At 47.6% G+C, this 137,420-nt stretch overlaps 2 protein-coding genes across 3 annotated transcripts in view; one reads left to right on the forward strand and one right to left on the reverse strand.

Moving 5' to 3' along the window:
- Window positions 1-6,038, reverse strand: part of ITGB5 (integrin subunit beta 5) — a gene marked incomplete at its 3' end in the record, with an annotated part of 53,062 nt that extends 47,024 nt beyond the window's left edge. The window contains 2 exon segments of the mRNA XM_077449740.1: window positions 3,442-3,687; window positions 5,901-6,038. Coding sequence (XP_077305866.1) covers window positions 3,442-3,620 — 179 coding nt within the window.
- Window positions 6,039-34,333: 28,295 nt separating this feature from the next.
- Window positions 34,334-121,657, forward strand: LOC143925127 (protein mono-ADP-ribosyltransferase PARP14-like). 2 transcript variants are annotated; one of them, XM_077449744.1, is made up of 17 exons: window positions 34,334-34,627; window positions 39,863-39,984; window positions 52,271-52,304; window positions 60,810-61,016; window positions 65,423-65,662; window positions 69,760-72,077; window positions 76,925-77,161; window positions 78,313-78,534; window positions 86,424-86,541; window positions 91,456-91,605; window positions 100,659-100,721; window positions 105,869-106,045; window positions 113,073-113,276; window positions 116,278-116,883; window positions 119,158-119,294; window positions 119,555-119,729; window positions 121,198-121,657. In XM_077449744.1, exons 1-17 carry the CDS (start codon window positions 34,438-34,440, stop codon window positions 121,485-121,487), a joined length of 5,490 nt encoding a protein of 1,829 aa, XP_077305870.1. In that variant the 5' UTR covers window positions 34,334-34,437; the 3' UTR covers window positions 121,488-121,657. The 2 variants fall into 2 exon arrangements, with proteins under 2 accessions (XP_077305870.1, XP_077305871.1); XM_077449745.1 differs by having other exon boundaries at window positions 60,819-61,016.
- Window positions 121,658-137,420: the final 15,763 nt, after the last annotated feature.

The following is a 137,420-nucleotide window of genomic DNA, read 5'->3' on the forward strand; positions in this document are numbered from 1 at the left end:
GAAGGGTGACCTCCGCAGTATGCGATCTACAGGAGCGCAGCAGTGCCAGCGAGGAGGGATTGGACGCCGTCCCGCAGAAAAAAGGTGGATGCGAGGGCAGTGGAAACTCTAGAGGACAATGGAGGGGCCGAGGACGGGTGGCTCCAGGGAATTCTAGAAATGCGCGGCTCTTTGTTGACTCCCCTCCCTCCTCGCTGAATAATTCTGCTGGAATTGGCTCCTTCAGATCACGCTGTGCCGGGCTGTGTGGCCCCGAGCCAAGAAAGGCAAAAAGAATAAACACAGAGCCGTCCGAGACAAAAGGAGCATCCAACATCGGGACCAGCCGAGTGAGGAGCGGAGGACTGGAGGCTGGAGAGAAATGTGCGCAGCCAACTGACCCCTCCCCCAAATCCAGGTCACCCCAATACACTGCCAGGGCTTAACACCCAACCGAAATCCTCCAAACACTCCAGGTGTCAAAGTCGTATAGTAGCCACAGCCTGAGCAAAAAAAATAAACTGTCCCCTGCCAGCAAGCCACAGAGGAAGACCCTTGCTCTCAGGCTAAGGAAGCAGTGGTCTCTGCAGAGGTACAACACAGTCTGCGGTATTCTGGCAGGGGACAGGTGTTTTTGCTCAGACTGTGTTGTACCTCTGCAGAGAGACCGCTGCTTCCTTAGCCAGAGAGCAAGGGTCTTTCTCTGCAGTATTCTGGCAGGGAACAGGCGTTTTTGCTCAGAGAAAGACCCTTGCCCTTGGCTAAGGAAGCAGTGGTCTTTCTGCAGAGGTAAAACACAGTCTGGGAAAAAAAAAAAAATAAATAAATAAAAAAAGCCCATCCCCTGCCAGCACGCTGCAGAGAAAGTTTTTCTCCCTGGCTAGGGAAGCAGTGGTCTCTCTGCCAAAGGTGGAATACAGTCTCAGGAGAAAAAATAAATAAATACAGTCCCTGCCAGCATGCCACAGAGGAAGACCTTGCTCTCTGGATAAGAAAGCAGTGGTCTCTCTGCAGGGGTATAACGCAGTCTGAGCAAAAAATAAATAAAAAAAAAACCTGTCCCCTGCCAGGATGCTGCAGTGAAAGACCCTTGCGCCCTGGCTAAGGAAGCAGTGGTCTCTCTACAGAGGTATGACACAGGGGGGGGGGGGGGGGGGGGGGGGGGGGGCGGAGAAAGTAAAATGGCAATGGTTAGACAGAAGTGGTATAGATTTAAGTGAGGGAGCCCATATGTATCGTCGTCCAGCTGTCATTCTGGGGCCCCCGGAGAGGATAGGGGCCCTAAGCAAATTTCCCAGTCTGCCCCCCTCCAATGCTGCCTCTGTGGAGGATTTATGATGGTCGAGCGTTCACACGCCGCGATCCCCGGGGCAGAACGCAGCTGTTATGAATCATCTGGATGTTTTTATTGGATTGTTTTATTGCCGTATAAAAATGATTTTATTGGATCTTTCACAGATTTTCCCAGCCAAAACCTGCCGAGATGTTCAGCGACTGGACTCCTCCCCCTGCGACACCTTCAGAGTCGCTCACACTGGACTCCTCCCCCCGCGAACACCTTCAGAGTCGCTCACACTGGACTCCTCCCCCCGCGAACACCTTCAGAGTCGCTCACACTGGACTCCTCCCCCTCGCGAACACCTTCAGAGTCGCTCACACTGGACTCCTCCCCCCCGCGAACACCTTCAGAGTCGCTCACACTGGACTCCTCCCCCCCGCGAACACCTTCAGAGTCGCTCACACTGGACTCCTCCCCCTCGCGAACACCTTCAGAGTCGCTCACACTGGACTCCTCCCCCCCTGCGAACACCTTCAGAGTCGCTCACACTGCACCCCCCACCCCCTGCGAACACCTTCAGAGTCGCTCACACTGACTCCTCCCCCCCCTGCGAACACCTTCAGAGTCGCTCACACTGCACCCCCCCCCCCCCGCGAACACCTTCAGAGTCGCTCACACTGCACCCCCCCCCCCCCCTGCGAACACCTTCAGAGTCGCTCACACTGCACCCCCCCCCCCCTGCGAACACCTTCAGAGTCGCTCACACGGGACTCCTCCCCCCGCGACACGGTCAGAGTCGCTCACACTGAACTCTCCCCCGCGACACGGTCAGAGTCGCTCACACTGGACTCCTCCCCCCCGCGACACGGACAGAGTCGCTCACACTAAACTCCTCCTCCCCGCGACACGGACAGAGTCGCTCACACTGAACTCCTCCCCCCGCGACACGGTCAGAGTCGCTCACACTGGACTCCTCCCCCCCGCAAACACCTTCAGAGTCGCTCACACTGAACTCCTCCCCCCTGTGAACACCTTCAGATCGCTCACACTGGACTCCTCCCCCGCGATACGGCAGAGTCGCTCACACTGAACTCCTCCCCCCCGCGACACGGTCAGAGTCGCTCACACTGGACTCCTCCCCCCCCCGCAAACACCTTCAGAGTTGCTCACACTGAACTCCTCCCCCCTGTGAACACCTTCAGAGTCGCTCACACTGGACTCCTCCCCCCGCGATACGGTCAGAGTCGCTCACACTGAACTCCTCCCCCCAGCGACACGGTCAGAGTCGCTCACACTTTACTCCTCCCCCCCGCGACACGGACAGAGTCGCTCACACTGGACTCCTCCCCCCGCGACACGGACAGAGTTGCTCACACTGAACTCCTCCCCCCCGCTCACACCTTCAGAGTCACTCACACTGAACTCCTCCCCCCGCGATGCGGTCAGAGTCGCTCACACTGACTCCTCCCCCCGCGACGAGGTCAGAGTCGCTCACACTGGACTCCTCCCCCCGCGGACGCGGTCAGAGTCGCTCACACTGGACTCCTCCCCCCGCGGACGCGGTCAGAGTCGCTCACACTGGACTCCTCCCCCGCGACACCTTCAGAGTCGCTCACACTGGACTCCTCCCCCGCGACACGGCCAGAGTCGCTCACACTGAACTCCTCCCCCCGCGACACGGTCAGAGTCGCTCACACTGGACTCCTCCCCCGCGACACACGCGTTTGGTGCTGACATCACGTTTTCAGGTTCCCGTTTTGACTTTCTGATAAGTCTGTATTGGTTAGACGCACAATATTCCCCCCATTGATCCTCCTATCAGTGAACTGCTACAAATATCCTTCAAGATAAACCGGATACATTCCGAATAGAGATCAATAATTATAAAACTGACACTGATAACCAATGAGCAGCGAGTATCAATAATACAAAGTTACAGCGACCACAAAGTGCATCAATCGATCAATAACGTCCTGGTCTCTGTACATCTTAGTGACCGCTCCTTCCTCAGATCATTATTGATCGATAGACTTTGCGTTGGATGTAACATTGTATCATTTAGGTATTAGGACTCCTTCCACGCTGGGGCTGCCTTAGTGCCCCTCTGAAGAGCGATTCCCACTCCAAGGAGGGTTTGGAATCTTCCCCCCAGAGTTCAGCCCCCATCTGCCGGTGACACTCACCCGGTGCAGGGGTTGTTCTGATATTTGGGGGCCGTATAGGAGACGGAGAGACGTTCTTGTCTACGAAAGTGCCGAATCCAGCCGGAAGTTGCTGGTGAGTTTCGCCATCTCCTCGGCCAGCCGCGTCCCCAGATTCCGGATATTCTCCAGATCGTCTTCATGGACAGAGACAAATCCATCAGGTAATAGAGATCCACGGGTAGTCCTCCACCTGCCTCACCTGCACCTTAAAGGAGGCCGCCGCACCTGGAGGGGAGAGAGGAGCCGGGAACCTCAGGAGGCCAAGAAATGAAAAATACATCCGAAAAACATTTCACCAAGTGATGAGATTATTAGACTTGTGTATTTACCTGGGTGAAGGACCACCTGACTCTGCACCACCCAACCAGCTCTGGAATTGTGGTAGTGAGGAAGACTTATTTTGCTTAATCCAGGTAAGCATCCCTGTGCTGAGTTCCCGGGTCTGTACACCCGCTGTGCCATTATGAGGGCTTCCCACCATCCCTGTGCTGAGTTCCAGGGTCTGTACACCCGCTGTGCCCATTATGAGGGGTTCCCACCATCCCTGTGCTGAGTTCCCGGGTCTGTACACCCGCTGTGCCCATTATGAGGGGTTCCCACCATCCCTGTGCTGAGTTCCAGGTCTGTACACCCGCTGTGCCCATTATGAGGGCTTCCCACCATCCCTGTGCTGAGTTCCCCGGGTCTGTACACCCGCTGTGCCCATTATGAGGGGTTCCCACCATCCCTGTGCTGAGTTCCCAGGTCTGTACACCCGCTGTGCCCATTATGAGGGGGTTCCCACCATCCCTGTGCTGAGTTCCCGGGTCTGTACACCCGCTGTGCCCATTATGATGGGTTCTCACCATCCCTGTGCTGAGTTCCTGGGTCTGTACACCCGCTGTACCCATTATGAGGGGTTCCCACCATCCTGTGCCGAGATCCCGGGACTGTACACCCGCTGTGCCCATTATGAGGGGTTCCCACCATCCCTGTGCCGAGATCCCGGGTCTGTACACCCGCTGTGCCCATTATGAGGGGTTCTCACCATCCCTGTGCTGATTTCCCGGATCTGTACACCCGCTGTGCCCATTATGAGGGGTTCCCACCATCCCTGTGCTGAGTTCCCGGGTCTGTACACCCGCTGGGCCCATTATGAGGGGTTCCCACCATCCCTGTGCCGAGTTCCGGGGTCTGTACACCCGCTGTGCCCATTATGAGGGGTTCCCACCATCCCTGTGCCATGTTCCCGGGTCTGTACACCCACTGTGCCCATTATGAGGAGTTCCCACCATCCCTGTGCTGAGTTCCCGGGTCTGTACACCCGCTGTGCCCATTATGAGGGGTTCCCACCATCCCTGTGCTGAGTTCCCGGGTCTGTACACCCGCTGTGCCCATTATGAGGGGTTTCCACCATCCCTGTGCTGAGTTCCCGGGTCTGTACACCCGCTGTGCCCATTATGAGGAGTTCCCACCATCCCTGTGCTGAGTTCCTGGGTCTGTACACCCGCTGTGCCCATTATGAGGGGATCCCACCATCCCTGTGCTGAGTTCCCGGGTCTGTACACCCGCTGTGCCCATTATGAGGGGTTCCCACCATCCCTGTGCTGAGTTCCCGGGTCTGTACACCCGCTGTGCCCATTATGAGGAGTTCCCACCATCCCTGTGCTGAGTTCCCGGGTCTGTACACCTGCTGTGCCCATTATGAGGGGTTCCCACCATCCCTGTGCTGAGTTCCCGGGTCTGTACACCCGCTGTGCCCATTATGAGGAGTTCCCACCATCCCATGTGCTGAGTTCCCGGGTCTGTACACCCGCTGTGCCCATTATGAGGGGTTCTCACCATCCCTGTGCTGAGTTCCCGGGTCTGTACACCCGTTGTGCCCATTATGAGGGGTTCCCACCATCCCTGTGCTGAGTTCCCGGGTCTGTACACCCCGCTGTGCCCATTATGAGGGGTTCCCACCATCCCTGTGCTGAGTTCCTGGGTCTGTACACCCGCTGTGCCCATTATGAGGGGTTCCCACCATCCCTGTGCTGAGTTCCCGGGTCTGTACACCCGCTGTGCCCATTATGAGGAGTTCCCACCATCCCTGTGCTGAGTTCCCGGGTCTGTACACCTGCTGTGCCCATTATGAGGGGTTCCCACCATCCCTGTGCTGAGTTCTGGGGTCTGTACACCCGCTGTGCCCATTATGAGGGGTTCCCACCATCCCTGTGCTGAATGTTTGTTTTATATGATGAAGAATACAAGGATTACAGCCATCACACCACAGCTCTGCTCAGGATATAATTGTAGGTGGAGCAGCTCCATTAATGACATCTCTGGTCAGCAGGTAAGGGTTTGAGGTCGGGGGGGGGGGGGGGGGGGGGTATCTATAGGGTGAGATTTACAGGAATACTCCATGTTGGGTGGGGTGTTGGTCCAATCTCGGTAGTTTGGTGGGGGGTGTCACTGACCTGGTCGCAGGGACATGGAGAGGCTCTGCGGGGTAACCTGGATGATGTCGGACTGCGATGACCCGGAGCCTTTGCTGCTGAGGGGGAGCCTCTTCGTCACCCGGACTCTGCTGTGGGGACCCTCGATGTACTCCGCCCGCACCCCTTCCCCAGGAGATTCTCCATCAGGTCCACATCGCGACACCACCGCCTGCGAGCCGCCAAACGTCTAGCGGGGGAGGGGAACAAAATCCACATTATATTATTACACTTCTATTGTCAGCATCATCTCCATTAATGTTCATTGTTACTGCTGAGAGAGAGCAAAAGGATACTTATTATATACATTATAGATTATTATATTATTATATATTATAGATTATTATATTATATACACTTCTATGTCTAATGACATTACATTGTAACTGCTGATAAAACAAAGTAGAATTTATTCCACACTTTATATATTATCTACACTTCTATTACGAAAATCATTTCCACTAATAAAATGACATTGTTACTGCGGATAACACGAGTTGTACAAACTGACTGTAGACTGCACTGTCCACTGTTAACTCTTTCCTGTGGAGACCGGAAGTTCAGGAAGCAGCACAGAGAGAGCAGGAGCCAGCAGCATTGAAATTTGTAAACTGCAAATTTTGGGGAGGAATTATAACTAAAAGTTTACTGAGAAATGTTTTTTTTTTTTTAATTGTAAAAAATGCAGAGGGTTCAATACTACACATAGCAGAGGAGGTGGCGGATATATGACCGGAGATAATCCAGAAAGGAGAATGAAGAAATGAATACAAATATTTACAACGTGTCCAATTCTTCACTATGGGGGTTCAGTAAAAGACACCACTAATCACAGCAGCCAATGAAATCTTGCCAAAGCCTCATTTGTGGTGTCTGTAGTTCCCTATGGCTTGTAGGTTTATCCCTTCACAAGGCTCTCTATGGACAGACTCTCTACATGCGGGCTCTATATAGGCAAGCTCCCTATGCTCAGGCTCCCTATGAACAGGCTCCCTCTATGCTCAGGCTCTGTATGAATAGGCTCCCTCTATGCGCAGGCTCAGGATCCCTCTATGCGCAGGCTCAGGATCCCTCTATGCGCAGGCTCAGGATCCCTCTATGCGCAGGCTCAGGATCCCTCTATGCGCAGGCTCAGGATCCCTCTATGCGCAGGCTCAGGATCCCTCTATGCGCAGGCTCAGGATCCCTCTATGCGCAGGCTCCCTCTGTGAGCAGGTTCAGGATCCCTCTATGCGCAGCTCCCTCTGTGAGCAGGTTCAGGATCCCTCTATGCGCAGGCTCCCTCTGTGAGCAGGTTCAGGATCCCTCTATGTACAGGCTCCCTCTATGAGCAGGCTCAGGATCCCTCTACAAGCAGGCTCCCTCTATGAGCAGGCTCAGCATCCCTCTATGCACAGGCTCCCTATGCTCAGGCTCAGGCTCCCTCTATGAGCAGGATCCCTCTATGCTCAGGCTCAGGATCCCTCTATGAGCAGGATCCCTCTATGCGCAGGCTCCCTATGCTCAGGCTCAGATCCCTCTATGAGCAGGATCCCTCTATGCTCAGGCTCTATGCTCAGGCTCCCTCTATGAGCAGGATCCCTCTATGGGCAGGCTCCCTATGCTCAGGCTCAGGATCCCTCTATGAGCAGGATCCCTCTATGCTCAGGCTCTATGCCTCAGGCTCCCTCTATGAGCAGGATCCCTATGCTCAGGATCCCTCTATGCGCAGGCTCCCTATGCTCAGGCTCAGGATCCCTCTATGAGCAGGATCCCTCTATGTTCAGGCTCCCTCTATGAGCAGGATCCCTCTATGCTCAGGCTCCCTCTATGAGCAGGATCCCTCTATGCTCAGGCTCAGGATCCCTCTATGCTCAGGCTCAGGATCCCTCTATGCTCAGGCTCAGGATCCCTCTATGCTCAGGCTCAGGATCCCTCTATGCGCAGGCTCCCTATGCCCAGGCTCAGGATCCCTCTATGCTCAGGATCCCTCTATGCTCAGGCTCAGGATCCCTCTATGCTCAGGATCCCTCTATGCTCAGGCTCAGGATCCCTCTATGCCCAGGCTCAGGATCCCTCTACGCGCACAATGAAATTCTTTGTAAAGTGTCCCGAGCTATCAGAATATTTTGTGTCCCAGTACAGAATCTTCTCCCTGTATGAAGGACGAGGTCACTGCAGAGACACCACACGCCAGGCGGAGGGAAGGCAGGAAGCCGAGCGGTGACTCGCTACTTCCAAAATAAATCTGTGTGAGGTCATTCACCCCGCAATCCATCCAACGCAGGAAACACGAAGGACGGGCGCAGAGAACGCAGAGAGTGCTGAGCACATTATTGGAGGACGACGTGTGCGATTTACACCAACATCTCCGAGGAACGATTCCCAATTCTACAATCACCCCATACACTGCGTACAATGTACCGATATATAGAGAATCGCACCGGACGAGGACGACGCAAAGCGAAGGGGGGGGGGGGGAGGGGGAGAATCTCTAAAATGACTGAAAACATGGAATAGAAGAAGAACATAAACTATAAAAAGGTGTAAAATAAATATAAACAGACTATAAATAGAAGGAAATGTTTATATTTATCAGGTTGTTGGAATGTAAACACTGAGCGCAGATCTGGGCGGTTTGATATTATTTTGTATCGGAATAAAAATCTCTAATACTGTAAATAACACAGGAAGTCACAATAAACATTGCGGCCCGACATTAACCCCTTCCTGCCCAGCCCCATAGGAATGGTCAGCCACTCCAATTGGCTGCCACGGTGGTCACATGATCAGGAAGCGGTCTCGCCAGCCCCTGATCATCCGGCTGCATTCACACCTCAGCGTTTTGTAGCTCAAAAACGCTGGAGGAGAAAAAAATAAAATAAAATAATAATCAGCGATTCTCTATGGAGACGGTTCACATCTCCACTCCAAGTCACCTGAAGATCAAACAAGTTCTGGAGCTTTTTTTTTTTTGTTGCTCAAATCAGGCAGATTTTAGGCGTTTTTGGCACAATTCTATTCTCATAGAAATGACTGGAAACACGCCATTTGCACGTTTTTTGGTGCATATTCACGTGTTTTTTCGCGCAATTTTCTGCTCAAATTATCATGTAGCCTCTTTGCAGCCACTTCCTTTCTACATGCACTCCAACAATGGCTACAATTTCTCAGGGGGGTTTCCTGATGGTGACAACAGCGGCCCGCGCCTGCGCCATGTCATCGGTAACCCTTGGGACAACGCAAGGGGTGAAACTGGGAGACAGGGATAGAGCATTGTCACCAAAACCGGAAGTGCCTAAGCAAAGACCTCCATGGCAGGATCATCGGACATTACAGTAATATTCAAAAGATACAGTGAACCTGGGAAGATCGAAACACCAGAATCAATAAATATTAGGAGGAAATTTTCTCTTCCTATATATAAAACTTTTTTTTGTTTGTTTGTTTTTTTAAATAACGGATGATGTGACCAATTATCAGTTTCCAATCATCTATGGTTGGGGGGGGATTGGTTCATCCATTTCATGGCAATGACAAGAAAGGCTCAACCTTTTTAATAAATATAAAAAGATACCCAGCTGGGGGGAGGGGCGGGTGAAGGGTGATCAGTACAAGGCCAACATGTGGCCTCCAGTTTCGGAGGTGAAGTGTCTTCATCACATCTCCTTCCTTTCCTCAATTTACACATCAGTGCTACTTTCCCCTGGAGGTCTTCTACACTGAATCCTGGAGCTCGCCCTCCAAGAGGGAACGCCGGAGCTGCCCTCCAAGAGGGAACGCCGGAGCTCGCCCTCCAAGAGGGAACGCCGGGACCGATGGAGCTCTCCTCCGAGGAGGAACGATGGAGCTCGCCCTCTGAGGGAGGGGGAACGATGGAGCTCGCCCTCTGAGGGAGGGGGGGGAACGATGGAGCTCGCCCTCTGAGGGAGGGGGGGGAACGATGGAGCTCGCCCTCTGAGGGAGGGGGGGGAACGATGGAGCTCGCCCTCTGAGGGAGGGGGGGGGAACGATGGAGCTCGCCCTCTGAGGGAGGGGGGGAACGATGGAGCTCGCCCTCTGAGGAGGGGGGGGAACGATGGAGCTCGCCCTCTGAGGGAGGGGGGGGAACGATGGAGCTCGCCCTCTGAGGGAGGGGGGGAACGATGGAGCTCGCCCTCTGAGGGAGGGGGGGAACGATGGAGCTCGCCCTCTGAGGGAGGGGGGGGAACGATGGAGCTCGCCCTCTGAGGAGGGGGGGGAACGATGGAGCTCGCCCTCTGAGGGAGGGGGGGGAACGATGGAGCTCGCCCTCTGAGGGAGGGGGGGGAACGATGGAGCTCGCCCTCTGAGGGAGGGGGGGAACGATGGAGCTCGCCCTCTGAGGGAGGGGGGGGAACGATGGAGCTCGCCCTCTGAGGGAGGGGGGGAACCATGGAGCTCGCCCTCTGAGGGAGGGGGGGGAACCATGGAGCTCGCCCTCTGAGGGAGGGGGGGGAACCATGGAGCTCGCCCCTCTGAGGGAGGGGGGGGAACCATGGAGCTCGCCCTCTGAGGGAGGGGGGGAACCATGGAGCTCGCCCTCTGAGGGAGGGGGGGAACCATGGAGCTCGCCTCTGAGGGAGGGGGGAACCATGGAGCTCGCCCTCTGAGGGAGGGGGAACCATGGAGCTCGCCCTCTGAGGGAGGGGGGAACGATGGAGCTCGCCCTCTGAGGGAGGGGGGAACGATGGAGCTCGCCCTCTGAGGGAGGGGGGAACGATGGAGCTCGCCCTCTGAGGGAGGGGGGGAACGATGGAGCTCGCCCTCTGAGGGAGGGGGGAACGATGGAGCTCGCCCTCTGAGGGAGGGGAACGATGGAGCTCGCCCTCTGAGGGAGGGGGGAACGATGGAGCTCGCCCTCTGAGGGAGGGGGGGAACGATGGAGCTCGCCCTCTGAGGGAGGGGGGAACGATGGAGCTCGCCCTCTGAGGGAGGGGGAACGATGGAGCTCGCCCTCTGAGGGAGGGGGGAACGATGGAGCTCGCCCTCTGAGGGAGGGGGGAACGATGGAGCTCGCCCTCTGAGGGAGGGGGGAACGATGGAGCTCGCCCTCTGAGGGAGGGGGGAACGATGGAGCTCGCCCTCTGAGGGAGGGGGGAACGATGGAGCTCGCCCTCTGAGGGAGGGGGAACGATGGAGCTCGCCCTCTGAGGGAGGGGAACGATGGAGCTCGCCCTCTGAGGGAGGGGAACGATGGAGCTCGCCCTCTGAGGGAGGGGGAACGATGGAGCTCGCCCTCTGAGGGAGGGGGAACGATGGAGCTCGCCCTCTGAGGGAGGGGGAACGATGGAGCTCGCCCTCTGAGGGAGGGGAACGATGGAGCTCTCCTCTGAGGGGGAACGATGGAGCTCGCCCTCCGAGGGGGAACGATGGAGCTCGCCCTCCGAGGGGGAACGATGGAGCTCGCCCTCCGAGGAGGAACTTTAGAGCTCTCCTCTGGAGAATCCTGCGGCTCACCTGCATTCTGGAGACTAGAAAGCTCTGTAAGGCCCAAGAGGTTTGGAGGAGACAGGATCCCTTCATAACGTCCACATAGCGCAGAACAGATATCTGAAGATCTACAAACCCCTCCAGCCAGGAAGACAATATTCCTAAAATGCACCAGATGATCTCCAGGATGGACCTTTCACTACAGCCGGCACATCCAATCCCAGCTCAGATCACAGATAACAAAACACACCAATGTGTCTCCAATGAGACGATTGGAATGTGAATGGAGGTCTGCAGATGGGATTTATCGGTGTACCACACATGGGGAGACCAGAGAGCAACACACCGAGATAGTCCAATCACAGGCCAATCTCACCCCAATCACAGGCCAATCTCACCCCAAATACGGCCACCATCCCAACAACAATACATTCCACTCATCTCATCTACCGTCCCATCTGTATATCCGAGTCTTCTTGTCTATAGATATAAACCGACACTGGAGGAAGATTCCCGAGTTGCTTTTCATACAATGTAACAAAAGAAAAGAGAAAAAAGAAAAAAAAAAAAAGAGAAAAAAAATTGCTGCATTTCCACCGACCACACATCCCATAATAAGAGACGGCGGAGAACGTTTCCTGCTACTGAAAACACGATGTAAACGTGAGAACATGTGTGCAGAGCGACCGCAGCCAGAGCCCCGCACCCCGCAACCACGGAGACCCGACATGTGTGGTGTGTACACAGCAAACATCGCAAATACTGCCGAATTCCCTCCGCACACTGCGAGCAAAACACACAGAGATCAGGGAGAACACACAGACCGGAGCCTGCACACAGACCGGAGCCTGCACACAGAGTTCAGGGAGAACACACAGACCGGACCCTGCACACAGAGATCAGGGAGAACACACAGACCGGAGCCTGCACACAGAGATCAGGGAGAACACACAGACCGGACCCTGCACACAGAGATCAGGAGAACACACAGACCGGAGCCTGCACACAGAGATCAGGGAGAACACACATATACCGGAGCCTGCACACAGAGATCAGGGAGAACACACAGACCGGAGCCTGCACACAGAGATCAGGGAGAACACACAGACCGGAGCCTGCACACAGAGATCAGGAGAACACACAGACCGGAGCCTGCACACAGAGTTCAGGGAGAACACACAGACCGGACCCTGCACACAGAGATCAGGGAGAACACAATCTCGCACACAGATATTCTGGCTCAGCAGGAAAACATTATGCAGGGCAGAGGGACGCCGGTGGGGAGCCGATCACATCTGCGGGGTGTGGACGTGACCTCAGACCTCTCACTGTAGAAGGAAATACGGCTCAGCAATGTTCTGCCTGCAGGCACTCCGAGCCGGGAAATAGAGTTCAGGAAGACACAGAATTCATCCCGATATACACTATATTGTCAAAAGTATTGGGACACCTGCCTTTACATGAACTTTAATGGCCTCCCAGTCTTAGTCCGGAGGGTTCAATATTGAGTTGGCCCCGCCCCTTTGCAGATATAACAGCTTCACCTCTTCTGGGAAGGCCGTCCACAAGGTTTAGGAGGGTGTCTATGGGGATGTTTGACCATTCTTCCAGAAGAGCATTTATGAGGTTAGGCACTGATGTTGGATGAGAAGGCCTGGCTCACAGTCTCCGCTCTAATTCATCCGAAAGGTGTTCTATCGGGTTGAGGCCAGGACTCTGTGCAGGCCAGTCATATTCTTCCATGCCAAACTCTCTTATCCATGTCTTTATGGACCTTGCTTTGTGCACTGGTGCGCAGTCTTGTTGGAACAGGAAGGGGCCGTCCCCCAAACTGTTCCTACAAAATTGGGAATATGAAATTGTCTTGGTATGCCGACACCTTAAGAGTTCCCTTCACTGGAACTAAGGGGGCCCAAACCCCACCTCTGAAAAACAACCCCCCCCCCACACCATAATCCCCCCACCACACTATAACCCCCCTCCTCCCCCAAACCATAATCCCCCCTCCACCAAATGATTTGCACCAGTGCACAAAGAAAGGTCCATAAAGACACGGATGAGCAAGTTTGGGGTGGGGGGGGGGGAACTTGACTGGCCTGCACAGAGTCCTGAAAAACAACCTCACACCATAATCCCCCTCCAGCAAACTTTACACTTGGCACAATGCAGTCAGGCAAGTACCGTTCTCCTGGCAACCGCCAAACCCAGACAAGTCCATCGGATTGCCAGACAGAGACGTGTGATTGGTCACTCCAGAGAACTCGTCTCCTCTGCTCTAGAGTCCAGCGGCGGTGTGCGTTCCACCACGGCATCCGACGCGTTGCACTTGGTGATGGAAGTCTTGGATGGAGCTGCTCATCCCATGAAGCTCTCTATGTCTGGTGTTGTGCTAATCTGAAGGCCACACAAAGTGTGGAGGTCTGTAGCAATGGACTCTGCAGACAGTTGGCGGCTTCTGTGAGCTTCATCATGCGCCGACCCCGCTCTGTCATTGTACGTGGCCTCCCACTTCGTGGCCGAGTTGCTGTTGTTCCCCATTCACTTCCACTTTGTTATAACACCTCCAGCAGGTGACCGTGGAATATTTAGCAGCAAGGAAATGTCACGGATGGACTTATTGCACAGGTGGCCACCAATCCCGGTACCACGCATGTAGTGTACATATAGTTACAATGTTACAGAACACAGCAGTAGGACAGCTACAATGTCAGAGACGGGGGGCTGCCAACACCAACATCCAATCCCGACCCTTAAATCTAACATGTGACTTTGGACAAACGTTCCTACACTACAGATCTGTTATATGTCCCAATCCCTATTAGCTAAAAAATAAAAACAAACAAACGCGCGTTCAAAACGGCAAAACGCAAAATGTGCAGCAAAAACATATCAACCGCGACCGGCATAGATGTGAACCCCCCCGATTTACCCCCCTTGATATTTCCATCTATCTCTGATAATTGGTCCTTCATTTCCTGGCAAATATTAATAGAAATCTCCGGATTTTATTATAAAATGTAAAAACTTCCCAAAAGAGACTTTTTTTTTTTTTAAATATATTTCTTAACATTACTATGACCGTCTCAAAAAACAACCCAAAAATAAATCCTCCTCCTGACCTGTACGGGGACACCGCGCATGTCAGCGTTATTTGTTGTTTGTGGCCAATCAGCGCACATTTTACTGACTTTTTTGCCACCTAAATCACACGGATACTTTGTATTTCCTCTGGGAGGATGAAGAGACACAATGTATCATTACTTAAAGAGGAAATGCAGCATGGGGGGCGGAGTCTAAGGATCCCTCCACGCCACACAAGGGGTGGAGTCTAAGGATCCCCTCCCCGCCACACAAGGGGCGGAGTCTAAGGATCCCTCCCCGCCACACAAGGGGCGGAGTCTAAGGATCCCTTCCCGTCACACAAGGGGCGGAGTCTAAGGATCCCTCCCCGCCACACAGGGGGCGGAGTCTAAGGATCCCTTCCCACCATACAAGGGGCGGGGTCTAAGGATCCCTTCCCACCATACAAGGGGCGGGGTCTAAGGATCCCTTACCACCATACAAGGGGCGGAGTCTAAGGATCCCTCCCCGCCACACAGGGGGCGGAGTCTAAGGATCCCTTCCCCACCATACAAGGGGCGGGGTCTAAGGATCCCTTCCCACCATACAAGGGGCGGAGTAGTCTAAGGATCCCTTCCCGCCATACAGGTGCAATGGAGTGTGTGTCATGTGACGGGCGGCTCATGTCAACGGGCCGTACCTGAACATCTACATAATGACGTCACCAAAGTTTTGTTGTGTTTAAAAAAAAAAAAAAAACGCACGTAAACAGGGCGGCACACACAGGACAACGCATGTAAACAGGGCGGCACGTAAACAGGGCAACGCACGTACCAGGGCGGCACACACAGGACAACACACGTAAACAGGGCAACACAGGTACACAGGGTGGCACACGTACACAGGGTGGCACACACAGGGCAACGCACGTACCAGGGTGGCACACACAGGACAACACACGTAAACAGGGCAACGCACGTACCAGGGCGGCACACATACAAAGGGCAACACACGTACCAGGGCGGCACACAGAGGACAACGCACGTCCACAGGGCGGCACACACACAAGACAACGCACGTCCACAGGGCGGCACACACACACAGACAACGCACATCCACAGGGCGGCACACACACACAAGACAACGCACATCCACAGGGCGGCACACACACACAAGACACGCACATCCACAGGGCGGCACACAAAGGACAACGCACGTACACAGGGAGGCACACAAAGGACAACGCACGTACACAGGGAGGCACACAAAGGACAACGCACGTACACAGGGAGGCACACAAAGGACAACGCACGTAAACAGGGCAACGCACGTACCAGGGCGCACACATACAAAGGGCAACACACGTACCAGGGCGGCACACAGAGGACAACGCACGTCCACAGGGCGGCACACACACAAGACAACGCACATTCACAGGGCGGCACACACACACAAGACAACGCACATCCACAGGGCGGCACACACACACACAAGACAACGCACATCCACAGGGCGGCACACAAAGGACAACGCACGTACACAGGGAGGCACACAAAGGACAACGCACGTACACAGGGCGGCACACACAAGACAACGCGGCACACACAAGACAACACACACAGGACAAAGGCACGCACACAGGGTGACACACAAGTACACAGGGCGACACACATACTGTACACTGGGCGGCACACACATCCTTCCACATACAGAAGCTCCATATAAAGGACACAATGTAGCGAGTCCAGAGATGAGAAGCGTCAGTTATGAAATGTGTGAAACACAACATCTGGAAGGAATCCCGGCGGGACGAGCGTGCAGCTTCCATCGCTCACAGGACTCCAGCCGGCAGGAGAGCGCTCAGCTGTGCGGCTCATATAATGGAAAACAGATCATCCACATAAAGTATAACAGAGAAATCCCTGATCACCCCGACGGGAACTCCGCTCCATCTACACACAGCGCACACATTCCCACCAATCACAGCCCCCGACATCAGAATAAAGACATTAAAGGAGAACTCTTCCCCCCCCCCCCAGTCTTGCACAGTTGTAGCGGCTCCTCTCTGGGACTGAAATGGCTTCCTCTGATCTCACTGCACACTGTGAGGTTCTCCACCATGTGCATTAGAAGCTGCAGCAAGTCAGATAGCGCCCCGCCTACTTTCCTGGCTGGAGGACGTCCAGCATCATCTAGTCCTTTCCTCCCCTGCCTGTCTGTCCATGTACATTGATGAGGTGAGAAGTGAAGTATTATTACTACGCTGCAGATTTGGGAGCCCCCGGAGCTGTCCTGTGATTGAACCGCAGAGCGGAGACCCCTCCCCCCCCATCCCCGTTTGTTTGCTGATAAACAGAGTGCAGAGTTTGCTTTATACACAGATCAGCGGGAAGGGCTGACACCGGATCAATCAGATCTCTGGGCCCCGGACATTCACCGGCAGAGAATAGAGACGGTTGGGGGACTTACTCCTGGGAGCACCAGGCACAGGAAGGGTGGAGGAGCAGGCAGTCCTGGCATGATGTGACCAAGATGGTACGGCCGGAGCACACATTGGCACCTGAGAGAGAGAAAGGAGGGCAATCAGATGGGGCGAGGGGGGGGGGGCAACCTCCTGGGGGGGTCTGTGTGTACTGGTATTGATAGGTTTACCTGCTGACTGAACCCCCCCCCCCCCCGCATTGTCTAATGGTACTGCCCCCCAACACTGTCTAATGGGTCTGCACCCCCCAGAACTGTGTGGTAGCACCCCCCCATTAATGTCCTATGGCTCCCTATGACAGTGCCCCCCCCCACAGGACTGTCCCAGAGCCCTGCCCCCCCCCCAATACTGTCCTGTGATACTACCCCCCACCACAGTACTGTCCCAGAACCCTTCCCCCCCCCAATATACTGTCCTGTGATACTACCCCCCCACACAGAACTGTCCCAGAGCCCTGCCCCCCCCCCCATACTGTCCTGTGATACTACCCCCCCCACACACACAGTACTGTCCCAGAGCCCTGCCCCCCCAACCAAGAATGTCCAATGGCTTTGCTCCCCCAGGACTGTCCCCCCCCCCCCCCAAGGCTGGCCTATGGCTCCCCCAAACATTAAACATGATAGTGTCCCCCTTCTCCTCCCCCACAGGAATGTTCCAGAGCCCTGCCCCCCCCCCCAATACTGTCCTGTGATACTACCCCCCTCCCCCCACAGGACTATCCTATATCTCTGCTCCCCCCCCCCCCCCCCCAAAAGACTGTCCAGTAGCTGTGCTCCCCCCCAGGACGGTGTGATAGCACTGCCCCTCCCCCTTACCCAACAAGACCGTCCAAACATTGTCCTATGATCCCCCCCCCCCCCCACTATAATGACAGGTGCCACCTAACCCAAAACCCAGAAATGCCCCATTATACCAATCATTAGATGAGGCGACTGCGTTCCTTTTCTTTTTTTCCAGCTCACCCCTCTCCCTATTGCCACCTGGTGATCCGACCAATAACACCCCTCCTGTATTAGAGCCCCGCTCTGGAGGAAGGAGCACAGGAGGCATCTCTGGACAGCAAAATTGCCAGTCTGGGGGCAGAGGGGGAGGGGAGTGTTAGATGCACTAGCTGATTTAAATACACTAACACAGTAAAGCCAAACTCCAGATAATGCTTCACAATCGGTCACGGGTTCTTTTCCTTTAGGATAAAAGTTTTACATCAATAAATAAAAGCCGATCAGAGCGACCCCCCCCCCCCCCCAGAGGGGAATGGTCTGCCCCATCCCTGAGACATTCTGCTAGAGAGCAAGTTATAAAACAACAGACTTACTGGCAGGATCACCGGGTGAAACCCCTCCCCCCTCCGATCACTTCTATCGATCCCCCATGAAGAAGATACATTGTATCAGTCCGCCCCTCCCCCCGATACTTTGTATCCGAAGTTCCCGCCCACTCGGGGGCTCTCACCGGAGGCAGTGCGGGGTGCCCGGGACAGGAGGGCGGAGATCAGGAGGACGGTGTCCGCTCTCATCTTCTACCGATCCGCCGAGAGGCCATCACTGATCCCGACCGACACAGACCCCGCCCCTACACCGCCATCACCCCGCCCACCACATACAGAGGCAATACGAGACAGACACGCCCCCTTCTTCACCCCCACCCGCCCCTCCAGGAGAGAATGCGGGGACAGCCACGCCCCGACCCCGCCCACTATATAATCTTCACCGTCCCCTCCGAGAGGCAACCATAGGAAGCCACTCCCCGATCCCGCCCCCATCATAATCCTGATCCGTGCCCTCTGAGAGGGAATGTGAGAACCTCCTCGCCAGCTCCGCCCCGATCCCGCCATCGCCCCGCCCCTCTCCATAATCTTTATTCCTCCGCTACGAGGAGTAACAGGAGACCCTCTGGAGCAGCCCCGCCCACATCCGTCCTCCACGTTATCCCCGCCCACACCATAATCCCGAGCCCAGCCCCCCGACAGACGGTGTGAGCCGGCCCCGCCCACAACACATTGTTAACTCCTTCATCGCTGCAGTCCTGTACATTCTCCCCCCAATAATGTGCACCGACCCCCCCAATAATGTATACTGACCCCCCCCATAATATGTACTGATCCCTCTATAATATATACTGACCCCCCCATAATATGTACTGATCTCTCCCCCCATAATTTATACTGATCCCCCCATAATATGTACTGATCTCTCCCCCCATAATGTGTACCGACCCCCCCATAATTTATACTGACCCCCCATAATTTATACTGACCCCCCATAATATGTACTGACCCCCATAATATGTACTGATCCCTCTATAATATATACTGACCCCCCCATAATATATACTGATCCCTCTATAATATATACTGACCCCCCATAATATGTACTGATCCCTCTATAATATATACTGACCCCCCATAATATGTACTGATCCCTCTATAATATATACTGACCCCCCATAATATGTACTGATCCCTCTATAATATATACTGACCCCCCATAATATGTACTGATCCCTCTATAATATATACGGACCCCCCATAATATGTACTGATCCCTCTATAATATATACTGACCCCACATAATTGGTACCAACCCCCCCATAATATATACTGCCCCCCCATAATATATACTGATCCCTCTATAATATATACTGACCCCCCATAATATGTACTGATCCCTCTATAATATATACTGACCCCCCATAATATGTACTGATCCCTCTATAATATATACTGACCCCCCATAATATGTACTGATCCCTCTATAATATATACTGACCCCCCATAATATATACTGATCCCTCTATAATATATATTGACCCCCCATAATATGTACTGATCCCTCTATAATATATACGGACCCCCATAATATGTACTGATCCCTCTATAATATATACTGACCCCCCATAATATATACTGATCCCTCTATAATATATACTGACCCCCCATAATATATACTGATCCCCCTATAATATATACTGACCCCCCATAATATGTACTGACCCCCCATAATATGTACTGATCTCCACCCCATAATATGTACTGATCCCTCCATAATATATACTGATCCCTCTATAATATATACTGACCCCCCATAATATGTACTGATCCCTCTATAATATATACTGACCCCCCATAATATGTACTGATCCCTCTATAATATATACTGCCCCCCCATAATATGTACTGATCCCTCTATAATATATACTGCCCCCCCATAATATGTACTGATTCCTCTATAATATATACTGACCCCCCATAATATGTACTGATCCCTCTATAATATATACTGACCCCCCCATAATATGTACTGATCCCTCTATAATATATACTGACCCCCCATAATATGTACTGATCCCTCTATAATATATACTGACCCCCCCATAATATGTACTGATCCCTCTATAATATATACGGACCCCCCATAATATGTACAGATCCCTCTATAATATATACTGACCCCCCATAATATGTACTGATCCCTTTATAATATATACTGCCCCCCCATAATATGTACTGATCCCTCTATAATATATACTGACCCCCATAATATGTACTGATCCCTCTATAATATATACTGACCCCCCCATAATATGTACTGATCCCTCTATAATATATACTGACCCCCCATAATATGTACTGATCCCTCTATAATATATACTGACCCCCCATAATATGTACTGATCCCTCTATAATATATACTGACCCCCCATAATATATACTGATCCCTCTATAATATATATTGACCCCCCATAATATGTACTGATCCCTCTATAATATATACGGACCCCCCATAATATGTACTGATCCCTCTATAATATATACTGACCCCCCATAATATATACTGATCCCTCTATAATATATACTGACCCCCCATAATATATACTGATCCCTCTATAATATATACTGACCCCCCATAATATGTACTGATCCCTCTATAATATATACTGACCCCCCATAATATGTACTGATCCCTCTATAATATATACTGACCCCCCATAATATATACTGATCCCTCTATAATATATATTGACCCCCCATAATATGTACTGATCCCTCTATAATATATACGGACCCTCATAATATGTACTGATCCCTCTATAATATATACTGATCCCTCTATAATATATACTGACCCCCCATAATATATACTGATCCCCCTATAATATATACTGACCCCCCATAATATGTACTGACCCCCCATAATATGTACTGATCTCCACCCCATAATATGTACTGATCCCTCCATAATATATACTGATCCCTCTATAATATATACTGACCCCCCATAATATGTACTGATCCCTCTATAATATATACTGACCCCCCATAATATGTACTGATCCCTCTATAATATATACTGCCCCCCCATAATATGTACTGATCCCTCTATAATATATACTGCCCCCCCATAATATGTACTGATCCCTCTATAATATATACTGACCCCCCATAATATGTACTGATCCCTCTATAATATATACTGACCCCCCCATAATATGTACTGATCCCTCTATAATATATACTGACCCCCCATAATATGTACTGATCCCTCTATAATATATACTGACCCCCCCATAATATGTACTGATCCCTCTATAATATATACGGACCCCCCATAATATGTACTGATCCCTCTATAATATATACTGACCCCCCATAATATGTACTGATCCCTCTATAATATATACTGCCCCCCCATAATATGTACTGATCCCTCTATAATATGTACTGATCCCTCTATAATATATACTGACCCCCCCATAATATGTACTGATCCCTCTATAATATATACTGACCCCCCATAATATGTACTGATCCCTCTATAATATATACTGACCCCCCATAATATGTACTGATCCCTCTATAATATATACTGACCCCCCATAATATATACTGATCCCTCTATAATATATATTGACCCCCCATAATATGTACTGATCCCTCTATAATATATACGGACCCCCCATAATATGTACTGATCCCTCTATAATATATACTGACCCCCCATAATATATACTGATCCCTCTATAATATATACTGACCCCCCATAATATATACTGATCCCTCTATAATATATACTGACCCCCCATAATATGTACTGATCCCTCTATAATATATACGGACCCCCCATAATATGTACTGATCCCTCTATAATATATACTGACCCCCCATAATATGTACTGATCCCTCTATAATATATACTGACCCCCCATAATATGTACTGATCCCTCTATAATATATACTGACCCCCCATAATATGTACTGATCCCTCTATAATATATACTGACCCCCCATAATATATACTGATCCCTCTATAATATATATTGACCCCCCATAATATGTACTGATCCCTCTATAATATATACGGACCCCCCATAATATGTACTGATCCCTCTATAATATATACTGACCCCCCATAATATATACTGATCCCTCTATAATATATACTGACCCCCCATAATATATACTGATCCCTCTATAATATATACTGACCCCCCATAATATGTACTGATCCCTCTATAATATATACGGACCCCCCATAATATGTACTGATCCCTCTATAATATATACTGACCCCACATAATTGGTACCAACCCCCCCATAATATATACTGACCCGCATAATATATACTGACCCCCATAATATATACGGACCCCCCATAATATGTACTGACCCCCCATAATATGTACTGATCTCCACCCCATAATATGTACTGATCCCTCTATAATATATACTGACCCCCCATAATATGTACTGATCCCTCTATAATATATACTGACCCCCCATAATATGTACTGATCCCTCTATAATATATACTGCCCCCCCCCATAATATGTACTGATCCCTCTATAATATATACTGACCCCCCATAATATGTACTGATCCCTCTATAATATATACTGACCCCCCATAATATGTACTGATCCCTCTATAATATATACTGACCCCCCATAATATATACTGATCCCTCTATAATATATATTGACCCCCCATAATATGTACTGATCCCTCTATAATATATACTGACCCCCCATAATATATACTGATCCCTCTATAATATATACTGACCCCCCATAATATGTACTGATCCCTCTATAATATATACTGACCCCACATAATTGGTACCAACCCCCCCAAAATATATACTGACCCGCATAATATATACTGACCCCCATAATATATACTGACCCCCATAATACATACTGACCCCCCATAATATGTACTGACCCCCCCACTGCTTATATATCATTCCAGCCCTTAAATTTGCCCCCCTCCCCCACCAGTTGACAGAAAATCAGAGAGATCCAGCAAAACTTTTTTAGCACCCCCACTGCTCACTCCCCCCCCCCCCACTTCACTGACCAGCACCCCTCAAGTCACCAATCCTCAGCAACATCCCCCCTTCCTTCACCCCCCCCACTACTCAGCAATTCCCCCTTCCTTCACCCCCCAAAAATCAACAAACCCCCCTTCTTTCAGTCCCACTACTCAGTAAATCCCCCTTCCTTCACCCCCCCCCCCGACTGTCCAAGCACCCCTCAAATCACCAATCCTCACCAACATCCTCTCTTCCTACACCCCCCACTACTCAGCAATTCCCCTCCAACCTCCCACTAAGTAAATCACCCCCCCCCCTTCCTACACGCCCCCCCACTACTCAGCAAATCCCCCCTTTCCTATACCCCCCCACTAAGCAAATTCCCCCCTTCCTTCCCCCCCACTACTCAGCAAGATCCCCCCATCCTTAACCCCGCACTACTCAACAAATACACCCCTTTTCTTCACTCCCCCACTACTCAGCCACACCCCCCCTTCCTCAAACCCTCCACTACTTAACAAATCCACCTCTTCCTACATGCCCCCCTCCGCAACCTGATACAGATCAATACGTCACAGAAAAATAAGTATATGGTGCACTGAATATTATTATTATTGTTATTATTATTATTACTACTACTAATACTATTATTATTATTATTATCCGTCATATTGTGGCCTTTCTCAGAGAACTTTCTCCGGATTGATCTCTATGGTTGATGAATGGACATCATTTGGGGGTCTTTATCTCACACTCATAGATACAGTCTGTGTCAGTGTTGGACCCTGAGGAAGGGGGGTGTGAGCCCCGGGAAGTGTCGGCTTTGTATACAGATGTCACAATGGAAGGCACTTGTGTCTGGATATTTACTGTATATGATGTGTGGAGCTTTTATACTGCATTTAATTCTCTCCACAAACTCTACAAAGGTTCTGGGAGGACCTCAAGCACCCCAATACAAGGGGACAGGGGGTCCTCACATCTCTATGGGGGGATGGGAGGTGACATGGAGGGGATAAATGTGAATGGGAGGAGAAAATCTCTTCATGCAGAAAATGTGTGACTGTCTCGTCTGTATGACGAATCTCCTCTCCCAGGGGGCGCCCCGTCCTTCCTTCTGGGAAGGGAGGACGGGGCGAGATGTTCTGTCCACCTCACGAGATCGGGGGGGGGGGGGGGTCACCTCACCTCCCCCCTTTTTTTCCGGTTCGTTCCCCCTCCCCCTTGATCCCCCTTTTCCCTCTGTCCTTTTTCTTCTCTCTATTTCTCCTCACTATGGTAATTGCATAATATCTTTCAGGTAATTTGTCTCTACTTCTCACCATACAGACTCATCAATTATTTGAACCCGGGATGGCAGATCCTTTGGCCTCCCCGCAACCTCCCGCAATTACAGAGTAACTCGGTCTGAGGGCGTTTTGCAAGACCAGCAACATTTTTAAATACATTTTGACTTGATATACAAGTAGCGTCACGTCACAACTGAGTATAAAAGAGAAGAGAGAGGGCGCCTCTAAGTGTAGCAATGTGGTTACAATTAATGAAAGTACAACATTTAGTAACATATTGCTACACTTAGGAGGCGCCCCCCTCTCTTCTCTTTTATACTCTGGAGCTCCTGCTGGATTTCGCTTCTAATCCCCTTGTGGAAGCTTCCATTTGTGGACGGACATTTTATGGTTACACAACCAATCCCATCGCTACAATCTTTTTATATGGACTATAAACTGAAGGACTAATAAATAAATGGTTGCAGAACGAATCATTTGTGTTTCCATTATTTCTTATGGGGAAATTTGCTTTGATATACGAGTGCTTTGGATTACAAGCGTGTTTCCGGAGCGTATTCTTCGCAGTCCGAGGCTCTACTGTACTGTCTATGTGAGCAGAACTGGCACTTAATTTTTGAGGGAACTGTTTCCTTCTTCTTCTTTGCTCGCTAGAAACTGAGTTTTTTACTATATTCTGTCCCACCGCGCTTCGGCTCACCATGGTGGGGGTTATTTGCTCTTGCCCCCCCCCCCCCCCACATCCATGCTTTGCTATCTACCTCGCATTGGTCTGGGAATATTCATGTATGGAACTATGACAGTGTGACTTGATAGACAACCTATAAATACTGTTTATTACTATATATCAATTGTTGGTACTTATTGTATGTATTTTTTTTTTCCCCATGTAGAGTACCTACCTGAAACTCCTGAAGAAGCATGTCAGGCGAAACGCGTAGAGCAGCGAGCAATTAAGCTCTTCTACTGTGACACCAACCCACACCCAGGCCTACAACTGACATACATGACCCTATTTATAGAGGTCACATTACAATACGGCCTAAGGGTAGTGCTGGGGATGTCTATATGTGGTAGCTTGTCTAGCGTATGTTGCTAGAAATTTTAATTGCACCGTTGTCTGTTGTTTTTTTTTTATAATTTTGTATCAATAAATGATTATATTTTTAAGATTGTGTATATTGTGATGCCTAAAAAGACCCTCTAGAGTTCACTCATCCCATTATATCACTGACGTCACAAATCAGAGCTTGCAGATGCCGGTGTTCTGCCATATAGTGTGCTGGCATCGGATACTGGCCACCCCGTACTGCGCATGCGCAGCACGGAGCAGAGGAAGCTTTGGAAAATCTCCGAAGCTGAACGGCGCCTGCGCCGTGAGTCCAGGTGGTAACCCCCCCATCCAAGCGGACATAGGGCTGCTGATATTAGAGGGCCCCCCGCGGGCTCGCTTCGCTCGCTGCGCTCGGCTCTTTTATATTCTAACTCTATGTCCACTTGGATGGTGGGTCTAGAACCTGGACTCACGGCGCAGGCGCTGTTCATCTTTGGCTATTTTCGGAATCTGTGTGTGCTGTGTACTGCGCATGCGCAGTATACAGCGGACACTATCCGATGGGGGACATTATATGATAGGACACCGGCAAACAAATATTGCAGGAGGACAGCGCCATCTAGTGGGGACAGTCCTGTATTTACTAAAACCGGTGTACATAGAATCTGGTGCAGCTGTGCATAACAACCAATCAGCTTCCAGATTTTATTCTTGGTTCACACCAGTGCGGCATTGAAATCTCGCTACTTCAAGTGCGGTTTCAAAGCCGCAGAACAGTGCGATTTACACCTCCCATTTCATTGCGGCTCGCAACTTCATTTAAAAGGAGTTCTTTGCAAGTCGCAATGAAATCGGAAGAAAGTAGCACAGGAACCATTTTCAAAGTCGCTGCGACGTGAGCGGATCCATTCCCGGCAATGGCGTGCGACTTCTAGGAGCTGTCAAATCGCATTACAAATCGCACCGGTGGGAACGAGGGATTATTGTCAAGTTAGAAGCTCATTGGTTACAATTCACAGCTACACCGGACTCTGTGTGCTCCAATTTTTGTAACTCTCCCCCAATGTATATAATATAATGTATATACTATAATGTATATAATATAATGTATATAATACAATGTATAAACTATAATGTGTATAATACAATCTATATAATATAATGTATATAATATAATATGTATAATATAATGTATATAATATAATATGTATAATATAATGTATATAATACAATGTATAAACTATAATGTATATAATACAATGTATATAATATAATATGTATAATACAATGTATATAATATAATGTGTATAATACAATGTGTAGCAAAATCTTTTACCTATTTTGGTCTAATGAGGACCTCCAAGGCCAACATCCTTCATTATGTAGCGGATTGTGAGGCATAGTGGGTGTAAAGATGGTGAAAGTCATTGGGCGCCAGACACTTCTTGGATGTAAACGAAGGTTTTATTTCTTTTGACAGTCCTTTTTATATATTTTGGGGGAAAGAGGGTTAGGGCCAGGACACCCTTAGATAGTTGCAAACTCAATTGGCAGACTCCGAGACTTCAATAGGAGAACAGCTGTACAGGGAAAGACTCCAGCAAGGCGCCACTTCTGCACATGCAGGATTGCTGTCTCCTATGGCAACAGTCCTTTAACAGTTCCTAACTCAATGAATCAGTTCTTTTAGCTCCACTACAACTGATCCGCGTAGTTCTTCAATTCTGAGCTCCTGGTCTCTCACTAGACCCTCTGATTCACTGACTATGAATCTCTTGAGCTCCTCCAAGGTTTGTGGTGGTATCTCCTTCAAGCACCTCCCCCGCTTCTCTGCTGGATCCCTAGCTTGGCACTCCGGATACTCCTCAAGCTTCACCCCCTGCTGGCCGGCTCGGCCCCTGGCTTGACACACAAGGCTGCTCTGCAAGCGTCTCCTCCTCCGACCTTCCCAAAAGAGGTGAAGCTGTTATAGCTGCGAAGGGTGGGCCAACTCAGTATTGAACCCTACGGGCTAAGACTGGGGTGTCATTGAATTTCATGTGCGTGTAAAGGCGGGTGTCCCAATACTTTTGGTAATATTGTGTATATTTACTTTGTAGTGACTTGTCAGCTTTTCACATGCAGTTGCTATTATCCAGCAAATATAAGAGAAACCACTAGATGGCGCCAACATCATACAGAAGAGCATTTTCATTACCAAGAAGATTTTATTTTTATTTTACCCCTTTACAACCCCCTGACACATGTGGCAGCAAAATGTCGATTAGGATTAGGGGTCAGGTTAGGATTTGGGGTTATATGTTAGGTGAGGAGTTATGTGTCAGGGGTTGGGTTAGTGATTAGGTTAGGGGTTAGGTTAGGGGTTAGGTTAAGGTTAAGGGCTAGGTTAGGGCGAGGGGTTAGGGTTTAGGTTAGGTTAGGGGTTGGATTAGGGCTAGGGGTAGGTTAGGGTTAGGTCAGGAGTTATGTTAAGGTTAGCATTGGGGTTAGGTTAGCATTAGGGGTTAGGTTAGGGTTTGGGGTTAGGGTAGTGTTAGAGGTTATGTGTTAGGGGTTAGATTAGGGGTTTGGTTAGGTTAGGATTACTGGGTATGTTAAGGTGGTTAGGTTAGGGTTTTGTGTTAAGGATTAGGTTAGGGATAGGGGTTATGTGTTAGGGGTTAGCTTAGGGTTAGGGGTTAGGTTAGGAATTAGGTTAGGGTTGGGGTTATGTGTTAGGGATTAGATTGGGGGTTAGGTTAGGAATTAGGTTAGGGATAGGGGTTATGTGTTAGGGGTTAGGTTAGGGTTAGGGGTTAGGGTAGGAATTAGGTTAGGGTTGGGGTTAGGGGTTATGTGTTAGGGATTAGATTGGGGGTTAGGTTAGGGTTAGGGGTTATGTTAAGGTTAGCATTAGGTTTGGTTAGGGCTAGGATTAAGGGTTAGGTTAGGGTTATGTGTTAGGTTAGGGTGAGAGGTTAGGGGTCAGATTGGGGGAGGAGTTAGGTTAGGGTTAGGATTAGGGGTTATGTGTTAGATTAGGGGTCAGATTGGGGGAGGAGTTAGGTTAGGGGTTAGGTTAAGGTTATGTGTTAGGTTAGGGTGAGAGGTTAGGTTAGGGGTCAGATTGGGGGAGGTGTTAGGTTAGGGGTTAGATTAGGGTTAGGATTAGGGGTTATGTGATTTGTTAGAGGTGGGGTTAGGTTAGGTTTAGGGATGAGGGGTTATGTTAAGGTTAGCATTGGGGGTTAGGTTAGGATTAGGGGTTAGATTAGGGTTTGGGGTTAGGGTAGTGTTAGAGGTTATGTGTTAGGGGTTAGATTAGGGGTTTGGTTAGGTTAGGATTACTGGGTATGTTAAGGTGGTTAGGTTAGGGTTTTGTGTTAAGGATTAGGTTAGGGATAGGGGTTATGTGATTTGTTAGAGGTGGGGTTAGGTTTAGGGATGAGGGGTTAAGTCTAGGGGTTAGGGTTTGGGCTCTGTCATGGAGCTGGTCTGGTTGAGATGGAAATTACAGAACATTCCCCCACCATCCATCTGAGATGTCACATGGCTCGGGGAGCCCCATAGTGCTGGATTAGCAGTGAGGAACCTGAAAGGAGTACAGTATTTAGGTGCAGATATCTGACTTCACAAGGGGGGGGGGAGGGGTTGGTGAATAGATATCCATTAGGAGGGAGTAGAGGGGGTGGAGGGAGAATGGTAAAAAATGAGTTTTAGCCGGGTGTGGGGGTTTTATACACAATCCGGTGACTGTGTGTGCCAATCTGACAAACCGACTGTCAGATGAAAGTGATCGCACTTATCTATACGCTAATTACCTGTGGGGGGATTTTAAATCATCGCCTATGGAAAATATAGGGCACCAAAATGTGTTGTTATTTCACAAGTGCACAATTTTAAGCACTTGCCGCCCGCCGTATAGTAAAATGACAGCGGCGGGGTGGCTCTCTCGTTCTGGGATGACGTCATATGACGATGCCCCAGAACCGCCGCTCTTGAGCACCCGCGTGGGCATGCAGCACGGGGATTGTGGCCACACCGTGTTCCTAGGACACGTCGCGACCCCGATCTCGGTAAAGAACAAATGACGCAGTGACGTTTATCGGAGTGAGAGGAGAGGAGAGCCGATTGGCGGCATCTCCTCGCAGGGGAGACCTGTATAGATAATCAGTGCCCTGATTACAGTATAGTCCCCCCCAGTGACACAAATCAGTGCCCATCAGTGACACAAATTAGTGCCCATCAGTGACACCAATCAGTGCCCATCAGTGACACCAATCAGTCCCCACCAGTGACACCAATCAGTGCCCATCAGTGACACCAATCAGAGCCTATTAGTGACACCAATCAGTACACATCAGTGACACCACTCATTAGTTGCCCATTATTGACACCCATTAGTGCCCATCAATGCCACCTATCTGTGCTGACTATTGTAATTTTAACCACTTGCCGCCCGCCATATAGTAAAATGACAGCGGCGGGGTGGCCCTCTCGTTCTGGGATGCCATCATATGACGGTGCCCCAGAACCGCTGCTCTCGTGCGCACGCGGGGCATGCAGCTCGGGGATCATGGCCACACCGTGTTCCCAGGACACGCCGCGACCCCAATCACAGTAAAGAGCCGATGACGCAGCATCTTCCTTGCGAACAACGAACTGCAGTTTATCGGAGTGTGAGGAGAGGAGAGCCGATCAGCGACATCTCCTCGCAGGGGAGACCTGTATAGGTAATCATCAGTGCCCTGATTACAGTACAGTCCCCACTAGTGACACCAATCAGTGCCCATCAGTGACACCAATCAGTGCCCATCAGTGACACCAATCAGTGCCCATTAGTAGTGCTGCATTTCAATGCCCATCCATGCCTGCTCATCAGTGTTGCCCATTAGTGACACCCATTAGTGCCCATCAATGCCACCTATCCATGCTGCCCATTGTTGCCCACCCCTGCCACCTATCAGTGCCCATCAGTGCCACCTATCAGTGCCAATCAGTGTGGCATATGTGCAGCATATTAGTGCCTCCTCATAAGTATCACCTTATCAGTGCCCTTCAGTGCCACCTGATCAGCGCACGTTAGTAAAGGAGAAAAATTACTGACAGAAAATGGAAAAAAAATTTTTATTTTTTACATTTCAGTCTTTTTTTGTTTTGTTTTAGTGAAAACCCCCCAGAGGTGATTAAATACTACCAAAAGAAAGCTCTATTTGTGTGAAAAAAAAACAAATAAAAATGTCCTATGTGTACAGTGTTGTATGACCGCGTAATTGTCATTCAAAGTGTGACATCGCTGAAAGCTGAACATTGGCCTGGGCAGGAAGGGGGTGAAAGTGCCCAGTAGGCAAGTGGTTAAAATGGCTCTGGCAGTGAAAGAGTTAAACCCTCACTCACTCTCCCCATTCATCTTCCTTCATACTGGATTATGCAAATATAAAAATGTAACAATTTAGAAATGAGATAAAAGGTTAAACATTGTAACACACTTTATGTTTGATAAATAGAGATTTTTTATTATACATCAAATCAAAAAGAGGGACGATTGAGGAGGAATGAGGGACGGGATGGGAGGTTTTATAAGGGACAGACCCCCCCCCCCAGATCAGGGAAAGACCCCCACAGATCAGGGACAGACCCCCACAGATCAGGGACAGACCCCCACAGATCAGGGACAGACCCACCAGATCAGGGAAAGACCCCCCTAGTTTGGGGACAGCCCCCCCCAGATCAGGGACAGACCCCCACAGATCTGAGACAGATCCCCACAAATTGGGGACAGACCCCCTCAGATCGGGGACAGACCCCCCCAGATCGGGGACAGACCCCCCCAAAGTCAGGGACAGACCTCCACAGATCAGGGACAGACCCCCCCAGATTGGGGACAGACCCCCCCAGATCAGGGACAGACCCCCACAGATCTGAGACAGATCCCCACAAATCGGGGACAGACCCCCTCAGATCGGGGACAGACCCCCCCAGATCGGGGACAGACCCCCACAGATCAGGGACAGACCCACCAGATCAGGGAAAGACCCCCCTAGTTTGGGGACAGACCCCCCAGATCAGGGACAGACCCCCACAGATCTGAGACAGATCCCCACAAATCGGGGACAGACCCCCCCAGATCAGGGACAGACCCCCACAGATCAGGGACAGACCCCCCCAAAGTCAGGGACAGACCTCCACAGATCAGGGACAGACCCCCCCAGATTGGGGACAGACCCCCCAGATCAGGGACAGACCCCCACAGATCTGAGACAGATCCCCACAAATCGGGGACAGACCCCTCAGATCGGGGACAGACCCCCCCAGATCGGGGACAGACCCCCCCAGATCAGGGACAGACCTCCACAGATCAGGGACAGACCCCCCCCAGATTGGGGACAGCCCCCCCCAGATCAGGGACAGACCCCCCACAGATCAGGGACAGACCTCCCCAGATCAGGGACAGACCCCCCCAGATCAGGGACAGACCCCCACAGATCAGACACAGACCCCCCCAGATCAGGGACAGACCTCCACAGATCAGGGACAGACCTCCCCAGATTGGGGACAGACCCCCCAGATCAGGGACTGACCCCCCACAGATCAGGGACAGACCTCCCCAGATCAGGGACAGACCCCTCAGATCAGGGACAGACCCCCCACAGATCAGGGACAGACCCCCCCAGATCAGGGACAGACCTCCACAGATCAGGGACAGACCCCCCCCATATTGGGGACAGACCCCCCCAGATCAGGGACAGACCCCCCACAGATCAGGGACAGACCTCCCCAGATCAGGGACAGACCCCCCCAGATCAGGGACAGACCCCCACAGATCAGGGACAGACCCCCCCAGATCAGGGACAGACCTCCACAGATCAGGGACAGACCTCCCCAGATTGGGGACAGACCCCCCAGATCAGGGACTGACCCCCCACAGATCAGGGACAGACCTCCCCAGATCAGGGACAGACCCCCCAGATCAGGGACAGACCCCCCCAGATCAGGGACAGACCCCCACAGATCAGGGACAGACCTCCCAGATCAGGGACAGACCCCCCAGATCAGGGACAGACCCCCACAGATCAGGGACAGACCTCCCAGATCAGGGACAGACCCCCCAGATCAGGGACAGACCTCCCCAGATCAGGGACAGACCCCACAGATCAGGGACAGACCTCCACAGATCAGGAACAGACATCCCCCAGATCAGGGACAGACCCCCCCAGATCAGGGACAGACCCCCCCAGATCAGGGACAGACTTCCCCAGATCAGGGACAGACCCCCCACAGATCAGGGACAGACCCCCCCAGATCAGGGACAGACCCCCCACAGATCAGGGACAGACCCCCCCAGATCAGGGACAGACCCCCCAGATCAGGGACAGACCTCCCCAGATCAGGGACAGACCCCCCCCAGATAAGGGACAGACCCCCCAGATCAGGGACAGACCCCCCCAGATCAGGGACAGACCTCCTCAGATCAGGGACAGACCCCCACAGATCAGGGACAGACCCCCACAGATCAGGGACAGACCCCCCAGATCAGGGACAGACCTCCCCAGATTGGGGACAGACCCTCCAGATCGGGGACAGACCCCCCACAGATCAGGAACAGACCCCCCAGATCAGGGACAGACCCGCCCAGATCAGGGACAGACCCCCGCAGATCAGGGACAGACCTCCCCAGATCATGGACAGACCCCCCAGATCAGGGACAGACCCCCCCAGATCAGGGACAGACCTCCCCAGATCAGGGACAGACCCCCACAGATCAGGGACAGACCCCCCAGATCAGGGACAGACCTCCCCAGATTGGGGACAGACCCTCCAGATCAGGGACAGACCCGCCCAGATCAGGGACAGACCCCCCCAGATCAGGGACAGACCTCCCCAGATCAGGGACAGACCTCCCCAGATCAGGGACAGACCCGCCCAGATCAGGGACAAACCCCCCCAGATCAGGGACAGACCTCCCCAGATCATGGACAGACCCCCACAGATCAGACACAGACCACCCAGATCAGGGACAGACCCTCACAGATCAGGGACAGACCCCCCCCCAGATCAGGGATAGACCTCCCCAGATTGGGGACAGACCCCCCAGATCGGGGACAGACCCGGACAGACCCCCCCAGATCAGGGACAGACCTCCCCAGATCAGGGACAGACCTCCACAGATCAGGGACAGACCCCCCTATATCAGGGATAGACCTCCCCAGATTGGGGACAGACCCCCCAGATCGGGGACAGACCCGCCCAGATCAGGGACAGACCCCCCCAGATCAGGGACAGACCTCCCCAGATCAGGGACAGACCTCCACAGATCAGGGACAGACCCCCCCAGATCAGGGACAGACCCCCCCAGATCAGGGACAGACCTCCACAGATCAGGGACAGACCCCCCCAGATCAGGGACAGACCCCCCCAGATCAGGGACAGACCCCCCCAGATCATGGACAGACCCCCCCCCCCCCCAGATCAGGGACAAGGCTGACATATGGCACATACAGGCATACCCCACTTTTAAGTACACAATGGGATTTATTTACTAAAGATGGAAAGTGCAAAATCAGGCTCACTTCTGCAAAGAACCCAATGAGCTTCTAACCCCAGCTTGTTCTATTAAGCTTTGGTAATAAAACCTGGAAGCTGATTGGTTTTCATGCAGAACTGAGCCTGATTTTGCACTTTCCAGCTTTAGTTAATAAACTCCATTGTGGACTTAAAAGTGGGGTATGTCTGTAAGCGTGTCACAGGGCATCCGGATACAGCTGAATATATAACAAGTCATGGGAGAGGACGGGGGAGGGGCTGCGTTAAGAAAGAGAAATGAAAGTGAAAGAATATTTCAGACTTTGCCAGAGCTGAAAGGGCCCCATATTACATACCCTGCCCCCGTCTCACTGCCCCGGACACCTTCACCATGGGGGACACCCGGTATGCCTACCCTGTGGCCCTCCAGTGGAAGGAGGACCCCAATCTGCTGAAGAAACTAAAAAATAAACTTCTGCTGTATTTCCAGAAGAAGAGCGAATCTAACGGAGGAGAATGTGAGATCCGAGACACCGACTGCACCCGAGGCCACATCCTCATACACTTCAAGGAGGAGAAAGGTAGGTACTGGGGGGGAGGGGAGGAAGCTCCATACAAGAAAAGATATACCTGTGCTCAAATCCCAATAGCCTGTGTATGTATTTCAACTATCAGGTGCTAAACTGGTGTGACCTCATATTACACTACAAAATCTGGATGGACCCTCCGCCCCCTTCCCAGCAAACTATGCCATGAATATGGGGAGTATAGCTGTCTACAGAGGGTCCATCCAGGTAAGTAGTGAGGACTGGAGGGGATCCTCATATACTACAAGGAGGAGGGAGGTAAGTACTGAGGATTGTAAAGGAATCATCATACACTACAAGGAGGAGGGAGGTAAGTACTGAGGACTGGAGAGGGATCCTCATACATTACAAGGAGGAGAGAGGTAAGTACTGAGGTCTGGGGGGGAATCATCATACACTACAAGGAGGAGGGAGGTAAGTACTGAGAACTGGAGGGGGTTCTCATACACTACAAGGAGGAGGGAGGTAAGTACTGAGAACTGGAGGGGGTTCTCATACACTACAAGGAGGAGGGAGGTAAGTACTGAGGTCTGGAGGGGATCCTCATACACTACAAGGAGGAGGGAGGTAAGTACTGAGGACTGGAGGGGGATCCTCATACACTACAAGGAGGAGGGAGGTAAGTACTGAGGACTGGAGAGGGATCCTCATACATTACAAGGAGGAGGGAGGTAAGTACTGAGGTCTGGAGGGGAATCATCATACACTACAAGGAGGAGGTAGGTAAGTACTGAGGACTGGAGGGAGATCCTCATACACTACAAGGAGGAGAGAGGTAAGTACTGAGAACTGGAGGGAGATCCTCATACACCACAAGGAGGAGAGAGGTAAGTACTGAGGACTGGAGGGGATCCTCATACACTACAAGGAGGAGGGAGGTAAGTACTGAGGACTGGAGAGGGATCCTCATACATTACAAGGAGGAGGGAGGTAAATACTGAGGACTGGAGGGGATCCTCATACACTACAAGGAGGAGGGAGGTAAGTACTGAGGACTGGAGGGGATCCTCATACACTACAAGGAGGAGGGAGGTAAGTATTGAGGACTGGAGGGGATCCTCATACACTACAAGGAGGAGGGAGGTAAGTACTGAGGACTGGAGGGGGATCCTCATACATTACAAGGAGGAGGGAGGTAAATACTGAGGACTGGAGAGGGATCCTAATACATTAGAAGGAGGAGGGAGGTAAGTATTGAGGTCTGGAGGGGAATCATCATACACTACAAGGAGGAGGGAGGTAAGTACTGAGAACTGGAGGGAGATCCTCATACAATACAAGGAGGAGGGAGGTAAGTACTGAGAACTGGAGGGAGATCCTCATACACTACAAGGAGGAGAGAGGTAAGTACTGAGGACTGGAGGGGATCCTCATACACTACAAGGAGGAGGGAGGTAAGTACTGAGGACTGGAGGGGATCCTCATACACTACAAGGAGGAGGGAGGTAAGTACTGAGGACTGGAGGGTATCCTCATACATTACAAGGAGGAGGGAGGTAAGTACTGAGGACTGGAGAGGGATCCTCATACACTACAAGGAGGAGAGAGGTAAGTACTGAGGACTGGAGGGGATCCTCATACACTACAAGGAGGAGGGAGGTAAGTTCTGAGGACTGGAGGGGATCCTCATACACTACAAGGAGGAGGGAGGTAAGTACTGAGGACTGGAGGGGATCCTCATACACTACAAGGAGAAGGGAGGTAAGTACTGAGGACTGGAGGGGGATCCTCATACACTACAAGGAGGAGACAGGTAAGTACTGAGGATGGGGGGGAGGGGCAGCTGATGTCTGTTTTCGCTTACTATATACTCTATTCCGGGAAGGGATCGGAGTGTTGTCACCTTGGATTGGATTTCTGCAGGAATTGGGGGGGGGGGGGGGATGCTGTATATCTGACCTGTAGGTGTAATGAGGAGTCATGTGGTTTTCCTTAAAGGGCCACTCCATCATTTCATCGATGTACGGAGTATACTGTAGGCGATGTTATGTAGATGTTCATATTTACAGAGTAGATGTCAGTCTGGTGAATGTTCCACTTTCTCTGGTGATTTATAAATATTTCCTTTATATTGTAATCACATGTTTAGGTGTGGTGCACGGCATAAACAAGCGCCACTTTTCCAGGCACCCAGCATATATATATTTTTTTTTCCTGGCTTTGAATGTGGCCCTATGATTGATTTTCCGCCATCTCCTGGTGGAAAGGTGCGGTGTAGATCGGAGGATTTTAGCACACCTGTGTGCATGGGGCTGTATGTAGCCATGTGATGTGAAGTGAGCGGCGTGTAAAAAATGTCCTCCCCGGGACCAGAACTTTCTCTGATCTTTACAAGGATGCTGGATTCCTGGCAGGACCAACATGAATTTTCTGTATAAGCATTATTGTACAGAGCCTGAAAATTGAAAAGCAATGCAGCCTCCACTTCCAAGGCTGGGTTCACACCTGTGCGTATGCTTATTTTTCCGTTCTTTGGTGCATTTTGGCAGCACATTTTTGCACATTTTTTTTTCTGTGCCTTTTTTTCTGTAGGAGGAGGAAACTGGTTGTTAAACACAAAATCCTACAAAAAAAAAAAAATGTGCATGCGTTTTTCCATACACTTCCATTGAAATCTATGGGGCCAAAATCACACTTTCCAAAGAAGCACCACCAAAAAGAAGGGCCCCACCTCTTCCAAAAACACTGCAGGAAGATGCATCAATGCACATGTGTGTTTTATCATTTCATCACAAATGTGAACTAAGCCTATAGCTGCATTCACATCTTCGTGATGCAACACTTTTTTTTGCGCGCTTGTCCCGCAACAACGTACAGCAGAACATTCAATTGCCCGAGATTTCCTATGCACAAGAAACACACCAAAGTATGTTATGCATCTTTTTTTGTCATTGAGCCAATTGCATATTGCGTGTTTTGGCTTGTATTTCGTGTGTTTCCAGGTACTCAAAGGTGTGAACACAGCCCGAGAACAGGAAATCTGCAATATTTCACTTTTTTGATTCTGGGGTTTGGATACAATTTTTAGACTTTTTTGATTCTGGGGTTTGGATACATTTTTTGACATTTTTGATTGTGGGGTTTAAATGACCACCACCATATTATACACCATCTGTGACGATCGTCATTTTCTACACCAACCATGACCACCACCATATTATACACCAGCCGTGATCATCATTTTCTACATCCTCCATGACCACCACCATATTATACACCAGCCGTGATCATCATTTTCTACATCCTCCATGACCACCACCATATTATACACCAACCATGATGTTCATCATGTCCTACACTAGCCAGGACCACCATCATTTCATATACCAGCTGTGGCCAGGGGTGGCCCCAGGTGGGTGCTTGGGTGTGCTAAAGCCCTCCAAAAAATTCCTTAAGCACCCTCATAGCATCCCCAAAAATTACACACCTGAATTACCAATATAATGTCACACAATTTTTTAAAGAATATTTTACCTGCATGACACAGGGCAAAAAAGGTCTGGGAACTCTTTTATTTAGAGGAGGGATATTGCAGCTCAGCCGCATAAGCCGCTGATCTTCAGTGAGTCCCGGCGGGGGCTGGGTTAGTGCACTCATATCAGCGGCGGAGTGATCCCTTCTCAGATCTAGTGCTATGCAGAGGCGCTGAGTTTTAAAAGTACTGGGACATGGGGAGCCTCTGCATTTGCCGGTGTTCGGACGAGGAAGGTCCCCCATCGGATAGTGTACGACCTGTACTGGATACAATTTTTAGACATTTTTGATTCTGGGGTTTGGATTCCATTTTTAGACTTTTTTTGATTCTCGGGTTTGGATACAATTTTTAGACTTTTTGATTCTGGGGGTTGGATACAATTTTTGGACTTTTTTGATTCTGGGGTTTGGATACAATTTTTAGACTTTTTTGATTCTGGGGTTTGGATACAATTTTTAGACTTTTTTGATTCTGGGGTTTGGATTCCATTTTTAGACTTTTTTTGATTCTCGGGTTTGGATACAATTTTTAGACTTTTTGATTCTGGGGGTTGGATACAATTTTTGGACTTTTTTGATTCTGGGGTTTGGATACAATTTTTAGACTTTTTTGATTCTGGGGTTTGGATACAATTTTTAGACTTTTTTGATTCTGGGGTTTGGATTCCATTTTTAGACATTTTTGATTCTGGGGTTTGGATTCCATTTTTAGACTTTTTTGATTCTGGGGGTTGGATACAATTTTTAGACTTTTTTGATTCTGGGGTTTGGATTCCATTTTTAGACTTTTTTGATTCTGGGGTTTGGATTCCATTTTTAGACTTTTTTGATTCTGGGGTTTGGATTCCATTTTTAGACTTTTTTGATTCTGGGGTTTGGATTCCATTTTTAGACTTTTTTGATTCTGGGGGTTGGATTCCATTTTTAGACTTTTTTGATTCTGGGGTTTGGATTCCATTTTTAGACTTTTTTGATTCTGGGGTTTGGATTCCATTTTTAGACTTTTTTGATTCTGGGGTTTGGATACAATTTTTAGAGTTTTTTGATTCTGGGGTTTGGATTCAATTTTTAGACTTTTTTGATTCTGGGGTTTGGATACAATTTTTAGACTTTTTTGGTTCTCGGATTTGAAAACATTTTTTACACTTTTTTAGTTCTCGGGTTTAAAAACAATTTTAAGATCTTTTTGGTTCTCAGGTTTGGATACAACTTTAAAGCGCCGTACAGACGATCGGAAACTTGGCCAGCAAAAGACCGATGAAAGCTTTTGGTTGGAAAATGCGACCATGTGTACGCTCCATCTGACTTTTGCTGGTCGAATTCCGGCCAGCAAAAGATTGAGAGCATGTTCTAAATTTTTCGGTCGGAAAAAGTTCCGATTGGAAATTCCGATCGTCTGTACAAATTTCTACGCATGCTTGGAAACAATTCGACGCATGCTCGGAAGCATTGAACTTCATTTTCTCGGCTCGTCGTGGTGTTGTACGTCACCGTGTTCTCGACAGTCGAAATTTCAGCGAACTTTTGTGTGACCGCGTGTATGCAAGCCAAGCTTGAAAAGGAATTCCTTCGGAAAAACCATCCAAGATTTTTCCGGCGGAAATTCCGCTCGTGTGTACGGGGCATTAGACATTTTTGGTTCTCGGGTTTGGATACAATGTCAGTTTCTTTTCTGTATTTTCAGTTTCCTGGAACTGTAACTTGGCAGCTGAGTTCCTGTTTCACATTTCTGACCTCACGCCTCTCATATTACAGACCGGGACCGGGTGCTGCAGAAAGACACCCATGAACTTAAATTGCCGGGAGGGAAGAAGATTAAACTAGACATTCGGTCTCCGGGGGTGGACGGCAGCGGGAGCCCTGAGAAACCACCAGAGGTAAGTTTGATTGGGCTGAGTAAGGCTTGAGAAGTAGTACCTACATTTGACTTGGTGTCAGCCTGTTGCCATTCCTGTACAGCAAAGCTCAGACTGGGAGAGCAATAGAATGATCCAATCAGGTGCGCTGCAGGAAACATACTGATAGGAGGAGAGAACAGTGCAGCTTCTACTTTTACTGTCCAGTCACATGCCGGGAGAAGAACATGTACACTAGAGCATGCATGGCAGAGCGGGCACTGTGATCCCCCCAGCACAGAGGGCACTGTGATACCTCCAGCACAGAGGGCACTGTGATACCCTCAGCACAGCGGGCACTGTGACCCCCCCAGCATTGTGATACCCCCCAGCTCATAGGGCACACTGTGATACCCCCAGCTCAGTGGGCACTGTGATACGCCTAGATCAGTGGGCACTATGATACCCCCAGCCCAGCAGGCACTGAAGTAACCCCCAGCACAGAGCACACTGTGAGCCCCCCAGTACAGCAGACACTGTGATCCCCCAGGACAGTGGACACTGTGATCCCCCCCAGCACAGAGAGTACTGTGATCCCCCCAGCACAGAGGGCACTGTGATCCCACACCACAGAGGGCACTGTGATCCCCCCCAACATAAAGAGCACTGTGATTCCACCCAGCACAGAGGGCACCATGATCCCACCAGCACAGAGGGCACCATGATCCCTCCAGCACAGAGGGCACCATGATACCCCTAGCACAGTGTGCACAGTGATACCCCCCAGCACAGTGGGCACTGTGATACCCCTCAGCTCATAGGGCACACTGTGATACCCCCAGCTCAGTGGGCACTGTGATACGCCCAGCTCAGCGGGCACTGTGATACCCCCAGCTCAGCAGGCACTGTGGTACCCCCAGCACAGCGGGCACTGTGACCCCCCCTCCAGTACAGCAGACACTGTGATCCCCCAGCACAGTGGGCACTGTAAAGGGCACTGTGATCCCCCCAGCACAGAGGGCACTGTGATCCCCCAGCACAGAGGGCACTGTGATCCCTCCAGCACAGAGGGCACTGTGATCCCCCCAGCATAAAGGGCACTATGAACCCCCCCAGCACAGAGGGCACTGTGATCCCCCAGCACAGAGGGCACTGTGATCCTATATAGATAATATCTATATAGGTTGTCCAGCAGTTGGGTCAGGTCAGGTCTTTGTAGTTATCTCCTTCCAGCAGCTCATCTACAAATCTCTACATTGAGTACAAAAAATAAAATTATGAAACAGTCCAAGTAAACTTATAACAGGAGATACGGGCACATAGAACGTACTTCTCTGTGCCCACCTTGTTTGTCGGAGAACGTCCTTGTTCTTTGTACATTGTGTGCCGTGTCATTTACAGGTGGAGATAAGGAGATATCAGGCAATAAAACCTCTCTGTTCCCTCAGGCAGCCATACACAGCTGTACATTGTGACATGGGCGAGTTCGCTCCAGAGCCGGATCTAGCCTGTCTGATGTGGGGGTGCAGTAAAAAATGTTGGGGGGGGGGGGGGCAGAGGATAGGAAGTCAGCAGGGCAGAGGACAGGGTCAGCAGTTTTCAGGGCAGTATATAGAGGCCATTATTTGTAGGGCAGTTTAGAGGGTGTCAGCAGGGCAGAGGATAGGGGTCACCACTGGCAGCAGGGAGGGCAGGGGTCACTGCTGGCAGCAGGGAGCATAGGGTCCAGCAGCAGGGAGGGCAGGGGTCACCACTGGCAGCAGGGAGAACAGGGGTCACCCCTGGCAGCAGGGAGGACAGGGGTCACCCCTGGCAGCAGGGAGGACAGGGGTTACCCCTGGCAGCAGGGAGGAAAGGGGTCACCGCTGTCAGCAGGGAGGACAGAGGTCACTGCTGGCAGCAGGGAAGACAGGGTTTCCTACTGACAGGAGGGAGGATAGGGTTTCAGCAAAAGGGAGGAAAGAGTTCACCACTAGCAGCAGGGAGGACAGGGGTCACCGCCAACAGCAGGGAGGACAGGGGTCACCGCCGGCAGCAGGGAGGACAGGGGTCACCACCAGCAGCAGGGAGGGCAGGGTTTACCGCCGGGAACAGCAAGGAAGGACAGGGGTCACTGCCAGCAGCAGGGAGGACAGGGATTATTGCTGGTAGGAGGGAGGACAGGGGTTACTGCTGGCAGGAGGGAGGACAGGGGTCACCACTGGCAGGAGGGAGGACAAGGGTCACCGCCAGAAGCAGGGAGGACAGGGGTTACTGCCGGCAGGAGGGAGGACAGGGGTCACCACTGGCAGGAGGGAGGACAAGGGTCACCGCCGGAAGCAGGGAGGACAGGGGTTACTGCCGGCAGGAGGGAGGACAGGGGTCACCACTGGCAGGAGGGAGGACAAGGGTCACCGCCGGAAGCAGGGAGGACAGGGGTTACTGCCGGCAGGAGGGAGGACAGGGGTCACCACTGGCAGGAGGGAGGACAGGGGTCACCGTTGGCAGGAGGGAGGACAAGGGTCACCGCCAGAAGCAGGGAGGACAGGGGTTACTGCCGGCAGGAGGGAGGACAGGGGTCACCACTGGCAGGAGGGAGGACAGGGGTCACCATTGGCAGGAGGGAAGACCCTGTCCTCCACCACCCTGAACCTAACCAGATTTACACTATGTATCCCAGACCCTGTACACCACCACTTCCAACCTGACCAGGTTTCCACCTTGTATCAGAGACCCTGTCCACCACTACCCCATCCTGAGTAGGTTTGTACCTTTTATCTCATATTCAGGACCCTGTCCTCCACCACCCTCAACCTAACTAGATTAACACTATGTATCCCAGACCCTGTCCACCACTCTCAACCTGATCAGGGTTGCTGCTTGTATTCAGGACCCAGTCCACCACCACCCCCAACCTTACAAGGTTTGCACCTTCTATCCAGGACCCTGTCCACCACCACCCCCAAACTGATCAGGTTTACACCTTGTATCAGGGACCTTGTACACCACCACCCCATCCTGAGTAGGGTTGTACCTTTTATCTCATATTCAGGACCCTGTCCTCCACCACCCTCAACCTAACCAGATTAACACTATGTATCCCAGACCCTGTCCAACACCACCCCCAACCTGACCAGGTCTACATCCTTGATATTTGAATAAGAAAAGTGTGTATCTGTCACAGGGTGGTGTCTGTGGATACACTGATAAACAAAATGCCACGTCCTTACATCCTGTATTCAGGACTCTACACCACCACTCCCAACTTATCTAAGGTTTACACCTTGCATCCAGGACCAAGTCCACCACCACCCCCAAACTGACTAGGTTTACACCTTGTATCAGAGACCCTGTCCACCGCCACCCCATGCTGAGTAGGTTTGTACCTTTTATCTCATATCCAGGACCCTGTCCTCTACCACCCTCAACCTAGCCATATTTACACTATGTATCCCAGACCCTGTCCATCACCACACCCAACCTGACCAGGTTTACACTTTGTATTCGGGACCCTGTCCACCACCACCCCCAACCTGGTCAGGTTTACACCTTGTATCATGGACCCAGTCCACCACCCCATCCTGAGTAGGTTTGTACCTTTTATCTCATATTCAGGACCCTGTCCTCCACCACCCTCAACCTATCCAGATTTACACTATGTATCCCAGACCCTGTCCACCACCACTTCCAACCTGACCAGGTTTTCAGCTTGCATCCAGGACCCAGTTCACCACCACCCCTAACCTGACCAGGTTTACACCTTGTATCTGGGACCCTGTCCATCCCCTACCTGACCAGATTAACACATATATCTTGTATCTGGGACCCTGTCCACCACCACCCTCAACCTGAGCAGGTTTGCACCTTGGTAGCAATGCAAAGCAAGCGACCTCCTGTGGTCAGTGTACAGAGGGGAAACCACTTGCCCAGGACCCAAAAGATGGTGGCGGTGATCACTGTTGTTCTGCCATCTACTGAAGTGAATTCCAGCTTCTCCAGTGGTCCCATGAGTATGAGATCTACATACATAGACTGTTCCAAGCTGGAGTTAACTGCAGAGCGCCCTGTGAGTAGAAGGGACCACACATGCTAGGAGACCTCTGCCGGGCTATGTCCTTCATCCTCATTGCAGAGACATTGGTGATCAGTCTGCTCTGCCCTAGTGATGGACGAACTTCCGACGGGACGTTTCGCGAACGCGAAACGCGAACGGACACAAACGTTCGCGAAAACGACCGTTCGCCGCGGGCTCCATTGACTTCAATGGGAGGCGAATTTCGCAAACCTTTAGGTCGAATTTGCGGCCACGGGGTAATTATTAGGGGGTAGCACGTAGTCCCACCACCTGGACAATAGCATAATACATGTATGAGGTGAATTTGGGATCGATAACTACAAGCATTTTTTTTTTATTTGGGAAATTGTTCTGACAATTCAGGACTATGGAGCTAATGAAGGCAATGGAGGAGAGGGAAGGTCAGGGACCAGGGTAGGCAAACAAGAGGGTGCAGGAGATACAGAGCACTGACAGCAGCACCGTAATACAGAGCACTGACATCAGCACCGTGACATACAGCGCTGACAGCAGCTCCGTGACATACAGCGCTGACAGCAGCTCCGTGACATACAGCGCTGACAGCAGCTCCGTGACATACAGCGCTGACAGCAGCTCCGTGACATACAGCGCTGACAGCAGCTCCGTGACATACAGCACTGACAGCAGCACCGTGACATACAGCGCTGACAGCAGCTCCGTGACATACAGCGCTGACAGCAGCTCCGTGACATACAGCGCTGACAGCAGCTCCGTGACATACAGCACTGACAGCAGCTCCGTGACATACAGCGCTGACAGCAGCTCCGTGACATACAGCGCTGACAGCAGCACCGTGACATACAGCGCTGACAGCAGCACCGTGACATACAGCGCTGACAGCAGCTCCGTGACATACAGCGCTGACAGCAGCTCCGTGACATACAGCGCTGACAGCAGCTCCGTGACATACAGCGCTGACAGCAGCTCCGTGACATACAGCGCTGACAGCAGCTCCGTGACATACAGCGCTGACAGCAGCACCGTGACATACAGCGCTGACAGCAGCTCCGTGACATACAGCGCTGACAGCAGCTCCGTGACATACAGCGCTGACAGCAGCTCCGTGACATACAGCACTGACAGCAGCTCCGTGACATACAGCGCTGACAGCAGCTCCGTGACATACAGCGCTGACAGCAGCACCGTGACATACAGCGCTGACAGCAGCTCCGTGACATACAGCGCTGACAGCAGCTCCGTGACATACAGCGCTGACAGCAGCTCCGTGACATACAGCGCTGACAGCAGCTCCGTGACATACAGCGCTGACAGCAGCTCCGTGACATACAGCGCTGACAGCAGCTCCGTGACATACAGCGCTGACAGCAGCTCCGTGACATACAGCGCTGACAGCAGCTCCGTGACATACAGCGCTGACAGCAGCACCGTAAGCAGCCCCAGGAGGAAGTCAGCACAGCACAGGGATGGTGTGATCCCCTCATAATAAGAACCCCCAGGAGGAAGTCAGCACAGCACAGGGATGGTGGGAGCCCCTCATAATAAGAACCCCCAGGAGGAAGTCAGCACAGCACAGGGATGGTGGGAGCCCCTCATAATAAGAACACCCAGGAGGAAGTCAGCACAGCACAGGGATGGTGGGAACCCCTCATAATAAGCAGCCCCAGTAGAAATATGACACCGCTCAACCTCTTCAAAGAGGAGGGTAGGGGCATATAGTACGGTGTGCTTTTTTGGGTCAGGGAAGTGAGCCAAATGAATTAAGAAGGTCTGTGTGCTTGATTCCAAAAATTGTTTATAGACATATACATGGTCTACTGATCACATGTGTTGAATTCCTCCGAGATCCATGCCTCATTCATTTTTAGAAATGTGAGGTAGTTAACACTGTCGTGAGCTAGGCGAGTACGCTTATCGGTCACAATCCCCCCTGCTGCGCTGAACGTCCTTTCGGACAGGACACTGGATGAGGGGCAAGCCAACAGTTCGATTGCAAATTGGGCAAGCTCTGGCCAGAGGTCAAGCCTGCCCACCCAGTAGTCTAGGGGTTCATCACTCCTCAGAGCGTCCACATCGGCCGTTAACCCAATGTAGTCGGACACCTGACGGTCTAGGCGTTCCCTGATGCTGGATCCGGATGACACCTGTCGATGGGTCGGCTGAAAGAATGACCTCATATCCGAAGTCACCAACACATCTTCAAACCGGCCTCTTCTTGCAGGCGCTGTTGGATTGGTACCCGCAAATCCTTCTCTGGGAGTGGGAATTGCTCCTCTGCCAGCGCACGCAAAAGCAGAATGCAGCATTTCTCGAAGCAAGGCCTGGAAGTGCTGCATTCTGACAGCCCTCTGCGACGGCGGTAACATTTCCGCCATTTTGTGTTTGTACCGGGGATCTAAGTACGTTGCCACCCAGTACTGGTCCTTGACCCTCATGCTTTTTATACGGGGGTCCCTATTAAAACACTGGAGCATGAAGGCCCCCATTTGCACTCAAGCGGAAGGTATGTGGTGGTGGTGGTGTTGTTGGTGGTAGTGTCTTTGGGGGTGCACATAGCAGAGAGTGAAGAAGAGGGTGCAGATCGAGAGGATGAGGAGGGTGCAGAAGAATAAGGCTGAGTGAGCCACTCAACCAAGTCTGGTGCGTCCTTTAAAGTAATTGAACGCACCTTCTGCAACTTCCCACTTTGGCTCAAGGCTGTTGCTCCTGCCCTACCCCTACCACCCCTGCGGAAGGGCCTGCCTCTTCCTCTGCCTGTCATTTTTTAAATCACCCTGTGACAAAACTCTTAGTCCCTATACCGCTGAAGGACTGCTGCAGTATAGGGCAGCGGTCAGCAGTAGTGCACGTCAACCCTATGTATTGTGGACCGATAGCGGTCCTTACAGAACAGCAGACTGTACTGCACTCAGGCCTATGTACCGTAGCACCCTATACCAAGTTACCAGTCCTTATAAAAACTTTTGTGGACCAAGCAGGTTGTGTGTTAGTGATTAGCAGACTGTACGTCAGTCCCTATACCAATGAAGGACTGCTGCAGTATAGGGCAGCGGTCAGCAGTAGTGCACGGCAACCCTATGTATTGTGGACCGATAGCGGTCCTTACAGAACAGCAGACTGTACTGCACTCAGGCCTATGTACCGTAGCACCCTATACCAAGTTACCAGTCCTTATAAGAACTTTTGTGGACCAAGCAGGTTGTGTGTTAGTGATTAGCAGACTGTACGTCAGTCCCTATACCAATGAAGGACTGCTGCAGTATAGGGCAGCGGTCAGCAGTAGTGCACGTCAACCCTATGTATTGTGGACCGATAGCGGTCCTTACAGAACAGCAGACTGTACTGCACTCAGGCCTATGTACCGTAGCACCCTATACCAAGTTACCAGTCCTTATAAAAACTTTTGTGGACCAAGCAGGTTGTGTGTTAGTGTTTAGCAGACTGTGCGTCAGTCCCTATACCGCTGAAGGACTGCTGCAGTATAGGGCAGCGGTCAGCAGTAGTGCACGGCAACCCTATGTATTGTGGACCGATAGCGGTCCTTACAGAACAGCAGACTGTAACGCACTCAGGCCTATGTACCGTAGCACCCTATACCAAGTTACCAGTCCTTATAAGAACTTTTGTGGACCAAGCAGGTTGTGTGTTAGTGATTAGCAGACTGTACGTCAGTCCCTATACCGCTGAAGGACTGCTGCAGTATAGGGCAGCGGTCAGCAGTAGTGCACGGCAACCCTATGTATTGTGGACCGATAGCGGTCCTTACAGAACAGCAGACTGTAACGCACTCAGGCCTATGTACCGTAGCACCCTATACCAAGTTACCAGTCCTTATAAGAACTTTTGTGGACCAAGCAGGTTGTGTGTTAGTGATTAGCAGACTGTACGTCAGTCCCTATACCAATGAAGGACTGCTGCAGTATAGGGCAGCGGTCAGCAGTAGTGCACGGCAACCCTATGTATTGTGGACCGATAGCGGTCCTTACAGAACAGCAGACTGTAACGCACTCAGGCCTATGTACCGTAGCACCCTATACCAAGTTACCAGTCCTTATAAGAACTTTTGTGGACCAAGCAGGTTGTGTGTTAGTGATTAGCAGACTGTACGTCAGTCCCTATACCAATGAAGGACTGCTGCAGTATAGGGCAGCGGTCAGCAGTAGTGCACGGCAACCCTATGTATTGTGGACCGATAGCGGTCCTTACAGAACAGCAGACTGTACTGCACTCAGGCCTATGTACCGTAGCACCCTATACCAAGTTACCAGTCCTTATAAGAACTTTTGTGGACCAAGCAGGTTGTGTGTTAGTGTTTAGCAGACTGTGCGTCAGTCCCTATACCGCTGAAGGACTGCTGCAGTATAGGGCAGCGGTCAGCAGTAGTGCACGGCAACCCTATGTATTGTGGACCGATAGCGGTCCTTACAGAACAGCAGACTGTAACGCACTCAGGCCTATGTACCGTAGCACCCTATACCAAGTTACCAGTCCTTATAAGAACTTTTGTGGACCAAGCAGGTTGTGTGTTAGTGATTAGCAGACTGTACGTCAGTCCCTATACCGCTGAAGGACTGCTGCAGTATAGGGCAGCGGTCAGCAGTAGTGCACGGCAACCCTATGTATTGTGGACCGATAGCGGTCCTTACAGAACAGCAGACTGTAACGCACTCAGGCCTATGTACCGTAGCACCCTATACCAAGTTACCAGTCCTTATAAGAACTTTTGTGGACCAAGCAGGTTGTGTGTTAGTGATTAGCAGACTGTACGTCAGTCCCTATACCAATGAAGGACTGCTGCAGTATAGGGCAGCGGTCAGCAGTAGTGCACGGCAACCCTATGTATTGTGGACCGATAGCGGTCCTTACAGAACAGCAGACTGTAACGCACTCAGGCCTATGTACCGTAGCACCCTATACCAAGTTACCAGTCCTTATAAGAACTTTTGTGGACCAAGCAGGTTGTGTGTTAGTGATTAGCAGACTGTACGTCAGTCCCTATACCAATGAAGGACTGCTGCAGTATAGGGCAGCGGTCAGCAGTAGTGCACGGCAACCCTATGTATTGTGGACCGATAGCGGTCCTTACAGAACAGCAGACTGTAACGCACTCAGGCCTATGTACCGTAGCACCCTATACCAAGTTACCAGTCCTTATAAGAACTTTTGTGGACCAAGCAGGTTGTGTGTTAGTGATTAGCAGACTGTACGTCAGTCCCTATACCAATGAAGGACTGCTGCAGTATAGGGCAGCGGTCAGCAGTAGTGCACGGCAACCCTATGTATTGTGGACCGATAGCGGTCCTTACAGAACAGCAGACTGTAACGCACTCAGGCCTATGTACCGTAGCACCCTATACCAAGTTACCAGTCCTTATAAGAACTTTTGTGGACCAAGCAGGTTGTGTATTAGTGTTTAGCAGACTGTGCGTCAGTCCCTATACCGCTGAAGGACTGCTGCAGTATAGGGCAGCGGTCAGCAGTAGTGCACGGCAACCCTATGTATTGTGGACCGATAGCAGTCCTTACAGAACAGCAGACTGTACTGCACTCAGGCCTATGTACCGTAGCACCCTATACCAAGTTACCAGTCCTTATAAGAACTTTTGTGGACCAAGCAGGTTGTGTGTTAGTGTTTAGCAGACTGTGCGTCAGTCCCTATACCGCTGAAGGACTGCTGCAGTATAGGGCAGCGGTCAGCAGTAGTGCACGTCAACCCTATGTATTGTGGACCGATAGCGGTCCTTACAGAACAGCAGACTGTAACGCACTCAGGCCTATGTACCGTAGCACCCTATACCAAGTTACCAGTCCTTATAAGAACTTTTGTGGACCAAGCAGGTTGTGTATTAGTGTTTAGCAGACTGTGCGTCAGTCCCTATACCGCTGAAGGACTGCTGCAGTATAGGGCAGCGGTCAGCAGTAGTGCACGGCAACCCTATCTATTGTGGACCGATAGCGGTCCTTACAGAACAGCAGACTGTACCGCACCCAAGCCTATGTACCGTAGCACCCTAGACAGACCAAGTTACCAGTCCTGATAAAGAGCTTTGTGGAACAAGTGAGTTGTGAATGATTAGCAGACTGCAGCAGAAGGGCAGCAGTCAAGTATAATATTCTTTCTATATTTGGAAGAAAGAATATTATACGTGTACAAGCCTATTACCGTACCACTGATACCAGTCCTGAAAAGAACCTTTGTGGAACTAATAGTAACAGCAAGTCTTTAAAATTATCCTCACTGCCTGACACACTGCTTCCTGCCTGTCCCTATACAAATTGGCAAAAAAGAGTAGACTGGAACGATTAGCTGGAACAGCTCTTTTGTGGACCTGATAGTAACAGCTAATGATGATGATGATGATGATGATGAAGAAAGACTAATCTGGCTGAGCTGTCCCTAAAATAGCAGCATACAGCGCTCTGTCCCTTTATCTAAACTGACAAAAGAAACTCAGGCTGCTGACCTAACACCTATACCAGTCCTGAAAAGAACTTTTGTGTACCAAATAGCTAGCGTTTTCTCTGTCCCTACTCCACACAGGATCCTTTCCCTACAGTGACAGAAGAAAGAATGTAAAATGGCCACCGGATCGGGTGTATTTATAGGTTAGGGGGAATGTCCAAGTGTCCATGAGCTGTCATGTCTCAATTGGTTGTCCTGTAACACATGATAAACGTGTCACGAAAGGTTAAAGTTCTTGTATACATTAAACACGTAAGTCCGCCGGGGCGAACGACGGAAAAAGGCGTTCGAACCCGCGGACGGCGAAAGTCGGAAATTCGCCGCGAAACGACCGCCGGGCGAACCGTTCGGCCATCACTACTCTGCCCTCTTTTACCTGCAGATCTGTTGGTTTCTAATGTACATATGAGATGTTTGCAGGCATGAGCTGGTTGGCAGAGTTGTGTGTTGTTGGCAAAGCTGCCATGTGGTATTATGTCAGAGCTCCTGCATGGGCAACTCGGGGCCTGTTTGACAGTTGTGACTGGGAGACAGAGGTGTGACCTCAGAGGTTTCTATCAAGAGATGCAGCTGAAATATATTTTTAATGATATAAATGTGCCTGGGGCAGTTCCCCAACTTGGAGATGAGCCTTCACTGTGTGCGGTAAAATACAGAGTTTCTCCGAAAAGTGCTGTGTCGTGTCACTACACCCGGTATCTGATGTATGTTGCTGAGGGATGTGCTGAGCCTACGCCGACTCCACCAGTCCAGCGTACCTCTGTTACCACTTTCCCAGTAACAGAATGGGTTCCCGCCATGCACATAGCACGGAGCGTTATTCGTGCAGTTTTTAACTACTTCTTTCCCGTACCATGTGACAGGGCTATGGATCTCTGTAAAACACTGTTTGGTTTCCAGTTGCTACTGGAAACCGACTACTGGGGAGGAAGGTAAATGATCAACCCCCCTCGCTACTGGAGGACCGGTCATCTACACCAGGTACCAGGCTTCCCAATTGGTTGCAATGTACCTTGCACTAGCTCTTGGTTATCTAAAGCAACTATCGTCTTGCCGAGTGGACCTTGTAGTAGTGGCTTTGCTTCATACCCCACATGTGCTTTACTGACCCAAGTTCATTTGATACACCAGAAACCATCATGTGCCCCCTTTACATTACTTCAGACCAGGCTTAAAATGGTAGATGCAACTTTACTCAAAAGTCTTTAAAAAGGTACAGTTCAACATGAACAATAATTAAAAAAATGTCCCTAACTATCTCTACTGGGCTGCTCAGGCACACCTCCATAAGGTAGGTAGTCCATCTCAGGCATTCCCCAGAAGCTGGCATATCTCTGGACTCCCAGTGCCTCCAACAGACCTCCACAGCAGTCCTCCTCTGCAGGAATCGAATCCTTCCGTAGTGTGGGAACAGACTGGCGACCGAGGCCCCGGACCTCAGCCTTTCCCCCATTTTTATAATACGGGGTGGATAGGCTGGGCCCAAAAAGCCCGGGAACAACAAAGCACAGCCTTAACCCCTTCTCAGCCTGAGTCAGGCACTGTATAGCTAGAAAAACATAGGCTACAGGCCTACACGCAACTATAAGTTAGAGAACATCATTGTCTCTGGAAGACTTCACCTGCTCTAAATAAATCCTGTTCTGGAATTAGAAAGGAAACAAATGTATTATTACTGTAACATTTGTAACATGGAACATACAATGCTGTAATGATGGTTCAGAAGACAATGTCTACATTGTATCATGTTTGTGCATATCATCAGCATCTACTTCCTAGAATAGGTTACTATTTTCATTGAGTAAAATGTTTTTTTTGTTTGTTTTTTTTAGGCTTCCAAAGTGAATCTCACCCCCCAATCCCCAGGTAATGTGCTTTATACATATGGCTGTTTAATATATCTGAGATGGTGGAGGCTGTAGGACATGATGGTGGCTGCAGTCGTCAGAGAACATAGGACTGTAGGTGGTTTCTGGATATCTTGAGATGGTGGAGGTCGTAGGACACAATGTTGGTCCAGATGGTTGTAGGAGGTGATGGTAGTCATGGTAGATGCAGAGGGGAAGATTTACTAATACTGGAGAGGGCAAAATCTGGTGCAGCTCTGCATGGGAGCCAATCAGCTTCTAACTTCAGCTTGTTCAATTAAGCTTTGATAATAAAACCTGAAAGCTGATTGGTTTCTATGTAGAGCTGCACCAGATTTTGCACTCTCCAGTTTTAGTAAATCACCCCACAGCATGATGGGTCTTATGGTGACTGTTGAATGTCATGTGGTCCTGTTAGAATCAGTCTTTCATGACCCTTTGAACATAGAGGAAGCCTTGAAATAACTTTCCAGTCTTAGGGAACCCCTATTATCGCTGAATTCCAGGAATTCAGTAACTTTTCAAAAAGTTCAGGTACACTATGAGTAAGGCCTCTTTCACACGGGGCGGATCAGTAATGATCCGCCCCGTGAAGATCCGCTCGCTCAGCGGGGATCGCTCCGTTGTCCCCGCTGAGCCGGCTGCGGACAGGGCGGTCCCGGCACACTGTGCGGGGACCGCCCTGTCAGCTCTCCGCTCTCCTCTATGGGGATCGGACGAGCACGGACCGTGTGTCCGTGTTCGTCCGATCCGCTCTGCAGACGGATAGAAAAATAGGATTTTCCTCCGTCTGCAGAATCGGACTGTTGCGGAGGCGGACGAAATCGGGTGTCTGCGGATGCTCATCCGCAGACACCCGCTATCCCATAGGGATGAATGTATGTCCGTATTTCATCTGCAAACGGATGGATGAAATACGGACATATCGTCCGCATGTGTGAAAGGGGCCTTAAAGTTATTGTAAAGTCTTGTTTTTTTAAATTAAAAATAACAAACATGTTATACTTTTCTACTCTGTGTGATGGTTTTGCACAGAGCAGCCCAGATCCACCTCTTCTCAGGTCCCTCTTCGTTGCTCCTTGCTCCTCCTTCCTGTTGAGTTCCCCCACAGAAAGCAGCTTGCTATGGGGGTACCCGAGCTGAGTCACTGCTCTGTGTGTTCATTCAGAAATGGAGCTGCGGCCCGGCCCCGCCCCCTTTCTCTTTTCATTGGCTGCCTGACTGTCTTTGATTGACAGCAGCGAGAGCCAATGGCACTGCGCTGCTGTCTCAGCCAATGAGGAGGGGATTCCTGAGCAGCCGAGACACTGCTGCAACATTGCTGGATCTAGATGGGGCTCAGGTAAGTATTAGGGTGGCTGAGGGGGGCTGCTGTACACAGAAGGTTTTTAATCTTAATGCATAGAACGCACCTTCTGCCTTTACAACCACTTTAGTTCCAATTAGGTGCATGCCACCTCTGGGATGTATCTCTATTACTTATATGGCAAAAGATTTAGTGCCCCCCGGAGGATACACTCCTGGCTGTGAGAGGAGAGAATGACACAGGTCAGCTATATCTGCCCCTCCCATCTGCTGTCTATTCACAGAAGCCTTTGTATTTTGTGAATAAGCTCACATAATACAAAGGCTTCTGTGAATGGGCAAAAGGAGAGGAGGGGTGAGCATAGCAGTTCCAGTGATTCTGCTCTTGAAGGAACTGAGACCACAGTGAGCAGCGTTGGAGCTCTAGAAGTTATCTCCCTGGAGCACAATAAACATGATAGATGTGAATAATAGCGATAAGTCCAAGAGGCGGCAGGCTCCTTGTTAGACTGAACTCATGGTATGCCTGCAGTTTTTACAAAGTAGTTAAATTCCTGGAATTCAGTGTTAATTATGAAGCCTTCAGCTCCCAGTACATTAGCATGGCAGTAGTAGGGAAGAATGCTTCTTACATTTATGGTCAGTGGGAAATATTCAGTCCATACGGATAGCTAAAAAAAAAAAATAATGTTGTCAATGGTTACTTATCTGAGAGTAAAAAAATCCTCATTGCTCAAGCAACCTCTAGCATGTTCTGGAGGAACCCTAGGGTTTCAAGGAACCTTGGTTGAGAAAAGCTGTGTCAAATGTTGGACATAATTGAGGGGTTGTAGAACTGCACAAAGGTTATAATAGCTGTAAAGGGATTATTGTAGTCAAGGAGATTATATGACTTAATAGTGGTTGCAGTTGCTATAAAATATCATTTAGTTTTTTCATGGTGGCTATAAAATACAATGGTGTTCATGCCAGCTGTGGAATGTGAGGGTGACCTGGATGCCTGTATAACATGATGTTGGTCAAGGTACATGTAAAAAATAATGGTGGTACTTGGGGCCATAGAACCTAATGATAGCCACAGCCATCATCAGGTTCCAGACAATTTTTTTGGGGGGTGCTGTGTGGGTGCTGGGAGAAAAAGTGGGCGAGCTCATTTGGTGCCCTCAGTGAACCGCAATCCTGTGGCCAAAATTGTCACTGCGTTCCCGTGGCATAGCCAAAAGTCTATAAAGGTAAGCGTGACTGAAAAGTGGGTGTTTCTTCACAGTCTTTTCCCTTTATATAGACAAAATAGGGCCTTGGGGCACACAGAATTGATCGTTTGAGTAAAACAAGCCCAAATGGGACTAGCAATGGAACAATACCAGCATGGCACAATAATGAACAGCAAGCATGGTACAATAATAAACCTCCAGCATTTCACAATAATTAGCCCCTTAGCATGGCAGAACAATTAAATCCCAGCATGACACAATAATGAACCACAGCACAGTAGTAAGAAGCCTCACGAATGTGCATTATTAACTACCAGAACTACACAACAATTAACCTCCAGGATTATAGCAGTCAGTGGGCCCCCTTCATTGTGAAACATACAACAGAGAATATACATGGAAGAGTTCAGCACTGTGTGTGTGGTCACCAGAATGGTGGTCAGTGTGCCCCCTGTGCAATGCATACAGTGGGAGAGGGGGGTCAGTGAGCAGAATTAAGTGGGTGGACAGTGAGCAGCAAATTACTGGAGAGGGGGGGAATCAGGGATGACCCTTTAGATTGCCCAGATTAGGAGTGACCCCTTAAGAGTGGCAAGATCAGGATTGACCACTTAGAGCACCCAGATTAGGAGTACCCTTTAGATCACACTGCCCATATAGATCAGAGTTTCTCCTTGGAATGCCCAGAGCAGGAGTGCACCCCTCAGTGTGTCCAGAGCAGGAGAGGGGCCCCTCAGAGTGCCCAGAACTGAAAAAAGTGTCCCCTCAGAGTTCCCAGAGCAGGAGAATGTCCACTTAAAGCACAGTGCCCAACACAGGAGGGTCCCCTCAGAGACCAGGCTTCCCCTTAAAGTGCCAAAATGTGTAGTTCCCCTTTAGGTTACCCAGATTAGGTGTGACCCCTTACAGTGCACAGAGCAGGAGTGACCCCTTAGATTAGTGCTCCTAAAATCCAGGCTTCCCCCTTAAATGTGCCAAGATTAGGCGTGCCCAAATCAGCAGTGACTTCTTAGAGTGACCTAATTAGGAATGCCCCCTCAGAGTGACCAGGGAAGGAGTGTCCCCTCAGATCAATGCCCATATAGGCCAGCCTTCCCATTGAGAGTACCTAGAACAGTAGAATGCCCCAGAGAGACCAGAGCAGGAGTGACCCATGAGAGAGTGTTCAGAGAAAGAGTGACCTTTTACAATGCCCAGAGCAGTAGTGACCCCTTAGAGTCCCCAAATTAATAGTACCCTCTCAGAGAACCCAGAGCAGGAGTGTGCCTCCTCAGAGAGCCCAGAGCAGGAGTGTGCCTCCTCAGAGAGCCCAGAGCAGGAGTGTGCCCCCTCAGACAGCCCAGAGCAGGAGTGTGCCTCCTCAGAGAGCCCAGAGCAGGAGTGTGCCCCCTCAGACAGCCCAGAACAGGAGTGTGCCTCCTCAGAGAGCCCAGAGCAGGAGTGTGCCCCCTCAGAGAGCCCAGAGCAGGAGTGTGCCCCCTCAGACAGCCCAGAACAGGAGTGTGCCTCCTCAGAGAGTCCAGAGCAGGAGTGTGCCCCCTCAGACAGCCCAGAACAGGAGTGTGCCTCCTCAGAGAGTCCAGAGCAGGAGTGTGCCTCCTCAGACAGCCCAGAGCAGGAGTGTACCCCCTCAGAGAGCCCAGAACAGGCGTGTGCCCCTTCAGAGAGCCCAGAGCAGGAGTGTGCCTCCTCAGAGAGCCCAGAGCAGGAGTGTGCCTCCTCAGAGAGCCCAGAGCAGGAGTGTGCCCCCTCAGAGAGCCCAGAACAGGAGTGTGCCTCCTCAGAGAGCCCAGAGCAGGAGTGTGCCCCCTCAGAGAGCCCAGAACAGGAGTGTGCCCCCTCAGAGAGCCCAGAGCAGGAGTGTGCCCCCTCAGAGAGCCCAGAACAGGAGTGTGCCTCCTCAGAGAGCCCAGAGCAGGAGTGTGCCTCCTCAGAGAGCCCAGAGCAGGAGTGTGCCTCCTCAGAGAGCCCAGAGCAGGAGTGTGCCTCCTCAGAGAGCCCAGAGCAGGAGTGTGCCCCCTCAGACAGCCCAGAACAGGAGTGTGCCTCCTCAGAGAGCCCAGAGCAGGAGTGTGCCCCCTCAGAGAGCCCAGAGCAGGAGTGTCCCCCCTCAGACAGCCCAGAACAGAAGTGTGCCTCCTCAGAGAGCCCAGAGCAGGAGTGTGCCTCCTCAAAGAGCCCAGAGCAGGAGTGTGCCCCCTCAGAGAGCCCAGAGCAGGAGTGTGCCTCCTCAGAGAGCCCAGAGCAGGAGTGTGCCTCCTCAGACAGCCCAGAGCAGGAGTGTACCCCCTCAGAGAGCCCAGAACAGGTGTGTGCCCCCTCAGAGAGCCCAGAGCAGGAGTGTGCCTCCTCAGAGAGTCCAGAGCAGGAGTGTGCCTCCTCAGACAGCCCAGAGCAGGAGTGTACCCCCTCAGAGAGCCCAGAACAGGCGTGTGCCCCTTCAGAGAGCCCAGAGCAGGAGTGTGCCTCCTCAGAGAGCCCAGAGCAGGAGTGTGCCTCCTCAGAGAGCCCAGAGCAGGAGTGTGCCTCCTCAGGGAGCCCAGAACAGGAGTGTGCCTCCTCAGAGAGCCCAGAGCAGGAGTGTGCCCCCTCAGAGAGCCCAGAACAGGAGTGTGCCTCCTCAGAGAGCCCAGAGCAGGAGTGTGCCCCCTCAGAGAGCCCAGAACAGGAGTGTGCCTCCTCAGAGAGCCCAGAGCAGGAGTGTGCCTCCTCAGAGAGCCCAGAGCAAGAGTGTGCCTCCTCAGAGAGCCCAGAGCAGGAGTGTGCCCCCTCAGACAGCCCAGAACAGGAGTGTTCCTCCTCAGAGAGCCCAGAGCAGGAGTGTGCCCCCTCAGAGAGCCCAGAGCAGGAGTGTCCCCCCTCAGACAGCCCAGAACAGAAGTGTGCCTCCTCAGAGAGCCCAGAGCAGGAGTGTGCCTCCTCAAAGAGCCCAGAGCAGGAGTGTGCCCCCTCAGAGAGCCCAGAGCAGGAGTGTGCCTCCTCAGAGAGCCCAGAGCAGGAGTGTGCCTCCTCAGACAGCCCAGAGCAGGAGTGTACCCCCTCAGAGAGCCCAGAACAGGTGTGTGCCCCCTCAGAGAGCCCAGAGCAGGAGTGTGCCTCCTCAGAGAGCCCAGAGCAGGAGTGTGCCCCCTCAGAGAGCCCAGAACAGGAGTGTGCCTCCTCAGAGAGCCCAGAGCAGGAGTGTGCCCCCTCAGAGAGCCCAGAACAGGAGTGTGCCTCCTCAGAGAGCCCAGAGCAGGAGTGTGCCCCCCTCAGAGAGCCCAGAACAGGAGTGTGCCTCCTCAGGGAGCCCAGAGCAGGAGTGTGCCTCCTCAGGGAGCCCAGAGCAGGAGTGTGCCTCCTCAAAGAGCCCAGAGCAGGAGTGTGCCCCCTCAGAGAGCCCAGAGCAGGAGTGTGCCCCCTCAGACAGCCCAGAACAGAAGTGTGCCTCCTCAGAGAGCCCAGAGCAGGAGTGTGCCTCCTCAAAGAGCCCAGAACAGGCGTGTGCCCCCTCAGAGAGCCCAGAGCAGGAGTGTGCCTCCTCAGACAGCCCAGAGCAGGAGTGTACCCCCTCAGAGAGCCCAGAACAGGTGTGTGCCCCCTCAGAGAGCCCAGAGCAGGAGTGTGCCTCCTCAGAGAGCCCAGAGTAGGAGTGTGCCCCCTCAGAGAGCCCAGAACAGGAGTGTGCCTCCTCAGAGAGCCCAGAGCAGGAGTGTGCCCCCTCAGAGAGCCCAGAACAGGAGTGTGCCTCCTCAGAGAGCCCAGAGCAGGAGTGTGCCCCCTCAGAGAGCCCAGAACAGGAGTGTGCCTCCTCAGAGAGCCCAGAGCATGAGTGTGCCTCCTCAGAGAGCCCAGAGCAGGAGTGTGCCTCCCCAGAGAGCTCAGAGCAGGAGTGTGCCCCCTCAGAGAGCCCAGAGCAGGAGTGTGCCTCCTCAGAGAGCCCAGAGCAGGAGTGTGCCTCCTCAGAGAGCCCAGAGCAGGAGTGTGCCCCCTCAGAGAGCCCAGAGCAGGAGTGTGCCCCCTCAGACAACCCAGAGCTGGAGTGTTCCCCCTCAGAGAGCCCAGAGCAGGAGTGTGCCTCCTCAGAGAGCCTGCGCAGTACAGGTCAGACACTATCCGATGGGGGACCTTCCTCGTCAGAACACCGGCAAGTGCAGAGGCTCCCCATGTCCCAGTGCTTTTAAAACCCAGCGCCTCTGCATAGCACTAGGTCTGAGAAGGGATCACTCCGCCGCTGATATGAGTGCACTAACCCAGCCCCTGCCGAGACTCACTGAAGATCAGCGGCTTATGCGGGTGAGCTGCAATATCCCTTCTCTAAATAAAAGAGTTCCCAGACCTTTTTGGCCCTGTGTCATGCAGGTAAAATATTCTTTAAAAAATTGTGTGACATTATATTGGTAATTCAGGTGGGTAATTTTTGGGGATGCTATGAGGGTGCTTAAGAAATGTTTGGGGGTGCTTTAGCACACCTAAGCACCCTCCTGGCGCCACCCCTGGCCACAGCTGGTATATGAAATGATGGTGGTCCTGGCTAGTGTAGGACATGATGAGCATCATGGTTGGTGTATAATATGGTGGTGGTCATGGCTGGTTTAGAAAATGATGAACGTCATAGATAGTGTAGAATATGGTGGTGGTCATGGTTGGTGTAGAAAATGATGAACGTCATGGATGGTGTATAATATGGTGGTGGTCATGGCTAGTAATAAAAATGAGAAATGTCATGGATGGCATATTTTATGGTGGCGGTCATGGAGGATGTAGAAAATGATGAACATCATGGCTGGTGTATAATATGGTGGCGTTTTGTCTGGTGTAGAAAATGACAAAAGTCACGGTTGGTGTATAATATGGTGGTGGTCATGGTTGGTGTAGAAAATGACGATTGTCACACATGGTGTATAATATGGTGGTGGTCATGGCTAGTAATAAAAATGAGAAATGTCATGGATGGCGTATTTTATGGTGGTGGTCATGGAGGATGTAGAAAATGATGAACATCATGGTTGGTATATAATGTGGTGGCGGTCATGGCTGATGTAGAAAATGATGAATGTCATGCATAGTGTATAATATGGTGGTTGTCATGGTTGGTGTAGAAAATGACGATCGTCACAGATGGTGTATAATATGGTGGTGGTCATGGCTAGTAATAAAAATGATAAATGTCATGGATGGTGTATTTTATGGTGGTGGTCATGGAGGATGTAGAAAATGATGAAGGTCATGGATAGTGTATAATATGGTGGTGGTCATGGAGGATGTAGAAAATGACAAAAGTCACGGTTGGTGTGTAATATGGTGGCGGTCATGGCTGGTGTAGAAAATGATGAACGTCATGGATGGTGTATATTATTGTGGCAGTCATGGCTGGTGTAGAAAATTATAAATGTCATGGCTGATATATAATATGGTGGTGGTCATTGCTGGTGTAGAAAATGATGAACATCATAAATGGTGTAAAATATGATGGTGGTCAGGGCTAGTGTAGAAAATGATGAATATCACGGCTGGTGTAAAATATGGTGGTGGTCAGGGCTGGTGTAAAAAATGATGAATGTCAGGGTTGGTGTATAATATGGTGGCAGTCATGGTTGGTGTAGGTAGAATATGGTGAATGTCATGGATGATATATAAAATGTTGGTGGTCATGGATGATGTATAAAATGTTGGTGGTCATGGATGATGTATAAAATGTTGGTGGTCATGGATGATGTAGAAAATGTTGGTGGTCATGGATGATGTAGAAAATGATGGAGGATATGGCTGGTTTAGAAAATCATGGTGAATCTGGTTGGTATATAAATTGATGGTGGTCATGGTTGTTGGAGAGGCCTGATGGTGGTCACAATATTAAGCTATAAGAGGCAATCCAGTTCATGATGGCTGAAGGAGATGATGGTTATATTAATCACAGTGAATTTTAGCTGCAGCAGTATAAAGTTTTATATACTGGCCGGTGAAAATAGATCAGTTTAATGTTTTTCTCTTTAATTTAACAGCTGCTGAAGCTCAGAGTAACGAATCACACGTTACAGAGGAACCCCAAACCTCTCTGATTCTGATAGAGAACCTCGAGGACAGCTACTCTTCGGAGATGCTAAACCTCCTGGTGGAGAATATAAGTGGAATGAACGAGGACAGCGATTTCCAGGTGGAGAGAATTCCAGAGAAACAATGTGCGATCATCACCTTCACATGTGATATCGGTGAGAACCAACTTTGACCCCCAATCCCTTCTCTTATGAAGTACACAGATATGCGGGTGATAATAGTCTCTATGTCATGTTATAGAAACAATTGTATTGTATTGTAGTTGTGAACGTGGTTTATTTTCCTAGTTATAATCACGCAGTGCTCCCTCGTACGCTGCATAGCAATATTCATGAGTATAATCGTAGATGCAAAAAGAACTCAAAGATCAAAAATTTCTTTCAATTTCTCTGCTAAGGTTCTCATAAGTCCTGAGAAGTCCGTTTCCAAACCTAGACTTGGAGACAACTCTGGGTGGAATATCTTAGCCCTTGTACACACGGTTGGACATTCCGACAACAAAATCCGATGGATTTTTTCCGACGGATTTTGTCCGAAACTGGTGTTGCATACACACAGTCGGACAAAGTTGTCGGAAATCTGATCGTTCGGAACGTGATGACGTTTGTACATTACGACGGGACTACGTTCAGGCTAGTAGCCAATAGCTTTGGTCTTGTAATTTGATCTGAGCATGCGTGGCACTTTGTCCAATCGGAATTCTCCACAAACGATCGGACAAAGTCCTATCAGATCATGTTGTCGGAAAATGTTATATCCAGCTCTCAAACTTTGTTGGTCGGACATTCCGACGGAAAAAGTCAGTTGGAGCCCACACATGGTCGGATTATTCGACAGCACGGTCCGATCGGACATTTTCCGTCTGAATTTCCGAACGTGTGTACAAGGGCTTAGGACTCATCTGTTATGACTGTTGCTTCTAAGCCCTTGTACACACGGTCGGAGAATCCGTCGGAATGTGTCCTATCAGACCGTGTTGTCGGATAATCCGACTGTGTGTGGTATGCATCGGACTGATTCTGTCGGAATCTCCGTCGGACCCAATTTTCCAACTTGTTGGAAATATTTCCCGACCAACTGGTTCGATCGGACATGCTCCGATCATGTGTAGAGAATTTTGATCGGACCAAGTGCCACGCATGCATCAAATTCCTACATCAAAGCTATTGGCTACTAGCCTGAACGTAGTCCCGTCGTAATGAAATCGCGTCATCAAATCATTCGCGAATCATCGCGAAATCATCACGTTCTGAATGATCGGATTTTTCGACAACTTAGTCCGACCGTGTGTATGCAACATCACTTCCGGACCTCTTTCGGAATTAATCCGACGGATTTGGTTGTCGAAATCTCCGACCGTGTGTACAGGGGCTAATACCAGGACTATAATGACTAAAAATGGCAACGGAAAAAAAAAATAATAATACAGAAGGAAACCAATTAGGAACATTGAACCAAGCAATTTAATCAATTAATCAATCGGTTCTTAGGATGAACTGATAGACCACTTTCACACTGAGGCGCTTTTCAGTCCAGAACTTGCTGGTGGGTCTTTCACCTGATTTTGCTGTACTGGCGTTGTATAGCTTTATGAAGCACCCTGTCACAGACATTCTAAGTGTATCTCTAGGGAGAAAAAAAAGTTTTGGATAGAGTGAGTAAGGCCGCGTACACACGCGGGGACTGTTCGCTCAACTTTGTCCGCTGAACAGTGTTTCGGCGGACAGTCCGCTCGTGTGTGGGCTTCAGCGGACAGTTTCAGCGAACAGTCTGCTGAACAAAGTTTTTCGGAATTTCCGAAAAACTGTCCGCTGAAACTTTGTTTCAGCGAACAGTCCCCTCGTGTGTAGGCTTGTTCGTCAAACTAAGTTCCGCGCATGCTCAGAAAGGATTTACACGCCGAAAGTTGTATTGCAGTGTATAGGACGTCGTATTTTTCGTCCCGTCGTACGTGCCGTTCACGTCATCGCGCAAGTTTCAGCGGACTGTTCGTTCGTTGTGTGTGGCCAAGTCCGTCAATGCTAATTTTGAGCGGACTGTCCGCTGAAACTGTTTGATGAACAAAGTTGAGCGAACAGTCCCCGCGTGTGTACGCGGCCTTAGGGTTAGACTTCCTGTCAAGTTTCTATTGTTATCCTTCTCCCCATTGGAGAGATCTACTCCTCTGTTAGTACTGGTGATGAAAATCGTCACTGATGACATGAAAAGTAACAAACTCTGCTCATGGTGAACAATTGTAATTGTTTATTTAAAGAAAAGAGTTACAAAGTAAAAACATAAGAAAGCAGAGAAATGAACATGCACAGAGACAAGGAAAGTGTCAAGGTTTGGGGATTTGGCTTTTTTGCCATGTAGGACATAATATAAACAATTCATAATATAACATATTTAGGTGAGAATTAGCACAAGAGACATTAATTCCTGTTATTTTGGAACACCTGATCAGTTTTACCACAACCCAGACTCTCACTGTGGAGACTCTCTCTCTACATTGCACCAACAAAACATTCCAAGACAGTGGGAGGACAACAATTTGTTCCAACAACATCTTTCTGCAATCTCATTCCAGCAAGCGAACCTGTTATAATATAATAATAATAATAAAGAACCTAACATTAGCATATAAGCACTTAAAGTGGTTGTAAACCCTTTAAAACTACTTTGACCTACAGGTAAGCCTAGATTAAGGCTTACCTGTAGGTCCAGGCAATATCTCCTAAACCTATATGGTTTAGGACGGTGATGGCGAACCTTGGCACTGCAGATGTTTTGGAACTACATTTCCCATGATGCTCATGCACTCTGCAGTGTAGTGGAGCATCATGGGAAATGTAGTTCCAAAACATCTGGGGTGCCAAGGTTCGCCATCCCTGGTTTAGGAGATATTTGCCCGAAAACGGGCACCACTGTCTACGGCGCAGGCGCACTGAGTGCGGCATTTCCAAGAATGGAGCTGCCGCGCGTGTCGAATCCCATGCGCATGCGCGGGAGTGACGTCATCGCGGCTTCGCCGAATGACAGCGGCGGAGCTGCGAGACGCCACCAACAAGATGGATGCGGCGGACTACAGGGGACAGCGGTGACTTCGCTGGCTCCTGTGTCAGGTAAGTGACACATAATGGGCTACAATGCGATGCATAGTAGTCCATTATGCTTTACCGTTGCAGGGAATGAAAGAGGAAGTAAACCCATCAGGGTTTACTTCCTCTTTAATATAATAATATAAAGAACCTAACATTAGCATATAAGCACTTAAAGCGGAAGTCCACCCTAAAATGGACCTCCGCTCATCGGAACCCCCCCCCCCTCCGGCGCCACAATCGGCACCTTTCAGGGGGGAGGGGGGTGCAGTTACCTGGATAATCCAGGTAACTGCACCCACTTCCGGGCTAGCTCTCTGCGGAAAGGGGCGTACGTTACGCCCCTTTCCGCAAGCGCCCGCCCCCTTCAGCAAGTGCCCCGCTGCCTGCTGGGAAACACACAGCTCCGAGAGGCAGCGGGGACCGTCCGGATTGCGCCGCGCGGCTCGCGCATGCGCAGTAGGGAACCGGGAAATGAAGCCGAAAGGCTCCATTTCCTGATTCCCATACCCAAGATGGCGGCGGCACGAGCGAGCGATCGGCTTCGGGTGCCGACATCGCGGGCGCGCTGGACAGGTAAGTGTCACTATTTAAAAGTCAGCAGCTGCAGTATTTGTAGCTGCTGGCTTTTAAAAAAAAAAAAAAAAACGCGGAGTCCCGGTGGACTCCCGCTTTAATATTGTTATTTGATAATTAGTAAAACACGTAATTATTTTTATTCATTATGGATAAAGAAAGTGAAGGGAAATCTAAAACCTTATGCTGCGTACACACGACCGGTCTTTCCATCGGAATAAACTCCGATGGTCTTTCCGACGGAGTTCCGCCGAAACGGTCTCACGATCACACCAAAGTCCGACCGTCTAGAACGCGATAACGTACAACATGCACAACGGGACTAGAAAAAGGAAGTTCAATAGCCAGTAACCAATAGCTTCCGTCTTGTTCTTGCTTCAGAGCATGCGTCGTTTTTGATCCATCGGACCAGCATACAGACGATCGGTTTTCCCGATAGGAAATGGTTCCGTCGGATAAATTTAGAACATGTTCTCTTTCTAGGTCCATCAGAGTTTTCAAAAAACTCTGATGAGGCCCACACACAATCGGAATGTCTGATGAAAAGATTCAGTAGGACTTTTTCTGTCCAACCGTGTGTAGGCGGCATTAGATTTGTCCCCAGAACAAGAGATTAGGAGAAATCTTCCAATGGGGATGCCGGTTCCGGTGACAACTAAGCTAAGAGGGGGACATCTCCTCGCTTTGTGAGATTTCCTCTTACTTCCTGTTGCATCTCTGAGACCAGAAGCTTTGCATGAGCTACTGATCCTCTGGAATCGGACTTTTTGCTGAAAATAGGTAAGCAGATTGCAAAAATCAAGTTAGACAAAACCTCATCACCGGTGTACAATATGTCCTGTCACAGTTTGGCAGTCACATTAATTCATCAATCAATCAACTTTATTTTTTATTTTTTTCACCAGATATTTTAAGAATTGTTGAAAAATTTTCAAAAAACTCCAAAATCCGGACATGCAAAATGAAGGTAAAGCCTCTAGAAGAAACTAGTTCGATCAAGGTTGAAGGCCTCCCACCCGGCACCTCTGAGGATTACATCAGCCTGTATTTTGAGAACCCGAAGCATGGCGTTCCTGGAAGTATAGAAGACACCAAGGCCATTCCTGAAGAGGGCGCCGCACAGGTTACATTCTCCACTGTGGAAGGTACGTTGGGTGTCAAGCCGGACAGCACCGGGTAGTCTGATTACAGAACCGCACACATACCGGGGTGGAGATGGCCAACAGTTTATCATCATGAATTAGTATGAAGAATCTTTCTGAACACAAAGTGTTGCCACACCAATTCACCAAATTAGTTCTAAAAAATTAAATCACATTTTATTGTTTTTTGTCATTAAAATCTTATACTACTAAATACAAAGGCAGATCATTGGTGAAGATGTCCTGCTTGTTCTATACTCATGGGGCTGATAGAGCTGCTTAGTTATATCAACCAGCCGCCTGGACATGCATGTAAGTTGCATGTAGGACATAGTATAATCATTTCACATATTAAATCATTTAGGTACAAATTAGCATAAGCAGCACACCATTAATTACAAGAGACATTAATTGCTCCTGGAGCAGTGAACTGATTTGTGCTAGGAGGGGTGATTTTTTTTTGGGTGGGAGATGAGTTGGGCTAGGAGGGGGGTTGGGGGAAAGAGATTTGTGCTTGGAGGGGACATGGGGGGTTGGGTGAGGATATGTGCTAGGAGGGGGTGATATTTTTGTGCTCGGAGGGAGAGGGGAGAGATTTGTGTTGGGAGGGGCAATTTGCGCGGGGGTAGGGCATAGCGCTAGGAGGGGCGATGGGGGGTATTTTGCTAGGACGGGGTGATCTGAGTGGTGGGTTGAAAATTTGTGCTAGGTAGGGTAATTGGAGGGGGGAGGGAAGGGGATTTGTGCTAGGAGGTGTGAACTGGGGGGGGGGGGGGGCAGGATTTGTGCTAAGAGGGGATTTATGCTTACGGTGGTGAAAAAAAAGAAGATCAAATAAGAAAGGCATTCATAGGAATAGTGAGAGGGAAGATGTGTGCTAGGAAGGGTGATTGGAAGGGATTTGTGTTAGGAGGGGTGATTTTTTTTGGTTGGTGTTGTGCTAGGAGGGGGGATGGTGGGGAGAGGGTTTTCTGCTGGGGGGGAAAATGGGGGGGGGAATTTATGCTAGAAGGGGTGAGGATGTGTGCTAGGAAGGGTGACTTGTGTGGGAGGGATAATTTGGGGTGGAGGGGGAGGAATTGAGCTAGGAAGGGTGATGGGGGAGATATTTGTGCTAGGAAAGGGTGATTTGTGTGGTGGGTTGAAAATTTGTATTTGTGCTAGGAAGGGTAATCTGGGGGGGGGGGAATTGTGCTAGGAGGGATGAGTGTTGGAGAGCATTTCAGCTAGGAGGGGATTGTGTGTGTGTGTGTGTGGGGGGGGGGGGGATTTTTTCCTGAGAGAGGATGCTGTGCATTCTGTGTATGTGGAGAGTAAGGATGAGCCGAACACCCCCCGGTTCGGTTCGCACCAGAACCTGCGAACACACCTAAACATCGTAGAACCCTATTAAAGTCTATGGGACTCGAACGTTCAAAATCTAAAGTGCTCATTTTAAAGGCTAATATGCAGGTTACTGTCCTAAAAAGTGTTTGGGGACCCGGGTCCTGCCCCAGGGGACATGAATCAATGCAAAAAAAGTTTTAAAAACTGCAGTTTTTTCAGGAGCAGTGATTTTAATAATGATTAAAGTGAAACAATAAAAGTGTAATATTCCTTTAAATTTCATACCTGGGGGGTGTCTATAGTATGCCTGTGAAGGGACGCATGTTTCCCGTGCTTAGAACTGTCCCTGCACAAAGTGTCATTTCTGCAGGAAAAAAAAGTCATTTAAAATCACTCGTGGCTAAAATGAATTGTCGGCTCCCCATAATACAGAGAACACTCATTGAAAGTCATTGATAAAAAAAAACAAGCGTGGGGTTCCCCCAAATTCAATTACCAGGCCCTTCAGGTCTGGTATGGATATTAAGGGGAACCCCACATCAAATTAAAAAAATTGACGTGGGGTTCCCCCTAAAAAAACATACCAGACCCTTTATCCGAGCACGCAACCTGGCAGGCCGCAGGAAAAGAGGGCGGGCGAGAGAGCGCCCCCCCCCTCCTGAACCGTACCAGGCCACATGCCCTCAACATTGGGAGGATGCTTTGGGGTCCCCTCCAAAGCACCTTGTCCCCATGTTGATGAGGACAAGGGCCTCATCCCCACAACCCTGGCCAGCGGTTGTGGGGGTCTGGTCAAAAGTACCCCTACCATTTCACAAAGAAAGTGTAAAAGAATGTTAAAAAAGACAAACACACTTGAAAAAGTCCTTTATTAAAAATAAAAAAAATAAAAAAGATTCCAGCGGTGGTAATCCACTCTTGCTATCCAGCGACGGATGATTATCTCTCCAGGGTCCAGCGATGGCTGATCTGATCCAGCGACGGGTGATCTCTCCCTCCAGCGCAGCGTAGTCCATCCGTCCTCTGTCTCCACTGGCGGAGACACTGTGGGATCCCGACAGCCTGACATTTCTTATATGAGGAGGGTGGGGCCACCTGTCACCCGACCCGCCCCCCTCTGACGCAAGTAGGGAAGCTTGGCTTCCCCAATGACGTATAAGTGACCCCACCCCCCTCTTATGTAACTTAGGTTTCCATCACATCAGAGGGGGGCGGGGTCACCCTTATGTCATTGGGGAAGCCAGGCTTCCTAACTTGCATTGGAGGGGGGCGGGGTCAGGTGACGGGTGGCCCCTCATATAAGAAATGTCAGGCTGCCGGGATCCCCGCAGTGTCTCCGGTGGAGTCAGAAGATGGATGGATTTGCTGCGCTGGACGGAGAGATCACCCATGGCTGGATCAGATCAGCCATCGCTGGACCCTGGAGAGATGATCATCCATCGCTGGATAGCAAGAGTGGATTACCACCGCTGGAATCTTTTTTTTTATTTTTAATAAAGGACTTTTTCAAAAGTGTGTTTGTTTTTTTTTAACATTCTTTTACACTCTCTTTGTGAAATGGTAGGGGTACTTTTGTACCCTCTTACCATTTCAACCAGGAAGGGGCCGGGATCTGGGGGTCCCCTTGTTAAAGGGGGCTTCCAGATTCTGATAAGCGCCCCGCCCGCAGACCCCCACAACCACCGGCCAGGGTTGTGGGGATGAGGCCTTTGTCCTCATCAACATGGGGACATGGTGCTTCGGGGGGGACCCCAAAGCTTCCTCCCAATGTTGAGGGCATGTGGCCCGGTACGGTTCAGGAGGGGGGTGCACTCTCTCTTCCCCCCCTCTTTTCCAGTGGCCTGCCAGATTGCGTGCTCGGATAAAGGGTCTGGTATGGATCTTTAGGAGGAACCCCACGTCGTTTTTTTTTAAATTTGATGCGGGGTTCCCCTTAATATCCATACCAGACCTGAAGGGCCTGGTAATTGAATTTGGGGGAACCCCACACTTTTTTTTTTATCAATGACTTTCAATAACTGTTCTCTGGATTACGGGAGCCGACAATTCATTATAGCCGCGAGTGATTTTAAATGACTTTTTTTCCTGCAGAAATGATACTTTGTGCAGGGACAGTTCTAAGCACCAGAAACATGCGCCCCTTCACAGGCATACTATAGACACCCCCCCAGGTACGAAATTTAAAGGAATATTACACTTTTATTGTTTCACTTTAATCATTATTTAAATCACTGCTCCCGAAAAAAGGTCAGTTTTTAAAACTTTTTGTTGCATTGATACATGTCCCCTGGGGCAGGACCCGGGTCCCCAACACTTTTTAGGACAGTAACTTGCATATTAGCCTTTAAAATTAGCACTTTCGATTTCTCCCATAGACTTGTACAGGGTGTTTCGCGGCTTTTCGGATTTGCTGCGAACAGCCCAAATTGTTCACTGTTTGCCGAACAGGCATTGTTCGAATCAAACATGAGTTTGACTCAAACTCGAAGCTCATCCCTAGTGGGGATGAGGTTTTTCATCTTTGCTTGGGGCACTAGATGACCGTGCCCTGATAGTGGTTATGATAACAATTTGAAATAACTGCAAGATCGATATGTGAGTGGTATGAAGTAAGGATTGGTGAAAAGTTATGATTGTAGCAAAGAGAAACAGACCCACATTCCCCGAATTCCTCCATTCATGAGACTTGTTAGTAACTTTGTAACTGTAAAAAGTATTCTTGATATTCCAGGAATGAGATTCTGATGGCCCTTTTCTTCCTCTGTTCTGTGCAGCTGCTAAGAAAGTTCTGGGGAAGAAGCATCGGTTTGGGAAGACAGAAGTATCTGTTTATCCGTATTATCCCGAACAGGATATCGTGCTTTATGGAGACCAAAGACCCCAAATAAAAGCACCAGAGCCCCTCACCTTCCCAATAAGTCCGTACATTCTGGAATTCATTCTCAGTAACAACCAGTTCAAAGACAACATGGAAAAAACCATGGGGACTCATACATGTGAGATCAAATGGCCAGATCTAGTCCGCCCCAACCCCGTCGTCACATTGTGCTTTCCTGAAGCCCAGTCTACTGATCTGAGGTTATTGGTGAAGATTGCCCCAACATGGAAAGATGAGGTCCATCTGGAGTTCTCACGTCTCATATCAAAGTACAAAGTGGAAGAATATAAAATGGATCTGGCTGTCTGGGATACTGTTAAAGAACATGCCAGCAGCTCCACATATAATGGAGTGCTTATCAAACCTGAGTTGGGTTCAGGTAAAGTTTTCCTAGTGGGATTGGTAAAGGATGTTGCCAAGACTGATCCCACATTCAGACAACTGATAGAGGAAACCACCAAACAGGTGGAAAGAAAGAGCCAAAGTATGATTGAGACCTTATCCATGTCTCCAGCCCTCTATCAGATTATGTGTAACAGCAACCTGGAGAAGAACATCCTGAACCAGGTTCCAGAGCTGAAGATGGACTATGATGTGCCAAGGAAGGCGATCCGGCTATCTGGACTGAGAGAAGAAGTGCTCACCGCCAAATGCGAGATACTCAACATCACACAACAAATGAAAAGTATATCCATCCAGATGAACCCCCCCCTCGTCCAGTTCCTGATGTCCACCGATAATGAGGAGTTGTCCTCTCTGCTCTTTGTACGTCACAGAATCAATGCAATGCTGGCAATTGAGTATGGCGCAGTTCAACTGACGGCTTACTCAAAGAAAGACCTGACAGAGGCTGAAGAACAGATGAAACGAGAACTTATTTGTAGAGAAGTTCCGGTTGAAGAAAAGAGTACCCTAAAAATTCCCGAGTGGGGTAGTCTTCAGTCACATCTCCTTGAGTCATGTAATGCAGAGAAAACCACAGTCCTGATTCTGGAATCCTCTTCTGGAGTGGAGAACAATGTGGTCATCGCCGGCCTGTCTTCAAATGTGGACAAATGTTACCAAAAAGTCAGCGACTTTCTAGAGAAGAACACTCCAATGGACAAGAACATTAAAGTGAAATCAATGGTGGTCATGCAGTTCCTCAAAGAAGAGAAGAAACAAATGTTGGATGGTCTGAAAAATGACAACCTGACTGTGGTAATCCGTAATAAAAATATACGCTTGAGGGGCCCCAGGATCTACGTAACAGAAGCCCACTCCCATATCAGTAATGTCGTGCGTTCCCTCTGCTCCGACACACTGACCATCGATAAACCCGGAGCCAAGAAGTTTTGTTTGGCAAATGAAGAAATTTATGTCACTATGGCAAGGAATACCTACAGATGCCTCATACGTTTACAGAAGGAAGAGGAGGAAGAAGAACCTGAAGAAGAGGAACCTGAGGAAATGGAAGAATCACAATGCCAAATAAATCTTCCAAATGGAATGGTCATCTCCGTGCATAAAGACGACCTGTGCCGCCACAGAGCCGATGTCATCGTTAATGCAGCCAATGAGGACCTGAAGCATGTTGGGGGTCTGGCATTGGCTTTACTGAAAGCTGCAGGTCCCAAACTACAAGAGGATTCCGATCACATTAGAAAGACAGAAGGACGATTGTCCGCGGGGGAGTCTGTAATAACAGATTCTTGTAGACTGCCATGTAAGCAGGTTATACATACAGTTGGGCCCAGATGGTACTCCGAACCACCTGGAAAGCGCGAGCGTCTTCTACAGAAAGCCATAACCAGCAGCTTGGAGCTGGCTGAGGAGTACTGCCATACCTCCATCGCCATCCCAGCCATCAGCTCCGGTATTTTTGGTTGTCCCGTAGATAAAAGCGCAGAGAATATTATCAATGCCATCAAAGAATACGCGGAAAGAAAACCTAAAGGAAAATCTACCCTCAAAGAAATCCGTCTGGTGGACACTAACGTGGATACGATAAAAATCTTCTCCTCCACTTTGAAAAGAAAGTTTGGGGAGGAAGAATCGGAACCCCCTCCAAAATACAGAGTGAATAGAGCTGAGGGGGTGGAGAGGTATGTCCCCAGCCAGAGAGTCTATGAACCCAGAGTATCTTCTAATGAACCCAGAGTATCTGGTAATCAGATGATGACCAAAGAAAACATCGTCATTAGAGTCAGAGAAGGATTTATCCAAGATGCAACAGTAAGTACTGTTTTTTATTTGGGATAAAGTAAGGAATGTTTAAATATGTTATTTTTTTTTTGTTGTTGTCCGTGTCCTTTTAGGAAGAATTCCCTAGTGGTGACACACCAGGAAATGAGAGATAATCACTCCAAAGTGAAAGGAAATCTCCCCTTTGGCCCGTGTAACACATTTACAGATAAGGGTGAAGGAAAAGAAACACAATTGCCTAGTTAGATGTACTGTAATAAACAGTTTACTATGCTTCAGTTATGAATGGACACAGGAGCAATTGATACCAATCACTCACTCTGTTCAAAGGAAGGGGTCAGTAAATTACATATTTACTGGCCCCTTCCCTGCTCTCCATCCCCCTCCATGTGTCTGCAGCAACTAGCGGCAGAGGGAAGCTGGCAGCGATGCGGGGGGTGTACACAGGGGGGCACACAGCACGGGGAATCAGATGTGGGCAGGACAGGGTGGGGTGGATTGGTGCGGTGGGGGGGGGGGGGCTTACAGTAAAAAGGCCATATGTGTCTCTCCCTGCAGCAGTTAAAAGCCAGTGGGAGAGAGTGGGAGAAACCATCTTTCAGCTGTTGCAGAGAGCTGCACAGGGCATCGATCCTGTAATTGCTCCCACCACACCAATCCCCCTCCCTGTCCTGCCCACATTGTCACAGATCAGTTGCGGAGCTGATCTGTGTCTCACCTTTACTGCAGTGGGTCGGCTGGCATCTGTTGTCCACTGTCAGGTGTTCAGCTCTGTGCACTCTGCAGCTATGGGTGTCGACGCCCTTCACCTGTTGCCTAATATATGTTTCCTTCCTGCTACTTCCTGTCCAGCCCCTCATGTGCTTCTCTATTTAAATCCCTTCCTAACTAGCTACCATTGCTTGAGCAACATTTGTTTCTGAAGCTCCCCTGTGTAACCTGTTTTACCTGACTTCTCGTGAACTGATCTTCTGTTTACCGACCCGGCTTGTTCTGATTACGTTGTCTGCAGCCTGCCCTGACCTTGGCTCACTATCTGGCTTTCCTTGCTTCATCCATCCATCCATCCTTGTCTACAGTGTCTTCTGGTACTTCCCTAGCGAGCAGGGTGAACCCGGGGGTCGTGACCTGGGGTCAGCACGCAGCTAAGTCCAAACCTTCGTGAGAGGGTCCCTGGCAGAACACCGGCTGACTCTTAGATTCCACGCCCTGGGGGATTCCGTGTCACCTGCTCGTCTGTGGGTTCGCTGTAAGTAGTACCATGACACACATTTGTTTGCCCCCTGCTGTCCAGGTCCCCTGTATGCCTGGGCTCTCTACAGGAGGATCGGTGGTACCCCCTTATCGGTGGCTCTACCTGTTACCAATGCTTGTTCTGATTCAGTGACTTAGAATATATATATATATAAAATATTAAACCTATTAGATCGGCATAACAAACAAGTACATTTTGTACTTTATATATATTTTAAGATTTTTTTAAGTAGCTGATTATTATTTTTTTTGTAAAAGTAAGAGGTATACAATCCGATTAGGTCCATCTTCACAGGAAGGGCACACAGGATGAAAACACAGAAGAACATAAATGAAAACAGGTACAAGTATATTATGTGGGAGGTAACTTTATGGTGCAGCAGAATATCTAATATATACTGTAATTGAAGGCAGGGTACGTGTAGCATAGAAAACATCAAGGTCCCAAGAGTATCCCTTAGGGCCCAAGGAGTGGTAGGTGTATGGATAATCCATGGTGGAGGTCACTAATAGTAAAGACCCGGTGGTGTATGGTAAGCCCATGAGCTTGGTATATAGGATACATTGTTTGAATATTAGTGGCCATTAGTGGGCCATCCAGCCAAGGTGCCCATACTTTGAGAAACGAATGGTTTATATAGATTGGTGTTTATAAGGCTTTTACAAAATGTTAGTATAGGCAGCAAGTTTTTCTTCCAGTGAATTCTTGGGGGCTCCTGGAATTCTTAAAGGGGGCTCCCAGATTCTGATAAGCCCCCCGTCCACAGACCCTGACAACCAATGGCCAGGGTTGTCAGGAAGAGGTCCTTTTCCTCATCAACATGGGGACAAGGTATTTGGGGTGGGGGGCCCAAAGTACCACCCCATGTTGAGGGCAGGCAGCCTGGTACGGCTAAGGAGGGGGGGCACTCGCTCATCCCCACCCCCTTTCCTGATCTTCTGGGCTGCGTGCTCGGATAAGGGTCTGCTATGGACTTTGGGGGGAAATCCATACCAGGTGACGGGGAGCGCGAGGTGTCAATATCGCTGATGGAGGTGGCGACATTGACTTCCTTCGCTAGTTCCATCTACCTGGAGCCAAGTTCAAAATGAACAGACTTTACTCCGTCTGTGGGCAAGTCCGTTAATTTCAAAAGTCCGGCAGACTAGCACACAGACGGGCGGATTGTCCGGCGGACAATTTTGAGTCAAAGCTTCTTTCTAAGTCCGCCGGTCTTTTGGGAACAAAAAGTCAGCCAGAGCCCAAACAGGGGCGGATTGTCCGCTGGATAGTCCAATCGTGTGTACGCGGCATGAGTGGACCAGGTTGTCCACTAGTCCTAACAGAGACACCCATCATGTAAGTAACTGTCTCAGGACAGAAGCTCTGGATCTTGACATATGTCCAAAAAATTTTTAGAGATTAGTTTCCATCATCTCCTTCACACCTCCAACAGGCAGAGGAAAATGGGTTTGTTCAGCTTGTGCAGCCTCTGTGGAGTCAACTATGCTCTATGTAGGAGCCTAAACTGTATCTTATATTTTAGGTGTGCAAACTGCACCGCTACAGATAACAGATCACAAAGGTCCTGGAACTTACAATCTAAAGGGAGGGGGAGGTGGTATAAAAGGTAATGGCTACAGGGGAAGATTTGATGGAGGTGACTCAAATACGGTTCTTAGGTGGGGGTGGGGTAGGCTTTCCCAAATAGGTGATTTTTCAAGGATTGCTGAAAGGCGTACAGGGTAGGAGTTGACCTGACATACTGGAGCAGGGAGTTCCAGAGGAGAAGAGAAGCTCTGGAGAAGTCCTGGAGGTGAGCATGGGAGGAAGTAACAATGTAGCTAGAGAGAAGGAGGTCCTGGGAGGAGTGGAGAGGACAATTTAAATAAAGACCATCTGGGTCCAAGATAGCTGCCTAAATCTTGGGGGAACTCTGTGTCCAATCAGGAACAGGCTTCCCCAAAGATGGCCGCTGGGAGCCAAGTGCAGAGGTCAAGTAATGCCGCATACACACGATCAAATTGTCCGGCGTACTTAGTCTGCCGGACCGCATTTCACCAGACAATCCGATCGTGTGTGGGCTTCAGCTGACTTTTTCAGCGGAAAGTCCGGCGGACTTAGGCCGCGTACACACGGGCGGATTGTCTGCCCAACTAAGTTCGGCAGACAATCCGACAGACAGTCCGTTCAAAATTAGCATGAACGGACATGACCACACACGATGAGCAGACAGTCCGCTGAAAGCGTGCGCGATGACGTGTACAGCACGTACGACGGGACTAGAAAAACGACGTCCTATACACTGCATTGCAACCTTCGGCCGTGTAAACCCTTTCTGAGCATGCGCCATACTTAGTCCGTCCAACTTGCCTACACACGAGCGGACTGTCCGCTGAAACCAAGTTTGGACGGGCTGTCTTATGGAAATTCCCTAAGACTTTGTTCGTCAGACTGTCCGCTGAAAAAGTCCGCTGAAGCCCACACACGAGCGGATTGTCCGCTGAAACACTGTTCAGCGGACTAAGTTGGGCAGACAGTCCGCCCGTGTGTACGCGGCCTTAGAAAGTAGTTTTGCAGCCCAATCTTTCCGCCGGACTTGGGTTTCAGCGGACAATACATTCGTGAGTATGCTAGTCTGGCAGACTAAGCCCCTGTACACACGGTCGGAGATTTCCACAACTAAATCCGTTGGATTTTGCCCATCGGATTTTGTCCGTCGGATTGTGTCCGAAACCGTTGCATACACACGGTCGGACTAAGTTGGCGAAAAATCCGATCTTTCAGAACGTGATGACGTAATTTTGTTACGATGGGACTACATTCAGGCTAGTAACCAATAGCTTTGATGTAGGAATTTGATCTGAGCATGCGTGGCACTTGGTCCGATCAAAATTTGCTACACATGATCGGAGTGTGTCCGATCGAACCAGTTGGTCGGGAAATATTTCCAACATGTTGGAAAATTGGGTCCGACGGATATTCCGACGGAATCAGTCCGATGGAGACCACACACAGTCGGATTATCCGACGACACGGTCCGATAGGACACATTCCGACGGATTCTCCGACCGTGTGTACAAGGGCTAAGAATGACGCATGCTCAGAAGCAAGTACGAGAAGGAAGCTATTGGCTACTGGCTATTGAGCTTCCTTTTTCTAGTCCTCTTGTACGTGCTGTACGTCATCGTGCTAGCAAACGGCGGACTTTCTGTGTGTCCGTGTGTGGCCAAGTCCGTTCGGTAGAAAGTCCGCCAGACTATCCGCCAGATTGTTTGCCGGACAATTTGATCGTGTGTACGCGGCATAAGTCTTTTTCAAGGTTCTCCCAGCACCAGAGGTAGGCTAACCAGGAAGTGAGCAAGCGATCTGTGGAACATCGTCCAACCATCCATGCTTGGACTTCACAACACGGTCCTCTATGTTAATATAGTAATCTAATTACATTTCACAATCATATTTGGGCATCACATTTATGACACTTTGACCTCTGCACAAAGTCACAGGTGAACTAATCAGTGCACTTATTCTAGGCTGATACTAGTTGTCACAGCGGGGACACTATCCAAAGTCTGGAGAACATCACATACTACTACGACTAGAGGATCTCCCCATTCATTGTGAGATTTGTTATGTATTTCAGACAGACGCCATTGTGAACAGTGTGGGGAATGACTTGTTACTCAGCAGCGGCGGAGCATCAAAGGCTCTTCTAGACAAGGCCGGGGGCAAGCTTCAGGGATGTCTGAAGGATGCCAGTTCTGGAGTCCAGGTGAAAGAAGGTTCGGTGTTCATCACTGAGGGCTGCAACCTGAAATGTAAGGCTGTTATCCATGTCGTGGTTCCTAATTGGGATGGAGGACAAGGTTCTTCTGAGAAGGTAACAAAAACGTAACAGAAAAATATCTAAATCCAAAACCAAAAATGTAACAAGTTGCAGCTTACCAATTCTTACTTTAGATGTGGTGGCTTCATTAGTTTTGTTTCTTTTCACCTGCCAGTTACTACTGTCCTAGGGTGACAGCACTTACTCATTGAACACACTTTATTAAGGAGCTGTATTGCCTCTCTAGAAATACAGAACACCTCCGCCTCTTCTCCTCTCCTTTGCCTGGTTTGAGGTTCTGTAATTTGCATAAGATATCTGCTAAAGCTGATAACAATGTTTGAGACTCCAGTTCCATGTACAGGAAGTTACAAGGACACTGCAACAGGTATTTTCTGCTACTTGCAGAAAAAGTTCTTAGATAAAAAAAAAAATGAAAACGAATGTGGACAGGGCCGTCTTTAATATTGATTGGACCCCGGGCAAAATTTTTCTTGCCCCCCCCCCCATCCCATGCAATTTCCCTCTCCACCTGCTCTGAGACATACAATAAATAGCAGCTAGACTTAAAATCAGTTTTCTGTATCAGATCAGGCAGTAATTGCGATTGGTTGACAGCAGTTACAGCATATCATCACTGCTTACTGACTGCTTGCTAGAGATTACAGCACACATTACGGCTCACTGATTAGTTGTTAGAGGTTACAGCACATCACCTCCTCACAGCAGGGGAGCATGATATACATAGGAATGCCGCCTTTATTTACATATCAATGCCGCCGGCCGCAGCTATTTACATAGTACTATCGCCGCTATTTACATATGAATTCCAGTTATTTACATGTAAACACAGGGTCTGCAGGTGAGTCATCTGCACACAACAATAGGTCAGAGCTGGGCAGCATTAGTAGCAGCACTTCACACTGAGATATCGGGACACAGCACAGGAATAAAACTTCAAGGGACAAGGGAATTTAAACCTGGATAGTTGGCAAGTAGGATGCAGCTGTTTTGGGCCCCCCAACAATGACAGGGCCCAGGGCAGCTGCCCCTTTTGCCCTGCCTAAAGACGGCCCTGAATGTGGACACCACATCCAAGGACTGATAAGCTGCCAAAAAATGTATAAATATATTGCAGCGTGATATCCTGGCCAGTCACATCTTTTGCCAAGGTCGGTTTTTGATAACTGTGTGTTAAATTGTAGATTTTCAGGGACATTGTGAGGAGCTGCTTGTCTGAGTCAGAGAAGAAAAAGCTGAGATCCATAACATTCCCGGCCATCGGGACCGGAGTTCTGGGATTTCCCAAAAGGGCCGCCGCCTCTTTCATGTTCGAAGAGATTCTCAAATTCAGCAGCAAAAGTAACTCCCAACATCTGCGAGAAGTCAACTTCATTCTGCACCCCAAGGATAAAGAAACACTAGCGGTAAATCAACTTAAATATGAATAATAATTTGTGATTTGAGGTCCATGTCAAAGCAATACTATAGATAATATCTCCCTCCCCCCACTACCCTATCGTTAATACCCTACTACCCCCCCCCCCCCCCTCGGTCCTTGAAAACCGTGGCTGCAGAATTCGCTGCTCTGGGATTCTATGGTGGAAGGTCATGTGACCAAATGTCACATAAAACATGGTCATGTGATGTCTCTGCCAAACAAGAGGTCCCAGCAGCCAAGTTAAGTATTTTTGGGGTTCTCTTTCATTGGATTGGTCTGCCTGATGGATTCTAGGTTGACCATAGTTCTGTAGTAAGTCTCATAATTCAGAATGACATATCTCTGTATGTAGAAGGTGTACTGCGGTAAGATCCCTTGTTCTGATTCAGAGTTCATTCACATTACTCGGATTCTCATTCTGTACACTGTGAGGTCACACAGACATTTGTGAGGGATGGAGAGAGGCAGAGCGCCGGGTGACATTATAAGGTGTGTGATTGGCGACCGATTGTGAACTGCTGGGCTTCTGGTATCTGAATGATCTGTAGATGTCAGGACAGGAACCTATTCTTCCATTATGGGCAGTGGTGTAACTAGAACCTTCAGGGCCCCGATGCAAGAAACCATAAAGGGCCCCCCCTGAACCCCAGCCAGGGCCATTCCCTCCAAGTCCGGCAGTGGCACTCCAGGGTGTGGTCACAGGTATGACCTTTGTGAGCCCTGTAGTTCCACCACTGGCATCAGTAGTTTTTTTTTTTTTTTTTTTTTTTAGGTGCCCCATTGGGGGACTGTCCCTAGGCAGGATGGGGTCCCCGTCCCCATAAGAGATGAGGTCCTTTTCTCCAGGGCAGATGAAGTCACTGCCCCCACGTGAGAAGGGGTCCCTGTCCCCAGAGGGAGATGGAGGGGGTATGTAATAGTGTGTGGGGGATGGGGTCCTTTCACTCGCCATGACCAAGCTGCAGGCCACGCACTCATCCATGTTGGCCTGGTCCAGTGTGCTGGACGGGCGATCAGCATATCTCCCAGAAAGACCTTTCATCATCTGTGTATGACTGGGGAGGAGGGGGGCTGGCAGACAAGCCTGCAGTGTCCTCCGGGGGGCTCTCATAGGGCTGCACTGCGTCTGTGTGCTTAAAGTTTGTTTACCTGGGAGAAGTATGCAGTGCAGTGTGGACCGGACTGGGGGGGGGGGGGGGCGGGACTCTGGCTGGGGAGAACAGACATCGGACTGAGCGGCAATGCCTCGAGCAGGAGAGGGGTACTCTGAGGAGCCGGCCGAGGACACAGGTCATGCGGGGAATGCACAACTAAAGAGCAGCCAGTGCAATAGTCGAGCATGGAGCTCTGCTAGTCACCCTCCACCTCCAGCCACCCGTGTGCATGGTGCACTGGTACCCCTACCTGCCTATACTGCTGCCGGCCATATGTAGAGGGGGCTGCATGGGCCCCCTGCATCACAGGGCCCAGTTGCAGTCACGACTGCTGCACCCCCTATAGTTACGCCCCTGATTATGGGCTCATCAGACAGACAACCAGTGAGTTAAAAAAAAAAAAAATTCATTTGTAAAAGACAAAAAGAGGTCTGTACACAGCATTAGGGGCCAATAAAATGGTTATATGGGGCCTGCTTATGGGAGTCATGTGATGTTGGGATTCACTACCATCAGGACAAAGCCCTGGTCTCAGAAATCCTAACCCCAACCCAGCCTTTAGAACTTGAAGGTCAATATAACTGAAGACCTCTTTAGAAGGCAAACCCCCCCCCCCCCTCACGGCAGATGAGTTAACACCCCCAGAGGTGCTCGGACAAGGGTAAAAGTCCATAACTCCCAAGTGTCCCTGATTTGAAACAAAGTCCCTCTGTCCCTCTTTCCTCAATTGTCCCTCAAGTTGGTCTGATCTATATAATGTATATAAAATGCACTATATCTTTTAACCACTTACGGACCACCCACCGTCGTTATACGTCAGCAGTTTGAAGAGGAATACTGTTATGGCAGCAGATAGCTGCCATAACACCAGTGTCCTTTTCTTTAGCGGGTGGTCCGCTTTCAGATAAAAGTGGTCTCTCTGGCGAATTCACTGCGAGATCACTTTTATTGGGAACGGGAGAGGCCCCCCCCCCCACCACACTCCGGTCCTCTCTGCCGCTTACCGGAGGCCTCGGTAGCGGCAGAGATGATCGCGCCCGCTCTCCTCTGATCCTGGATGCCGAGTGAGGGGAAGATGGCCCCCAGTCAGTTCCATAGCGTTGGAGGGCGGAAGAGACGTCAAAAGTCATTTCCGCAGAAAGCTCTTAAAAAGGGGAATTTTTTTCTTTTTGCATTTTAGTGTAAATATGAGATGTGAGGTCTTTTTGACCCCCCAGATCTCATATTTAAGAGGTCCTGTCATGCGATTTTTCTATTACAAGGAATATTTATATTCCTTGTAATAGGAATAAAACTGACCATTTATTTTTTTAAAAGGTCAGTGTCAAAAAATTTAATAAATATAAAATTAAAGCTTGCACGCAGAAGCGAACGCATAGGTAAGTCGCGCCCTCATATGAAACCGTTGTTCAAACCACACATGTGAGGTATCACCGCGATGGTTAGAGCGAGAGCAATAATGCTAGCCTTCTGTAACTCAAAACTGGTAACCTATAGAAAGTTTTAAACATCACCTAAAGAGGCTTCTACCCCTCCCTCACCTGCAGAGCAGAGACTTATTCCCCTCCCTCACCTGCATGGCAGAGGCTTCTCCCCCTCCCTCACTTACAGGGAAGAGGCTTCTCCCCCTCCCTCACCTACAGAGCAGAGGCTTCTCCCCCTCCCTAACCTACAGGGCAGAGGCTTATCCCCCTCCCCTCACCTACAGGGCACAGGCTTCTCCCCCCCCCTCACTTACAGGGCAGAGGCTTCTCCCCCTCCCTCACCTACAGGGCACAGGTTTCTCCCCCTCCCTCACCTACAGGGCACAGGCTTCTCCCCCTCCCTCACCTACAGGGCACAGGCTTCTCCCCCTCCCCTCACCTATAGGGCACAGGCTTCTCCCCCTCCCTCACCTACAGGGCACAGGCTTCTCCCCCTCCCTTACCTACAGGGCACAGGCTTCTCCCCCTCCCCTCACCTACAGGGCACAGGCTTCTCCCCCTCCCTCACCTACAGGGCACAGGCTTCTCCCCCTCCCCTCACCTACAGGGCACAGGATTCTCCCCCTCCCCTCACCTACAGGGCACAGGCTTCTCTCCTCACCTACAGGGCACAGGCTTCTCCTTCTCCCCTCACCTACAGGGCACAGGCTTCTCCCCCTCCCCCCACCTACCCTCACCTACAGGGCACAAGTTTCTCCCCCTCCCCTCACCTACAGGGCACAGGCTTCTCCCCCTCCCCTCACCTACCCTCACCTACAGGGCACAGGTTTCTCCCCCTCCCCTCACCTACAGGGCACAGGCTTCTCCCCCTCCGCTCACCTACAAGGCATAGGCTTCTCTCCTCACCTACAGGGCACAGGCTTCTCCTTCTCCCCTCACCTACAGGGAACAGGCTTCTCCCCTTCCCCTCACCTACAGGGCACAGGCTTCTCCCCATCCCCTCACCTACCCTCACCTACAGGGCACATGCTTCTCCCCCTCCCCTCACCTACAGGGCACAGGCTTCTCCCCTCACCTACAGGGCACAGGCTTCTCCCCCTCCCCTCACCTACAGGGAATAGGCTCCCCCCCTCCCCTCACCTACAGGGCACAGGCTTCTCCCCCTCCCCTCACCTACAGGGCACAGGCTTCTCCCCCTCCCCTCACCTACAGGGCACAGGCTTCTCCCCTCACCTACAGGGAACAGGCTTCTCCCCCTCCCCTCACCTACAGGGCACAGGCTTCTCCCTGTCCCCTCACCTACAGGGAACAGGCTCCTCCCCTTCCCCTCGCCTACAGGGAACAGGCTTCTCCCCCTCCCCTCACCTACAGGGCACAGGTTTCTCCCCCTCCCCTCACCTACAGAGCACAGACTTCTCCTCCTCCCCTCACCTACAGAGCACAGACTTCTCCCCCTCCCCTCACCTACAGGGCAGAGGCTTCTCCCCCTCCCTCACCTACTGGGCAGAGGCTTCTCCCTCTCCTTAACCTACAGGGCAGAGACTTCTCCCCCTTCCCTCACCTACAGGGCAGAGACTTCTCCCCCTCCCTCACCTACAGGGCAGAGACTTCTTCCTCCCCTTCCATATGGTTTTGGCCAAGGTTTTAATCAGAGGCAGAAAGCCTAATGGCGATCCACTTATACTGCTGTCTCTTTGGTTAATGCATAGTGCTCTGGGAATCATTTTATGTACAAAAATGTTTTACATATGGTAATAAGAAGATAGAAAACATCAGATTAAAAAGTTTTAGAAATCAAAATAAAACTAAAGCAAAGCTCTTATAGTTTTCATTTACTGCAATTTTAATTCAAGCCGCCCACAGAGATGAAATATTATTTCCTATATGACAATATCTTGTGTGTGTGGGCTTCAGGATTCTCCATTAAATTACCATCTTTCAGGGGAAAGATTGATTGGACATGCTGAACCACCTTGTCTGATGACTTTTCTTTGAGATAAAATGCTGTATATGCCTTAACAAACAGGTCTGGGTGCCCTAGTGTCTAGTGCAGACATCCAGTCATCCTCTGAGGTCTATGGTCATCCTTGGCTTGGGCATAGATTGGCAGATTTGTCCCCAAGATCTTAAGATGGGGGGGGGGGGGGGGGAATGACACCTGCAGTTCCTGCCCCATGTAAACACGGTCAGACATTTTGACAGCAAAATCCGTTGGATTTTGTCAGACGGATTTTGTCCGAAACTGGTGTTGCATACACACGGTCGGACAAAGTTGTCGGAAAATCCGATCGCTCGTAACGGGATGACGTTATTTCCTTTATGACGGGACTACCTTCAGGCTAGTAGCCAATAGCTTTGGTCTAGGAATTTGATCTGAGCATGTGAAATGGATATTTTGTAGATAGGCAACTCCTATCCTCATATTGATGAGTGGTTCCAAATGAATAACTACTGCAGTAGGGAACAGACACAAAAGATACGCTCAGCATCTTTCCAAATAACCGTTCTCCTTTATTATGACGCATGTGAAGGTTTTTATACACATGATTACGTAGGTATCACATTAATATTACAATTGTACGTTTATGGTAACAAGGGGCGTTACATAGGCAGGCTAATTCTAATCAGGACTCGAAAGAATGCAAAACATGTACTGAAAACATTGTTAGTGCCGTGTGCACAGTGAGGGCATCGTGCAATACATATAAAATAGAATACAATTATATACAGAACCTACAAATTTCCATTACAGCATGTGTGGCACTTTGTCCGATCGGAATTCTCTACAAACAATCGGACAAAGTCCGATCAGATCATGTTGTCGGAAAATTTTATAGCCCAGCTCTAAAACTTTGTCGGTCGGATATTCCGACGGAAACAGTCCGATGGAGCCCAGACACGGTCGGATTATCCGACAACACGGTCCGATCGGACATTCTCTATCTGAAGGTCCGACCGTGTGTACAAGGGCTTAGACACACTGAAAAATGTCTCCTCTCCCCTGGAATGATTGGAATGCCAGATCTTGGTGTCTTGACACACAGAGGCCACCACTGGGTTGAGCTGCAGGGTTTTTGCCCTGACTTGGCCAGGATATGGAAGCGGTGCGTGTAAAAGGCTTGTTTGTGAAGAGACAAGTTTTTCAAGATGTCAGAAATTTTCTGCATGCAATAACATCAATTACTTGAAGCTGCTCTTTGTAGTTCAGATCATGAAGCTGGACTTGAGGGTATCTGTTAGAAGCCTATAGACACAGAGAAGTCTGCTCATAATGCAGGTTTATTGCTCAGGTTGCCAATGCAGCAGAAGTGTGTAAATAAGATTGGCTGAACAGAATTACCATTCCCCGAGTGAAACTGTCTACATATGTAAACAATTAGACAGTTCAAATCGCAAAAAAAGGTGAGCAAAGTCTTATGGCGCGTACACGCGATCGGAATTTCCGATGGGAAATGTTCGATGTGAGCTTGTTGTTGTTGGAAAGTCCGACTGTGTGTATGCTCCTTCGAACATTTGCTGTCGGAAAGTCCGATAGTGTGTACACAAGTCCAACACACAAAAGTTCACGCATGCTTGGAATTAGGGATGAGCCGAACACCCCCCCCCCCGGTTCGGTTCGCACCAGAACTTTCAAACGTTCCAAAAATTCGTACGAACTTTAGAACCCTATTAAAGTCTATGGGACTCGAACGAAAATCAAAAGTGCTAATTTTAAAGGCTAATATGCAAGATATGCAACATACAACACCAGCAATAAGGGGTATCTTCAGGTGTATACTGTGCTGGAGGCACACAACACCCACTTTAACTCCTGCAGATGCCTATATTAGAGAACACCAGAAATAAAGGGTAGCTACAGGCGTATACTGTGTTGGAGGCACACAACACCCACTAACTCCTGCAGATGCCTGTATTAGAGAACACCAGCAAAAAAGAGTAGATACAGGTGTATACTGTGCTGGAGGCACACAACACCCACTTTAACTCCGGCAGATGCCTGTATTAGACAACACCAGCAATAAAGGGTAGATACAGGTGTATACTGTGCTGGAGGCACACAACACCCACTAACTCCTGCAGATGCCTGTATTAGAGAACACCAGCAAAAAAGAGTAGATACAGGTGTATACTGTGCTGGAGGCACACAACACCCACTTTAACTCCGGCAGATGCCTGTATTAGACAACACCAGCAATAAAGGGTAGATACAGGTGTATACTGTGCTGGAGGCACACAACACCCACTAACTCCTGCAGATGCCTGTATTAGAGAACACCAGCAAAAAAGAGTAGATACAGGTGTATACTGTGCTAGGGGCACATAACACCCACTTTAACTCCTGCAAATGCCTGAGAAAATAACACTGTCCCTGCCTATCTTGCTCTTTCCCTGCACGCCGGAACACACTAGACAAGGCCGCCGTGCTGGTGGCCTTATATAGTGTGGGGCGTGTATTAAACCTCCTGAGCTATAATTGGCCACAGGCAGCCTGTGGCCAATCATGGCTCTCCTCGCTGCCGGTGCTGTGATTGGCCAAGCATGCGGGGTCACAGTGCATGCTTGGCCAGTCATGAGCCAGCAATGCGTTTCGATGGCATAGTGCATTGTGGGCCGTGCCACACAAATTTGGTGCGAACGGTCCACAAAGTTCTGAATTCACCGAACAGATGAACGGCCGATGTTCGAGTCGAACACCGAGCTCATCCCTACTCGGAATCAAGCAGAAGGCTATTGAACTGGCTATTGAACTTCCTTTTTCTCGGCTCATCGTACGTCTTGTACGTCACCGCGTTCCCACGTTCGGAGTTTTGGGCCAACATTTGTGTGACCGTGTGTATGCAAGACAAGTTTGAGCCAACATCCTTCTGAAAAAAAAAAAAAAAACAACAATTTTTCTGTCGGAAAATTCCATCCTGTGTACATGGCATTACCATTTTGTTTTCTTTAGAAAGCAGCCATAGCTTGAATAGAAAGCCTGTTCCCTGCCATTCTGCAGAGAAGGAGTCTTGCTCTGCGGGGAAGCAGTGGTCTCTCTCCAGAGGTCTGGCATGCTCCCTGCTGAGTTAGACAGTCAGCAAAGCTCACTCTCCCTGCTAATTGGAGAGCTCTAGCTTTGACTCATTAGAGGACACGTCAGAACTCTACAGAGAGACCACTGCTTCCACACAAAGATCCAGGATCTTTATTCTCTTTCTGGGCTCATATTGTGAGGACTGTATGAAATAACTTTTCTACACTGTATATATGTATAATGTCAGTATGATAGAACTCAGTGTTGTTTTCTGCATCCTGTTCAGGAGTTTTCCAAAGAACTCAACAGCCGGATGGACAGAAATGTTGCAGTAAGCATTGAGAGCGATATGTCGACACCAGGAACCTCGCAGAGCTCACATGCCAGTGCCGGTGGCAGTTCAGGTGAGTGGGGATGGCCACAGACCAGTCAATGTCTCCCTCAGGGCAAGAGACAGTATGAAGCTGCCTGTCCAATGTTCAGAGCAGCAGGACCCCTTACAACCCATTCCTCTACTCTGGCACGCTGCCTTCGTTTTTAGCTTTACATGTACAAAGACCAATGAGAGATCCAAACAAAGGCCTGAGAGCTTTTAATATTGATATTTGCTCACATAGTACCAAACAGAACACCAACACATTTTGAGGGCTCAAAGATCTCCATCTTCTTCAGGGCTTGAGATTATTGGGGAGATTGGAGGACTCTAGCGGTGGCCAGTGTTTTTTTTTTTGGGGGGGGGGGGGGGTGTGTGGCAAACAACCACTCCCCCGATCCACCAGCGCCATACCCCCTGCCTGCTCCAAGTAGGTCGGTGGACGGGTCACCATCCCCCCCCCCCCGGTCGGTCATCAAGCCTGGCACCTACCCCATCTAGGATGTGGGTGGGCAGCGAGCATGTTGCGGGCTCCTACGGGCGGTGGGCAATGGCTCCTGTGTCCTCTCCTCTTCTGCATCACGGCGGCTTCTGCTGCATGTCTCCTCCTAGGTCTGTGCTTTCAGCCAATCGGGTGACAGGTCTCAAGACCTGCTTCCTGATTCGCCAGGAGGAGGATCAGTGTGGCAACATCGAATATTCATTCGCTATTGTCACACAACTGGGTGGGCTCGGAGCGCAGTGCTCTGCCCAACCTTTTTTTTTTTTTGTTTACAAACTATTTTTATTAGGTACAAAAAAAAAAAGTATAATTATGCCAGAATATTGGCAGTAAAAAGAAGTTGTACCTATGAAACATTAGAAAAATCATATACAATTAGGTAAATATATATTGCTGTAGTACAATTTTTGTTTGTGATCTATAATACAATATATAAGATAAGTTGGTCTCTTGTGGGTAATCAATCTCAGGCTGGGTTAAAAAAGGATATGGAGTGTTTAAACCAAGGGTCCCATTTTTTATTATATAAATGGATGGCATTCTGTATTGTATGGAATATTTTTTCCATAAGATTAATATTGTTGATTCTAGTTTTTAAATGTTCCAGAGGAGTTGAATGGGATTTCCAATGAAATACTATGAACCAGTGAATTGCAACACAGATTGTATGTATTAATCTCATATTATGGACGGAAAGACCCATGACAGGGGCAAATAAGAGACAATTGTGTGGGGTTAGGTTAATGTTACTATTCGAGATTAGAGGCAAAACTTTCCAGTTGTTTCCATATATGTGTAATCTTATTACAGTCCTGCCCAACCTTTTTTGAAGCCTATTAGAGCCTCTGGCTCTAATCATGTGCTTAACCCCCCCCCCCCCCCCACATTGGAATCCATGGTCCAGCACCCTGCATGTAGATCAGGAGGCCGGGCGCATGGATGGGGGTGCAGTGCCCGTGCACCCCTCATGAACGAGCTGTCTCTGATGGACTCTAAAGTGGTGCAATCACTGGGCTGTATCTGCTGGCTTCATCAAAAATCAGATATGACAGAGATGAGTAGAGGTCGACCGATATATCGGCCGATATTTGGCGTTTTTTAAGTAATTGGCATTGGCCGATTGTGCTGTTAAAAAGGCCGATGATATATTCAGTGCGACTTGCAAATGACTTCAGTAATAGAAGTCAATGCAAGTTGCCTGGAGACTTGAGTGAAGCAACTTGTCTCCTCTCTGGGCAGTCAGCCAAGAAAAGATCAAAAAGATACAAATGTTTACACTTCAATGAATAAACTCAACTCAGTGTGTAGAAGTTCTCAGTTTAACCATTTAAAGACTAAATCTTTCTTGACACTTGATGTTTACAAATAAAAATCCTGTATTTTCTGCTAGAAATTCACTTAGAACCCCCAAAACTTATATATATTTTTTTTAGCAGAGATCCTAGGGAATAAAATAGCGGTTGTTGCAATATTTTATGTCACACGGTATTTGCACAGAGGTCTTTCAAACTCAATTTGTTTTGGAAAAAATACACAGATTAAAAAAAAAAAAGTAAAGTTAGCCCATTTTTTTCATCCAAAAGTTTTGATTACCTGTTTTTGTGTAATATATATATATAAAAAAATAAATAAAATAAAAAATAAAATAAAATATATATATATATATATATATATATATATATATATATATATATATATATATATATATATATATATATATATATATATATATATATATATATATATATATATATATATACACACACACATACACACACTACCGTTCAAAAGTTTGGGGTCACCCAAAAATTTTGTGTTTTCCATGAAAAGTCACACTTATTCACCACCATACGTTGTGAAATGAATAGAAAATAGAGTCAAGACATTGACAAGGTTAGAAATAATGATTTGTATTTGAAATAACATTGTTTTTACATCAAACTTTGCTTTCGTCAAAGAATCCTCCTTTTGCAGCAATTACAGCATTGCACACCTTTGGCATTCTAGCTGTTAATTTATTGAGGTAAGCTGGAGAAATTGCACCCCACGCTTCTAGAAGCAGCTCCCACAAGTTGGATTGGTTGGATGGGCACTTCTGGCGTACCATACGGTCAAGCTGCTCCCACAACAGCTCAATGGGGTTCAGATCTGGTGACTGTGCTGGCCACTCCATTACCGATAGAATACCAGCTGCCTGCTTCTGCTGTAAATAGTTCTTGCACAATTTGGAGGTGTGTTTAGGGTCATTGTCCTGTTGTAGGATGAAATTGGCTCCAATCAAGCGCTGTCCACTGGGTATGGCATGGCGTTGCAAAATGGAGTGATAGCCTTCCTTATTCAGAATCCCTTTTACCCTGTACAAAGCTCCCACCTTACCAGCACCAAAGCAACCCCAGACCATCACATTACCTCCACCATGCTTAACAGATGGCGTCAGGCATTCTTCCAGCATCTTTTCATTTGTTCTGCGTCTCACAAACGTTCTTCTTTGTGATCCAAACACCTCAAACTTGGATTCATCCGTCCACAACACTTTTTTCCAGTCTTCCTCTGTCCAATGTCTATGTTCTTTTGCCCATCTTAATCTTTTTCTTTTATTGGCCAGTCTCAGATATGGCTTTTTCTTTGCCACTCTGCCCTGAAGCCCAAAATCCCGCAGCCGCCTCTTCACTGTAGATGTTGACACTGGTGTTTTGCGGGTACTATTTAATGAAGATGCCAGTTGGGGACCTGTGAGGCGTCTGTTTCTCAAACTAGAGACTCTAATGTGCTTATCTTCTTGCTTAGTTGTGCAACGCGGCCTCCCACTTCTTTTTCTACTCTGGTTAGAGCCTGTTTGTGCTGTCCTCTGAAGGGAGTAGTACACACCGTTGTAGGAAATCTTCAATTTCTTTGCAATTTCTCGCATGGAATAGCCTTCATTTCTAAGAACAAGAATAGACTGTCGAGTTTCAGATGAAAGTTCTCTTTTTCTGGCCATTTTGAGCGTTTAATTGACCCCACAAATGTGATGCTCCAGAAACTCAATCTGCTCACAGGAAGGTCAGTTTTGTAGCTTCTGGAAGGAGCTAGACTGTTTTTAGATGTGTGAACATGATTGCACAAGGGTTTGCTAATCATCAATTAGCCTTCTGAGCCAATGAGCAAACACATTGTACCATTAGAACACTGGAGTGATAGTTGCTGGAAATGGGCCTCTATACACCTATGTAGATATTGCACCAAAAACTAGACATTTGCAGTTAGAATAGTCATCTACCACATTAGCAATGTATAGAGTATATTTGTTTAAAGTTAGGACTAGTTTAAAGTTAGCTTCATTGAAAAGTACAGTGCTTTTCCTTCAAAAATAAGGACATTTCAATGTGACCCCAAACTTTTGAACGGTAGTGTATATATATATATATATATATATATATATATATATATATATATATATATATATAATTTTTTTTTTTCATTCTAAATTATACATACAAGTGAACTGTTTGGATGTTTGTTTTGTTTAATGAATGTAAGAAATTTTCTGTATCACTTAGGGCCGGTTCACACTGCAGGCGCGGCGAGGCGTCTCCGACTTGCCTCGCCGCGACCTGCGGCGGCCTCGGCGGCGACTTGCAGAGGACTTCTGTATAGAAGTCAATGCAAGTCGCCCCCGAAGTCGCCCAGAAGTAGTACAGGAACCTTTTTTCTGAGTCGGAGCGACTCGAGTCGCTCCTCTCAGAACGGTTCCATTGTACAGAACGGGGGCGACTTGCGGGAGCGAGGCGAGGCGAGCCGTGTCGCCTCGCATCGCCCGCTGTGTGAACCGGCCCTTAAGGCTGCTTTCACACTGGAGTGAGCAGGCGTTGACGGTAAAACTTAAGGGGCACTTATAATCCAGCTAGCGGCCCAGGAAGGGGTTAAATGTGCCTGTGAAGCGCCACTGCCAAATCGCATTGCAGGTGCTTCGGCAGTGGTGCCCATTCATTTCAATGGGCAGGTGTGGTGGAGGAGCGGTATACACCACTCGAAAGATGTTGCTTGCAGGACTTTTTTTTAACGTCCTGCCAGCGCATCACCTCAGTGTGAAAGCACTCGGGGGTCCCACACAGACTGCAGGGGAGCCGTTTTGCAGGCACTTTACAGGCGCTATTTTAAAGCGCCTGAAAAACGCCTGAGTGGGAAAGGTGTATAACTGTTAGATTTTATGAGATGAAGGGGAAAAAAAATAAAATAATTGGCCTAACATATCGGCCCAAACAAATCGGCATCATATATATCGGCCATCGGCCGTGGCGATTTCCAAATATCGGTATCGGCATCGGCCAGAGAAAAACCCATATCGGTCGACCTCTAGAGATGAGTGGATCAATGGATCAGCAGAGATTCATTGGTAGTATTGGTTGTAGAAATAATAGAATAGTCCTGGGTGGGAATCCCTTTTCCTCTTATCTGTTGCAGTCGCCTATGGTACAGCGAGCACGCCGACATCGGGGACTCATGAAATGACGATCGGATCGCTCACTTATCAGGTGAAAACTGGAGATATAACAAAGGAGGACACGGACATCATCGTCAATTCAACTGACCGGACATTCACCACGAGATCAGGTATTTACCAATGGGGGGGGGGGGGAGTGATAAATCCCTTTACACCCGATACCATTTATTCCCAGTCTGGCCCCAGAAATAATCATCTCTAATATAATTGGGTTTCCAGCCTTGTACATTTGTCTGTCATCTCCTTCATTGTCCCTTCCTCTTCCAGTCCTTTATTGTGATAAGAAAAGCCACAACCTCTGATCACCAGGAACTGTTAGCCCCTGTACACACGGGTCGGAGATTCCGTCAACCAAATCCGTCGGATTATGTCCGAAACTGTTGCATACACACGGTCAGACGAAGTTGTTTCAGAAAATCCGACGTGATGACGTTATTTCGTTACGACGGGACTACGTTCACGCTTCTAGCCAATAGCTTTGGTGTAGGAATTTGATCTGAGCATGCGTGGCACTTTGTCCGATCGGAATTCTCTACACATGATCGGAGTATGTCCAATCGGAGCATTTTGGCGGAAAATATTTCCGGCAAGTTGGAAAAGTTGGTCCGACGGATATTCCCAATGGAAACAGTCCGATGGAGACCACACACAGTCGGAATATCCGACAAAACGCTCCGATCGGACACATTCCGACGGAATCTCCGACCGTGTGTACAAGGGCTTACAAGGAATATAAACGTTACAAAATAAAAGTAAATATTAGAAAGCTGAGAAATAACATAGAAAGAGATCCTCAGGACTGTCATGAGGTCTGATCTGAAGAAAAATAAAGAAAAAGGAAGAGGATTTTTATCCTTTTACTACCAGAGCAATTTTTGCATTTCTTGGCACACGTTTAAAATATTATTATTATTATTATTATTATTATTATTATTGATTTATATATCGCCAACAGTTTACGCAGCGCTTTACAATGTATAGGGGAGACAACACAATTACAGTACAATACAGAAGGTACAGGAGGGCCCGGCTCGTAGAGCTTACATTCTAAAGGGAGGGGGTGGTGGTACAAAAGGTAATAGATGCAGAGAATTATTTGATGGGGGGTGGGGAGGGGGGGCTCGGGGACAGTTAGGTGGGGGTGGGATTGGCTTCCCTGAATAAATGAGTTTTCAGGGAACTCCTAAAGGTGGACAGGGTAGGGGCTGAGCGGACAGACTGGGGCAGGGAGTTCCAGAGGATGGGAGAGGCTATGGAGAAGTCTTGAAAGCGAGCATGAGAGGAGGTAACAAGGGAGCTAGAAAGATTTTAAAGCGGTTCTTCACCCTAAAGGGGAAGTTCCGCTAATCTGATCCCTCCCCCCCTCCGGTGCCACAATCGGCACCTTTCAGGGGGGAGGGGGGTGCAGTTACCTGGATAATCCAGGTAACTGCACCCACTTCCGGCCAGACCGCCGCAGACGCCCCGCCCCCCCCCCCCCCCCCCCCCCCGTTGTGTTCTGGGAAACACACAGTTCCCAGAGACACAGCGGGGGACCATAAGAGACGCGCAGCGCGACTCGCACATGCGCAATAGGGAACCGGGCAGTGAAGCTGTAATGCTTCACTTCCCGATTCCCTGACAGAGGATGGCGGCGGGGGCAGCAGCGAGACGAGCGATCGCTCGTCATCTGCCGTCGACATCGCTGGACCCTGAGACAGGTAAGTGTCAATTTATTAAAAGTCAGCAGCTGCAATATTAGTAGCTGCTGGCTTTTAATATTTTTATTTTAGGTGCAGAACTGCTTTAAGCCTGAAGATTACGTAAAAAAACCCTCAAAAACACAATATATTTTACAAAAGCAGACACCTAGCGGTAGTTCCATTTTTTTTTTATGTTACACAATATTAGGGCAGCAATTTATGAAACACAACATTTCTATTTGGAAAATATACTAACATTGATTTTAGGACAAAAACGCGAGCTAGTACCCAATTATTTTGGGGTAAAATATAATAGATGAGGTTGCGTTGAGTATATACGCTGGAGATCAAAATTAGAGAACAAACTCCAATTTCCTAAAATTTCAAGTTCACTGCTCAGTCCTATGCGAAATTATGTAAACAGGAGTAAAAGAGCAGTTTTGTGAAGCGCATTTCATGAGGTGCATATATTTTGAAGCACAGAATAAAAAAAATAAAAATAAATAAAATTTCAATGAGATTTGAAAAAGAACAGTTGTTAGTGGTAATCTGGCGCCTTGTTCTATTTTCTTTAATTATCTGATAAACCTGATGGTACTGGCAGCCTAATGCCGCGTACACACGACCGGACTTTTCGAGGGACTAGGTCCGTCAGACTTTCGACGGAGTTCTGACAGAGTTCTGACAGAGTTCTGACGGACTTTCCGAATGAACGGAGTTGGCCACACACAGTCACACCAAAGTCCGACGGATTCGAACGTGATGACGCACGACCCGACTAGAATAAGGAAGTTCATAGCCAGTAGACAATAGCTGCCCTAGCGTCGCTGTTTGTCCGTCGGACCAGCACACACACGAGCGGATTTCCCCGTAGGAACTGGGTCCGGCGGAAAAAATTGAAACATGTTCCATTTCTAAAGTTTGTCGGATTTTTGCAAGTCCGCTGCAGCCCACACACGATTGAATAGTCCGCTGGAATCGTTCCTTTGATGTCAAAAAGTCCGCTCGTGTGTACGCGGCATAACTTCCCAGTTTTCACTGACTTTGCAAGACGATGAGCTGTTCTAAAGTTAATGAAACCCTCTAGCAGCAGGTTGTCCAGAGGAAGGCCAACAGGGATGACCCTTTCAGCCATAGCAAGAGAAGGTTGTCGTTTCAAATCTGCGATTTCTAGAATATTGCAGCTTTACAATTTCGCAAACTTATTCAAGCCCCCCCCCCCCCCCCCCCAAGAAAGCTGGCCAACCAGGAAAGACAAATGAAAGTGAGGACAGGATAATGCGGAGAATCTCACTGGGCAATCGGTAACACTTCAGCTGCGATTGTTCGCCCGTTCAAAGCTGAACAGAGTAAAGATTTATCTCGTCATACAAGGTCTAACCGTGCAAGAGAATCTGGATGGAAAGCTTGCTCTGCAGTGACCAAACCTCTCATTATCAGATAGAATCAAAAGACCAAGACTGACCTTTTGTTCACTTTAATGATGAAAGCAAGTTTCATTTATTTGGGTCCGATGGGAAACATTATGTTCGTCGTGAAACAGGGGAAAGACTGAACCCAAAGTATGTAAAGAAGTCAGTGAAAGTTGGACGGGACTACAGGACTTACCTGGCGGGCCAACTAAAACGTTTAAGAACATGGATAATGCCGGAACAGGAAACATCTATTAAATATTTTACAGGTAGATGATTTGATGGTAGGACTGGAAGTACATCCATCAAAACCATTTAGGTGTCTGTTTATGAAGCAGTGAAGAATTTTCACTGCTCCATTCTCCGGCATTCAGGAGAACAATCTCCTCTGGATGTCTGTTTATGAAGCGGTGTAGATCGCTTCTCCTTTAGCCCTTATACACACGATCGGAGATTCCCGACGGAATGTGTCCGATCGGACCGTGTTTTCGGATATTCCGACTGTGTGTGGTCTCCATTGGACTGTTTCCGTCGGAGTATCCGACGGACCAAGTCTTCCAACTTGTTGGTAAAATTTTCAGACAAAATGCTCCGATCGGACATACTCCGATCATGTGTAGAGAATTCCGATCGGACAAAGTGCCACACATGCTCAGATCAAATTTCTTACATCAAAGCTATTGGCTACTAGCCTGAACGTAGTCCCGTCGTAACGAAATAACGTCATCACGTTCTGAACGATCGGATTTTCCGACAACTTTGTCCGACTGTGTGTATGCAACAGTTTCGGACAAAATCCGTCGGACAAAATCCGACGGATTTGGTTGTCGGAATCTCCGACCTGTGTGTACAAAGGCTAAGAGGAATGAAGCCATCTACAAACGCTTTGAACAGTGGAGAGCGGACCATGAGACAGAATGAGATGACAGTACCAAAAATTCACTGAAACACAGAGATGTCCGTTTATTAAGCAGTGATAAATTATCACTGCTCAGTACACCAACATTCTCAGAGGAGATTGGCCACCTAGTTAACAAAATATCTGTCCACCTTGTAGGGGATTAGACTCACTGCAGGGACAAACTCACAGATTCTTTAGGAAAACACCAGGTTTAATCCACAGGATATTCCCAAACAGAAGGAAAAAAAAAAAAGGCATCTTGCCATCAACCTAAAATAAACTTCTGCTCTACCGAGCCTTATGCCCCGTACACACGATCGGACTCTCCAGCGGAGGTCCGCCGGACTTTCTGAACAAGCGGACTTGCACACACACGCCCACACAATGTACCCCATACCCATTCACATAGGGGTGGCTGGGATCTGGGGACCCCCCTTGTCGTTTCCAGATTCGAATAAGCCCACCGCCTGCAGACCCCCACAACCACTGCAAGGGTTGTGGGGACATGGCCCTTGTCCCCACTAAAGGGACCCCAAAGCACCCTCCCCATGTTGAGGGCAAGCGGCCTGGTATGGTTCAGGGGGGAAAGGGTGCTCCCTCCCCCTGTTTTCCTGGCAGGCTGCTTGCTTGGATAACATTGGCTAACCGTAAAAAATCGGATCACGTTCAAGACCCTTTGCCTCACCCACAAATGCGTGCATAGAGAAGCTCCGCAATACCTAATGGAGAAAATAAATCATTACACACCAAACCGCAGTCTTCCATCAGCCAACAAAAACCTCCTCCTCGTGCCCAAAGCCCAGTATAAATCCAAGGGTGATCGGAGATTCGCTGTCCAAGGGCCTCGGCTATGGAATGCTCTACCAATCAACATCCGCCTGGAAGAAAATCACCTGGCTTTTAGGAAAAAACTCAAGACCTTCCTCTTTTAGCAGATGATCAAAGCTCGCCACAGCGCCTAGAGGTGATTCAGTTCGCATTGTGCGCTATATAAGTATTTCATTCATTCATTCATTCATTCATTCAAGGGTCTGGTATGGATTTTGGGGGGTCCCATGCCAATTTTTTTTAAATCTTGTCGTGGAGTTCTTCTTAATATCCTGAACGTAACCATGTAGGACTTTCCAAACAAACATTTTACATATTAACTAATTTAACCACTAGCCGACCAGCCACCTTCGTTATACAGCGGCAGGTTGGTTCTCCTGGGAAAATCACCGTAACTGTTTTATAAATAGCCTTAGCAGGCCCACGCCCCCCCGCACCACATGACATAGAAGCTGATACGCGTTCTGTGTCTGCCGGGCCCCCCCGGATCGCTCCTGAGAGAGACTGAATGGGGGATTTGTCAATGTAAACAGACAGATCCCCATTCTGTCAGGGAGAGGAGAGAGATCGTCTGTTCCTACTGATCTGGAACAGCGATCTCTCCCCTACTCCAGTCGGTCCCCTCCCCCCCCACAGTTAGAAACACCTCCCTAGGACACACTTAACCCCTTTGATCGCCCCCCTAGTGTTAACCTTTTTCCCTGCCAGTGACATTTATACAGTAATCAGTGGTTATTTTTAGCTCTGATTGCTGTATAAATGTGAATGGTCCCAAAAAAAAGTGTCCGATCTGTCAATGTCGCAGTCCTGCTAAAAATCGCAGATCGCCGCTAATAGTAGTAAAAAATAAATAAATAATAATGCCATAAATCTATTCTCTGTTTTGTAGACGCTAAAACTTTTGTGCAAACCAATCAATAAACATTTATTGCGATATTTTTATTTTTTTTTACCAAAAATATGTAGAAGAATACATATTGGCCTAAACTGCTGAATTTTTTTTTTTTTTTTGGGAGGGGGGGGGGGTAATTTATTATAGCAAAAAGTAAAAAATATTGTTTTTTTTTTTTTTTCAAAATTTGTCGGACCTTTTTTGTTTATAGCGCAAACAATAAAAACTGCAGAAGTGATCAAATACCACCAAAAGAAAGCTCTATTTGTGGGAAAAAAGGACATCAATTTTATTTGAGTACAGCATTACATGGCCGCCGCGCAATTGTTAGTTAAAGCAACGTAGTGCCGTATTGCAAAAAATGACATGGTCATTAAGGAGGCAAATCCTTCCAAGGCTGAAATGGTTAATTAAGAATTTACGTAGACATTAATTTCTGTTCTTCTGGAACACCTTATCAGCTTGGCCTGTACTGTGAAATGCCTCACTGTAGAGAATATGGAGACTGATTGTCTCTCTATGCTGCACAACAACACTTTCCAAGGATGTGGGGGACAATAATTAGTTCCAATAACTTACATAGTTACATAGTTAGTCAGGTTGAAAAAAGACACAAGCCCATCCAGTTCAACCAAAAAAAAAAAAAATATATATATATATATATATATATATATATATATATATATATATAAAATAAATATACCAGCCCATATACCCAATTCTTTACCCACAGGTGATCCAGAGGAAGGCAAAAAACCCCAGCAGAGCCATGATCCAATTTGCTAAAGCAGGGGAAAAAATTCCTTCCTGATCCCCCGAGAGGCAATCGGATTTTCCCCGGATCAACTTTACCTATAAATTTTAGTACCCAGTTATATTCTGTACACTTAGGAAATAATCCCGACCTTTCTTATAGCAATCCACTGAGCTGGCCAGATCCACCTCTGCAGAGAGTCTATTCCACATTTTCACAGCTCTTACTGTGAAGAAACCTTTCCGTATTTGGAGATGAAATCTCTTCTCCTCTAGACGTAAAGAGTCCCCCTTGTCCTCTTTGTTGACTGTAAAGTGAATAACTCGACACCAAGTTCCCTATACGGACCCCTTATATATTTGTACATGTTGATCATATTCCCCCTTATTCTCCTCTTATCAAGAGCGAATAAATTCAGTTCCTCTAATCTTTCCTCATAGCTGAATTGCTCCATGCCTCTTATCAGTTTGGTTGCCCTTCTCTGCACTTTCTCCAGTTCCCCCGATATCCTTTTTGAGAACTGGAGCCCAAAACTGAACAGCATATTCCAGATGAGGTCTTACTAATGATTTGTACAGGGGGGCAAAATGATATCTCTCTCTGGAGTCCATACCTCTCTTAATACAGGAAAGGACTTTTCTCGCTTTGGAAACCGCAGCTTGGCATTGCATGTTATTATTGAGATTATGATCTACCAAAAACCCCCAGATCCTTCTCCACTATGGATTCCCCCAGATCCTTCTCCACCATGGATCCCCCCAGATCCTTCTCCACTATGGATCCCCCCAGATCCTTCTCCACTACAGATCCCCCCAGATCCTTCTCCACTATGGATCCCCCCAGATCCTTCTCCACTATGGATCCCCCCAGATCCTTCTCCACTATGGATCCCCCCAGATCCTTCTCCACTATGGATCCCCCCAGATCCTTCTCCACCATGGATCCCCCCAGATCCTTCTCCACCATGGATCCCCCCAGATCCTTCTCCACTACAGATCCCCCCAGATCCTTCTCCACTATGGATCCCCCCAGATCCTTCTCCACTATGGAGTCCCCCCAGATCCTTCTCCACTATGGATTCCCCCAGTTGTACTCCCCTTAGCATGTATGATGAATATTCTTAGCCCCCAAGTGCAGAACTTTACATTTCTCAACATTAATCCTCATCTGCTACATAGTCTCCCAATCAGACAGAGCATTGAGGTCAGCTTGTAAATTGGAGACATCCTGTAAGGACGTTATTCTCCTGCATAGCTTGGTGTCATCTGCAAAGACAGAAATGTTACTTTTGATCCCAGACCCAATATCATTTATAAAGATATTAAAAAGCAAGGGTCCCAGCACTGAACCTTGGGGTACACCACTGATAACCTTAGACCATTCAGAGTAAGAATCATTAACCACGACTCTCTGAATTCTGTCTTTTAGCCAATTTTCTATCCATTTACAAACTGATATTTCCAAACCTGTAGACTTTACCTTACACATGAGCCGTGTGTGCGGAACTGTATCCAACGCTTTTGCAAAATCCAAATATATCACGTCCACCGCCACCCCTCTGTCCAAGTATACCACGTCCACCGCCACCCCTCTGTCCAAGTATACCACGTCCACCGCCACCCCTCTGTCCAAGTATACCACTTCCACCGCCACCCCTCTGTCCAAGTATACCACTTCCACCGCCACCCCTCTGTCCAAGTATACCACGTCCACCGCCACCCCTCTGTCCAAGTATACTACTTCCACCGCCACCCCTCTGTCCAAGTATACCACTTCCACCGCCACCCCTCTGTCCAAGTATACTGCGTCCACAGGGACCCCTCTGTCCAAGTATACCACGTCCACCGCCACCCCTCTGTCCAAGTATACTGCGTCCACAGGGACCCCTCTGTCCAAGTATATCACGTCCACCGCCACCCCTCTGTCCAAGGTTTTACTTACCACCTCATAAAAAGAAATCAGGTTTGTCTGACAACTTCTGTCTTTCATGAATCCATGCTGCCTGTTGCTCAAAATATTTTTTTCCTGCAAGAACTCATCTATGTGGTCTTTTATTAAACGCTCCAGTATCTTCCCAGCTATAGAAGTTAAACTAACGGGTCTATAATTACTTGGTAAAGACTTTGTTCCCTTTTTAAATATAGGCACCACATTGGCCCTGCGCCAATCCAGTGGTACTATTCCTGTCATTAATGAGTCCCTAAAAATTTGATACAATGGCTTTGAAAATTACAGAGCTCAATTCTTTTAGGATCCGTGGGTGGATGCCATCAGGTCCAGGTGCTTTATCCACCTTTATTCTGTCCAAATATTTCTGGACCATATCACTTATGAGCCATTGTGGATCATTTGGGGCTGCATCAGTACCACCCCCATTGTGGACATGAGCTCCCCCATGCTCCTTTGTATACACAGAGCTGAAGAAAGTATTTAATAAGTTTGCCTTCTCTTTGTCCCCAGTCACCCACTCCAGATTTGCAAAGGGCCTACATGCTCAGACTTGACCTTTTTACTATTAATATATTAATAATATAACTTCTTTCTGCAAAGTCATTCTAGCAAGTGAATCGTTTATTAAAGAGCCTAACATTAGCATATAAGCACTCACTATTGTCCTTTAATCATCAGTAAAACATACAATTATTTTTCTATATCAGTTGGATTCTCCTAATCATGTTGCTGTTTCCCTCCTAGGTGTGTCTAAAGCCATCCTGGACGCCGCAGGACAGAGCGTGATAGACGAGTGCACCCAGCTGGGTAAGAAGCCTCAGATTGTCACTGTAATACCCGGCAGCCATATTGGCAGAGGGATAAATACCCTGTTCTGGGGATGTTACCATCTCCTACAGAGCATGAAACTCAATGATTGTAGATCACTGCAGTCGCCATTATCTTCCAATATTCTGAGGATAAAATCTGCCTCTAATTCCCCATATGTTGGTGTCAAAGATTTGACATCATTGTAATGCTTTATTAGTGGCAATGTGATGGCAGCTGGCAGAACTTGGTCCCAAATTCAGAGAAATCAGGTCCCTGTAATAAAGTCAAACAGTTTCAGAGGGGCACACAGAGATGTGTTTTGGCTAGTAAAGGTGATAGTGGTCATCTTATGGTGTCTGTTCCAGTGCCACCCCCTCGGTCGTTCGGGTCGCCCATGGCCCCTGACGCCTCCCTCCCACCCCATCGGTCGGTCGGCCCCGCACTTACCCCGTCTAGGTCATGGGCAGCGCTCCTCTGGATGGCAGCTACCCCGTGTCTCCTCCTCCTCGGTGGCCATTTGGATTGCCTCTCCATTCAGCTAATTGGGTGACGGGTCCCAGGACCCGCTTCCTGATTGTCCGGGAGGAGAATCAGGAAGACAATAGTGAATATTCACTCGCTATTGTCACACAAGTGGGTGGGCTCGGGGGGGGTACAGTTTTCTGTGCCCTAAGCCCACCCTTGTTTGAAGCCTATTAGAGCCTCTGGTTGTAATCCTTTTTTTTTAAAAAAAACAAAAAACATTGGAATCCATGTGTCTGGCGCCCTGCATATAGACTACGGGGCCAGATGCATGGATGGGGGAGGGGGGGTGCCCCTGCGCCCTGCTTCAGGGGTCACCACTGGTCTGTCCTTAGACAGAACAGTTATATTTCCTATTATCCCATTATAATTCCTCAATTTTTTTGTGTTTCAGATCTCTTTTTAAAACCTTAACCTTAAAATAGTTTGAGTTGTCACCAGAACAGGAAGTGAGGTGACACCTGTTCTGCTGACAATGGTCTAAGCCCCTGTACACACGGTCGGACATTTCAACAACCAAATCCGTCGGACAAATTTTGTCCGACGGATTTTGTCTGACGGATTGTGTCCGAAACTGTTGCATACACACGGTCGGACAAAGTTGTCGGAAAATCCGATCTTTCAGAACGTGATGACATAATTTTGTTACGACGGGACTACGTTCAGGCTAGTAGCCAATAGCTTTGATGTAGGAATTTGATCTGAGCATGCGTGGCACTTTGTCCGATCGGAATTCTCTACACATGATCGGAGTATATCCGATTGGACCAGTTGGTCGGAAAATATTTCCAGCAAGTTGGAAAATTTGGTCCGACGGATATTCTGAGGGAAACAGTCCGATGGAGACCACACACAGTCGGAATATCCGACAAAAGGGTCCGATAGGACGCACTCCAACGGATTCTCTGACCGTGTGTACAAGGGCTTAGAGGATATCCCTCTCACTTAGGAAAGATCACCTCTTACTTCCTGCTGTGTATCTGGGACAGGAAGTGAAGGGAGATCTACTATTGCCTGGACACGAACAGCAGATCAAACCTGATGGGGCCATAGAAATTCCCAACTCTATAAGAAGAAGAAAAAAAAGCTTTGGCTTTGCGTACACTATTTAGAGATTTTTATTTATTCTTTTGAGGATTAACTTTATTTTTTTTTATATTTCTGATCCTCTTTTTGCAACTCTTGTAATCTTTATAACTCTTATAACCTTTTGTAACGCATATTTTTTCATTATTTTGTGTTATTTGCCATTAGAAGTTACATAGTTAATCTGGTTGAAAAAAGAAACAAGCCCATCCAGTTCAACCAACAGAAGGGGAAAAAATGTATTTACAATCCTATACTCACAGTTGATCCGGCTACATTGTTTTTCATTTGTAGCCTTTTATATTCACCAGCCCTAAGAATGAATAATGTATCTATTCGCATCAGTCCCTGCCCCCACATATCAGTCCCTGCCCCCACATATCAGTCCCTGCCCCCACATATCAGTCCCTGCCCCCACATATCAGTCCCTGACCCCAGATATCAGTCCCTGCCCCCACATATCAGTCCCTGCCCCCACATATCAGTCCCTGCCCCACATATCAGTCCCTGCCCCCACATATCAGTCCCTGACCCCCAGATACCAGTCCCTGCCCCCACATATCAGTCCCTGCCCCCACATATCAGTACCTGACCCCACATATCAGTCCCTGCCCCCGCATATCAGTCCCTGCCCCCGCATATCAGTACCTGACCCCACATATCAGTCCCTGCCCTCACATATCAATCCCTGCCATATCAGTCCCTGCCCCCACATATCAGTCCCTGCCCCCACATATCAGTCCCTGCCTTCACATATCAGTCCCTGCCCCCACATATCAGTCCCTGCCCTCCCATATCAGTCCCTGCCCTCACATATCAATCCCTGCCCTCACATATCAGTCTCTGCCCCCACATATCAGTCCCTGCCCTCACATATCAATCCCTGCCCCCACATATCAGTCCCTGCCCCCACATATCAGTCCCTGCCCTCACATATCAGTCCCTGCCCCCACATATCAGTCCCTGCCCTCCCATATCAGTCCCTGCCCCCACATATCAGTCCCTGCCCCCACATATCAGTCCCTGCCCTCACATATCAATCCCTGCCCTCACATATCAATCCCTGCCCTCACATATCAGTCCCTGCCCTCACATATCAGTCCCTGCCCCCACATATCAGTCCCTGCCCCCACATATCAGTCCCTGCCTTCACATATCAGTCCCTGCCCTCCCATATCAGTCCCTGCCCCCACATATCAGTCCCTGCCCTCACATATCAATCCCTGCCCTCACATATCAGTCCCTGCCCCCACATATCAGTCCCTGCCCTCACATATCAATCCCTGCCCTCACATATCAATCCCTGCCCCTGCATATCAGTCCCTGCCCCCGCATATCTGTCCCTGCCCCCGCATATCAGTACCTGACCCCACATATCAGTCCCTGCCCCCACATATCAGTCCATGCCCTCACATATCAGTCCCTGCCCCCACATATCAATCCCTGCCCTCACATATCAATCCCTGCCCTCACATATCAATCCCTGCCCTCACATATCAGTCCCTGCCCCCACATATCAGTCCCTGCCCTCACATATCAATCCCTGCCCTCACATATCAATCCCTGCCCTCACATATCAGTCCCTGCCCCCACATATCAGTCCCTGCCCTCACATATCAATCCCTGCCCTCACATATCAGTCCCTGCCCCCGCATATCAGTCCCTGCCCCCGCATATCTGTCCCTGCCCCCGCATATCAGTACCTGACCCCACATATCAGTCCCTGCCCCCACATATCAGTCCATGCCCCCACATATCAGTCCATGCCCCCACATATCAGTCCCTGCCCCCACATATCAGTACCTGACCCCACATATCAGTCCCTGCCCTCACATATCAGTCCCTGCCCCCGTATATCAGTCCCTGCCCCCACATATCAGTCCCTGCCCTCCCATATCAGTCCCTGCCCTCCCATATCAGTCCCTGCCCTCCCATATCAGTCCCTGCCCCCACATATCAGTCCTTGCCCTGCCATATCAGTCCCTGCCCCCACATATCAGTCCCTGCCCCACATATTAGTCCCTGCCCTGCCATATCAGTCCCTGCCCCCACATATCAGTCCCTGCCTCCACATATCAGTCCCTGCCCTCACATATCAATCCCTGCCCTCACATATCAGTCTCTGCCCCCACATATCAGTCCCTGCCCTCACATATCAATCCCTGCCCCCACATATCAGTCCCTGCCCCCACATATCAGTCCCTGCCCTCACATATCAGTCCCTGCCCCCACATATCAGTCCCTGCCCTCCCATATCAGTCCCTGCCCCCACATATCAGTCCCTGCCCCCACATATCAGTCCCTGCCCTCACATATCAATCCCTGCCCTCACATATCAATCCCTGCCCTCACATATCAGTCCCTGCCCTCACATATCAGTCCCTGCCCCCGCATAGCTGTCCCTGCCCCCACATATCAGTACCTGACCCCACATATCAGTCCCTGCCCCCACATATCAGTCCATGCCCTCACATATCAGTCCCTGCCCCCGTATATCAGTCCCTGCCCCCACATATCAGTACCTGACCCCACATATCAGTCCCTGCCCCCACATATCAGTCCCTGCCCTCACATATCAGTCCCTGCCCTCCCATATCAGTCCCTGCCCCCACATATCAATCCCTGCCCCCACATATCAGTCCTTGCCCTGCCATATCAGTCCCTGCCCCCACATATCAGTCTCTGCCCCACATATTAGTCCCTGCCCCCACATATCAGTCCTTGCCCTGCCATATCAGTCCCTGCCCCCACATATCAGTCCCTGCCCCCACATATCAGTCCCTGCCCTCACATATCAATCCCTGCCCTCACATATCAGTCCCTGCCCCCACATATCAGTCCCTGCCCTCACATATCAATCCCTGCCCCCACATATCAGTCCCTGCCCCCACATATCAGTCCCTGCCCTCACATATCAATCCCTGCCCCCACATATCATTCCCTGCCCTCCCATATCAGTCCCTGCCCTCCCATATCAGTCCCTGCCCCCCCATATCAGTCCCTGCCCTCCCATATCAGTCCCTGCCCTCCCATATCAGTCCCTGCCCTCCCATATCAGTACCTACCCTCACATACCAGTCCATTCCCCCACATATCAGTCCCTGCCCTCCCATATCAGTCCCTGCCCCCACATATCAATCCCTGTCCTCACATATCCGTCCCTGCTCTCACATAGGTCACTATCTCACATAATAGGGCCAGAGAACATACAAACTCCATGCAGACAGTTCTGGTTGGGACTTGAATCAGGGACCCCAGTGCTGAAAGGCAGAAGTGCTAACCACTAAGCCACTGTCCTGCCCTGTCATATCTGCCTAAAACTGTTATTCCTGATTCTGTTTGGTTGACAATATTGTGAAATGAGTCCTTCGGTGTTTAGAGATCGCTCGGTAACTGTAGAATGTTCTGTGATTGGTGATTGGGAGTCATTACTCACATTCGCAGTATAACATCTCACTGGGACAATATGATTGGATAGTATAGACTTACATTGTATAGGTTATTGATAATTGGATTCCCCCCTCCCCCATCTACAGGATCTCGGGGTAATAAAGATCATATTGTGACACAGAATGGAAAACTTCGCTGCAAGAAAATCCTCCATAAGGTCGGCACCAATTCAGCCAACGGAATAAAAGCTTTCATCACCACGGCGCTGGCCGAGTGCGCCCGACTCCAGGCGACATCCGTGGCCTTCCCCGCCATAGGGACAGGTATGAGAAATACTCCAGAGCTATCATATCCATCTCACGTAGCATGTTTGCAGCATAGGCGTGAGCAGCCTATTGCATTAGGGTGTGCACCACAAACCAAAGTTCAAACACATGTGCGTATATATATATATATATATACACACACACACACACACACACACACACATATACACACATACAGTGAGACCTTGGATTGTGACTAACGCGGTTTATGAGCGTTTCGCAGCACGAGCCTCTGGGGTGTGCAGTACCTCATTTGGCCAGAGGTGTGGGGGCGCCGGTGACATTCGGAGAGGCGCAGGGATGCTCCGTTCCCGACTGTCTGCGGGGCCCCCCCCACCTCTGGCCACATACAGTACTGCCTACACCAGCAATATGGAACGGATTATCTGAGCATCCATTGATTCCTATGGGAAAACTTGCTTTGATATACGAGTGCTTTGGATTACAAGCATGCTTCTTGAATGGATTATGCTCATAATCACAGGTACTACTGTGTATATATATATATATATATATATATATATATATATATATATTGTAATATGGGGGATGTCTAGTTCAGTGATAAATGCGTTTTCAGTGAGTTCACAGCCAACAGGAACTTCAGTTTTAGGGTGTGGTAGCCCACTTTTATTAACCACTTAATGACCAGCCTCGTTTTGAGATTTGGTGTTTGTTGGTTTAAAACAGGTTTTTTTTTTTTTGCTAGAAAATTACTTTGAAACCCCAAACATTATATATATATTTTATAACACCCTAGAGAATAAAATGACAGTCATTGCAATACTTTCTGTCACACGGTATTTGCGCAGCGGTCTTACAAGCGCACAATTTTGAATTAAAAAATAAGACAACAGTAATAAGACAAAGTTAGCCCAATTTTTTTTAACGTTTTGAAAGATAATGTTACGCTGAGTAAATTGATACCCAACATGTCACGCTTCAAAATTGCGCCCGTTTGTGGAATTTCGACAAACTTTTACGCTTAAAAATCTCCATAGGCGATGTTTAAAAAATTCGACAGGTTGCATGTTTTGAGTTACAGAGGAGATCTAGGGCTAGAATTATTGCTCTTGCTCTACCGATCGCGGCGATGCCTCACATGTGTGGTTTGAATACAGTTTACATATGAGTTCGCTTCTGCGCGCAAGCTCTCCTGGCCTCTAGGAAGGGGTTCTCCTCAAACTCCTGGCTTTGTCACTCCTCTAAAGCCTCTGACACCTCCAGGACAATCTGGTCATTTTTAGCTCAGATAATTATCTCTGTATATTTTTGTTCAGTCTTAAGCCTCGTACACACGGTACGATTGTTGGCCAACCGAGCGTCTGATTTTTGTCAAAAGGGCGTGGTGCCTGGATCTTGTCTTGCATACTAACGGTACACAATTGTTGTGCTACAAACACGAACGTAGTGACATACTGCGTGGAATTTCAGCTCTTGAGCGCCACCCTTTGGGCACCTTCTGCTAATTTCGTGTTTGGTGAGCATTGATTCCGAGCAGGCGTGTTTATACTTTCGACTTTTGTGTGAAGGATTTGTGTACTGACCATACGAAAATCTGACGTCAAACCGTTGTCCGCCGAAAATTTAGTAGCATGTCATCCAACATTTGTTGGCCAAAAATTGGACAACATTTGTCAAAAAGAGCGTACTAACAGCAAAATTTTAGGACAACAGTCTGTCAACAGACAATCCCCTGCCAACAATCGTACCGTGTGTACGAAGCTTAAGACCCCTTTCACACCGAGGCGGTTTTCAGGCTACATCGCTATAAATAGCGCCTGAAAAAAAACGGCCCCTTTCACTCCAGTGTGAAAGCCGGAGGGCTTTCTCACTGGAGCGGTGCGCTAGCAGGATGGTGAAAAAAAAACCCTGCTAGCAGCATCTTTGGAGCGGTGAAGGAGCAGTGTATTCACCGCTCCTAAACCGCTCCTACCCATTGAAATCACTGGGGCAGTGCAGCTATACCGCCGGGAAAGCGGCGATTTGCGGGCGGTTTTAACCCTTTTTCGGCCGCTAGCGGGGCGGTTTTAAAACGACGGTAAAGCGGTGCTAAAAAATAGCTTTACCGCCGACGCCGTTCCCGCCACAGTGTGAAAGGGGCCTAAGCCCTTGTACACACGGTCGGACATTCCGACGGAAAATGTCCAATCGGACCGCGTTGTCGGATAATCGGCCCAATTTTCTCCGTCCACTGAGCTGGAACCTCTCCCACATGGAGTGCCGTCTCAAGGATAGAGTCTTCAAGTCTCCAGCCCTGATCCAAACTTACCAAATTCAGAGAAAATGTAAAGCATAATTTTCTCTGCTCACAAAACGTCTGCTGGAGCTTCTCAAACCAACTCTTTAAGGCCGCGTACACACGGGCGGATTGTCTGCCCAACTAAGTTCGGCAGACAATCCGACAGACAGTCCGTTCAAAATTAGCATGAACGGACTTGACCACACACGATGAGCAGACAGTCCGCTGAAAGCGTGCGTGATGACGTGAACGGCATGTACGACGGGACTAGAAAAACGACGTCCTATACACTGCAATGCAACCTTCGGCCGTGTAAACCCTTTCTGAGCATGCGCCATACTTAGTCCGTCCAACTTGCCTACACACGAGCGGACTGTCCGCTAAAACCAAGTTTGGACGGACAAAACCAAGTTTGGACGGGCTGTCTTACGGAAATTCCCTAAGACTAAGTCCGTCAGATTGTCCGCTGAAAAAGTCCGTTGAAGCCCACACACGAGCGGATTGTCCGCTGAAACACTGTTCAGCGGACTAAGTTGGACAGACAATCCGCCCATGTGTACGCGGCCTAAGAGTCCTGTGTCCATTTTCAACTCATTTTCACCGAGAGGTGACTCTCATTGTCACTATATATACAGTATATATTGTAATATTTGGGGGTTATTTTAGCTTAAAGGTAGAGCTTACCAGTGAGCTGAGTCCGCGCCAGCTATGCCATTTTAAGGGCTTGTAGGCCCACTTTTATTAAAGAAAGAAAAGTCAGATAACAAAATAGTTGCCCACACAGGGGTTTCAGCTTTCCACAGCAATAATGTACGTAGAACCAAAAATACCAAGCCACCTGGCTCTCTTTAGCAGCACTGCTGCTCAGACTTTGGCTGCAGCCCTCTTGGCTCTTTAACAGAGTTCCCGTACACCCAGTACCTCAGCACTCTTTACTAGCTTCTTTTTCAGCCCACAAGCTTAGACCCTCTGTCTGCTCTGACAGACCGACCTGTGCAGACCTGCACACTTCTTCTCCCTTACACGCCTGGACTCCTCGGGAGGGTGGAGCCCAGAACCATGGTGTTGGCTTTGTTTTAAGCCCAAGACCCACCTGTGCAATCATCCAGCCAGACTGCTGGCTGTTCCCAAAACCCGGTCCCAGGATTGGAGATTCCGTACTACCACAATATATATATATATATCATATTGATATGAACCTTGGCTTGTCAGCAAAAAGTGTGTTTATATGTATTAGAGCTGCACGATTCTGGCCAAAATGAGAATCGCAATTTTGTTTTTTGCTTAGAGTAAAAAAGATCATGATTCCCTCACGATTCTCGCGACGTAAATTTTTTTTTACATTATATAAAAAAAAAATGGGCTGACTTTACTGGTTAGTTTTTTTTTTTTATTATTCATTTAAGTCATTTTTTTCCCCCAAAAAATTGCATTTGAAAGGCTGCTGCGCAATTACAGTGTGACATAAAATATTGCAACAACCACCATTTTATTCTCTAGGGTGTCTACTAAAATATTATATATATATATATATATATATATATATATATATATATATATATATATATATATATATATATATATATATATATATATATATATATATATATATTAGGGCTGTTACTGATTAAAATTTTCGTGTTCGATTAATCTTTTTTTTTTTTCAAATCGATTAATCGACTAATTGCGATTAATTATAACGCACATACAGATCCAACTACTTTTAGCGGATCTCCTTGCATTGCAACTCTGCATTAGTCAGTGGTAAATGTGATATACACTATATACAATCACCTGACACTAGTTAGTTTCCACAATCCATGACTTAACTTCACAGTTCACACAAATACGTTTTAAATTCAAACTGTAGCACTGACATAAGTCATTTTTTTCCCCACAGTAGCGCGACAATCCCTCCACCTCGGGTCTGACTAATCACTCTCCCCTTATGGCATGGACCCCTGTGAAAAGAGGTGGTCATGCAAGCGGGTATCAAAAGGGTTAACACGGACCATAAACTTCTCTCACGTCTCCTTAGATCTCAGCAAGGACGGCGGGTCATGGGTAGAAAGAAAAGATCTCAGTGCTCACCGCTTAAGTAGAAGATTTCATTTTTGTGTTCAAAACACAAACTACTCACATAAAGATGATAAAAACAGCAGGTAAAGCCGACAATCGTGTTAGTTCCGTAGGGCAGCGGCGGGTGACGTGATGCGTAGCTCCTCCCCAGTACGCGTGTTCAATCAGAACTTCGACGTTACCGGACTCCTCCCCCCTTCCCTTCGTTAGCAGACGGAGGCACTTGGGGAAGGAGGGAGGAGTCCGGTGACGTTGATGTCCGTGACGTCACCGGATCTCCAACGGGACTCCCTGAAGACCCGGAAGCCGGCAGAGAGGTGAGTACCGATCAAAAGAATTTTGATCGATCAAAAAAATTACCAATTAATCGAGGAATTGATCATTAATTTCAGCAGCCCTAGTATATATAATGTTTGGGGGTTCTAAGTAATTTTCTAGCAAGAAAAAAAATTATTTTAACTTGAAACCAACAAATGTCAGAAAAAGGTTTAGTGTTTAAGTAGTTAAACTTTTTTCACTTGCACACAGAAGCCTATTCCATTGACAAATTGTTACAATGTTTATACTTAAGTTCAACTGAGAATGTTCTGATTCTTGGCAGACTGCCCGGATTCTTTTGAGGGCTGTGGCTTCAGGAGAGCAGAGAGAATTCTTTACATAGCAAGAATCGTGAAACACTTTAGTCAAGACCGCGATAACGATTCTTGACGATTAATTGTGAAGCTCTAATATGTATATAAATAAATACACACTTTTTGCTGACAAGCCAAGGTTCATATCGATTTGATATATATATCTGAGTGCACGTGCACTCAACTTCTTTGGTGGACCATGGCGAGGCCTATTCTCAGTGGAACCCGTTCTTTTGTAAAAATGATGAAACGTACGTTGAGGCGCCTTCCGGTCACGTCACTTCCAGGGCCCAGCTTCCAGGTTCGGCTTCCATCTGGCCCACAGGCTTATGCCGGCGTACACGCGATCGTAATTCCGGCCAGAAAAAGAGCGATGAGAGTTTTTCATCGGAAAATGCGACCGTTTGTACGCTCCATCGGAATTTAGCTGTCCGAATTTCCGCCAGCCAAAAATTGATAGCATGTTCTCAATTTTCCAGACTGGAAAAACTTTCTATCGGTAATTCCGATCGTGTGTACGCAATTCCGACACGCCAAAAATCACGCATTGCTCAGATTCAACTACGAGACAGAAGCTATTGGCTACTGGCTATTGAAATTCCTTTTTCTAGTCATGTCGTATGTGCTGTACGTCTCACCGTGTTATAAATGATCGGAATTTGATGTGATCGTGTGTAGGCAAGACAGCTTGAGCCGAATTCCATCGGAATTCCGTCGGGAAAACCATCAGAGCTTTTTCCGACGAGAATTCCGATCGTGTGTACGCGGCATTAATCTCCTAGTGTCGGGACATAGGCACAAATTTATGTAAGCGGGCATTTTTATGATTTTATTAGTCAAAGAAAAAGCAGGATTACGCTATTGGTCCTTCCTTGTCTTCTCATTCCATATGGCATTGTGGTGGAGAGGAGAGTTCAGCCCGGAAGGTTTTTGATTCCACACTGGGCTGCAGAATTGCTAGAACAAGCGGATTTAGACTTTCTTTTTGGCTAAAGAGGTCATGGCTGTCTGCAGTGGCGTAACTAGAATCCCAGCCAGGGCCCTTCCCTCCGAGTCCGGCGGTGGAACTCCATGGCGTGGTCACAGGTATGACCTTTGTGAGCCCTGTAGTTCCACCACTGGCATCAGTAGTTTTTTTTTTATTATTTTTTTTTTTAAGTGCCCCATCTGGCTGGGGAGAACAGACATCGGACTCAGCAGCAATGCATGGAGCAGGAGAGGGGTACTCTGAGGAGCCGGCCGAGGACACAGGTCATGCGGAGAATGCACAACTAAAGAGCAGCCAGTGCGATAGTCGAGAGTGGAGCTCTGCTAGTCACCCTCCACCTCCACCCACCCGTGTGCATGGTGCACTGGTATGCAGCCTATGCTGCTGCCGGCCATATGTAGAGGGGGCTGCATGGGCCCCCTGCAGCACAGGGCCCAGTTGCGGACGCAACTGCTGCACCCCCTATAGTTACGCCCCTGGCTGTCTGGTCTATTTACTTGAGCACCTTGGGTGTGATTTGGATATCATTTAGGCGGTGGAGGATTTCTACACTTATTGATTAATCTAATCACGTCTGTTTGGACACGTCACTGAAGAATATGGACTTTCCACTATAATTATTGTTTATCAGTTTGTGTACGTTTGTATTTACGTTACTTCTTTTGTTAATTATTCTTTTGGTAATATCATTTAAGCTAGTCACAGCGCCACCTACCCACATTACACATTACTGCAAGGTAGAATATCTACAGCCATGGAGGGGAGAAGCTATATAGTTTAGAATTTACGTATTGGCGCGAAGTCACTCAATATTCACTGTTCAAATTTGTTAATTAGTAGTTTACAGATGGAAGACAGCAATGTTTTTGACTTCCAGTTCAGCCCACAGGAAGTGACAAGGACGCCGCATTGCTGGCAGGATCAACAGAAATTTTCTGTTTTTACTGGAAACGACCTTAGCAAATAAAAATGAAAAGGAATGCAGCCGCCACACCTGTGGACAGGGAATCTGCAGTGTCGGGCATATTTTTGTTTTTGCCTTTACATTTATATTACCTTATAACCGTGTGAACTGTGTTTCAGGTATGGGTAACATCTCCGCATCGGAAGTGGCGGACTCCATTTTAGAATCGGTGGCCGATTTCGCCAGATCACCCCAATCTGTCCGGATGGTGAAAGTCGTCATTTTCCAGAAGCAAATGCTGAACGACTTCCACGCCAGTATGAAGAAGAAGGAGGGGGGATCTCTACCCAAACAGGAGGGATTCTTCGCTACGATGAAGAATTGTGAGTACACGTCGTTACAGAAAGATCTGCTTATATGATCAGCCAGCAGGAAATAAACTGCGATAAGTCAGCGGCAGTATAGTATACGAGATGTATATGAGGGGCCCAAAATATAATATCTTCCTTCCAGACTCAGCTAATGAACAGCTCCCTTCTGTCCCCTAATATAGGTATTGATTTTCAGGTTTATTGTACTGTGGGGCAAATATCACACATAGTCCAAGGATAAAACATTTATATAGCTTTGCAACATATTAGTCATAGAAACATAGAAAAGTGAAGGCAGAAAAAGACAGAGTAGCTCCCCTGGAGGTGATGACAGGGAGTGCAAAGCACAAAGATCACGGGAGACAATGGACCAGTTCACTAGGGGTCTCTCCAAGAGATATTTCGCTGGGTAGTTCTTAAATGGGAAGGCGAGGATCTCAGCAGGTACATGAGGGAACACTGTAGAAGAGTAAGTCAAGCCCAGCAGCTGGCAGGATCCCAACACCTGCAGTAGGTAAAACTGATGAAAGGCAGGGCCATCAAGAAAGGAACTGGAGTAGCACTGTTGAGGTCAGAATCCAAGCCAATGTCAGTGGTCAGGAGCTGGAACCATGGTCATACACAGCAGGTCAGATGGGTGAAGACAGCAGAGTAGTTAGCAGCCAAAGATGGGGTCATGCACAGATGAACAGAAGAAGCAAAGTCCTTCAATGAGCCGAGGTCACAACCAGAGATCAGGGAGAGGGGATTCCAAGGGCAAGCTGAGTTACTAACAGGATGTCAGGATACACACAATGATACACGGGGTTGTGGACAACCTGGAGATTATCCAGCATCTGTTACAGCTTATTCCCTTTGATAGAGCATTTACCACAAGTTTCAGAATTGTGAGCATCCATGCAACATGCCTGCGCATGTTCTCACGCAAGGGTGCTGGTTGAAGTTCATGGCTTGCATACTCAGTTCTGGATAGAGTCCTGACAATATCAAATGATCCATAAATCTATAAAGCCCCCTCCTGAGCAGTTTGACATTGATCTATTTTATTTTATGTAGAAGTTGTAGTCACTGGTTAATCATAACACCGCAGTGTGCATGCACAAACAGATAAAAGTGCCCGACCAAGTGCCTGACCACCGTCGCTGTAGTTGGCGCATTTTGTCGTCAACAGACATTATCATTGACAACGTCTGTTGATGACGAAACGCGTCTAGAGGAAGGCACGTAGTGACGTCACCACGCAATCCGTCACCACGTATACCGGCCAGCAATCTTTTTTATGCAACCTACTAACCACGCAATTGTAAGTGCAATATTTATTTAATACATTTACTAAGTTTGGAATATACTACACAATGGCTAGTCCTTTTCTCTTCCTGAGCATTCATTGAAAGCACACGGATATTGGGATGGACGAAGTGAGCAGTACTATACGATTATCATCTGTCTTGTGGTCACCTGCAAGTTTAAAGGCTCAGGCTGGTTTCAAGCCACCTGCCTTTAACGCTTGCTGTTTGGTAAGCAGAATCTACAGCTACGGTGGTCGGGCACTTTATCTGTTTGTGCATGCACACTGCGGTGTTATGATTAACCAGTGACTATTACTTATGGACTCAAATTTTTACAATTCTGTAGCTCAGCTTTTTCCATTTTTATTTGATTTCCTGTGTTATCGCACTGTCTGCTGCTGCTTGTTGTGGCTCGTTTGCCTTCGTTATATTATTCTAGCGCGGTTACACCCCTCTCTTCCTTACATTATTTTATTTCACCTCCAGCCCAATCTGGTAATTTTTAGCTCAGATAATTATCTCTGTATATTTTTATTCAGTCTTTAGCCTCATACACACAGTACTATTGTTGGACAACCGAGCGTCTGATTTTTGTCAAAAGGGCGGGCGCCTGGATCTTGTCTTGCATACTAACGGTACACAATTGTCGTGCCACAAACACGAATGTAGTGACGTACTACGTGGAATTTCAGCTCTTGGGCGCCACCCCTTGGGCCCCTTCTGCTAATTTTTTGTTTGGTGAGCATTGATTCCGAGCAGGCGTGTTTGTACTTTCCACTTTTGTGTGACGGATTTGTGTACTGACCATCAGAAAATCTGACGTCAAACCGTAGTCCGTCGAAAATTTGCTAGCCTGCCATCCAACATTTATGGGTGGAAAATTGGACAACAATTGTCAGAAGGAGCGTACTAACAGTCAGATTTTAGGACAACAGTCTTTCAACAGACAATCCCCTGCCAACAATCGAACCGTATGTACAAGGCTTTAGGCATAGGAATTGGGTTACAGGGGCTGCACCACTTTAGTGTCCGGGCAAAGAGCTCCTAGTTATGCAAAGCACATCGGCACTGATGGCAGAGGATCTGTCTGAGGATCACAGAATACAGAGTTGGAAAGGCCCAGAATGGGTCTGTGGTGTTGCCAAATCCAATTGAATCAAATTATACCCCTAGGCAATGGTGAAGAACCCCAAGATGGCTCAATGGGCTAGCATTTCATCTCAGGGCAGAATCCTTCACTCTTTGTGGGGCAAAAGAAATTGAGCACAAGTCACTTTAGGAAGGTTTACCAGAGTTTATTATGGGACCATAAACTCAGGGACACAGGGGTTAGGGCTCCTGGATACCCAAAAACAAGCATAAATGCAGACTCTGCTTATAGTCAGTTAACAAAAAAAGCAGAAAGATTCAGAAATCACTAAAATCAGAATGAAAGAAAAGATCCAGGCAGGTATGCTTCCCATGTGACCCCTGTGCTTAGTCGTGTGATCTGTGTTGTCATATGTTGGGAAGGCATAGCGAGATATTTCTACTGGCCTAGTGTTGGCATTTTATCCCTGGAAATGAAATGGGTTTGGAGGAAGTTGCTGGGGCACAGTACCAGAGGTCTCAGCAGAATGGAAGAAGTGTATAGTAGAGGTGTTTGAAGTATGAGGGGGGAAGGCATTAGAGAGGCTCCCATCCAGACTGCACTGACTGTTTATTCTTTTTTTTCTCCTACACAGCTTTTCTCGACTTTATCGGGTATAACACTGAAGGCTCAGAGGATTCCAAGGTTTTTGAATTAAAAGAAAACATTGAGCCGGCTATTTTCCAGCTGTGTGCGGAAAGTCAGGGCGCCGTGGATAAGACCAAAGCCTGGCTCCTTGATCTGATAATGAAGGAGCAGTACAAGAACATCATCACAGATGATTGGATCCAGGAATTTGATGAGAAGGAACGTGAGGCCTTATTCCAGCTTCAGAAGACCCACCAAGTTACTCTCATCATTGACTTGCCCAATTTCACAGTCAAAATTCTGGGCCTGTCCAGGGATGTCCTGGAGGTCAGTAATAAAATCCAAGACATGATAAAGAATGTGCGAGATAAGAAGACGAGAGAGCGGGAGGCGGAGCTGTGCGGTAATCTGGTGGAATGGGGATACCTCAACGGAAGCAACTTTACTCCTTTCGACAAAATGACGAACATGGAGCTGGAGAAGGCCAAGAATGAGAACAGACAAAGTATACCTATGAATATTAATGGGGCAAAATACACAGTCATTGTAGAACTGCTCAGTGCAAGAGATCCCAGAGGGAACACCGTGAAGCTTCAACGTAATTCTAAACACGGTAATTAAAATTTTATGTCAGATATCAGTCATTACATTTCCTGGAAAATCCCAGGAGTTGGGCAGCCAATCTACCTAAAGACCAAGATTGTGAGTCTTTTCTATTACTATTATCTTCTATCTATCTATCCAAAGGCATAGCTTGAAGCCGATGCAAAAGTTGACCTGCCCCCCACCCACTACCACCCACCACTTCCACTCTTCTCCCCTTAACTCCTGAGCTTGGTTACTATCCCATGTTGCCAGCACACAACACAGAAACTTCCCCATCCTGGGCTGTTCTCACATCGTGCTCCTCTCCATTCAGGAAATGGATGGCTTCTCCCCAGCCAATGAGAACAGAGGGGTGTGGACTGTGGAAGGCAAAGTGGAAGTCCAGTACTGTATTGTGGCTGTGGGGCCCTAGGGCAGATTGGAGCTGCTCTTTGTGGAGGATATGATAATATGACAGGGAGAATGAAGGGGCCCCCTGGAGCTAGGGGCGGGGTTGCGATTGTGACCCCTGCAGCCCCTTATGCTACTCCCATGTATTTATCTATCTATCTATTTATCTATCTCATTATTGCACTCTGGGCACAATCCGATCCAAATTACTTTATAACTCTGCACTGCCACCTTCCAGCAATGCTTTGTTAGGGTGTAGTCTCTCTCTTTATCTTGACATTGTAATGGGATTTTTATCATTTAAGCCCTTGGCGTGCAAGACCCTCTCAACCCAATGCACTCCTGCAGACTCAGACAATATCCTGACATTGTGCAGCCTCCAGACGTTATAGTGGAGCTGGATTCCATTATAATGGATGAAACATAAGGTTTATTCATTTGCTAGAGTTGTAGACATCTCACCCCCCCCTTAAAATCATCAGCTGATTGTAGTATATGGTATATAGCACACAATGAACATTAATATACAGGCAGGCAGATACTAAAAAAAGGAGCTGTGCTAAAATGTGCAAAACTAATACATGCAAAGTCCTTAAGGAGCAAGCATAAAAACAAGAATCCATATGATGTTATTGAAGTAAAGATCCCTCAACTGGTAAAACACCACAGTGATTCACGTCACAAGAAGTGCGTCTTAAGAAAAACTTGCTTACCAGGCAAGAAAAACAGGCATGTGGCTATAGCCCAGCCAAGGCCTTGTAAGCTTGAAAGTATGTTTGTAGATGGAGCTAGCATAGGTGAGCACATCCGAGCCACACATGTGAAAAGAATCAGGTAGAGAAACACTTTTTTTCTGGGCTTTCTAAAGACCGGCTGATGAGATTTGACCAGGGCCGGGACAAGGGGTGGGCAGGAGGAGCGGCCGCCCTGGGCACTGTGGTTTCATGTGAGGTGGGGGGGGGGGCACTGCAAAGAGATTGGGGGGAGGGAATTTGTGTTGGGAGGGAGAATTTTGGGGGGCAGCAGGGGATAAGAATTGTTATGGAGGAGAAATTTTGGGGGGGGGGGTGGTTATTTAGGGGAATCTGTGTTGGGAGAGAAGATGGAGGAAGAGGATTTGCGCTAGAAGGGTGCTAGATGAGGTGATATGGTAGGTGTGGGGGAGAGGGGTCATGGTAGTTGATTGAGGGGTATTTTTGCTAGGAGGGGAAATTTGGGGGTATTGGGGGGAATTTGTACTTGGAGGGGGGATTTGGAATGAAGTGGGGGAAAAGCATGTGTACTCAGAGGGGAAATTTGAGGGGTAGAGGTTTTGTGCTGGGGGGATTTGAGGGATGGGAGGAGAGATTTCAGCAGGGAGGCAGATTTGTACTGGGAGGAGGGGGGTTATGCTTGGGGGGTAAGCATGCAGATTAGTGCTCGTTTTTTTTGGGGGGGGGGGGGGATTTTTGCTGACATATAATGCTGATATATCTTGGTGGGCGGGGCAGCACTGTTTGGCATTTCCGCCCTGGGCTCTAGATGACTTTGTCCCGGCACTGGATTTGACTTCACGTGTTTGCGAGGTGTATGAGGTCCTGTTGCATCCCACGATCAGCTCCATCTACAAGCATACTTTCAAGCTTGCAAGGCCTTGACTGGGCTATAGCCACATGCCTGTTTTGCTTGCCTTCTGGTAAGCAAGTTTTGCCAGTAGAAGGATCTTTACTTCGATATCATCATACAGATTCATGCTTTTACTATTTGCTTGTCTGTTTTATGTGTCTTACACTGAGCTGCAGCTTTTATTCTTGTATGGTTTAACCTTAGCGTAGTATTAAACCAATTTTCATTATACAGGGAGGGTGTGTAAACAGGGGACAGATATCACTGCTGAGTGTTTCTATTACAGGAAAATTAGATGTACCCCAACACTGGGATCCAATGAACAACGACAATATGAAGGTGGTCCCGTTAAGTGCTGGTAGCCAGGAATTTATGGATGTAGATGCACAATTCAAGAGAACCTGCCAAATGCGAATTATCAAGGTAATCGATCTTTTTGATTGGCTTGAAGTAGCCAATGAAGATGAATGATGTAACAGGTGTTTTGGGGGTGCGCTGTACATTATAAAGGTGATGAACCGAATGATTGGAGGATTATTCATAGGACCATTTTAAGATCATTTGGTCCCGCTTAGTGAATATTTCTTATATTCTATGATGAGATATCTTACATTTAACTGTCTTGTATCTTCCCATTCCTTGTGATTTAATTTGGGCCATAACAACATTTGTGTCCTGAGCAGATTGAGAGGATCCAGAACCGCCACCTATGGATAAACTACCAGATAAAGAAGCAAAGTATCGATGACAAGAATGGCTCCACCACTAACGAGAAGCAGCTCTTCCATGGTTTGGACTCCAATACTGTGAATAGTGTCAATCACAATGGATTTAACAGGAGCTACGCTGGAAAGAATGGTGAGTGGTCACATCTGCTAATACCTCTGGTAGGGGCCCCTGTGATCATGTAGGGACATCCATATCCAGGTAGTCCATTACTTGTAGAACTTAGACCCTGTATTCAGTGTCCCATTTTGTAGATCTTCTTTCTTAAAAAAAGGGGAGGGGGGCAGGACTCTCTCTGGTGCACAACCTTAGAATGCCAGGTCTTCATTAGGGCCACTAAGGGGGGGGGGGGGGCAGGAATCTCTCTGGTGCACAACCTTAGAATGCCAGGTCTTCACTAGGGCCACTAAGGGGGGGGGGGGGAGGGGCAGGACTCTCTCTGGTGCACAACCTTAGAATGCCAGGTCTTCACTAGGGCCACTAAGGGTGGGGGGGGAGGGGCAGGACTCTCTCTGGTGCACAACCTTAGAATGCCAGGTCTTCACTAGGGCCACTAAGGGGGGGGGGGGGGAGGGGCAGGACTCTCTCTGGTGCACAACCTTAGAATGCCAGGTCTTCACTAGAGCCACTAAGGGGTGGGGAGGGGCAGGACTCTCTCTGGTGCACAACCTTAGAATGCCAGGTCTTCACTAGGGCCACTAAGGGTGGGGGGGGGAGGGGCAGGACTCTCTCTGGTGCACAACCTTAGAATGCCAGGTCTTCACTAGGGGCACTAAGGGTGGGGGGGGGGAGGGGCAGGACTCTCTCTGGTGCACAACCTTAGAATGCCAGGTCTTCACTAGGGCCACTAAGGGGGGGGGGGGCAGGACTCTCTCTGGTGCACAACCTTAGAATGCCAGGTCTTCACTAGGGCCATTGAGTCTTGATGTTGAGTTGCCAACACACCGGGAATTCCCAGACAGTGACAGCAGAATAGACACTGAAGGAGTACGAAATCCTTCATCGGGTGGGCAGAGTTGATGCCTGATAATAGAAAAGACAGCAGGCAGGTGATCAGAAGAGGTGCAGGCGGGATTCAGATGCAGTCTAGACAATTCACATTGGAATACAGAGAATGGTGCAGCAAGACGGAAGTTAAGCTGGAAGATGAGGAGCAGGCTGGAAGCTCTGGCCACAAATTAAAGCCAGCTAATGAAGCCAGGTATGGAGACTACAAAGGGGAAAAAGAATGTCCATAACATGACATTGGAGAACAAAATGCAGCAAATCTATATCTTCTATGTAGAAAAGAGGAAGAGCAACCTGTCCCCAGTCCATGACCCATGTGTTATAGGCAGATCGTTACACCACTGTTGTCAGGGGCCTCTGTACCCAGGTAGACCCTTCTTGTCTGTGCTCCCACATCCAGAGAGCCTATTGCCATCTGAGACATTGATGTCCCCGGCTCCTGTCCTCACCTGAAAATGCTGTCTCAGACACCCAACCAATAACTTTGATATCATTTATGTATATGTGATGCACATGTGATATCACCATTGTACTTAATTAATCAGATTTGCTGTATTGCATTACATCATCTACTCTTTGTTTCCTTGTACAGCGGCTTGCTTTGGAAATGGAACGTACTTTGCGGTGAATGCCAATTATTCTGCAGACGACACATACTCCCGTCCGGACGCGAATAAATACAAGTACATGTACCTGGCCCGTGTGGTCACTGGAGTATCGTGTATTGGAACACGGGGGATGATTGCCCCCCCTCCTAAGAATAACGCAAACTCCACCGACCTGTATGACAGCGTCACAAACAATCTGACAAACCCTATAATGTATGTGATATTCCATGACATCCAGGCCTACCCCGAATATCTCATCACCTTCACTAGATGAACTGCTGACCCATAGTATATACCGGTACTTGTATATGGGAGTTCTTCCACCTGGACATAGAGTCATTACTACGAGTTCATAATACAATTTTGGTGATTTTATTTCTTAGTCCTGCGAACACATTACACCACTAATTCTTGTTGTAGCTAAAATAAAATTGATTTTATGAAGTTGGCTAAAGACTTTTCCTTCCCATATATGAAATTATACATGAGTTTTTGCCCTAACCATCAATTGTGAGATTTCCTGCCGTAGTTTGTGTCTCTGCCCCTCCCACAATGGTGAGATTTCCTGCAGTAGTTTGTGTCTCTGCCCCTCCCACAAAGGGGAGATTTCCTGCAGTAGTTTGTGTCTCTGCCCCTCCCACAATGGGGAGATTTCCTGCAGTAGTTTGTGTCTCTGCCCCTCCCACAAAGGGGAGATTTCTTGCAGTAGTTTGTGTCTCTGCCCCTCCCACAAAGGGGAGATTTCCTGCAGTAGTTTGTGTCTCTGCCCCTCCCACAATGGTGAGATTTCCTGCAGTAGTTTGTGTCTCTGCCCCTCCCACAATGGGGAGATTTCCCTGCAGTAGTTTGTGTCTCTGCCCCTCCCACAATGGGGAGACTTCCTGCAGTAGTTTGTGTCTCTGCCCCTCCCACAAAGGGGAAATTTCCTGCAGTAGTTTGTGTCTCTGCCCCTCCCACAATGATGAGATTTCCTGCAGTAGTTTGTGTCTCTGCCCCTCCCACAATGATGAGATTTCCTGCAGTAGTTTGTGTCTCTGCCCCTCCCACAATGATGAGATTTCCTGCAGTAGTTTGTGTCTCTGCCCCTCCCACAGTGGGGAGATTCCCTGCAGTAGTTTGTGTCTCTGCCCCTCCCACAATGGGGAGATTTCCTGCAGTAGTTTGTGTCTCTGCCCCTCCCACAATGGGGAGATTTCCCTGCAGTAGTTTGTGTCTCTGCCCCTCCCACAATGGGGAGATTTCCTGCAGTAGTTTGTGTCTCTGCCCCTCCCACAATGGGGAGATTTCCTGCAGTAGTTTGTGTCTTTGCCCCAGCAAAGAGCTATCCCCAAATATCAAAGAGACATCTCCATATAGCAAAGAGACATCCCCATCCAGAAAAGAGACATCCCCATAAATTCAGCAAAAATATATTGTCAGAAACCATGAAACAGACTGAGACAGAAGTACAATCAAATCACACTTGTTTATTAATAAAAATAAAAAGGTAAATAGAAAAAAGCGTAGTCAAGCATAGCCAGAGTCCTGTAGCCAGATCGGGTAGTCAGCCAGTCCAAATTCATTAACCAGATCGAGTAATCAGCCAGGTTGGAAGTCAGGGATCCAAGGAGAGCAACCGCAAGCAGGATAAGAAGCCAGGTGGGATGTCAGCAAGCCAGTCTTGAAACAAACAGCAGGAGATGGTTCCTTGTGATGTGACCAATGCGAAGGCAAATTAAAAAGTGAGCCGGATGGCTTTAAATAAGCAGGTCAGACGAGCATCATCGGGAACAGCTGGTAACTGTGGAAAGAGAAGAGAGATGGCAATTAGCCGACAGCTGAGCAGCCAGCCCAGAGGAGGAAGGGCTAAGCCAACCCTGACAGATATCCCAATACAGCAAAAAGATGGCCCAATCCAGCAGAGATATCTCAATATATTAAACAAAGAGACATCCCCATATAGCAAAGAGATAGCTCAATTTATTAAAGAGAAATACCCATCCAGCAAAGAGATAGCCTAATTTAATAAAGAGACAGCCACAGCACAGTCCCACATCTAGCAACATTGCCAATCAATTTGCTAAAAATTTGATGTGTAACAACTTGTCTCCAGTCCACACTGAGAAGTCAGGCGACATGCAGCGCAGAGCTCCTCCACGCGGCTGAGCTGCGACTGGCACCCAAACCAGCACCTTGTCTGCAGGGAGAGGTGGAGTGCAGATGATATCTCTCCGCCTTCCTCTCTCTCAGCTAAGCTGCATCAGCTCTCTCTGCAGTCGCCCTGCTAAAGCATTAGTCTACAGAGAGTGCTTCTCCCTCACTCTATGTGGAGGCTCTGGAAAAAAAACAACAGCAGCCCCCCCCCCTCCCGATGGCAGCCCTAGTAGTCGATAAATGAGCCAAAGGTCAGTAACAATTGTTTGTAGGTTGGGATGAAGTGGAAGTGTAGTTGAGGAACAAGCCAAAGGTCTGTAATGAGTTTAAATGAAGATAAAGACAGCTGCAGGTATGCAAAGGAGCAAGATATCAGCTGTAGAGGAGCACAATAATCTGGCAAACAGGAAGTGCAAAGCCATGGCTTAAATCGGTAAGTTCCTTGGAGGAGCAAAGAGTTCAAAGTTCACCAGAAACAATAAACAAAGCAAGAAAGTCCAAAGTATCAGACAGGTAGTTGTCCAGCATCTCAGGTGGCTCAGCAAGAAGAGCTACAGCCAGACCCAGCAGAGGTTGTCGGTTTAGACCCTGGTCCTGACACTCAGGCAAGATAGGCTGCCCCCTGCGCTGGAGACACTCCATATATGAGCTTTGCAAACTGGTCTCCTTAAAGATAGCTGCCTGACTGTCCACACTGGAAAAGGATAATACAGTAGAAACAAAGGAAGAAGTTCCACAACAGTTGTCAGCTACAGTCCAGGTTACAGATGTAAACCCAATCACTAAAATCTCATAAAACTAAAAAATGTTAGCATTTTAATTAAAAGTTATTTTTAATCTTTGAAAAACAGCTGTCTGGTGATCCTGCCATGATGGTCCTTGTTCAGGCACTTCCTGTTATATGGTGACAGTGCCCTTTCCATGTCTTCAAATTGTGCTCTTGTGTTGTCACCCTATCACACAATGGGACTATGAAGTCACCAATTCAACACACATGATGTAGACAAGGTCCATTGTTTTTATCATCAGAAACCCCTCCCAAGAAATGTCATGCAGCCATCACTGAAGTGGCTGCAAAGAGGATGTATAATAACACTGTATAATGCGCATCCACTGGAGTGTGCTGTGTTGAGGCAGTGCAATGCACACAGTGTGGATGGACCCTCAGGAGCCACATCTAGATTTATATCTTATTTTCTGTGTATCATAATATGTTGATTTTTATTTACTCTTTCTTCTTTATCTGTGAAGCACCCCCTACCATTGCCAGAATGCTAGTGATTGTTAAAATACAGTTTTTATGATATTAATATCAATATTCAATAATTCATATTGATGAAAAAAGTTCGAAGAAAGTCAGTTCTTGTGTAATAAAATCAAGAATTGATTTAATAATAAAAATAGCAAAATATTACAAGAGCAATATCAAACTGTAGAATGTAAAAATAACATTGATAGTATATTATATTCTTAAGATGAAGGTTGAATCAGATGTATTTCTTTGTGTGTGTGTAGTTGTGGCAGCTTTCTTCAATGTCTTGTGGTGTCTGAAGCAGATCTGCCTTTCTGTCTTTCTGTTTCTAGTTTTTACTCTTAAAATCTGATCCCTACTTTATCTTTAAAAGGGCTGGTTTAAAGTTCCTCTGAGCTTTGTTAACCACTTTACGTAATGGTGGAGTTGCTCAATCTCTATGCATTGACATTCCTAAAGAGTGGGCAAGAACAATGTGTGAAACCATTTAGTGTATACAACATAAGTTTCCTTAAACTTCAAATACTATATATACATACATATATATATATATATATATATTAATTGAAAACCCAATGTTCTTATTAATATCCTAATCAAAAATATTGTAGTATAAAGAAATTATGATCTTATATATACACAAAATTTTGCATCTTTAGAAATCTAAAACTTTCCTTCTCCATCTGTGATGGGGGAGGTAAGAACTAATTATTACCATATATGAGCTAGCATTAGAAATGCTTATGAGGTTTAACAATATGTATACTTTCACAAGTATAAAAGTCTATATAATTTCACTTTATCCATAACTAACATATATATATATATATATTGTAAAGGACGCCAAGGTTGGGTCCTGGACGGGTGCTATGTGGCGCCTATATTCGGGATGTGGTCGCTTTAAGGGAATCATGGTAGGCCTCAGGGGGTCACCCAAAAATGGGTGACAAATTCCGGGAATAGTTTCGGGAGAAGACCGACTCACTGTCCTCTCTATATTTTAAGAGAGATAGTTGGGACCCGAAATTTGGGAGGCTCTGAAGTGACATTTGGGTGGGAAAGAGCCTCCCTCCCTGACCACAGGGATTCGGCCCACATGGGGTTAACGGCCTCCAGGAAGACAGACAGACTATAAGACAGGAAGCAGTAGAGAGGTGGTGGTGAGGAGGAGAAGGAGATGAACACCTGTCTGAGGAGCTGTCTGGCTGTGTTGTTGTATTTGCTGTTTTGCTGTTTGGAGGCTGCAAAAAGATCTCTGCAAGGACTCTAAAGAAACTTTTTGGTGAAGACCTGTCTACAGAACTGTAGGTGCTTTTTCTTTTCGTATTATTTGTGCTGAAGATAAGTGGACTTTAATTTAAGTTTTTTTTATATGCTGAAGAAAAGCTTTATTTTTGATTTGGTTATAAATAAATATATTTTGGTTTCACCTTTATAACGGTTTATGCACTTAATCCCGCAGAGCTAGTATCCCCAAACTTCACAATATATATATATATATATATATACAGTGGGGCAAAAAAGTATTTAGTCAGCCACCAATTGTTTAGGAGAACTGCATGGAGAAATGGGCCAACATCTTGAGTTCCTACGAGCTGGGAATGACGATCTCTCATCTCCTATAGTCAGTCCCATCCCCCACAGTTAGAACACAGTTAGAACCCCTTCCCTGCCAGTGACATTTACACAGTAATCAGTGCATTTTTATAGCACTGATAGCTGTAAAATTGTCAGTGGTCCCAAAAATGTGTCAAAAGAGTCCGATGTGTCCACCACAATGTCACAGTCCTGATAAAAATTGCAGCTCGCCGCCATTACTAGTAAAAAAAATAATAATAATAAAAATGCCATAAATCTATCCCCTATTTTGTAGATGCTATAACTTTTGTGCAAACTATTCAATATACGTTTTTTGCCATTTTTATTACCAAAAATATGTAGAAGAATACATATCGGCCTAAGGTGAGGAACAAATTACATTTTTTAAAAATGGGATATTTATTACAGCAAAAAGTACAAAATATTGTTTTTTTTTCAAAATTGTCCCTCTTTTTTTGTTTATAGCGCAAAAAATAAAAACTGCAGGGATCAAACAGCACCAAAAGAAAGCTCTATTGGTGGGAAAAAATGTTGTTTGGGTATAGTGTCGCACGACCGCACAGTTGTCAGTTAAAACGATGCAGTGCCGTATCGCAAAAAATGGCCTGGTCATTGAGCAGCCAACCCTTCTGGGGTTAAACAATTGTAATCATTTTCTTATCTAAATCCATTTACAACTGCATCTCATTCATATCCATGCATGCTTTTAGATGTTAAGATAACTGATTTGAATATATTTTCAATTTTGATTCTGTATAGGAAAAATTGATCTTATTAAACCTTTTGCTTCATATGCCATAAAAATATTTTCACTCTTATTATTTTCTTTTTCCAAATACTCAATCCCCTTAATATTCATAAATGTAACATTGTAGTATGATAATTTGAATTATGAATGTCACTTCAGAAATACAGTGGTGTGAAAAAGTGTTTGCCCCCTTCCTCATTTCCTGTTCCTTTGCATGTTTGTCACACTTAAGTGTTTCGGAACATCAAACCAATTTAAACAATAGTCAAGGACAACACAAGTAAACACAAAATGCAATTTGTAAATTAAGGTGTTTATTATTAAAGGTGAAAAAAAATCCAAACCATCATGGCCCTGTGTGAAAAAGTGATTGCCCCCCTTGTTAAAACATACTATAACTGTGGTTGTCCACACCTGAGTTCAATTTCTCTAGCCACACCCAGGCCTGATTATTGCCACACCTGTTCACAATCAAGGCATCACTTAAATAGGAGCTGCTTGACACAGTAAGGTCCACCAGAAGATCCTTAAAAGCTACACATCATGCCGAGACCCAAAGAAATTCAGGAACAATTGAGAAAGAAAGTAATTGAGATCTATCAGTCTGGAAAGGGTTATAAAGCCATTTCCAAAGCTTTGGGAATCCAGCCAACCACAGTGAGAGCCATTATCCACAAATGGCGAAGACATGGAACAGTGGTGAACCTTCCCAGGAGTGGCCGGCCACCCAAAATTACCCCAAGAGCGCAGCGACGACTCATCCAAGAGGTCACAAAAGACCCCACAACAACGTCCAAGGAACTGCAGGCCTCACTTGCCTCAGTTAAGGTCAGCGTTCATGCCTCCACCATCAGGAAAAGACTGGGCAAAAATGGCCTGCATGGCAGAGTTCCAAGGAGAAAACCACTGCTGAGCAAAAAGAACATCAAAGCTCGTCTCAATTTCTCCACAACACATCTTGATGATCCCCAAGACTTTTGGGACAACATTTTGTGGACCGATGAGACAAAAGTGGAACTCTTTGGAAGGTGTGTGTCCAAGTATATCTGGCGTAGAAGGAACACTGCATTTCATAAAAAGAACATTATACCAACAGTAAAATATGGTGGTGGTAGTGTGATGGTCTGGGGCTGTTTTGCTGCTTCAGGACCTGGAAGACTTGCCGTGATAAAAGGAACTATGAATTCTGCTGTCTACCAAGAGATCCTGAAGGAGAATGTCCGACCATCTGTTCGTGTACTCAAGCTGAAACGAACTTGGGTTCTGCAGCAGGACAATGATCCTAAACACACCAGCAAGTCCACCACCGAATGGCTGAAGAAAAACAAAATGAAGACTTTGGAGTGGCCTAGCCAAAGTCCTGACCTGAATCCTATTGAGATGTTGTGGTATGACCTTAAAAAGGCCGTTCATGCTCGAAAACCCTCTAATGTAACTGAATTAGGACAATTCTGCAAAGATGAGTGGGCCAAAATTCCTCCAGGACGCTGTAAAAGCCTCATTGCACGTTATCGCAAACGCTTGGTTGCAGTTGTTGCTGCTAAGGGTGGCCCAACCAGTTATTAGGTTTAGGGGGCAATCACTTTTTCACACAGGGCCATGATGGTTTGGATTTTTTTTTACCTTTAATAATAAACACCTTCATTTACAAATTGCATTTTGTGTTTACTTGTGTTGTCCTTGACTATTGTTTAAATTGGTTTGATGTTCCGAAACACTTAAGTGTGACAAACATGCAAAGGAACAGGAAATGAGGAAGGGGGCAAACACTTTTTCACACCACTGTACATGTTCCATACTTTCCCTCCAAATTGTGATTAGCATAAATCTATCATCTATAGAACCTTTCAAATAACCTTGTCAAAGTTTGACTTTAAAATATGTTTCTTAACTTCAATTCATTCATATATGTGATATGATTTTAAAAATAAATACATATTACAATGCAAAGTTAGTCCTAACTCGTCTATATGACTTTAGAAAAAATGTACTGTTATCTTAATTAACACCAGATGTTCCTCCTAACTAAAGTGACTCTATTGTAAGGATGTTTAACCCTTTCAACTCTGAAAATACACTATATGTGATTGTAAAAATTGATGTGTAAAAAAAAATATCTGATCTTCATATGATAAACATATCACTTCACAAACATGTATATATATAAAAAAACTGCAATATATCTGATCAATAAATGATTTCATCAGTACTCAAAAATCAAAAGTCAATTGTTTTTAGAAGTTTCTCTCTTATTAGAGGTCTTGAATTTTTTTTTATTATTATTATTCTTCTCCCTGCACTCTGTAAAGTTGGAAAAACATTATTGAACATTAAAAAAGACAACAATAAGTATAACGAAGGAATCTCTTGTGTCAAATCTTCTCCCAGAACTGATATACTTAAGCACCAAGGGTTTGTTTTCATCTGGAAGGTCTAGAAATATTACATTTCTTTTCTTTTGGTGACTTACAAGTCAAATCCTGAAACAGAATGCAGTATCATTATTTTGAATTTACTAATGCAAAATATACCTTCATTTACTTATTCATTTTACATGCCACTATCCTAATATTTTATTATGACATGAAAGACATATTTTAGTAATATAATATATATATTTTTATTGTCAGTATTTAATTTATTATTTTTAGAGCTTGCCTCACTGGCTTAGGCCTCCTTTTGAATGATTGAGCAATTTTTTGGACAGCGCTGTTTTCCAAGGATTTTTTATATTTTAGTAATAACATTTCTAATGACCTTACTTTGCTCTATTTCTCTTAAACTGGCCTATACTCCTTGTGCTATTATTCTGTGTATTTTAACTATAACAGGACGCAATTTCTCCTTTTTGTCATGATTCCAAATCTTGTTTTCACAAACAAAGAAAGGTTTCAAATCAACCCAAAAGACTGAAGAAAACTGTGTCCATTCACTTCTCTGCTTTAAAATTTAGAGTCATGCATGCTGTACTCCCATTTTTGGCATCTTCCAATTCAGCATTTTCTGTTGAATGCTTGCTGAATAGCATAACCATTCTTTGGGTAACACATAGGAATACCTGCAGAACGACTCTTAATATTATTAACAAATGCAGCCTGTCTGTGTCCCACCAAATACAGCCTGCCTGTTTCCCACCAAATGCAGCCGCCTGTTTCCCACCAAATGCAGCCGCCTGTGTCCAACCAAATAAAGCAGCCTGTGTCCCACCAAATAAAGAAATCTGCCTGTGTCCCACCAAATAAAGCAGCCTGTGTCCCACCAAATAAAGCAGCCTGTGCCCTACCAAATAAAGCAGCCAGCCTGTGTCCCACCAAATAATGCAGCCTGCCTGTGTCACATCAAATAATGCAGTCTGCCTGCGTCACATCAAATAATGCAGCCTGCCTGTGTCGCATCAAATAATGCTGCCTGCCTGTGTCACATTAACTAATGCAGCCTGCCTGTGTGGCATCAAATAATGCAGCCTGCCTGTGTGGCATCAAATAATGCAGCCTGCCTGTGTCCCACCAAATAAAGCAGCTTGTACCCCACCAAATAAAGCAGCCAGCCTGTGTCCTACCAAATAATGCAGCCTGCCTGTGTTACATCAAATAATGCAGCCTGCCTGTGTCACATCAAATAATGCAGCCTGCCTGTGTCGCATTAAATAATGCAGCCTGCCTGTGTCGCATCAAATAATGCAGCCTGCCTGTGTCGCATCAAATAATGCAGCATGTCTGTGTCACATTAAATAATGCAGCCGGCCTGTGTCACATCAAATAATGCAGCCTGCCTGTGACGCATCAAATAATGCAGCCTACCTATGTCATTAAATAATGCAGCCTGCCTGTGTCACATTAAATAATGCAGCCTACCTGTGTTGTATTAAATAATGCAGCCTGCCTGTGTCACATCAAATAATGCAGCCTACCTGTGTCCCATCAAATAAAGCAGCCTGTGTCCCACCAAATAAAGCAGCCTGTGCCCCACCAAATAAAGCAGCCAGCCTGTGTCCCACCAAATAATGCAGCCTGCCTGTGTCATATCAAATAATGCAGCCTGCTTGTGTCGCATCAAATAATGCAGCATGCCTGTGTCGCATCAAATAATGCAGCCTGCCTGTGTGGCATCAAATAATGCAGCCGGTCTGTGTCACATTAAATAATGCAGCCTGCCTGTGTCACATCAAATAATGCAGCCTGCCTGTGTTGCATCAAATAATGCAGCCTACCTATGTCTCATTAAATAATGCAGCCTGCCTGTGTCGCATCAAATAATGCAGCCTGCCTGTGTGGCATCAAATAATGCAGCATGCCTGCGTCACATGAAATAATGCAGCCTGCCTGTGTCACATCAAATAATGCAGCCTGCCTGTGACGCATCAAATAATGCAGCCTACCTATGTCTCATTAAATAATGCAGCCTACCTGTGTTGTATTAAATAATGCAGCATGCCTGTGTCACATCAAATAATGCAGCCTGCCTGTGTCACATCAAATAATGCAGCCTACCTGTGTCAAATCAAATAATGCAGCCTGCCTGTGTCACATCAAATAATGCAGCCAGCCTGTGACGCATCAAATAATAAAGCCTACCTATGTCTCATGAAATAATGCAGCCTGCCTGTGTCACATTAAATAATGCAGCCTACCTGTGTTGTATTAAATAATGCAGCATGCCTGTGTCACATCAAATAATGCAGCCTGCCTGTGTCACATCAAATAATGCAGTCTACCTGTGTCAAATCAAATAATGCAACCTGCCTGTGTCACATCAAATAATGCAGCCAGCCTGTGTCACATCAAATAATGCAGCCTGCCTGTGTCATATCAAATAATGCAGCCTGTTTCCCACCAAAAAATGCAGCCTGTATCACATCAAATCATGCAGCCTGCCTGTGTCACATCAAACCCCCGTTCTCGGGAGAACAGCGGTACTTACCTTGCTGTGCGTTGTCCTCTCCTGCGGTGTCTCCTTCCACAGCGGCGATGGAGGGGTCCACTCCTCTCATACTTCCTGTTTTCTCTCTCCCAGGCGCAATGGAAGAAAGAAAACAGGAAGTGGCATCAAACTCAGATGTCAATCAAACCGCTCGGCCATAGTAATAGATAAATGCCTGCAAATGAAGCGTTGGATTGCATAGACGTGGCGCTTCCCATAAGTGCGCTGTGTCTGGCGTCCAAACACAGTGCAATTAAAGGACCTTTTTTTTTATTTTTTTAAATGCCCAGCTTTAAAAAATGTTTGTTTTTATTTTTTTGTGTCTGCCTGGAGGAGGGGGGGGGGGGGGCGGCGCCCATGCACCCCCTATGGATGGGCCACCACTGCTGTAGTCAGAAGGATCTATTAAAGTGGAGGGCCACCCAAAAAAAAATGCATCAATAATCTTAAAAAAAATATATAAAAAACATTTTTTTCACTTGAAACTGCTATTGCTAGGCAGCCTTCCTAATCTGCCTCTTCCTATTCCGTGGCACTTCCTCCTCTTCAGTGAGTGGCCCCGTTGCCTTCTGGAACATGTGTGTCCCAGAAAAAAATGGGGCTATTCACAAAGCGCCGCTTACTATAAAACAAGAAAACTATTGTTGACGGTGATGGACTTTTTAGGCATAGACACAAATTTTTAAGAAGTAATTTAAACAATATTTATTTCTAAAAGCAAAAAAAACATACATTATTCTACCTCAGAGCATAATGATTACACTGTCTAGTACATCACAGTTAAGCAAATGATTCATATATTCACATTTTGTTATAGTGTATAATATAGGAAAAAAATACAAAAGAATCACAGAAGTTCTTTACGAAAACAGTGTATCATAGATGATTCAGCTCGGGGATGCTCTACATGTTACGCGTTCTATGAAATGCTTCATCAGGAGCTTATGACATTTTGATTCCCTATGGATAAACGAGGATCGTCTATATAGAGATGGGGGTAGTAGTGTAAACTTTTAAACGCATACAGCTAGGGGACATGAAACTCCAGAGAGGCAGTAATAATAAAGAATTTTGAGGCGTTACCCAATAATCCTCCAGCTGCACAAGTCCGGTGGTACCCCAATCAAGGGGAGGATTAGATCGTAATGGGTAGTATTAGTTAGAAACCAACCTTAATATATAAAATATTGGTCTCCCTTAAAAGTTCCCAAAGCAGGAGTCAGAGACAGAGCCTTCCCCACGTCGCTGGTCACATACTGGGGCTGCTGTACTAGTGCTGATGTACTAGACAGTGTAATCATTATGCTCTGAGGTAGAATAATGTATGTTTTTTTGCTTTTAGAAATAAATATTGTTTTAATTTGTTTTTAAAAATTTGTGTCTATGCCTAAAAAGTCCATCACCGTCAACAATAGTTGTCTTGTTCTACAGTGTACTGATCTGTTTGACTTTTGAGGCATAAGGCAAATCAATCAATCGTTTGGACAAGGATGGATTTATGGCTTAGAAATGTCCTCATTTTCTAATTCCAAAGTTTTTCTTTGCAAATCGAATTTATATTTTAAGCATTCTTTCTTTCTTTACATGAACACATTCATCAATAAAATTCATTACTTACCAATTTAGGACAGACTTCCTTCGTGTAACATGCCTTCCCTCTCTTGGCGGGAAATTACGTCCTCAAGAGACAGAGTTTTCTTGCACGTGCGCAGACGTCTCTCCATTACTGATAATTCTATGATTCTAGGTTCATTCGATGATGCTGAAAGTTAATTTGCTGTTTTTATTTCTCCTGAAAGCTTGACTGCATAATAAATTCTTGTCTTGCTTATCTTTTCTCTTGGCAAGCAGAAGGAGAAATAATTAAAAAATTTTCAATATTCAGACAAAATTAAACTGGCAAAGGCTCGCCACTGTTAAAATAATTTTTTAGCTTTCTTAAATGTCTTGTGGTGTCTGCAACAGATCTGCCTTTCCGTCTTTCTGTTTCTAGTTTTTACTCTGATCCCCACTTTATCTTTAAAAGGGCTGGTTTAAAGTTCCTCTGAGCTTTATTGTTCTACAGAAAACCGCTGGTTTTAACCACCTCACGTAATGGTGGGAGTTGCTCAATCTCTATGGATTGACATGCCTGAGGAGTGGGCAAGAACAATGTGTGAAACCATTTAGTGTATACAACATAAGTTTCCTTTAACTTCTGAATCAAATAATACAGATCTCTCTCTCTCTCTCTCTCTCTCTCTCTATATATATATATCTATATCTATATATATATAGATATATAGATATATATTATATTAATTGAAAACCAAATGTACTTACTAATATGCTAATCAACAAATATTATAGTATAAAGAAATTATGATCTTATATATACACAAACTTTTGCATCTTTAGAAATGTGAAACCTTCTTTCTCCATCTGTGACGGGGGAGGTAAGAACTAATTATTACCATATGTGCGCTCTCCCAAGAAATGCTTATGAGGTTTAACAATATGTATACTTTCACACTTTTACACTTTATCCCTAACTAAAAGATATATATATACAACTCAATTATTCTGTAAAGATCTAATATATTCATTCATTTGTTAATATTTGTTAATTAATGTATATTAGATAAAATAAACTTTTTAACAGTGATAGGTTTTTGTTGGTCTTAGTGTAGGTAAATGCCCAGGCTTAGCTAGAAGCAAAGCCTGTGTGTTTTTCTGGGTCGGGTGACTCAGGAAGGGCTGGATGATTCAGCATCAGCTTCTCTGGTAACTCCCCCTACTGTCTGGAAGCTTGCAGAAGGTTCCAGAAGCAGTTGCGAGGATATCAGGAGGAGCTAGCTGGAGTGTTCTGAGGGACGGCTTGGGTTGGCAGAGGGCAGACCCCATCAATTACTCTGGGTCAGCCCAGCTGGGCAGGAGAGTTCGGGTGAAAGCTGAAGCTAGAGATGGAGTGTTCAGCTGTCGTGGCCTTGGAGGAATCTCCCCAGTCTGGGGGCGTTGACCTTTGCCTGGCCTTGGGTGTGGACAGGACCTTCTTCAAGACACACAGAGGTGTCCTGGCCAGGAGGCACGGGAGCTAGGAGAGGACAGCGCCAGAACACTACCAGGCAAGTCTCCAGGAGGAAAGGAACAGCCAAATGAAAGGAACAGCCAAGAGGGTTGGTGACTGTTCACACAGTCAGGAGCAGTCTGGGATTGATGTAGAGCCACTCAGGAGGCCTGTGATGGTACGGGCAGTAGTAAGAGGCAGCTGCAGCCAGGAGGGCTGGCAGGGCCTAAAGAGGTGGTACTGGGAGCAGTAGCCACAGATAGGACAGCTAGCACCAAGGACCTCTATTTTTGCTACACCATAGGGGCCCGCGGTCCCTGCCTGCAAAGGGCATTTATCCAAATTTAGCTGATACTGTGCTGAACCTGAAACTTGTTCTAGCTGGTCCCTGGTGTTGTTGTTCTGCAATCAAGACACATCAAAAAAGTGTGTGTATATACTGGGTGTATATAGTTCAAGTCCCTAACAATAATAGCATTCATTCGTTCCCCAAACCATCCACCCAAAGTGACTCTCGTCACAATTATGTTTTTCCTTTTGTTTTTTCGCAAGGTGGGTGTGGATTTCAGAGGAGTGATGGGACGGGACACTCCACAGGCCTGGGTGTTTTTGGCCTCATGTTCCTCCCCCCTTTTTTGGCCTCATGTTACTATCTACCGACCGGGCGGGCTCTGTCCTGTCCTGGGTTGTGCTGTGAGTGCGGCACCTCTAGGAGGGTATTTGAAACTTTGTAAATATAAAACTTTAGAAGAAACAATCTTTGTATTTCCTCTTTCTGGGGATAGAAGAGGATTTTCTGTATTAATATTGAGCTAAATCCTCCCCCCTGTCATAAAAAAAGAAAAACAGATAGAAATTGAGGATTTATTGAAAGAAATACAGGAGTTGGAGAAAAACATAAAGTTAATACTGACCAAGACATAGTCAGATGCCTGGAGACATTGAGAATAAAACTCCAGATGCCTGGATCAAAGAGCTAAAGAAAAGCATAGATACTTTGTGCACTGTTTTTATGAACAAGGGAACACATTTGGCCAACTGTTGGCTAAACAATTAAAAAAACAACAGGACTCAGGCTATGTGCATAATTTATTAAGTAATAACAAATGGATAGTGGACACAAAGTCCATAGCTTGGGAATTCATTTAAGAATGATGGAGGGGAGGCAGGTGGAGGAGATTAAAGAATATCTTAGGGCTTCTGTCACGCCAACTTTATCTACCACGGTCATCAAAAATTTGGAGTGCCCAGTTACTGTTGAGGAGGTGAATAAAACAATAGAAAATCTGTCAATGGGGAAAAGTCCGGGACCGGATGACCTAACAAATGCATATTATAAGAAATTCAATACAATGCTAGCACCCCTTCTATGTAGTTATTTTAATAAAATCACGGCTTCAAACTCCCTATCCTCAGAAGCACTGTTGGCATATGTAACGGTGCTTCCGAAACTCCGGAAAGACCCTCAACACTGTGCTAACTACAGACCAATCTCACTCCTTAACTCAGACACCAAATTACTGGCAAAGATCCTAGCCCTCTGATTATAGGACCATATAGCCCAATTAGTCCATTTTGATCAGACAAGGTTTAGGAGGGGTTGCAATACAAGAGACAACACTATTCGGGCCCTCCATATCCTCCATTGGATGTAAAATGGACCTGATAAAACCCTGAGGGTAGCTCTGTCAATGGATGCAGAAAAAGCATTTGACAGAGTGAACTGGGGGTTTATGATGGAGGTATTGAAGAGAATAGGTTTGGGGGAGAGGATGAGGGGATGGATTTCGGCCTTGTATGCGAGCCCAAGGGGCAGAGTGAAAGTAAATGGCACCCTATCAGAGTATTTTAGCATACACAATGGTACCAGGCAGGAGCGTCCCCCCCTCTGCCCATTACTATTCGCTTTGATTCTGGAGCCCTTCCTTTGCAAAGTTAAGGAATATAAGGAAATAGTCGGGGTAGGTGTTGGCGCCGAGGAACACAAAGTCTCAGCATATGCTGATGACTTATTATTTTATCTCTCAAAACCCCTGGAATCAATATCTGCCCTGATGGATGAAGTAAAGAAATAAAGTAAATTATCCAACTTTAAAATAAATTATGAGAAGTCAGTGATACTACCAAGCCATGTATCATTATCAGTGGCTCCCTATATTATTTAGGAGTACACATTACATCAAATAGAAAATTATTATACAAACTTAATTATGGTGCTTTACTGGTGAGGATAATGACGGATTTGCGGAGATGGAGGAGCCACTAATTAACATGGTTTAGTAGAGTTAATACTCTAAAAATGAACATAGTACCTAGAATAATCTATATTTTGTATACTATACCTATATCACTCCCTCAGAATTTTTTCAAACAGATAAGTAAAGCTTTCGCATCCTTTGTATGAAAGGATAAAAGCCCCAGAATAGCATATGATATGCTACGCAGAAGTAAAGGAGAAGGAGGAATTGGGCTCCCAGACATGGCCTTGTATTACAGTCAGAGCGATGTC

This window comes from Lithobates pipiens, unplaced genomic scaffold (assembly GCF_037356315.1).
Source record: "Lithobates pipiens isolate NorthernLeopardFrog02 unplaced genomic scaffold, aLitPip1_a1.2 Scaffold_22, whole genome shotgun sequence".
Taxonomy (NCBI): Eukaryota; Metazoa; Chordata; class Amphibia; order Anura; family Ranidae; genus Lithobates; species Lithobates pipiens.

What these genes read in the sequence shown, in the direction of transcription:
- LOC143925127 (XM_077449744.1), top strand. Translation starts at nt 34,438, where the DNA reads ATGGGGGACACCCGGTATGCCTACCCTGTGGCCCTCCAGTGGAAGGAG. An exon ending in GACAAGGTTCTTCTGAGAAG is followed by an intron (nt 77,162 to 78,312) that starts GTAACAAAAACG and finishes GTTAAATTGTAG; the next exon opens with ATTTTCAGGGACATTGTGAG. An exon ending in CAGTGCCGGTGGCAGTTCAG is followed by an intron (nt 86,542 to 91,455) that starts GTGAGTGGGGAT and finishes TATCTGTTGCAG; the next exon opens with TCGCCTATGGTACAGCGAGC.